The 137,588-nt window shown below is 44.0% G+C and overlaps 3 protein-coding genes and 1 pseudogene across 3 annotated transcripts in view; 3 read left to right on the top strand and 1 right to left on the bottom strand.

The window, feature by feature from the left end:
* The window catches only part of LOC137642624 (delta(24)-sterol reductase-like), a 38,384-nt gene extending 24,563 nt beyond the window's left edge, over positions 1-13,821 (top strand). The window contains exons 5-11 of the mRNA XM_068375334.1: positions 4,485-4,603; positions 4,783-4,877; positions 5,098-5,269; positions 6,136-6,279; positions 8,403-8,600; positions 12,280-12,458; positions 13,274-13,821. Coding sequence (XP_068231435.1) covers positions 4,485-4,603; positions 4,783-4,877; positions 5,098-5,269; positions 6,136-6,279; positions 8,403-8,600; positions 12,280-12,458; positions 13,274-13,427 — 1,061 coding nt within the window. The 3' untranslated portion in view covers positions 13,428-13,821. The remainder of the gene's footprint in view (positions 1-4,484; positions 4,604-4,782; positions 4,878-5,097; positions 5,270-6,135; positions 6,280-8,402; positions 8,601-12,279; positions 12,459-13,273) is intronic.
* Positions 13,822-16,106: 2,285 nt separating this feature from the next.
* On the top strand, positions 16,107-93,164 carry eEFSec (eukaryotic translation elongation factor, selenocysteine-specific). Its single transcript, XM_068375333.1, has 2 exons — positions 16,107-16,220; positions 90,232-93,164. The coding sequence occupies exon 2, from the start codon at positions 90,243-90,245 to the stop codon at positions 91,914-91,916; it is 1,674 nt and encodes a 557-aa protein (XP_068231434.1). The 5' UTR covers positions 16,107-16,220; positions 90,232-90,242; the 3' UTR covers positions 91,917-93,164.
* On the top strand, positions 57,013-57,131 carry LOC137643411 (5S ribosomal RNA; annotated as a pseudogene).
* Positions 93,165-99,356: 6,192 nt separating the features above from the next.
* LOC137642622 (sec1 family domain-containing protein 1-like) overlaps positions 99,357-137,588 on the bottom strand; it is a 129,698-nt gene continuing 91,466 nt past the window's right edge. Inside the window, exons 11-14 of the mRNA XM_068375332.1 lie at positions 135,279-135,407; positions 133,212-133,352; positions 110,484-110,630; positions 99,357-101,803 (exon numbers count right to left, since the gene is read on the bottom strand). Of these exons, the coding sequence (XP_068231433.1) occupies positions 101,774-101,803; positions 110,484-110,630; positions 133,212-133,352; positions 135,279-135,407 (447 nt within the window). The 3' untranslated portion in view covers positions 99,357-101,773. The remainder of the gene's footprint in view (positions 101,804-110,483; positions 110,631-133,211; positions 133,353-135,278; positions 135,408-137,588) is intronic.

The raw sequence follows: 137,588 nt of genomic DNA, 5'->3' as shown, positions 1-137,588 counted from the left end.
AATATGGTAGAATGAAGGAATTAAATCACTTCTTCATGATAGAATAATCACGGAAAATCTTAATAGACTTTCTCAGTAAGTAATTTATTTTATGCAATTGAAGAAAGAGACAGTGTTTCTCAAAAGTAAGTTTGCAATCAAGAATTATATCTAAAATTTTAAAGGAGTTGTATATAGGTAAAGAAACATTATCAATGCAGAGATCTGGATGTTGAGGAGCCACTGTCCTCTACCTACTTTGAGTTTTGTTCGGGTTCAACTTCATCCCTCTCAATTTACACCATGTGCTAATTTTAGCTAGATCTCTATTAACGGATTCAGAAGCCCCAGATCTACATCCAGGAGATGAAATTGATGCAGAGAGTAGTATCATCTGCATATGCAACGAGCTTGTTTTCTAGGCCAAACCACATGTGTATAGAGTATGAAAAGTATTTAGCCCAGAACACTAGATTTTACATTCCTACACTCATTATGAGCTACTCTTGGTAATCTATAAATTCAACAATGATGCTTAAAAAGGATTCACCTATACTCTCAACTATTTGAGTTTAAAAACAAGGGTCTCATGAATAACATAGTAAAAAGCAGCACTAAAATCAGTGTCAATCATTATACTGTACATTTAGTTGAAAAGGTTACTCTTTTAGAAGAAATTTTCCAATATATTATCCCCTTTTAGAATTCAATGCTCGAAACGTATGGTGAATCTTTGATTGCTATTATAAATTATATCAATTTTTGTACTTTTCTTTTGTGAAAATCTAAATTGTTTATTGCTTTAGCAATTGCAGTGAAGAATTACAAGGTATCATATTTGTACCTAAAATTCAGAGCTAATGATCTGATAGTACTCTTAAAAGATTGAATGGTATTAAAATTCTTTAGCTAAACTGCTATTTTTTTTTCTTTGATTAATGTAGTAAACAAAGATCATATATGTAAAGTTTGAAGATCTTCCATGAGCCTTAAAAACATTAAATCATATCGTTTTTTTTTTATGATTTGACATGTAACTAATTACCATGCGGAATTTTCCGTATTTAATTTTATGAAATTTTAGAACCATTGCATCTATTTGTGAGTTCATAACTCCACGCATTCGACAAAATATTGTAGGGAGGTTGTATTTAAAACGGAATTTATGTTATCATTAGTACCCAAACAACATTCTCATTCTATTGAGACTGGTGTGGAGAATTGTTAGATGCCAGAGGTCTTTTGTTCCTCAAGTACTGAACGGTGGAAACGTCTTTATCATTTCAAGAGGTGTTTGTCATGTTGAACTTTCTAGTATTAAAGGGTTACATTGCGACCTGACAGCCCAAAGTTTTAGTGGCATATTCCGTTGAAGTTGACCATTATATGTAGTTGTCAATACTATCATTATTACTTAGCTTTACTTTGCTCTCTCTCTCTCTCTCTCTCTCTCTCTCTCTCTCTCTCTCTCTCTCTCTCTCTCTCTCTCTCTCTCTCTCTCTATATATATATACATATATATATATATAAATATATATATATATATATACATATATATATATATATATATACACATATACAGCATATATATATATATATATATATATATATATATATATATATATATATATATATATTATATATATATATAGTCCGTGAACAGCAAATTTTATTTAATTTCCCACTAGTCGATGAGCATTTTGACATATTTCATAAGGATTCATCTCTTTGAATAATAATGATAGTAATAATCACAATTATTATTATTTTGAAAGTTTACTGAATGTTGAGGATAATAGGGAGGCAGATATAATTGCTGTTGCAGGTGTTGAGGTGCCAGTGATGGGAGATGAGAATGAGAGAGAGATTACAATAGATGAAGTGAGGAGAGCACTAGATGAAACGAGAGTAGGAAAAGCATCTGGTATGGATGGTGTGAGAACTGGGATGTTGAAGGAGGGGGTGTGACTGTACTTGAATGGTTGGTGAATTTGTTTAATATGTGTTTTGTGTTGTCAATGGTACCAGTAGATTGGGTTTCTGCATGTATTGTACCACTATATAAGGGTAAGGGAGATGTGCATGAGTGTTGTAATTCAAGAGGTATTAGTTTGTTGAGTGTAGTTGGAAAAGTGTATAGTAGAGTAATGATTAATAGGATCAAGGATAAAACAGAGAATGCAATCTGGGAAGTACATGGTGGTTTTAGAAGAGGTAGGGGTTGTATGAATCAGATTTTTACAGTAAGGCAGATATGCGAGAAATATTTAGCAAAAGGTAAGGAGGTGTATGTTGCGTTTATGGATCTGGAGAAAGCGTATGATAGAGTTGATAGGGAAGCAATGTGGAATGTGATGAGGTTATATGGAGTTGGTGGAAGGTTGTTGCAAGCAGTGAAAAGTTCCTACGAAGGTAGTAAAGCATGTGTAAGGATAGGAAATGAAGTGAGTGATTGGTTTCCGGTGAGAGTGGGGCTGAGACAGGGATGTGTGATGTCGCCGTGGTTGTTTAACTTGTATGTTGATGGAGTGGTGAGAGAGGTGAATGCTCGAGTGCTTGGACGAGGATTAAAACTGGTAGACGAGAATGACCATGAATGGGAGGTAAATCAGTTTTTGTTTGCGGATGATACTGTACTGGTTGCAGACACAGAAGAGAAGCTTGGACGATTAGTGACAGAATTTGGAAGAGTGTGTGAGAGAAGGAAGTTGAGAGTTAATGTGGGTAAGAGTAAGGTTATGAGATGTACGAGAAGGGAAGGTGGTGCAAGGTTGAATGCCATGTTGAATGGAGAGTTACTTGAGGAGGTGGATCAGTTTAAGTACTTGGGGTCTGTTGTTGCAGCAAATGGAGGAGTGGAAGCAGATGTACGTCAGAGAGTGAATGAAGGTTGCAAAGTGTTGGGGGCAGTTAAGGGAGTAGTAAAAAATAGAGGGTTGGGCATGAATGTAAAGAGAGTTCTATATGAGAAAGTGATTGTACCAACTGTGATGTATGGATCGGAGTTGTGGGGAATGAAAGTGATGGAGAGACAGAAATTGAATGTGTTTGAGATGAAGTGTCTAAGGAGTACGGCTGGTGTATCTCGAGTAGATAGGGTTAGGAACGAAGTGGTGAGGGTGAGAACGGGTGTAAGAAATGAGTTAGCAGCTAGAGTGGATATGAATGTGTTGAGGTGGTTTGGCCATGTTGAGAGAATGGAAAATAGCTGTCTGCTAAAGAAGGTGATGAATGCAAGAGTTGATGGGAGAAGTACGAGAGGAAGGCCAAGGTTTGGGTGGATGGATGGAGTAAAGGAAGCTCTGGGTGATAGGAGGATAGATGTGAGCGAGGCAAGAGAGCGTGCTAGAAATAGGAATGAATGGCGAGCGATTGTGACGCAGTTCCGGTAGGCCCTGCTGCTGCCTCCGATGCCTTAGGTGACCGCGGAGGTAGCAGCAGTAGGGGATTCAGCATTATGAAGCTTCATCTGTGGTGGATAATGTGGGAGGGTGGGCTGTGACACCCTAGCAGTACCAGCTGAACTCGGTTGAGTCCCTTGTTAGGCTGGGAGGAACGTAGAGAGTAGAGGTCCCCTTTTTGTTTTTGTTTCTTTGTTGATGTCGGCTACCCCCCAAAATTGGGGGAAGTGCCTTGGTATATGTATGTATGTATTATTAATATTATTATTATTATAAAAAATTATGATAGCAATGATAAGGATGATATATGTAATGACAATAATGATAGAACTGATGATAAATTTCACAGCTGCTAGAATTGTTGTTGTAATTATATACTATTAGTTTGTGGATACTAAGTTAAAAACTGGAAATTTGTTGCCCCACCTGCACTATAATTCAATTTGATTTTTGAAAAGATAGTCAGCTGAAGTCTCTATTGAGCCAACGTATTTTCAATTTCTGTAGCGACGTAGAATTTTCAAATGTTCAGTCCTTTATTGTAGTTCTCTTGTGCAGATTATTTCAAAGTATATTTTGAAATTTTCGAAATTATCCAAAGTAAAAATTTTTTGAGAAATAATAATGGCTATTTTTAACGTTGAAATAATCTTAATGAAAATATGGGACAGATGAAACTCATGCAACTCAGGTACAAGTGCTGTATAATGACATTTAATTTTCTTGCAAAAGCTCTTATTTTTTGTGTTGCAGTTCTCAAAGGTATATCTAAAGAGTCAAATTTATTCAAGGTCAAATTATGTATAATTTTGATCTTATCAGTAATTTAATTACAAAATTACAAAATGTTTATGATATATATAATGATAGTAATGCAGTATTATATTTTTTCCATTTTCACTTTTGAATATCGAGTTCAGTGAATTTGTGAGATAGATTCCTTCCTTTTTATTCATCTTTATTTGGGACTGTGAGCTTCTCATAACACTCGGCTCACAGAAAAGTTTTGCAACTTTAACAATTTTCATCCCCCTTAATGATTGAACCCGTAGTAGAACAGAAGCTTCTCTCTTTCAGATTAAATAATATTCTTTGTCATTTCAGGTGGTCTTGTGATGGGAACTGGCATAGAAACTTCATCTCACAAGTTTGGCTTATTCCAACACATGTGCGTCTCCTTTGAGCTGGTGGTTGCAGATGGGTCCGTAATCACATGTTCAGAGGTTAGTTGCAATAGAGGCATTTTATACAGTAGTTTAAACATTTAATTTAATTTCATGATTGCAAGAATAAAAGAAATTATAATGCTCATATATATTTTTTTGGTTTGGAATATTCCTTAAATCTCATAAGAGAATATTTTAACTCTATCGAACTATATACTGTACTGTACATATTCCAGACATCGAATGAAGACCTGTTTTACTCAGTACCTTGGTCATATGGAAGTCTTGGATTCTTGACAGCAGTAGAAATGAAGATTGTTCCAGCAGAAAGGTTGTCATCGTTGTTATGACTAAGTATCATACTTATCATGATGGAATTTACAATATATACAGCACTATGAATAAATGTATGAGATATTTTGTATTTGTGATTGATCATTGCGTGTTATCAAAATCAAAAACGTGTTTTGATGCTGCATTCATCTCTCTCAGTACTGAAATAAGTTTATACCTATTCTTATTTTAAGATAATTAATCATGTCTTTTATCAGATTTGTGAAAGTTGAGTACAAGCCATGTCACTCTTTGGAAAATTTAGTGAAAACTTTCGAAGAGGAAACCAGTAAAGCAGAAGGAAACCAGTTTGTCGAAGGACTGATGTATTCTCTGAATTCGGGTGTGGTGATGACCGGCAATATGAGTACCACCGCAGAACCTGGGAAGGTAAGATTATTATTATTATTATTATTATTATTATTATTATTATTATTATTATTATTATTATTATTATTATTATTATTATTATTATTATTATTATTATTTGCCAAGCTACAACCCTAGTTGGAAAATCAGGATACTATAAGCCCAAGGGCCCCAACAGGGAAAATAGCTCAGTGAAGAAAGGAAATAAGGAAATAAACTAAAAGAGAAGTTTAAGAACAATAACATTAAAATAAATCTTTCATATGTAAACTATAAAAACTTCAAAATAACAAGAGAAAGAGAAACAAGATAGAATAGTGTGCCTGAGTGTACCCTCCAGCAAGAGAACTCTACTCCAAGATAGTGGAAAACCATGGTACAGCCCTTTCTCCGTATTCAGGTCATAAACCTTAAGTATTACATAGTCATTTTATATCTTATGCTTTCATTATAAAACATTTCATTAGTTAGTTAAGTTTTTAACCCTATTAATGCTTTATTCTCAGGCTGTAATTCGTCATAGTTCCACTTGTTCCTTGTTACGAAGTGCTTATTATGATTGCAAATGATTAATTAAGGTGTAGTGATGTAGTATTTTACTTCCAAAGTGAATTTGAGCATTCCATTATTATTTATTGATGTTATTGAACAGAAGATGTGACTCAAGACTGTATCTTATGTTGTATCTAGTGTATTATATTTTGATGCCCTCACTTGCATCAGCAATAGATTTCCTATATTCCGTAAGCAAATTTCTCTCTCTCTCTCTCTCTCTCTCTCTCTCTCTCTCTCTCTCTCTCTCTCTCTCTCTCTCTCTCTCTCTCTCTCTCTCCAGATGTTTTATAATCTCCCATTTAATCACTTAATATTTCTTTGATTATCAACAGCTTAATGCCATAGGACGATGGTTCAAACCATGGTTCTTCAAGCATGTTGAAACCTACCTTAAAAATGATAAACGAGGCACAGAGTACATCCCCATTCGTGACTACTACCACCGCCACACCCGTGCCATATTCTGGGAAATACAGGTATGCTTCAATACAAATATTATACTCATATGTAAACAAAAGCTGATAATAGAAAAATATGCTTATGTTTGATATGTCATGTTTTCATATTATATTAAGAATTCATGATTCCGGAGGTAAAATAATGCTGAGCTGCAATCAAATAATTTCTCATCAACAACATTATTCGAGATTTTATTTCTTAATTTTTCTGTAATATCATATTGGTCCACAGGATGCTCCAAGTTCATGTTAACTGATCTATTTATTAAATCTATTCAAACATAACAATCAAAACTTAGATAAGTGCAATATGTATAAAAGTAGGCCTACGTATTTATATCTTTGGGGACTTCTTGGAGAAAGAATGATTGTAGAATATAGATATCAAACCAAAAATATACCAAAGTTCAAGTGCTTGTTTCGTTAGAAATCCTCCTTAAGGAATTGTAAAGGAATACAGTCAGGTACAGATGTATTTCCAATGATACTGGACAGGGACCCAACAGGCCTTTTTTTGGGTAGAAATTATTAGGTAAGTCAATAGGTTAGAGTATTTATATTATAAGCATTAAAATTGCTTATAGAAGAGAGTTGGAGAGCGGAAGCAGATGAGTACAGTCTTGTTATCCAGACAGCAAGACAAAAATAGGAAGAAGTAGGACTTGCAAAATTTGTTGATAACTCTATTGGCCAAGGGGATAAAATGTTTTCCTAAGAAGACAAGATCAAGATATCAAATAATGTCTCAGTATGAGACAATGTCTTCCTTTAACAAGCATAATTACTCTTCAATAATTCTTAGCACACATGGAGTAAGCATTAGTATGGGGAAATGGAGATTCCAGAAACGACTGTTTAGCAGACTCTTTCAGTTGAATGACTGAGGAGCAAGGGCCATCAAACCAAAAGTTAGATGGAAAGAGTCTTTCAATAGAAGTGACAAATGAAGCCGAGACTTTGGTAAAAGGAATGCCAATAAGACAGTATCTCGGTTGCCAAAACAGCTGTAGCAGTCCAAGGAAAATCAATGATTTTTTTTATCTTTTTCTTTCCTTTTCTTCTTGTTAGCTATAGCTGCTATTTTGTTAAGATTTTTTTGGGAAAGGAGGTTCAAGTATAGAAGTAACAGAATTATTTGATGATCAGAAGACCCAAAGAGGAAGGAAATCTTGTAAAAGTACCTCAATATCAACTTAAATAGAGTTTAAAAATATGGGATGGGTTGTCTCAAGGTATCAACCTGAATAGAGCTTCAAAATCAGCGGATACATTGCCATGGCTACCAGATTCATATTTGGGAGAGAGGGCCTTATCACCACCTACTTTATATCAAATTGAACAGAACAAAGCTGATCTGTATGGTGTATATTACAGTTTGCAAGATAGAGCTCCTGGGTATGTGGGTACAAGGGCAGCAAAGACTTATAGTTGATAGTAGAACATCTGATAAAAGACTTACATAAACAATAGCAAAATAAGTTATAGTAAAAGGTAAAAGAATTTTGAGCCTACAAAGCTTCATATATAGGTAGTTCTAGAGCCACAGATCTAGCTATAACTGTGTTAATGTTAAAGAAAGTATAGAACCCACCATTTAAATGGAAACGAGAATAAAGCTTGTAGGGAGACATTTGGACAGGATTAGAAACATCACCCAACAAAAGAGTTTTGGAGAGTTAGAGAACACATTGAGTAAGATGCTAAAGGATTTCAGATAGAAAGGGTAGAAAGCTGGTTATTGTTGTCTTTTCTTTTAGTGATACATCAAGCCCTGTTATGATAAAAGGTAATGAGAGTGTTAGGTCTTTTATTAACTGACTTTTACTCTGTTTCTTTTAGTGAAAGTACTTAGTTATAGTTACTCCAAAAACATTTAATTTTGATGATATACTCTTTTGTTGTAGTTAGAATTACTATGTTAGTTTGTGTGTATGCACCCTACGTCTAGACTTCCTTACTGATAATGAATACAGTTGTGAAAATGCATTTCTTATTCATATAAAGTATTTTATGGTAACTTTATTGACAAATTTGACTTTGTAGTTCTATTAAAAATCAAATTTTAGCAATTTGAAAGGTCGTGTGGCATAGGATTGATATATATTAAACAATTTTGTCTCTATCTATCTTTGTTTTTGCAGGATATAATTCCCTTTGGTAATAATGTGGTATTCCGTTACCTCTTGGGCTGGATGGTACCTCCGAAAGTATCTCTTCTCAAGTTAACCCAAGGAAAGGCTGTGAAAGAGCTTTATGAAAAGAATCACTTCATTCAGGACATGCTTCTACCAGTTGCAGATTTAAAGGATGCACTCTTGCTCTTTGAAAAAGAAGTAAAGGTATGATGGTGTTTTATACAGGTACAATATTATATTTCATCGCATATATTATATTATATCAAGGTAAAAATGAACAATCACATTTTGTGAAATGCATTAGGAAAAAAAAAATCTTGTCAGATATTTTGAAGTCTATCATTGAAACGCTATAGAACTATTTAGCTTTCAATAGCCTCGCCCTCTTCCTCAGAAGAGATATAAGTGGAGATTATTAAACTTGACCTTTTCTATAGAACTTTTCTTACATATCTTCTTACTAGGCATTCATTTTTGTAATCGTCTATTAACTCAATTGAAGAAAACCTTACAGTGGTACCTTGGGCTTCAAATATGATTCGTTCCTAAACAGTGTTCGAATGTTGAATTTATTTTCCCCATAACAATGTAAGGAAATAGCATTCATTATCTCTTATTATGGTCAATTTTCACACTAACTTTACAATATCAAAATTCAGTATAGTACATTAAACTATACCAGGAAGATTGAAAAGTTATAATTGGTAATTAAATTAATTAATAGGAATAAATAAACATTGAACTTCACTTTACCTGTGGTAAAGGGAATGAATGGCTTGAGGGGAAGGTTGTGTGGAGCTTGAGGGGAAAAATGGTGAAGAGGGGTGTTGGAGAAGGAGGTATTAATATTTCAATATTGCTTGGAAGTGGAGTTCCTTTCCATGAACACATTGAGTAACTACCCTTCTAGGGTGATTTTTTGGTATTGTCTGGGATTCCCTTGAGCACCTTTTAACTGTTAACTTATCAAAATAGATTTGTCTTTGTCTCCTTTTTGAGAGTTTTTTATGACTCAATGGAAAATCATTATAAAATTTGCCTACTCTGCTGGTTATTCCCTTATCTAGATTACATTTCCCTTACATATTTCTCGGTAGCTGCTTTGTCTGAACTAGCAGCCTTCCTATGTCTTACAATACTAGGAATGCCACTCTTCTTTTTAAATTAATCAAACCCTTAAATTTATGAAACCAGCCTCAGTTAGTCTTATTTTCACTAGAATCTGCATCATCACTTTTTTCTGGCGTATTTTCACAATTTTTCATATCAAATTAATAGCGATATCTCAACTACCTCAATGGTCGTACTTCTTTGTTTAGGTAGAGATACAGTATAGGCTTACGAGATGGGGGCTGCAGCCCCCCCCCCTAAGATTTGGGCACTCAATTTTCTTTGGCAGAGAAGCCAGTGCAGCAAGATTTTTCAGCTGTCACATAGTGAATGCTAACCCAGTCCTGGAGTGTTTTATATATATATATATATATATATATATATATATATATATATATATATGTATGTATGAATATATATATGTATATATATATATATGTATGTATGTATATATGTATATATATATATATATATATGCATACATATACATACATATATATACAGTGTATATATATATATATATATGTATATATATATATATATATATATATATATATATATATATATACATACATGCAGTATATACACACACACACACACACATATATATATGTATATATATATATATATATATATATATATATATATATATATATATATATATATATATATATATATTTATATATATATATTATGTGTTTATGTATGTATTCAAATAATTGCTTGGATTTTTTGAGGGGGCAGAAAAAGTTAAGCGCCCACCCCCCAGATGAGAAGGGTCCCGTACGCTTATGTGATAGAGATAACACTCCTTTTGCTAAATTTTCTTCTTTAGATTGTTGATTATAGTTTATGATACTCTGGAAATGTCAGTTATGCAGACACCCCTTTCTGACATTTTAGTCATCTTATTTCTACAGCTGTTTTTAGAAATCTTCCTCTTTTGTTTGTCGTTGCTACTACTAACCTGTTAGGAGCCATTGTGTATGGATAAACACTAAAACTAAAATAAATGAAAGTAATGAAAAAGTAAATTGAATGATGTTTTGAGGGTCTGAACTGGGTAATAGCTTCCCCTAAATTGGGTCAGTCGCAGACTTCTCTTTTGAGTTAGCTAAGCATCCTGACATATACAATTCTTTCAAATTGTGAGATCTCTTAATTTTTTTTCAATCCTGAGGGCAAAATTTTTCAAAAATCTTGTTCGATCTCTGAATTGTTCAAGTTCTGAGGTGTTTAATCTTTGAAGTATTGCTGTAAAAGGAAAAACTAGTACCATACTGCTAGAAATTAATGCATCGTGGTTATAAAAATTCTTTGGGGAATAACTCTAGAGCAAAAATCATGGGCCACTATCAGTTCTCTACTCTTTGATGTAAACTTAAAAGTGTCTACTTTTCTCTAACCTAATGGCTTTGTCGCCACTTTACAAAGGAAATGTCAATATTTGTTTAGGTTTGACAGGGAGCAGAGTAATGTTAAATTCATTATGCCCCATTTTTATTTTTTGAACATGAATAGGTGTTTGTTCTTATGTTCAAGTGAAATTAGGTGTATTCACTGTATGTTATTTGGATTCTTATGACATTTAAATTCATATTATATTTTCCATGTTTTTTTTTATAAGAGTGCTGCTTACTTAGTTCTTAAGTTGTCTGCCATATTTTTAAGTTAGCTAGACAAGGTTCTATTTGCATTTGTTGGAGAATTATCATTGATTTTCCATTAACTAAAAATGGAAGTGGTAGCCCCAGCCCTGTGGATTACTACACAACTCCCGTGAGTCTCACATTATATAAAAAAAATTACCATCTGTTTGTAAAATTTTAAATGCTTCTACTAGAAGTATTCACTATAACCTACTTAGAAATTTAACTTTCACAATAGATATGGTATTTGTGATTCACTTTCAAATTTACACTGTAGCCTAATCTAGAAATTAATAATGTCTGCCCTTAATATTCATATATTGGGTCTTTACTCTAGTGCTGTATTAATCATTAGACCTTTTCTAAAATGTAGATGGGAATTGGGGAACACTTATTCTTGTCACATCATTCCTAAATAAAAGATTAAAAAGAGTAATAGTCCATGAGAAATGTGATAATTACTGGAATATAATTCTGGAGTTTTGTAGGGTAATGTTCAATTGTAACTGTGATTTTTATTATAGTTAGGCATACAGTATATGGTTTCATTGAAAAAAAAAAAAAAAAAAAAAAAAAACAAGAATGCTGCTCATGTATATGATTCTACCCTCTTTTTATCAGCCCCATCTCTTCATTATAGACTTTGTGTGGTGGTCTTAAACCTTCACGACAAAAGATAAACAAGGCTAAGCTACATAAGGTCATGCATATGTTAGGTAAACGAGACTGCTGCTCATACCATAACAACAACGGAACATTTGGTACTTTGTACTCTCTAGCATACTGCATGGCATAGGATAACAGCCTAGAAACCGGCACATGGTTCATACAATATAAATTGCATTGCATATTACCTCATGCAACCCACACAAAACACGAGAAAAATGACCGCCATTATGGAACTCTCCACCCAATAGAAAATAGCCTTGAAACTTAAACCAGTCTTTTTAACTACTTGAAACACATAAAATTTTGTCTTGAATGTAAATTTAGCTTTTTAGAAACATATACATTGCATCCATTTTTTTAATTACACCAAAAATAATTATACAGAGGAAGTTATTGAAGAATTTTTAATTTAGTTTGTTCTGCTGTTTTGAATATTGTTTCCAATAATTTTTCAGATCTACCCCATCTGGTTATGTCCCTTCAAGCTGCCTCAAAATCCAGGAATGCTTCAGCCTGTCCATGGAAAAGAGACGATGTACGTAGATGTTGGTACTTATGGAGTACCAAAGGTAGAAAACTTTGAACCAGTTGAAACTACAAGACGAGTAGAAGAATTTGTCAGAGAGAAGAAAGGGTCAGTATCTTGATCCTTGATTTTTCCATGTTACTTTTAATATTATGCATAGTACTTGAAATTTTCAAGATTTTACTTAAATCTTTCCTATTACTCACCATAGTTCTCCATTTGAATAAGACTTTGGATTTCATGACATCAACGCCAAAGTGTAATGTATGCAGAACTGATATTAAAGATATCTTAACTTAGCTTTTACATTATCTGTAATTGATTTTATAATGATATAACAAAATGATTGACAATAGTTCTAAAAAATCAATAAAATGTCGTTAGAAAGAAGTTCAAGGGATTAGTAAAAAATACTCATTACTATCAGTTTCATTTTATGGAATGTACAACAGTTGACATCCATTGCTTTTACAATAAAATTTTCTTTTAACATCAACATATACATTACCTTTATGGCGTAATATAAGTTTAACACAAATCTGAGAACTGCAGTTCCTTTATTGGTAAAGTTTATTATTAATGTGGGTTATGTATGTTACAATTTTAGACAGACATTTCTCCAAAAGATCTCTAAAACTTAAAATAAATATGAAGTGCATTTTAGTTAGGGTCAGAAACTCTGCTAACAGATATATCTTAAATGTTTAAGAGTATGTTGCAATGCAAGGTCTTTGTTATTGAAAAAAGGCCAAACTTCAAATTATCTTGTTTTGCTCCTATTTCATAAAATATTTGTCACAAAGTACTCTAACTCAAGAATTACTAGTTTTGAAATAGGTGGCACACATTAGCATGAAGCTTAGTAAACAAATTACATTGGTTTTTTTTAACATTAATTTTAACCTTCATTTTCTTCTTTACAGCTTCCAGATGATGTATGCTGATTCTTATATGACCCGTGAGGAATACAGGCAAATGTTTGATCATTCACTGTATGACAAAATGAGGTTAAAATATTGCTGTGAAAAAGCTTTCCCCGAAGTATATGATAAAGTCAATAGACAGGCTCGTATCTGAAATTTTTCACTATCAATTAAATGTTTTTTTTTTTTACTCTAAGGAGTAAAGAACTGACCAGTGAGCTTTTTATTAACACACCAGTTCAATATCATATTAATATTCTATTGCTGTGTACTTGATAAATCGTAAGTTTTAGTGGAACTCTGTTTCCACCCCAACCTTCTTATTCAACACACCAAATAGGACCTCAGATCATTAACTTCCAATCTTCGGTTATCTCGCACAACCACAGCATACCAATGTGATCAAAATTTCTGACAATGTCTCTTATCAATGAAAAACACAAAGTTAATCACATTATGTTCTTGTCTGTAAACTTTATAACTTAGCTCCTGAAGGCTATGATCTTGATCTCCTTCATAGTTTTACTGGTTCTCAGATGCAAGAAAAAAAAAGAGAAAAAATATATTGATAATTATGTTTAAAGTGAGCTTAAATCTGCTTGTTTGAGACCTTGGCTGATTTTTTTTTGGTACTACAGTAGTGGCACATTTTTTTTTATATATGATAGCATGATTACACAGTATGCAAATAATTCACCTTTTGGAAATTAAATGCTCCACTCAAAGGGATAATAAGCTGCAATTAGCCTTGTCATAGATCTGTATTGAACCAGTGATCAATGTAATCAGTTTAATAAGATACACACTTCCTGAGCAGTCGCCTAATGTTTAAGACACATAGAAATAGTAATGTAAGCAGTACAGTATTAGAAGCTGTACTGCAGTAAAACTTTAATTTTTATTGATTAGTTGATTTCTGACTGTGACTTCTCACTATGATTCGGTACAATTAGATTATGCTGTATTTTGAATATTAAAATTATTTAACAATACGTGGTGTTATGTTTGATATACCCAACTTCTTAAGTTCATTGTTCAGATGTAATGATATTTTCGTAAAGAATTTTATTGTTGTTTTGTTATTTAGTGTAATTTTGATATGGATTATTGATGTTATATGATTATTCATAAAGTTCTCTCTCTCCCCCCCCCTCTCTCTCTCTCTCTCTCTCTCTCTCTCTCTCTCTCTCTCTCTCTCTCTCTCTCTCTCTCTCTCTCTCTCTCTCTCGTGCAAATTTGATATGGATTATTGATGGTATATGATTATTCATGACGTTTTATCTCTCTCTCTCTCTCTCTCTCTCTCTCTCTCTCTCTCTCTCTCTCTCTCTCTCTCTCTCTCTCTCTCTCTCTCTCTCTCTCTAAAAAAAAAAAAATTCAATTTCCCAATTTTATATAATTTTACATACACAGAATTGGCATTTAGGCTACATCATACACCAAGTAAAAGTTTGCAAAATGTTATTTCTTTTATGCCTTTGATTTTCTTATTCATTCTGGCCTGAGAGAGATTTCATACTTATGAACATTCATAATATGCCGGCCTAGTCTAGCTATTTATTATTAAAGTAGAGATGATTAACCAGTCAAACTTGACTTTTACAGAGCTGGCCCAAATTAATTTGAGTCAGATGAAAATATTTATTTCAAATTCAATTGATTAACAAAATAAATTAGATGTAATCTGGGATAAATCAAATCTTAAATTTTATCAGCGAAACCCATGGGTCTCAAAGATGTTTGAAAAGATAAATTCTCAGAATCTGATAAAATATCAGATGTTGTTAACCTAAGTGTTGGAGTAGCGGTATTGAAGAAATTTGTTGTAAATACTGAATGAAAATAGGAGACGACATAAGAAGTTGGGGGAAAGAACCCTGAAAAATAAGAACAGAATCATGAAAAATAGAGGAAACTATTGAAGAAAAGAGGAAAGGGAGGAACAAATTGAGATTCACAGAAGGAAATGGCCCACTGCCTTATATCAGAAAAATTAATATGGATAAGGCAATCTATGCAATGAAGGCAAGTTTAGATATGCTAAAGCTAAAGTAAATTTTAGGTGAAAATGAACAGCTGATTTGTGTGACCTATACAGAGAATATAATACAGAAAATTTATTTTCAGTTCCAAAATTAAGACAGTTAAAGGTAAAAGATATAAGCGTACAGTCGTAGTTATGTTACAAAATCCTAACTAGGATTTGGTTGTAAGCCATATAGAATTATATAACGTTACCACAATAGGTTGCCAAAACTGATAACTAGGTATTATCCAAACTGATTTTAATGTAGAATGTGATAAGAGTAATATTTTCATTAACAAAATTTGTTTATGATTCAGGTAAAAAACCTCAATTACAGTAAACTTTGGTAATAATTATAATTTTAGGTGATAGACTGGCCCCCAAACTTATTTCGTGGCGTGGATGACCAGTTAGGACTTAGGGATTAAAACGTTGATGAAAGAAATTAAAGAAGAGTTACTTTATGACAACACATTTGCTTCAGTGATATTTTTAGAGCAAGAACTAATACGTTGAAAATAAATATTGTAAATAGACACAATGGGGGGAATGTTAACTGTAATTTTTGTGAAAATGAGGAGGAAGATTTGATACATTTCGTGTTGTTTTGCCAGGAATATAGAAAAGAAATGAATGAAGTAACTGAGCTACAACAACCATACGAGAAAGACCTATAGAAAATAGTAGGATTATTTTTATTAAGTGAAACAAATGTATAAAAGAAAAAAGAAGTATTAAACTTGATGTGGAGGAAAAGACAAAAGAGTATACGAAGATAAACTTTGGAGGCGCCGTTGCAAAGGCCACGATGCCTCACCCCTGAACCTATACGTGAACCTGAATCGGAATTTCAGAAATCAGGTTCCCAGGACAAAACTTGTAGATAAGGTGTTATACGTAAGCAGAAGTTGTAAAATAAATGTAAGTTTTTATATATAATCGTAATGGTTGGGGTAAAGATATCAGATGTTGTACCTGTCAGTACTATAATTCTGTGTTGTTTAACCTCTATTAGGCTAAACTATCGGCGCCAATGAGATCATGCCATGTAATCCTCACAGCTGACTGCAATATGGGGAATACCAAGTCTTTTGTACCTTTGAAATTATGAATATAGATTTTCTTGTCATTGTTATTGCACTGTATTACAGGGTAATGTAACTTAGAGAAAAAACTAATTTTTTTTCCATAGAAAGGGTCCGTTCTCTTCTGATATATATGTACGTGCACCTTTTGCGATAGCCATGATGAAATATGGTATTTTAGACTTATTTTTATGTAATTCGAATGATTTTGTGTGTTCGTTGGGACAGACTGTGAAATAATGACAAAAATTAATTTGGAAAGGGAAAGAAACAACACCACCTAACATAAGGTGGGTGTGTATGTATGATTACGGCTAACTTAGAATACGGCAGTGTAAGAGGGGTAACGCCCCCCCATTAGGTAAGTAGGTAAGGACACAGCTTGTAGGTTAGGGGGGAAAGTTTAGGTTAGTTTATGTCCATTTTGAATCCCCGAAGGACGAACTGGCCGCTGATATACAAAGGCTCCCATAAGTTTTCCCACCTAACCTAACCTAGTAGCCGTATCCTTATCTACTTACCTAGGCCAGGGAGTGACTACCACCACTGTGACCCCTGAAGACTGTGTCAAATTCTGCGTTTGCTTCCCAACGGACTTCACTCTTGACAATGTAACACTAAGTCATAATGTTTTATAAATCATAAAAATATTTATATACTTGTATTTCAGTGTTACTGTGTAATTCTAAACAATAGCTCTGCCAGCAAGTTATCAAATTTAAGTACTTTCACTTAGAAGAGGGAAGTCCAAGGTTTCATTTGATATATAAACCTAAGCGGCGCTAGGTCTAGAAGTGGTTTAAAAACAAAAATTAGTTGGGCCCACTTGAAAAAACTCAACTTCCTAATTCTCTCAAATTCATCTTCAGACTGTGGTTTCGTTTTTTCGTTTGTACGTTAAACACCTAGACTATGTCATCATCGACTGTATTCTATGTAGCAAGACGTCACCCAAACGTCATAGTTTTTATCCTATGAGGATTATCCACATTTTACTTGGGACTAGCATTTTAACAAAACTAGCATCACGTGACTTGAATATCCAATCAGGTGACAGTTTTACCAGGAAACTAAAACTTTTTGACACTTTTCACACAATTTCCACCGCTAATTTTTCAGTCTTTTGATAGCCATGGAGGCATGTGAACCTTCAACTTCTGGTGCGGTTTCTCATTTACCATCTACTTTGACATCAATTTCTGGGGATTTTCTCCCAAGTTCTTGTCTCAATTGTTATTTAAATTATAAAGATTTTGTTTTGAATTATTGTGGTAACATTGAAAGAATAATAAAGTACTGCCAAGATGACAGTGTTATTGAAAGTGAAAGTGACACTATTTGTCCAACCTGTGGTTCTAAGGGCCAACTTGATATTAACAAAAAATCATTTTGGTACGTAAGAGGGCATGTTTTATTGAAAAACAAGAAGAAATTGAAAAGGTGTAGTTTTTACGTATCCATTTTAAGGGAATTTGGTTTGAAAAGTCTCATTTAGATTTAGAATCTAATTTGTCATTTGTATATAATTATATTGTTATATTTAGTTATAAATTTGTTGAAAATGAATTAAGAATTTCCCAGAAAACTAAATGATTGGTGCTCATTCATTCTTGAGGTTATTTTGCATTGGGTATTGAATTAGAAAGGTGCAGCTCACCTTTACCCTTCAACTTAAGTACACAAAGGGTTTTAGGCTGTCTTATATTTAATATAGCTGGGTAAGGGGGGGTGCCCATTAAGTAAGGATGCAGCTATTAGGTTAGGTTAGATAGTTTGTTTAGGTTAGTTGGTAGCCTTGTTTATTGATAATTCTATGTGTGCCATTATTTGTATTTTTAAATGTATTTTTTCAATATTTAACTTAGCCGGTGATTATAATAGCTGCAACTCTGTTGCTCGACAGAAAACTCTAAGGTAGAATTCGCCAGCGATCGCTACACAGGTTGCGGGTGTGCCCAACAGCGCCATCTGTCGTCCAGATACCCAGTACTCAATGTAAACAAAGAACTCAATTTTCTCTCTGTCGTGCTCCCGACAAGACGTGCTTATTCGCTGTTGCTAAACTGGATTTGTTTTCACAACTAATTGGTGAAGTACACTATTCTAGTTTTGAGCTTTCGCTATGCGGGTGTTTTATCTTCATCTTAAATCTTGAACTCGTTTTGGATAGATTTAATTATGGTGACAAAAAGAGTATGGACTTTCTTTCACTTTTAAATGGCCGACCCTTCCCTTAGCGGAAGTGTGTTTAGGCTTTTAGTAATTATATCACGTTATAGATTTTCCTCTATATATTTTATATCTCTCCGCCTTTATTAGGCCTCTTCGATTAACTTTCCATTTATTATAAACATATAAAAAATAATTTTAATGTTTTGTTTATATAGACCTTTCCTGAGAGTAGGCGGTCCTAACTTGGAAACCGAAGTTAATCAACGTTGAGCCCTTTATATCGTAATTAGCTTTTAAAGAGCTAAGGATTTAAAACTTTTTGAATGTAATATTTTATGAAAGAATTTCTTTGATAGTCTTCGTACTGTTTTCAAAGATGAACTAACGTTTAGTTTATTTATGCTACGCAGTTGTTGACGTTCAGGACGTTCAACATGCGCTCTATCGTTACGATAGAGAGAGAGTGTATCACGGTTTCACTTTGCAGTAAGAGTATATCGATTCTGACGTTTTGTTCATTCTTTCTTAGCTTAAATGTTTTAAATTCTATTTTAAATGAACTTTTTATTTGAAAAACCTTTCAGTTTTTTCCTTTAGTCAAATAACATGTTTTTTTGACGAAATATAATTGGGCTCTTCTCTTAGGTGCGAAATCAAGAGAGAAAGAGAGAGAGAGATAGAGACGGAGGGAGAGAGAGGAGAGAAAACGTTCCGTTCAAGCGGGTAACGTTGTTCTCGTGTTACTCTCGTCCCTAGTCGCTGTACGGGGAGGAAGGATAAAAAGTTTTAGTTTTTTATTCTCGTCCCCAGGCTATGTGCGGTGAGAGATTGAAAACGTAGTTATATGAACTAGTGTTTAGTCTCTTTCCCAGCCACTGATTTTTTTTATCTTTAAATATGTTTTCTGTTTTTTGCTGGTATTAATGAGCTTGCATTATACGACTGATTTCGCAATTACTACCTTTTAATGAAGGGTAGAATTGCGTGTTTCAGGTAGAAATCAGTAAAAGTTTCAGTGAAATAAGTGCAAAACAGAAAATCGAAGTGATAAAGTGATATGCGCAAAGTGTTACAGTGTTGTGTCCGAGGGTTCGTCTGTTCGTGCCTGTCGTTCACCTAGTCCGGGACCTCTTACATGCTCCCAAGCCCAGGGGAGAAGTAATGTCAAACGACTTATGGGTTCGAGAGGCCTTGACCAACGAACAGACGTTTTCCCTCTATGGTATCGGGTGTATCTTACCAAGATCTCCCCTACCATAAGACGAGAGAGACGTTGTTTCTCCTCGTCATCCGAAGGCTTTTCGCATAAGAAACCTGTCACAAGGTTTCGAAGCCCTTAAGCGAAAGTCAGTCCTTTCAGGACAGGTCCAGCGTCCTGGTTACAACCATTAGGACAGCTCTGACCCTATGCAGTCATCGGATAACTGCTCGCCGCCTAACAAAAGCGTAACACAGACTCCGAGAGTCTTTTTTTGTAGGCAAAGTGTTGCGGTCACAGACGTTACCCTCGTCTTTTACCACAACCATTTCCGTTGATCCTTAATGGGTTGTATGGCAAGACATGCAGTATATGCTTGCCTCCCTTATGGAAGACTATTCTGCCAATTAGTCCGTTGAGTCTAGTCGTTTATCTCATCCATATCCTGGCTTTCAGCCAACCTAACGTTCCTTTGTGCTTACTGTTGACGTTGGCGTAGCTTAGTCACGTCAGTCAGGTTGTTTAGAACCACACTCGATGCGGTCTCGTGTGGTTTTTCAGCCGCATTTGGACGTTAGGCCACTTGCTGAGGCTCCTGTTGACGTTCAAGACGTTCACTAACAATCGGAGTTGACTTGTTTTGACGCTGTGCGTCAACCTCCGCATTCTAGAGTTGTTTTGACTGCTCAGTCTAGGCAGTCAAAGCAGTCTCGAGTGGATGCTGTGCGTCCTCACGCACCTGTTGTGGTTGACAGTTCACAGACTGTCAAGCAGTTACATGACGTTGCGTTCTGGTCCGCTACTAATGCACCAGTGAGTGTGGACTCTGCTTGTAAAGCATTGCCACCACGGTAGGTCTCTCCCTTGCTTGAGACTCAGCTTTTATCGGACAAGGTTCCTGTAGATGAGGAAGTTGCTGTTCCCCCTCCTACTGATATTCCCTTGAGGACTCTGTCAGATGGAGAGGAGCCTAAAGCTGCTTAGCCTCCTATGGACTTTAATTAAATCATGATGATTTTTTTAAGGATCTTTGTCCGGATCTTTTTGTAACTGCTGCTCCTCGTTCGCCTAAACGTCAGAGCTTACACTAGGCCTAGCTACTTTGAAGCCGTTGTTTTTAAGCTAGTGCTCTCTCGCTCTCCTAGAGAGCTTTACGTTGGCTAGGCGACTGGTTTTTCACCAGGAGGAGTTTGGGGGATACAGCCTTTGCTTTCCCTTCTTTTAAACTGGTTTATAGAGCGAGAGTCTGATATGACACGAGAGAAGTTCTCGGCTTGGGAGTTCATGCCTCTGCCCAGATAGACTTCTCAATTCTCGTAGACTCTCCCTGGCGCCTGGCCAGGAGACGCTCCAAGTTGTTTACAGGTCAACTTCTCAGCTGTTGTCGAGCCTTTGAAGTTTTGCTGTACAATTATGTCACGCATAACAAGGCTTTCAGGGATGGTAAACGGTACCGCCTCAGTCGCTAACCCCGTCTGTTGCCACACCTGCTCCCGTAGACCCTAAATGGGCTTTGCTGCAAGACATGCAGTCCAAGCTTGCATCCTTGATAGAGGACTTTAATGCGGAGAAGGTTGCTACCGAACCTTCTGGCCAACAACCTTCCAACCGGTCGGTTGTGCGCCCTGTTGACGCTGAGGTAACCTACTCGCGTCTGCCAGTTGAGGTGGTTCCTCCACCGATGCGACCCAGTGTGGGTTGCCAGCCGCACGTTGACGTTAAGCGACGCTCGGAGGTGGTTGTTGACGTTCAGGACGTTCAACAACCAGCAGAGGTGACTTGTTTTGACTCAGTGCGTCAACCTCAGCAACCCGGTAGGGTGTTGACTGCACAACCCAGACGGTCTAGACAGTCTCGGGTTGACGCTGTGCTTCCTCGCGCACCCATGGTTGTTGACAGTTCACAGACTGTGCAGCAGTTCCATGATATTACGTCCGGCTCCGTCACGCATCCACCAGTGCGACCGGACTCAGCGAGCCAGACGTTGCCCACTCCGTTGCCGTTTCCTCATCAGTTTTCGGATGAGGAACCCTCTGATGAGGACGTTGCTGAACAACAAGACGATCAGCCCCCTAGAATAGATCAAGCCCTGCTATCCATCCAGAAGATGCTGAAGAAGGAACGCTGCTCAGTCAGGCTGTGGATGAGTCTGGTAGGGACGCTGTCATCCGTGGAACAATTTGTGTCACTAGGAAGACTACACCTCCGTCCTCTTCAATACCATCTAGCTTTTCACTGGAAAAAGGACAAGACGCTAGAAGCGGTCTCGATCCCGGTTTCCGAAAAGATAAAGTCTTGTCTGACTTGGTGGAAGGACAATATCAACCTAAGAGAGGGTCTTCCCCTGGCTGTTCAGACTCCCAACCACGTTCTCTTCTCGGACGCATCGGACGTGGGCTGGGGCGCGACACTAGACGGTCGGGAATGCTCAGGACTGTGGAACTCGAGTCAGAGGAGCATGCATATCAACTGCAAGGAGCTGTTGGCAGTACATCTGGCCTTGAAAAGCTTCAAGTCTCTCCTTCGAGGCAAAGTGGTGGAAGTTAACTCGGACATCACCACGGCCTTGGCGTACATCTCCAAACAAGGAGGTACCCACTCACTGACGTTGTACGAGATCACAAGGGACCTGCTCATCTGGTCAAAAGGTCAAGACATATCCCTAGTAAAGAGGTTCATCCAAGGCGACTTGAACGTCATAGCAGATTGTCTCAGTCGGAAAGGGCAAGTAATTCCAACCGAATGGACCCTCCACAAGGATGTGTGCAAGAGACTTTGGGCCACTTGGGGTAAAACCATCCATAGATCTCTTTGCAACCTCGCTGACCAAGAGGCTTCCAATCTATTGCTCTCCAGTCCCGGACCCAGCAGCAATACATATAGATGCTTTCCTCCTAGATTGGTCACATCTGGATCTCTACGCATTCCCACCGTTCAAGATTGTCAACAAGGTACTGCAGAAGTTCGCCTCTCACGAAGGGACAAGGTTGACGTTAGTTGCTTCCCTCTGGCCCGCGAGAGAATGGTTCACCGAGATACTTCGATGGTTAGAAGACGTTCCCAGTAGTCTTCCTCTAAGGGTAGATCTTCTACGTCAGCCACACGTAAAGAAGGTACTCCAAAGCCTCCACGCTCTTCGTCTGACTGCCTTCAGACTATCGAAAGACTCTCGAGAGCTAGAGGCTTTTCGAAGGAAGCAGCCAGTGCGATTGCTAGAGCAAGGAGAGCTTCTTCCATTAGAGTCTACCAATCAAAGTGGGAAGTCTTCCGAGACTGGTGCAAGTCAGTTTCTGTATCCTCGACCAGTACCTCTGTAGCTCAAATAGCTGTTTTTCTCTTATACCTGAGAAAAGGACGATCCCTTTCAGCTCCCACTATCAAGGGCTACAGAAGCATGTTGGCATCGGTCGTCCGGCATAGAGGCTTAGATCTTTCCAAACATAAAGATCAGCAAGACCTCCTTAAGTCTTTTGAGACCACCAAGGAGCGTCGTTTGGCTACCCCTGGATGGAATTTAGACGTGGTACTAAGATTCTTCATATCAGACAGGTTGGAGCCGTTACAATCAGCCTCCCTGAAAGATCTCACTCTTAAGACTCTTTTCCTGGTATGCTTAGTCTCGGCTAAAAGAGTCAGTGAGATTCATGCCTTCAGCAAGAACATAGGATTTTCGTCAGAAAAAGCCACTTGTTCGCTACAACTTGGTTTTCTAGCCAAAAATGAGCTGCCTTCTCGGCCTTGGCCTAAATCTTTCGATATCCCCAGCTTATCGGAGATCGTAGGCAATGAACTAGAAAGAGTCTTATGCCCTGTTAGAGCTCTTAAGTTCTATCTAAAGCGTACAAAACCTTTACAAGGCCAATCTGAAGCTTTATGGTGTTCAGTTAAGAAACCATCCTTGCCTTTGTCAAAGAATGCTTGGTCAGACTTTATCAGATTGTTAATACGAGAAGCTCATTCACATCTGAGTGAGGAAGACCGAACTTTGCTTAAGGTGAAGACGCACGAAGTTAGAGCTGTAACAACTTCCGTGGCCTTTAAGCAAAATATATCTCTGCAAAGTATAATGGACGCAACCTATTGGAGAAGCAAGTCAGTGTTCGCGTCATTTTACTTGAAAGATGTCCAGTCTCTTTACAAGAACTGCTACACACTGGGACCATTCGTAGCAGCGAGTGCAGTAGTGGGTGAGGGCTCAACCACTACAATTCCCTAATTCCATAACCTTTTTAATCTTTCTCTTGAAATGTTTTTATTGTCTTTTTTGGGTTGTCCGGAAGGCTAAGAAGCCTTTCGCATCCTGGTTGATTTGGCGGGTGGTCAAAGTCATTTCTTGAGAAGCGCCTAGATTAGGGGTTTTGATGAGGTCCTGTTGTATGGGTTGCAACCCTTGATACTTCAGATCCTAGGGGTCGATCAGCATCCTAAGAGGATCGCGAGGCTCCGTAAGGAAGACGTACTTAAAAAGGCAGAGTAATTGTTCAAGTCGACTTCCTTACCAGGTACCTATTTATTTTGTTTTTGTTATTTTGATAACTTCTAAAATGAAATAAAAATTCTTAGCTCATAATAATGTAAACATATTTTGCTGGTCTCTACCCACCCCCCTGGGTGTGAATCAGCTATTATAATCACCGGCTAAGTTAAATATTGAAAAATGTTATTTTTATAATAAAATAAATTTTTGAATATACTTACCCGGTGATTATAAATTAAAGGACCCTCCCTTCCTCCCCAATAGAGACGCAGTGGGACGAGGAGAAAATTGAGTTCTTTGTTTACATTGAGTACTGGGTATCTGGACGACAGATGGCGCTGTTGGGCACACCCGCAACCTGTGTAGCGATCGCTGGCGAATTTTACCTTAGAGTTTTCTGTCGAGCAACAGAGTTGCAGCTATTATAATCACCGGGTAAGTATATTCAAAAATTTATTTTATTATAAAAATAACATTTTTAAATATTAAACTTAGCCGGTGAATATATAATAGCTGACGTCTCCGACGGCTCGACAGATTCCAAAAACTCGCGAGCGATCGCCGTGAAGGTTGCGGGTGTGACCACCAGCGCCGACTATCGGCCAGATACCGCATATACTTGTCAATTTCTCCAGTTCTTCTCTGTCGGTCTTGTCGACAAGTTGGTTCCGCTCGCTTTATAACTTCGAGTTTTCGACCGAATTGGTGAAGTACTTGGTTTTGGTTTTATTGCTTTCGCCGTGTTGGATTATTCAATACTATCTTCAAAAGAAATGCTTTTGAAAGGAGAGGAAAAGTGTTTTGCCCTTGCTTTTTTTTTAATCTCTGGTTTTTCCATAGAGAAAAGATGGCCGACCCTTCCCTCAGTGTACGGAAGTGTGTTAAAGGCTTTTAGTAATTTTTTTTTTATCACTTTATAAATTATTGTTGATATTTATAGATTTACCTCTATATATTTTATATTTTATATCTCACCCGCCTTTATTAGGCCTCTTCGATTAGCTTTCCATTTATACTAAACATCAAGATAAATTTTATGTTTTTGTTTATATGCGGCCTTTACCTATTCCTAGGCGGTCCTAACTTGGAAAACGAAGTTAAACAACGTTGAGCCCATTCAACTTTAATTTTTGTTTAGTTTAAAACAGTTGCTCTGTAAGAGTGATGAAATGAATATTTTTTTAGAAAATATTTTAAGAAATATATTCTTTGAATAGTCTTCGTGCTGTTTTTTCAAAGATGAACTAACGTTTGGTTTATTTATGCTACGCAGTTTGCGCTCTATCGTTACGATAGAGAAAGAGAGAATCACGGTTTCACTTTGCAGTAAGAGTAAATCGATTTTGACGTTTTGTTCATTCTTCTTTCAAACTGAAGTGTTTTAGATACTAATTTAAAGGAACTTGTTAATTTTCAATTTCTTAGTCCTTTCAGTTTTTTCCTTTAGTCAAATAACCTGTTATTGACGAAGGGTGAGTGGGCCATTCTCTTGTGAGTGACAAGAGAGAGAGACGGAGAGAGAGAGAGAACGATCCGATCTTTATTCTCGTCCCAAGTCTCTGTACAAGGAGTTTGGGAGCGAGTAACGTTGTTCTCGATTCAGTTTTTTTTTACTCTCGTCCCAAGTCTCTGTACGGGGAGAGAGGATAAAACGTTTTAGTTTTTATTCTCGTCCCAAGGCACTGTACGGTGAGAGATTGAAAACGTAGTCCTTAGTGAACTAGTGTTTAGTCTCCTTCCCAGTCACTGATCTTTTTAACTTTATATATGTCCGTTTTATTCGATATATATGTATATGTTTATTGATTTTTGCATGTGTGTTTCATTTTGTACTAATGCGCTTACATTATACGACTCATTTCGCAATTCTAACCTTTTGATGTAAGGGAGAATTGCGTGCATCAGGTAGAAATCAGTTTTATTCATGTCTAATGTAAAATTGAAAAATACGATATCAGTGAAGTAAGTGCAAAAAACATGTTCTGTGTTGCGGAGGGTTCGTTTGTTCGTGCTTGTCACTTGCCTAGTCCGAGACCTCTTTCAGGCTCCCCTGCACCAGTGAGAAGGAATGTCGTAGGACCTAAGGGAGTGAGGAGTGTAAACCAACGAACAGACGTTCCCTCAAAGGTATCAGACGTTGCTTGGCAAGCACGTCCTTGCCATAAGACAGGAGAGACGAAGTTTCTCCTCGTCTTCCGATGATTCGTCTCTTTAAAAGCCTGGGCGTAAAGTTTCGAGACGGTTGAAACGTTTATTAGTTTCTTCAGAACAAGTTCAACGTCCTAGCTGTAGTCATAATAAGAGTCCCGTTCATAGCGATGACGTTCATGTACAGACGTTTCTGCCACAGACTCGACGTGACGTTGAGCGGTAGACACAACGTGACATCGAGTGTCAGTCACCGTAGTCTCGATATAGCATCGATCAGCAGTCACTGCTGTTTACTACGTGACGTTTGAACGTCAGCCACTGCAGTCACAGGTTGATCCGAAGTTAGATATGCTGTTAAAGCTTTCTTCTTCAATAGAAGCTTTCGATCCTGTTCCTGTGCGGAAGGATCCTTTGCTTTTTGTACGTCACGGTTCTGGGATACGTGATTCGGGTCTTCAACCTTCTAGACGAGCTTTGTTACGCCACGCTGACGTTATCTTTAGTGACAGCTTTGCTGTTAAGCGAGATGCGGAGCATAAATCTCGATGTAACTTTGATCGCTTTGAACGTCAGCCACTGCAGTCACAGCGTGACGTTGAGAGGAAGACACCGCAGACACGACGTGACGTTGAGTGGTAGACACCGTAGACATGACGTGACGTCGAGGGTCAGTCATCGTAGTCACGATATAGCATCGAACAGCAGTCACCGCTGTTACTACGGGACGTTTGAACGTCAGTTACTTCTGTCACGACGTGTAGTAGAATAACATTCTCTGCAGTCACAACGTGACATCGACCCTACAACTTTAACTTCTGTTCATATACAAGTTGATGTAGCCTGTCAGGCTTTTCCTTCACGTCATTCTGAATATAAATCTCCTTCTCGCAAGACTTTAGATTTATCAGATGATGTGCCTTCTGAAGAAGTTGATGACCCCCTTTCAACTAATGTACCTTTGGGGAGTCATTCAGAAGAGGAGTAACCTAGGGTGGTCCAACAATCCCTTGTATTTTAATTATGAATTTCTTTAGTGAAATTTTGTCCTAGACTTTCTTCGACGCCTACTTTTACGAAGTCAGTTCTCTCTTGTTCTTCCAAGAGGGCCATGCTCTTACTGGGAGACTGGTTGGAATCCAGGAGTAGTTTAGGAAAGTCTGCTTTTGCTTTTCCTCCTTCTTAATTAGCTTCTCGCTCGGGCATCTGGTGTGACACAGGAGAAGCTCGAGGAGAAGTTCTCGGCTTGGGAGTACCTGCCTCTGCCCAGGGAGACTTCTTAAGCCTTGTGGACTCTCCTCGTCGTCTAGCCATGAGACGCTCCAAGATTTTATGGTCGGCTTCAGAGCTAGACCATCTCCTGTTAGGAGTTTTTTCGAGCGTTTGAAGTTTTTATTTGTTGGATTGGTCCCTGGGAGCCTTAAGTAAGAAGGTCTCTCCAGCTGTCAATGTTTTGCTGTACAATTATGTCATGCATGAACAAGGCTATCAGGGATGGCTCCAATGATCTGGCAGCCACGTTCACTGCAGGAACAAGGCTATCAGGGATGGCTCCAATGATCTGGCAGCCACGTTCACTGCAGGAGTACTTAAGATGTAATTGCGTTCAATGTGTTCATTGTCAAGACAAACTTCACGATGAAGACTACCAAATCTGTCTTGGCAGCAGTAAGGGAAGGCGACTGGATGGTCTCTCTCGACCTTCAGGATGCATACTTCCACATCCCGATTCATCCAAACTTTCAACAACATCTGAGGTTTGTGGACGGGAAAGTAATGTACCAATTTCGAGCACTGTACTTCGGCCTCATTCCTGCTCCTCTTGTTTTTACAAGGCCCTTGCAAAATGTAGCAAGCTTTCTACATTTTTTGAGGATTCAGAGCCTCCCTTTATTTTGACGACTGGCTAATCAGGGCGTCGTCATTAAATCGCTGTCTGGAGAGCCTCTAATGGACATTAGGCCTAACCAAGGAGCTAGGTCTCATAGTGAACGTAGAGAAGTCGTAACTTACAGTACCCCATCCCAGACTATTCTTTATTTGGGAATGGAGATACAGTGTCGGATTTTTCGGGCCTTTTCGTCTCCCACAAGAATGGAACAAGCTCTGTTAAAAGTCCCTCACTTGCAAGAGAAAAACAGTTGCTCTGTAAGAGTTTGAACTAGCCTCGTGGGAACTCTTTCATCGCTGGAGTAGTTTATCTCTCTGGGGAGACTCAACCTTTGCCCTCTCCAATTTCACCTAAACCATTGGAACAAGGAGAAGGGCTTAGAGAGTATCTCTTTCCCAATCTCCAACTCAGTCTAGACATGACTGACTTGGTGGGAGAGCATCATCAGACTTCGAGAAGGTCTTTCTCTTGCGATCAAGAACCCAAACCATGTGTTGTATTCAGATGCATCGGATTTGGGTTAGGGAGCTCCACTGGACAGTCTGGAATGCTCGGGTCTTTGGTCCACGGATCAGAAGGAACTCCATTTAAGGCAAGTAACATCCCTCCTTTGGCGAGATTTGTGCAAGGAAAAATGAATGTCTTGGCGGACTGCCTCAGCAGAAGAGGACAAGTCATCTCCATGGAGTGGACGTTGCACAAGACTTTGTGCGAGAAGCTATGGATGACATGGGGTCAACCCACCATAGATCTTTTTGCGACTTCACTGACAAAGAGGCTCTCGACTTACTGCTTTCCAGTTCCAGATCCAGAGGCAACCCACATAGACGCTTTCCTGCTGGACTGGTCTCACCTGGACGTTTATGCCTTTCCACCTTTCAAGATCCTAAACAAGGTGCTGCAAAAGTTCACCTCTCACCAAGGGACCAGGTTGATGTTGGTTGCTCCACGCTGGCCCGCGAGAGAGTGGTTCACAGAGGTACTTCTATGGCTGGTAGACGTTCCAAGAAGTCTGCCGTTGCGGATGGATCTCTTGCGACAGCCTCACGTAAAGAGATTTCATCAAAGCCTCCCCACGCTTCGTCTAACTGCCTTCAGACTATCGAAAGACTCTCTTGAGCTCGAGGGTTTTCGAAGGAGGCAGCTAGAGCGATCGCGAGGGCTAGAAGATCCTCTACCATCAGGATCTATCAGTCAAAATGGGAGGTATTTAGAGACTGGTGCAAGTCCTCCTCTATTTCCTCTTCCAAATGCCTCTGTAGCGCAGATTGCGGATTTTCTGCTTTATCTGAGAAACGGTCGCTCCCTCTCTGCATCCACCATTAAAGGCTACAGAAGCATGTTAGCTTCTGTTTTCAGGCATAGGGGTTTGGATCTTTCTAATAACAAAGATCTCCAAGACCTGCTTAAGCCTTTCGAGACTTCCAAGGAGCGTCATATTTCGACTCCTGCTTGGAACTTGGACGTGGTCCTACGGTTCCTTATGTCAAACAGGTTTGAACCATTAAATTCAGCCTCCCTGAAGGATCTTACCCTCAAGACACTTTTTTTGGTGTGCTTGGCTTCGGCTAAAAGGGTTAGTGAGATACATGCTTTTAGCAAGAACATCGGCTTCTCCACTAATAAAGCAGTATGCGCTCTTCAACTTGGTTTTTTGGCCAAGAATGGACTTCCGTCTCGTCCTTGGCCTAAATCATTTGATATCCCCAGTCTTTCTGAGATTGTGGGGAATGAAGTTAAAAGAGTGCTGTGCCCCGTTAGAGCTCTTAAATTTAAATTTTATTTATCCAGAGCTAAACCGCTACGAGGTTGTTCAGAGGCTTTATGGTGCTCCGTTAAAAAGCCCTCTTTGCCCATGTCTAAGAATGCGTGGTCTTATTTTATTAGACTTTTGATTCGGGAGGCACACTCTCATTTAAGTGAGAAGGATCGTAATTTACTTAAAGTCAAGGCTCATGAAGTCAGAGCGATAGCAACTTCAGTAGCGTTTAAGCAAAATAGATCCATTAAAAGTATTATGGACGCGACCTTTTGGAGAGGCAAGTCGGTATTCGCTTCATATTACTTGAAAGATGTCCAGACTCTTTATGAGGACTGCTACACCCTGGGACCATTCGTAGCAGCGAGTGCAGTAGTGGGTGAAGGCTTTACCACTACATTCCCTTAATCCCAATATCCTTTTAATCTACTCTTGAAACTTTTAATCTTATTTTGGGTTGTACGGGAGACTAAGAAGTCTTTCGCAATCTTTTTGATTTGGCGGGTGGTCAAAATGTTGTTTCTTGAGAGCGCCCAGATTAAGGGTATTGATGAGGTCCTGTTATAGGGGTGTTCGCCCTGGATATAACAGCTCCTGGGAGTCTTTCAGCATCCTGAGAGGATGGCTGGGCTTCGTGAGGAAAGCAGACTAATGAGGCAGAGTAATCATCAGAGTCAGCTTCCTTACCAGGTACCTTACTTAAGTTGGTTTTTTATGAAATAATTGTCAAAAAACTCTTGAGCATATACGCCTTTATTGTATTAATACTGGTCTCTACCCACCACCATGGGTGTGAATCAGCTATTATATATTCACCGGCTAAGTTTAATATTTAAAAATGATATTTTGATTATAAAATAAATTTTTGAATATACTTACCCGGTGAATATATAAATTAAAGGCCCTCCCTTCCTCCCCGATAGAGACCCAGCGGACTGAGAAGAACTGGAGAAATTGACAAGTATATGCGGTATCTGGCCGATAGTCGGCGCTGGTGGTCACACCCGCAACCTTCACGGCGATCGCTCGCGAGTTTTTGGAATCTGTCGAGCTGTCGGAGACGTCAGCTATTATATATTCACCGGGTAAGTATATTCAAAAATTTATTTTATAATCAAAATATCATATTTAATTCATTCCCCACCCAGAACCCCCGGTTACCCACGGGGGTTCCCCTAAGATTGGAAAGGGGTAAGCTTTTGATAAAGCACTAAGTAATTCATCAGAAGAAAAAATTTCAAAATTATTAGTGGTGGAGCTATTGTATAGAATTACTGCTATAACATAAACATAGATTATGTATAATGTACTTCATTGTCTTATTCCTTATTAATTGATTCAGCATAGAAAATAGCAAAACAGTAATAGATAAAGAAAATGACTGCCAGCAAACATATTAATAACTATATCTAAGAAAAATATTTACAATATCTTACAAAATTCATAAAATACAGTTGTTCCGTAACCGAAATACAAACCACGCTATTTACATTGGGTTTACTTTCGGCGTAGATGAAATGACGAGCCAATAGTTTTTAACTAGGGTTAACTACCCCCACGCTAGTTAGCGGGGGGGGGGGGGAGTAAGGGAAGAGGTAGCTTGCTACCCCTCCCCCCCACACACTGGTGATTGCTTCACTTCACTTTTGGCTCCGGCGATGAACAGACGTGTCTGTCCATCGTCCTTGTTTGACAGCCTTAATCTTTTTTGCTTTTCCTCAGCTTGTGTGTGTTTGAAGTTGGCCTCACCCTTGGATATCCATCATGCGCAAGTGCCCTGGTATTGCCGGTCGCCCTTGCGGTACTTTCATGTCTGGGGTGGATACGGATCCTCACACCCTTTGCCCGCAGTGTCGAGGCCGACGGTGTGACAGAGAAAATACTTGTAGTGAGTGTAGGGAGTGGTCTGCCTCCCAGTGGGAGAAGTTTGGCCGCCGGCGTAAGAAGAAGTCCAAGAGAGACCGTTCTCCTTCTGGGGTTGCCTTGAAGGAGGAAGGCTCTCGGGACTCTTCTTCCGTCGCCCAAACCTCCTCCGAAGCTCCCCCCTCGTCCGGCTCCTAAGGAGAGACCGCCGAGTGGGAGCACAGGCCCTAGTTCTGTTTCCTGACCTTGGGTTGTGGGAGAGGGCGTCGCCTCCCAAAGCGGGGCGGCTCCCCCTCCTCCCCCGGGGGAGGTTATTGATAATGATTCTTTGTCTCATGATGATCTCTTTCAGCTTTGGGCTTCCTTGGGGCTGAAGGGCCTGCCCTCCAAGGAAGCCCTGTTTGACCTTGTCCAGTTGGGAGCCGCTGTTAAGCAGTCGCTGGTGATAGCAGAGGTAGATCCTCTGTCTATCGTCGACGTCGTGGTGACAGAGGCTTCCGACGGGTCGGGGTAAACCTCTGCGGTTCCTGATGAGGATGACGTTGCTGAAGGCTCTCCTCCCCCTTCTGTACATCCTTCGAAGGGGGAAGGGAGTCCTACGGGCTCTTCTTCTGCCAAGCCTCCCTCTCGGGGGAGCGCTTTGACTGAGACTCCCCTTCGGAGGACGGATGATCCTGACGACCCTCCTCGTGGCCGCCTTCGCCGTAAGGCTCACCGTCCGCTACGTCGTAAGGGCCTCCCGTCACCCTATAAGGTGCTAAGAGGCGCCTTTTTTAATCTTCGCCTCTTTCCTCCGATGGGGATTCTCCTCGCCGTAAGCAGCCTGCAGCTCCTGCCTCCTTAGACCTCTCCGGGGATCGATCTCGTTCTCCAACACCTTCCAGACCTTTCGCCCCTGGTGCAGATGGACAGCAGTCTGACCTCGTCATCCGACGGGCAACGGTCCCTTCGGGGCAAAGGGTTGCCTCCCACGGTGTGGATGCTTCCCTTGCGCGTCAGGGTTCCCCTGCGCACCCTTCTGCAGAGTTAGCGCACAGGCGCTCTCCTGCTCGCCAACGCTCTCCTGTTCGTCAGCGCTCTCCTGATGATCGTCGCCCCACTGCTCGCCAGCGCTCTCCTGAGGACTCCTAACATCCTGCTGTTCCTGTTGTGCGCCTAGCGCGCCATCGGTCTCCTGAGCGCTCTAGATCTCCTGCCCGTCAGAGCGCACTTGCACTCCCAGTTCCTGATACGCGTCCTGTGCGCCCACGTACGCCCGCGCGACCTAGAACTTCGGTTCAAGCCTTGTACAAGGACTCTTCTCCTCGCCCTCACGATCCTGCTCGTCAGCCTGTTCCAGGGCAACAACGCTCGCGGTCGCCTACGCGTACTTCTAAGGCTACTGTACGCCCTCGCGCCCACGCTCCTCCTGTTCCTGAGGCCGTTCGTGAACGTTCGCCTTTGCGCAACGCGACGGCAGCTCCCACACAGGATTCCACGCGTCGCCCTTCTGCTCGCCAGCGATCACAGACGCGTCAACATTCGCCTGCTCGTCAGCGATCTCCTGCGCGTCAACGGTCCCCAGCGCGTCAGCGATCCCCTGAACATCGGCGATCTCCTGACCGCCCGCATGATTTTTCGCCTGCGCGCAAGCGCTCTCCTACGCGTCGGCGCCCAGAGGATCTGGAGAGACATGTGTCTCCTTCTTCCAGCTCGCCCATGCGCGGGCGCTCGCCTGCGCGTTCTACGCGCCATTGCTCGCCAACGCGCCAGCGTTCACCAACGCGCCATCGATCGCCTGCTCGCCATCGATCTCCCACGCGTTACAGGTCCCCTGGACACCATCGACAGTGGTCGTCGGAGCGATCTCGCTCTCCCACGCGCCAACGCGTTTAATCGCAGATGCGTCAACGCGCTCACTCTCCAGCTCGCCCTCGCGCTCATGTGCTCACTCGCCCACGCGCTTACTCGCCTACACGCCCACGCGATCGTTCGCCCGCGCGCGACCGCTCCCGCACTCGACTCCTTAGTGTCGCCTACGCACGAGTGTCAGCACGACCCCCGTTCGTGTCGGGTTCCGCAGCTCGCGACAGCAGCAGGGACGCATGTCGCCAGACCGCAATCAGGATCGCCCCCGCCTAAGCGCAGGTCTCTTTTTCAGGATAGGGAAGACCCATCGGAGAGGTCAGAACAACTTTCTTCCCCTTTTTCCTTACAGGCAGGTCCAGTGGTGTCCACTCCGAAGGATCACCCGACCCCCTTCCCTCCAGCGGAAATTTCGGACTCTGTGTCCGTGTCTCGGCAGTCTTGGTTTGGTCCTCTGATGCGGGCGTTAGTGAAGGCTATGAAGCCGGCACTCGCAGATCAAGGACACAAACCAACGGCGGCCTCGCCCCCGCTGAAGAGAAGGATAGGAGTGGACTTCGTGGTGACTTCTCCCAGGGAGAAGCTGGTTCCTAAGAGGTCTGTCAGGAAGGCTCCATCCCCTTTGCAGGCGCTTTCTCCTTCTCCTGAAGACGAGGCTTTTCCGTCCTCAGGAGAATCCAGTGAGGTAGCGGTCTCCCCCTCGGCACCAAGGGGGGAGTCGTCTCCTCGTGGAGGGGAATCGTCTCGCGTGGAAGGCACCTTCCAGACCTCTTTGTTGGGGTCGTGTATCCCGCCCAGGAGGGAACCTAAAGACTCCAAGACGATTCCGAAGTCGTCTTCTCGAATTCGTCAGGACCCAGCTGCACCCCGGGAGAACGTCCACACATCTCCCCAGGAAGAGATTCCGGGGACGGGCGACTTAGCTGCCAGTCCACAGGGAGGAGACCAGCAAGAGTCTGAGCATGCCTTCTGGCAAGTCCTGAGCCTGATGAGACAGCTCAACGGGTTCATGGACCCCGTGATCGCCCCCCGTGAAGGCAAGGACGCGGTCCTGGATCAGGTGTACGGAACTCAGAAGCCCACCAAGGCCAGCGCGGCTTTGCCCTGGTCCCAGGGGCTGAAGAGTGCCAGAGCCAGGGCCAATGCTCAACTCGCGGTTCTCGCTTCCTCCAGTCGTTCCTCTGCCGGGAATAAACTCCTCCCACTTCCTCGTCTTCAGTAGAGGAGGTATTTTGAGATCATGGGGGAGTCAAGCCTCGCTCTTCCCCTCCATCATTCGGTAGAAGAGCTCGCTAGGGGAGTTCCCCTTGAGAAGCTCTCCGCCCGGCAGGTGACGTTCTCGACGTCGGAGATCCTGAGCCATGAGAAGGTCGTGAAGTGCGCCATGCAGGCCACTTTGTGGCTGGATAACTGGCTAGGTTCTCTGGGCATCCTATTGCGCTCCTAGGATCTGTCTAAGGAAACCAATAGGAAGGCCCTGGAGACCTTCCTCCTCTCGGGCACTCGCTCCATCGAGTTCCTGGCACATCAGGTTACCAACCTTTGGGCCAACTCGGTGTTGAAGCGTCGTGATGCGGTGACCGAGAAGATCCACCCGAAGGTCCCCGCTGTGGATGTCTGCAGGCTCAGGCACGTTTCCCTCCTTGGGGGGAATCTGTTCGAGCCGCAGGACATGGAACGCACAGCTGAGAGGTGGAGGAAGTCGAGCCAGGACTCCCTCCTCCAAAGGGCCCTTGCATCTCGGCCCTATAAGCCTCCAGCTCCGCAGCAGCAGCCTCGCAAGACACCAAAACAGGCACCGGCAGCTAAGAAAGTGGTGTCTAAGCCCCAGCCCTTTCCAGCCAAGGACAAGAGGGGCGGTAAGTCGTCCAGGGGAGGCAAGACTCCTAGAGGGAGCGGCCGCGGCTGCAAATGATGGGAGTGGCAGTCCCCCCGCGTGTCCACCTGTGGGGGGTTGCCTTCAAAGTTGCGTGCACAGGTGGCAGCAACAAGGGGCCGATGCTTGGACGGTCTCTGTGATCAGCCAAGGCTATCGCGTCCCATTCATGACATCTCAACCTCCCCTGACAGCGAATCCAGTGTCGTTGAGCTCCTATGACATGGGATCGGTAAAGGGGCTAGCCCTTCGGGCAGAAGTCGAGACCATGTTCAAGAAGGATGCTCTCCAGGAGGTCGTCGACGGCTCCCCAGGCTTCTTCAGTCGACTCTTTCTTGTAAAGAAGGCGTCTGGAGGCTGGAGACCTGTCATCGACCTCTCAGCTCTGAACAAGTTTGTCAAGCAAACTCGGTTCAGCATGGAGACAGCGGACACGGTCAGACTTGCAGTGAGACCACAAGACTTCATGTGCACACTGGATCTAAAGGACGCGTACTTCCAGATCCCAATCCATCCGTCTTCCAGGAAGTACTTGAGGTTCAGCCTAGACAGCAAGACCTACCAGTTCAAGGTGCTGTGCTTCGGTCTCTCCACAGCACCTCAGGTGTTCACCCTGATTTCATCTTGGGCGCACAGGAACGGCATCCGTCTCCTTCGTTATCTGGACGACTGGCTGATCCTAGCAGATTCGGAGTCGACCCATCTTCGACACCGAGACAGGCTTCTGGGACTTTGCCAGGATCTGGGGATCGTGGTAAATCTCGAGAAGTCCTCTCTGTAGCCGTCCCAACGACTGGTTTATCTAGGCATGTTGTTAGACACCAATCTCCACAAAGCCTTTCCATCAGACGACAGGATAGCAAGGCTGAGGAGGGTGGCGGAACCCTTCCTCAGGCGAGAAGAGCTTCCCGCCCAATCGTGGTTGCGTCTCTTAGGTCACCTGGCCTCCGTGGCTCGTCTGGTTCCAAACGGCCGTCTCAGAATGAGATCCCTGCAGTGGCGGCTCAAGTCCCGGTGGAATCAAGGCTCCGATTCCCCGGACTTACAGGTCCCGATAGGACCTTCAGAACAGACGGACCTGCGGTGGTGGCTGGTCGACGAGAACCTGCGAAAGGGAGTAGATCTTCTCGTCCTTCCCCCGGAATTGACACTGTTTTCGGACGAGTCAAAAGAAGGGTGGGGGGCGCACATTCTGAACCAGAGGACCTCAGGCCTTTGGTCAGAATCAGAAAAGTACCTGCTCATCAACCTGCTAGAGATGAAGGCCGTCTTTCTGGCTCTTCAGCAGTTCCAACGGACCCTGGCGGGTCACTCCGTGGTGGTGATGAGCGACAACACCACAGTAGTGGCTTATATCAACAAGCAGGGAGGTACTTTTTCGCAGCAGCTATCCCATCTTGCAGTAGAGATTCTGAGGTGGACCGAAGTCCACTCGATAACACTATCAGCTCGCTTCATTCCTGGCAAGAGGAATGTGCTCGCCGACAGTCTGAGCAGGGCTTCGCAGATAGTGAGTACCGAGTGGTCTTTGGATCCTCAGATAACCAACAAAGTCCTGACTTTGTGGGGTTCCCCGACCGTGGATCTGTTCGCGACAGCTTTGAATTTCAAGCTGCCCTGTACTGCTCCCCAGTCCCGGACCCCAAGGTACTCTGGCAAGATGCTTTCCAACAATGGTGGGACAACATCGACGTGTTAGCCTTTCCACCGTTCTGTCTGATGAGAAGGGTGCTCAACAGGACCAGACTATCGGTCAACTGTTCGATGACTCTGATAGCTCCGCTATGGCATCGCGCGGAATGGTTCCTGGACCTTCTGCAGCTCCTGATGGAGCTCCCGAGAGAACTTCCCCCACGACACGAGCTACTCAGACAACCACACTGCAACATCTTCCACAAGGCCGTAGCCTCGCTTCGGCTTCACGCCTGGAGACTGTCCAGCGTCTCCTCACGGAGAAGGGCTTTTCGCAACAGGTTGCGGTGGGGATGTCTCGGCACCTGCGAAAGTCCTCTGAGGGAGTCTACCAGGCGAAGTGGAGAGTCTTCTGTGGTTGGTGTCGTAGGAGGGGTATCTCTCCACTCGATGCCACTATTCCAGCAATAGCGGAGTTCCTCGTTTATTTGCGGGAGGAAATGCGCCTTTCGGTCTCAGCGGTGAAAGGCTATCGCTCAGCCTTAAGCTTGGCTTTTAGGCTGAAAGGAGTGGACATTTCTTCCTCGCTGGAACTCTCTCTACTCATACGTAGCTATGAGCTTACCTGCCTTCAGTCGGAAGTGAGACCTCCTCCTTGGAACGTGGTTCGAGTCCTCAGGGCTCTTAAGAGACCTCCCTTCGAACCATTACGCCTGGCCTCTGATCGCCACCTGTCTTGGAAGACGGCTTTCCTGCTCGCTTTGGCCTCTGCCAAGCGAGTTAGTGAACTTCATGGTCTCTCGTACGACATCGCCCATTCAAGGGGATGGGGGGAGGTAACGTTCAGGTTCGTCCCTGAGTTTGTTGCCAAGACTCAGAATCCTGGAGTGCTGGACCCACGATTCGACTCTTTCAGGATCGCGAGTCTCCGTTCTGTAACAAGTGACCCAGACCAGCTGCTACTATGTCCAGTGAGGAGTCTGAGGTATTACTTGAAGAGAACAGCTGCAGTTCGTCCTCAAGTGCGAGCATTGTTTGTTAGCACAGGCAGGACGAAGAGGAGGGTCACCAAGAATACCATCTTGGCTTGGATTCGAGGGGTTATCCATCACGCCTTGAGTCCAGACCCTCCTCCGTCACGTCGCCCTAGGGCACACGACGTCAGGGGCATTGCTACGTCCCTGGCCTTCAAGAAAAACTTCTCTGTGCCGCAGGTGCTTCAAGCTGGGGTCTGGAAGCGTCAGACGACCTTCACAGCCCACTACCTGCAGGACGTGACCCACAGGAGCCTCGATACCTTTTCTATCGGCCCTGTGGTGGCTGCACAACAGCTGGTCTAACCTCAGGCTCCTTTATGGACAAGTAGCAGTAGGTTGAGGGCGTTGTTACCCGGTTTTAGTCTGCGTGAATGAAAGAGTATGTCTGACCCTTACTTCTTTCTTCATCCTCCTCTCTCTATCCTCCTCTCTCTTGGGGAAGCAGCATCCTGGTCTCCGCATAGCTGACCTCAACCTCTGCAGGTAACCCATGCTTCCTTGTGCTCCTAGTATTAAGTTTAATACTGTCGCGTCCCCCATACCCTGACGAGGTGGTATTGGGAACTTCCTATCCTGGATTCCTATCTAAAGGTCTCAAGGTCAACTTCATAGGGCGAGTCACGCTCTTTCCTCCACACACAACTTATGTAGGCCACACGTTCCTTGCGAAGCAGGGAACTTGTGAGGTGCAGGGGCTCCTTTTCTCAAGTGCTACTCACTGGGAGGCGGAGCCCCCGGGTAAAGCCAAAGTCTGTAAGGCTGGCGACTTTCCACCCTTCCTAAGGGGTAAGTCACCCAATGTAAATAGTGTGGTTTGTATTTCGGTTACCGAACAAATGACAAATTCGGATATAATTTGTATTTTTCCTAACCATACAAACCTTAGCTATTTACACATATTTGCCCGCCAGCCCTGTCCTCCAAGTCAAGTCCTACCTCTAAGTGAAGTGAAGCAATCACCGGTGTGTGGGGGGAGGGGTAGCAAGCTACCCCTTCCCCTACCCCCCGCTAACTAGCGTGGGGGTAGTTAACCCTCGTTAAAAACTATTGGCTCGTCATTTCAGCTACGCCGAAAGTAAACCCAATGTAAGTAGCTAAGGTTTGTATGGTTAGGAAAAATACAAATTATCTCCGAATTTGTCATTTTACTTATTAATGATAATTTACAGAAATACAGCTTGATACAGTCCTTTGAGTTATAAGTTTATAATTTTTGCGACCTAGAAGATAACAGGAAACGACGAGGTTCCGAAGGTAAAACAGCAAAATTCCGGAGAGCAGTTTCAGATACAAACGATAATTAACGATGCTTAACTTCCGAGAATTATTTATTTATTTCTAAAAAGTAGTAGAAGCTTTGTAAAATTCAGCGTTTGTCACAGGTATCACATTTTGGCATCAGGTCACCTCGTACCCAAGTCACTTCATACCATAGTCAAGTCGTTCACAAATAATCAGTTATTCCAGGCTGTTGGGTAGTGTATAGGTGATTGGGTCACCAAATTTTTATCCGGCAAAATACTTGTCTACTTGGCTAATGTGCGTAGCGCAACATGTACTTTGTTCCGTAACTGGAATACAAACCACGCTATTTAATAGGGGTATTACTTTCGGCGTAGCTGAAATGATGAGCCATTAATTTTTAACGAGGGTTTACTACCCACACTGCTAGTTGGCCGGGGTAGGGGAGGGTAGCTTGCTACCACCCCCTCACACACCTGTACTTGAGCTCGCTTTGCTCTCGGCTCGGATGGTGGTCGGATGTGTCTGCTCTCATCCTCGTCGTCATATTGGCAGCCATTAACGCTTTTTTTCTTTCTTTTTCTAGCTACTGTGTATGTGAAGCTGGCCTCTGCGACCATGCGCACCTGCCCTGGATTTCCCGACCGCCCCTGTGGAACGTTCATGTCAGCGGTCGAGAATGATCCTCACACCCTTTGTCCTTCTTGTAGGGGCCAACGATGTGATAGTGTCAACAAGTGTGTAAGGAGTGGTCTGCCTCCCAGTGGGAGAGGTTTTCGCAACGACAGAAGAAGAAGTCCAAGCGGGATATTTGTCCTGCGAAGGTTGAGGAAGGTCGCGAGACCTTTTCTCAGACGAGAACTTCCAGCCCAAGCGTGGTTACGTCTCCTCGGTCACCTTTCATCGCTGGCCCGTCTAGTTCCTCAGGATATCTCTCCAGTGGCGACTCAAGTCCCGGTGGAGTCAATCTTACGACTCCCAGTACATCCAGATCCCCGTGGGACCTGCGGAGCTGACGGACCTACAGTGGTGGGTGGCAGACGAGAACCTACGAAAGGGAGTGGATCTTCTCGTCCTCCCCCCGGATTTGATGCTGTTTTCAGATGTTTCAAAAAAAGGGTGGGGGGCCCACGTGCTGCACCACATGCCCTCAGGCCTCTGGCCAGAGTCAGAAAAGTACCTTCACATAAATCTCCTAGAGATGAAGGCCGTCTTTCTAGCCCTTCAACAGTACCAACAGTACCTGGTAAGTCACACTGTGGTGGTGATGAGCAACAACACCACAGTGGTGGCCTACATCAACAAACAAGGAGGTACATTTTCGCAGCAACTATCCCATCTAGCAGTAGAGCTACTGAGATGGGCCGAAATCCACTCGATACCACTATCGGCACGCTTCATTCCGGGCAAAAGGAATATGCTCGCTGACAACCTGAGCAGAGCATCTCAGATAGTGAGTACCGAGTGGTCTTTGGATCATCTAGTAGCCAACAAAGTCCTGACATTGTGGGGTTCTCCGACTGTGGACCTCTTCGCAACGGTCCTGAACTTCAGGCTCCCGCTGTACTGTTCCCCAGTCCCAGACTGACAAGATGCTTTCCAACAAGGGTGGGACAACATCAACGTTTACGCCTTTCCCCTGTTCTGTCTGATTAGGAAGGTACTCAACAAGACCAGAACATCAGTCAATCTTTCAATGACCCTCATAGCTCTGCTATGGCATCACGCAGAATGGTTTTTGAACCTTCTGCAACTCCTAACGGAGCCCCCAAGAGAACTCCCTCCATTACGTAATCTACTTAAACAACCACACGCCAACATCTTCCACAAAGCCGTAGCTTCACTACGACTTCATGCCTGGAGACTATCCAGCATCTCCTCTCGGAGAGAGGATTTTTGCAACAGGTTGCGATCAGGATATCTGGACATCTGTGGAAGTCATCAGCAGCAGTCTACCATGCAAAGTGGAAAGTCTTCTGTGGTTGGTGTCGTGGAAGGATTATCTCTCCACTCGATGCCACTATTCCAGCAATAGCGGAGTTCTTCGTGTATTTGCGTGAAGAAATGTGCCTATCAGTCTCGGCAGTGAAAGGCTATTGCTCAGCCTTAAGCCTCGCCTTCAGGCTGAAAGGAATGGACATTTCTTCATCGCTAGAACTTTCTCTACTCATACGGAGTTATGAACTTACCTGCCCTTAGTCTGAAGTGAGACCATTCCCATGGAACGTGGTTCGAGTTCTCAGGTCTCTTAAGAGACCTCCCTATGAACCATTACGCCAGGCTTCAGATCGCCACCTAACTTGGAAGACGGTGTTCCTGCTAGCTTTGGCCTCGGCCAAGCAAGTCAGCGAACTTCATGGTCTCTCGTATGACATCGCCCATTCAAGGGGATGGCGGGAGGTAACGTTCAGCTTCGTCCCTGAGTTTATTGCTAAGACTCAGAACCTGGGAGTAGCGGATCCTCGATTCGACTCCTTCCGGATTTCTAGTCTCCGTACTGTAACAGATGACCTAGACCATCTCTTACTATGCCCAGTAAGGAGCTTGAGGCTGTACCTCAAGAGAACAGCCGCAGCCCGTCCTCGTGTGCCAGCACTATTTGTCAGCACAGGAAGGACTAAGAGGAGGGTCACCAAGAACACCATCTTTGCATGGATTCTCAGGGTCATTGACCTGGCACTGAATTCAGACCCTCCTTCGTCACATCGCCACAGAGCACATGATGTCAGGGGCATAGCTAGGTCCCTGGCCTTCAAAAGAAATTTTTCAGTGACGCAGGTTCTTCAAGCTGGGGTGTGGAAACGGCAGACCACGTTTGCATCCCACTACCTGCAAGACGTGACCCACAGGAGACTCGATAGTTTTTCTATCAGTCCTGTGGTGGCTGCACAACAGCTGGTTTAAAATCTCATGCTCCTTATTGGACAAGTAGCAGAAGGTTGAGGGCATTGTTACCCGGTTTTAGTTTGCATGAATGAAAAGGTTTGACTGGCCCTTATTCTTTTCCTCATCATCCCCTCCCTTTGGGAAAGCAGCATCCTGGGTTCTCTTCATAGCTAGCCTCAAACCACTGCAGGTAAACCATGCTCCCTTGTGTTCCTAGTACAGTATTAATATTAATACTGTTACATCCCCATACCCTGACGAGGTGGTATTGGGACAGTCCTAGTCCACAAGTGTCCATCTAAAGAACTTCAGAACAACTCTTTAGGAAGAGTCACACTTCTTCATACCTTCACACACAGCTTGCGTAGGCCGCAGACCTTGCGTAGCAAGGTTTTAGCGAGGTGCAGGGGCTCCTTATTTCGGGAGTGCTAACACACTCAGATAAGGAACCCCCGGGCAAAGCCAAAAGCCATACTGGCTGGGACGTCCACCCTTCCTAATGGGTGAGTCACCCCTATTAAATAGTGTGGTTTGTATTCCAGTCATGGAGCAAATGACAAATTCGTAGATAATTTGTATATTTCCTAACTATACAAATCTTAGCTATTAAACCAAACTTGCCCGCCAGCCCTATCCCCCTTGAAGTCCTACCTCCAAGCAAACTGAGCTCCAGCACAGGTGTGTGAGGGGGGGGGGGGGTTTGGTAGCCAGCTACCCTCCCCTATCCCCGCTAACTAGTGGTGTGGGTAGTAAACCCTCGGTAAAAATTAATGGCTCATTTCAGCTACGCCGAAAGTAATACCCCTATTAAATAGCTGAGGTTTGTATAATTAGGAAAAATACAAATTATCTACGAAATTGTCATGTTTGTCAGAACGGAGGAGCAATAATATAGTGTTTAATTGCAAGTGAAGTGAACCACAGCAGAGCAAAGACCTATTACTGAATATTGTAACTAGTGTTAATTCAATTACAGTAACATGTACACTTTTGAGATTTTTCTTCTCATTATTTTATATTTTCATGTCATTTCGACTCAATGTTCATATGCTGGTGCTCATCAGTTATTCATATAACTTGGTACCTGTAACCCTGTATCGCCGCAGAGAAAGTGCTCTGTTTGTTGATATTTAGTGTTAATTCTCAAATGTACCTCATAAATATAATATACTGTATAGGATCAGCTCTAAGTTTTAATGGATTTTGCTTACTAAGATAATGGCCATTTTCTATGGTATTAGTAGGGTACCATCTGGTAGCAGTCAACTGCATTGCAATTTGGGTACGAGATGACTTGATATGAAGTGACTTTGGTATGAATTATGAAGTGACATGCAAGTCACAATTTATGTCTCCACTAAAGCAGCCTTAACCTAACGATGGCTGAAAATAGTCTCTGCCCAAATACAACAGCACGTTCTCTTTAATACTCCAAGACCCTTTTATTCTTGAAAGCTCAGGGCGTAACTATGTCATGCCATCCTCTCACTCATACCTTTCTCACTTTGATTTCAGTTGTGGTCAAAGACTGACTTGGCTAAGATATTAAAAACATTCCCTTTTTGTTCCGTAACTGGAATACAAATGTTAGCCATTTATTAGGGGTATTACTATGGCGTAGCTGAAATGACGAGCCATTAATGTTTAGCGAGGGTTAACTACCCACACCGCTAGTTAGGGGGGTTAGGGGAGGGTAGCTTGCTACTGCCCCCCCCCCCCCATACACACACCTGTGATTGAGCTCACTTTGCTTTTGGCTCGGATGGTGAACGGATGTTGCCGCTCTTCATCCTTCGCCTTTATTTGGACAGCCATTTTTTGCCTTTTCTTTTTCTAGTGTGTGTTTGTGGAGTTGACTTCTGCTACCATTCGCACTTGCCCTGGACTCACCGGCCGGCCTTGTGGAACATTTATGTCGGCGGTGGAGACAGATCCTCATACCCTTTGTCCTATCTGCAGAGGTCAACGGTGTGATAGTGATAATAAGTGTAATGAGTGTAGGGAATGGTCTTCCTCCCAGTTGGAGAAGTTTGGGAGACGGCGGAAGAAGTCTAAGTGGGATATTTCTCCTTCGAAGGTTCCTTCGAAGGAAGGAAAACCCAAGGCCTCTTCTTCCGTCTCCCGACCCTCCTCCGAAACTCCTACTCGTTCAGCCTCTTACGAGAGACTGTCGAGTAGTAGTGTAGACCAAGTTAATGTCGGCTAACCCTGGTCCTCGAGAGATGGTGTTGCTTCCCCTAGCGAAGCGGGCCCACCTCTCCCTCGGGTGAGTCCTGGTCACTAACCCCTTTGTTACAAGTTTGGTCGTCCTTGGGGCTCACGGGTCCGCATTCCAAGGACGCATTGCTGCAGATCATCCGCAAGGGTGCTACTGTTTAGCAGTCATTGTCACCGTCAGAGGTAGATCCTCTGGCCCTTGTCGACGTTGTGGTGTCAGAGGTGTCACCCTTGATCTAATCAGACTCCTCTGCCCCTCCAGACTCTCCAGCGGTTGCTGCCGACTTAGTTTCCCCTGTTCCTGAGCATCCTTCGAAGGGAAAACTAAGTGCAACGTCTGTCTCTCCTGCGAGTGTTTCTCTCCCTCGGGGGAGTTCTCTCTTAGAGACTCCTCTTCGGAGGACTGCTGCGGCGTGCTGTCAGCTTGCTGATCCAACGGCCCCTAGAGGGCACTTTCGTTGGAAAGTTCGCCCTCCACTTCACCTAAGAGTTCTCCCGTCACGACTCTTCTGCTTTGTCGTCGCAGCCTTCACCTGCAGAGGAGTCTCCGCTGCAGTCATCTGGCCCTCGACCTTCAACTGTCACTGGACCTGCTGCTAGTCCTCCGACTTAGGTCCTGGACCTCTCTGCAGATCGCTCGCGATCCCCATCGGTGGATGCTCGCCCTTACAAAGGTCACATCCCAGTTCCTGACCTGCCAACCATCAGACCTGCTGACCTTCCTTCACCGTTCCTGTTCCTGTTAAAACCTCTTGAGGCCCTACCAAAGTGTGCAGCTGTGCGCCATCGCTCTGCAACTCGCCAACCTCCTACAGGACATCAGTGCTCACCAGCAGTTCGTCAACACCAGCCTGCTCGTCAGCGCCTCTACAACGCTTCGGCGCCCCCTTCACCTGCTCGCCCTCATAGACGGCAGCTACAACATGCGCATACGCACCAGCATTCTCCTTCGCCCACGTGCCCATGGTTGCCTGTGCGCCCACGCGCCCGCGGTCTCCCAAGTGCCAGTGCCCTTCTTAGCGCTTGCGCTCTCCTGCGCGTCAGCAATCTCCTGTGTGGCCTGTGCCTACATGCCCATGATCTCCTACTTGCCAGCGTTCTCCTGCGCATCAGATCTCTCCTGTACACCAGCGCGCTCCCACGCGCCAGCACTTGCCTGCACGCCAATATTCTTCCGCGTGTCAGCGCTCACCTACGCGCCATCACTCTCCTGCGCGCACAATTCAGCGCTCATCTGCGCGCCAGGTCTCTCTCGCGTGCACGCACCAAGACATGCACGTCCGGCAATCGCCCGTACATGCGCGCCAGCACGTGCGCATCAGCTATTGCCCTCGCGCCACCACTCGTTCGTGCGCTCAAGCCAACGCTCGCCCATGCGCCAGCCCTCACCTGCGCGCGCCAATATTCTCTAGCGCACGCCAGCAGGCACATGCTTAGGAAATACACCCGGCCAAGTCACCATCGCCTCATTCCCCTCCCCGCAAACGCATTTCAGCGTGCCCTTCGGGAAAAGGGAAATAGGCACCAGCAGAGGGGTTCTGGATCCCGAAATTGCCTTCTTCTAAGCCGGACCCACCTATTACTGTAACTCCTCGTAGGGAACCTTCGGTCCCTTTCCCTTCAGGGGATCTGTCTGACAGTGCTTCAGTCAGTCAGCAGCCTTGGTTCAGTGCCTTAGTCAGAGCCGTAACACAGGCATTCAATCCTGCCCTGTCTGGCTGCTCGTCAGAGCAGCCTATAGCTCTAAACTCGCAACACGGAACCATGGCTTCCTCTACCCCATTGAAGAGGAAAAGAGGAGTTCCCAACGCGGTCACTTCCTCGAGGATGAAACTGACTCCGATCAGGCCATCAAGGCTAGTCCCTCCAGTATCTCCCCAGGGTTACTCTCCCATCTCCCCTTTACCAAGGGAGTCGCGTGAGGAAAGGCTCTCCTCCATTCCACCGTCGGAGGAAACCTCCCTTCACGCTGAGAGTCCCCACAGTCAGAGATCAGGAGGGACACAACATCCAGGCCTTCGATGTTGGAGTCTTACCTCCTTCCTCGGAAGGAGTCCAAAGACTCCAAGACCCTGCCAAAGTCCTCTGCCTGGACTACAAAGATGGAGACAGCCAGCCACTCGAGGGATGGCCGCGACCCACCCTGAGAAGAGTTCTTGAGGATGGAAGATGGAGACTTCACTGCAAGTCCGATATCAGAAGGAGAGCAACAAGAGTCAGAACATGCATTCTGGCAGGATCTGACTCTTATTAGGGTTCTTAACAGGTTTTCCAGCCCAGAGATACTCCCTCGGGAGGGCAAGGACATGGTCTTAGACCGTGCTTCGGCACCCAGAAACCCTCAAAGACCAGTGTAGCCCTGCCCTGGTCTCAGGGGTTGAAGAGTGCCAGGGCTAAGATCGCCCAATAACTCTCTGAGTTTGCCTCCTCCAATTGTTTTGGCTCTACTAACAAGCTCCTCCCACCTCCTCGTCTACAACAGAGAAGGTACTTTTAGATCCTGGAGGAGCCCAGTCCAGCTCTTCCTCTTCACTACTCTCTGGAAGAGCTAAGCAAGGGGATCTCTCTTGAGAGACTCTCCAGCCGGCAGGTCTCTTTCTCGGAGGCCGAAGTCCTTAACCAGGAAAAGGTCACAAAGTATGCGATGCAGGTTACTTCGTGGCTGGATATCTGGATATTGACCTTGGGAATCCTGGTACGAAACGAGGATTTCTCCAAGGAGTGTACTAGGAAAGCAATGGAGACCTTCCTTCTCTCAGGCACTTGCATGTTCGAGTTTCTTGCCCACCAAGTTTTGAACTTGTGGGCAAACACCATATTGAAACGTCGAGATGTGGTGTCTTGAGAGATTCCACCAACAGGTCCCCAACGTCGAGATAACTAGGCTCAGACATTCCTCTCTAGAGTGAGCCCACCTGTTTGAGCCTAAGGACGTGGAACTTGGTGCTGAGAGGTGGAAGAAGTCTCATCAGGACTCCCTCCTCCATAGGGCTTTAACATCCAAGCACTATAAACCTCCAGCACCTCAGCAGTCCTGTCCAACCAATAACACAACGATGAAATCAGCAGAGAAGACAGTGGTGTCTAATAAGCCCTTTCCTGTCAAGGACAAGACAGGCAAAAAGTCCTCCAGGGGAGGAAAAAATCCTAGAGGGAGCAGCCGAGGCCGCAAATGCTAGGATAGGCACTCCCCCTGCATCTCCACCAGTGGGGGGATGCCTACAAAGTTGCTCAGACAGGTGGAAGCAACTCGTGGCCGATCCCTGGACAATCTCCATGATTCATCTAGGATATCGCGTCCCATTCATAACATCTCTCCCTCCCCTGACCAGGAATCCAGTGTCAATAGACTCCCTTGCCATGGGATCGGCAAGGGGCCAGGCCCTTCGGCCAGAAGTTCCAGACCCTGTTGAAGAAGGGTGCTCTCCAAGAGGTGGTCGACGGGTCCCCAGGCTTCTTCATTCGACTCTTTCTTGTAAGAAAGGTGTCTGGAGGCTGGAGACCAGTCATCGACCTCTCAGCCCTGAACAAGTTTGTCAAACAAACTCCGTTCAGCATGGAGACAGCAGACATGGTCAGACTAGCGGTAAGACCTCAGTACTTCATGTGTACGCTGGACCTAAAAGACGCGTACTTCCAGATCCCAGTCCATCCGTCTTCAAGGAAGTACTTAAGATTCAGCCTAGACAACAGGAAGTACCAGTTCAAGGTGCTGTGCTTCGGTCTTTCCACAGCACCTCAAGTTTTCACCAGTGTTTGCCCTAGTGTCATCTTTGGCACACAGGATTGGCATCCGTCTCCTCCGCTATCTGGACGACTGGCTAATCCTAGCAGACTCGCTGTCAACCCTTCTTCAACACCGAGACAAACTTCTGATACTTTGCCAAGATCTGGAGATCATGGTAAATCTTGAGAAGTCATCCCTGCTTCTTACACACTGACTGGTATACCTAGGCATGATTATAGACACCAATCTCCACAAAGCCTTCCCATCAGACGACAGGATAACAAGGCTGAGAAAGGTCGCAAGACCTTTTCTCAGACGAGAAGAACTTCCAGCCCAAACGTGGTTACGTCTTCTCGGTCACCTTTCATCACTGGCCTGTCTAGTTCCCAATGGTCGTCTCAGGATGAGATCCCTCCAGTGGCGACTCGAGTCCCGGTGGAATCAGACTCGCGATTCCCCGGACATCCGGATCCCCATGGGATCAGCGGAACTGACGGACCTCGAGTGGTGGGTGGCAGACGAGAATCTACGAAAGGGAGTGGATCTTCTCGTCCTCTCCCCGGATTTGATACTGTTCTCAGATGCTTCAAAAAAAGGGTGGGGGGGGGGGCCTCACGTGCTGCACCACACGCCCTCAGGCCTCGGGTCAGAGTCAGAAGAGTACCTCCACATAAATCTCCTAGAGATGAAGGCTGTCTTTCTGGCCCTTCAACAGTTCCAACAATTCCTGGCAGGCCACTCATTGGTGGTGATGAGCGACAACACCGCAGTAGTGGCTTACATCAACAAGCAAGGAGGTACTTTTTCGCAGCACCTATTCTATCTAGCAGTAGAGATACTGAGATGGGCAGAGATCCACTCAATACCACCATCGGCACGCTTCATTCCGGGCAAAAGGAATGCGCTCGCCGACAACCGTAGTAGAGCATCTCAGATAGTGAGTACCGAGTGGTCTTTGAATCATCTAGTAGCCAACAAAGTCCTGACTTTGTGGGGTTCTCCGACAGTGGACCTCTTCACAACGGCCCTGAACTTCAGGCTCCCATTGTATTGTTCCCCAGTCCCAGACCCCAAGGCTCTCTGGCAAGATGCATTCCAACAACGGTGGGACAACATCAACGTTTATGTCTTTCCCCCGTTCTGTCTGATGAGGAGGGTACTCAACAAGGCCAGAACATCAGTCAATCTTTCAATGACCCTCATATCTCCGCTATGGCATCACGCAGAATGGTTTTCGAATCTTCTGCAACTCCTAACGGAGCCCCCAAGAGAACTCCCTTCACGACACATCTACTCAAACAACCACACGCCAACATATTCCACAAAGCCGTAGCTTTGCTACGACTTCACTTACTTATTTACTTACTTACTTTGATGGCTGCTTTTCCAGTCCCATACAGCAGGGGAACCCCACTCTTTACAGGACCGCCACTGTTGATTTACCTCGTACATTCAGTGTATTTAACATTTCATATCATACAGTATATTGTTCATTTACTTTTAAATCGTTACTGTCAAAAGACTCATGAAATAAGAAAGTCTTCAGTTTCCTCTTGAAAGCCTTAATGTCTTCAATCATTCGAATGTTTCGTGGGAGCTTATTATATAGTCTCGCGGCTGCATATTTAAAGGCTCTGGAGCCTAAAGTTGACATATATCTAGGTTCCAAGAGTTTGAAGCCATCTGTAACTATTCTCGTGTCAACACGATTTGTTGGCTGCGCACTGTGTAGCAATTCTTTTAAGTATTTTGGATGCCCAGTTCTAATAACTTGGTGGGTTATTGTACATATTTTAAATTCAATTCTTGCTTTAATCGGCAGTCAGTGTAAATCGATTAGTATAGGGGTGATCCTTTCTCTAGGTGGGACACCTTTTATTAGTCTTGCTCCTCTGTTTATTATGTTTTGTAATTTCTTAAGTTGCACTTTTCGTAAATTGTAGTAGATAGAAGTTGCAGTAGTCAATCCTGGTAATAACACAGTTTATCACAAGTTTCTTTACAGAATTTTCGTCCAGGTACTTTTTTTATAAACGTAATATTTCTTAGATGATAACCAGCAGTTTTTATTACATTATTTATTCGGGCATTTAGAGATAGGTTACAGTCAAGAAAGACACCTAGATCTCGAACTTTACTAGATATCGGCACCGAGTCATTATTTATGTTCATTTGAATGTCACCTAAGTTTCTCACGCTGTTTCTCTTGCCCACCACCATGAATTCAGTTTTGTTCTCATTTAATTTTACTTTTTTAGATGTCATCCATTCTCTAACACTATCAAGGATTCTGTTTAGAGTTTATATAGAAGTAAAATTGTGTGTCATCTGCAAATAGTTTAAACTTCATGCCATGCCTTTGTAGCATTTTCGAGAGACCAATAGTATAGATGCAGAATAAGATTGGGCCAAGTACACTCCCCTGGGGTACCCCTCTGTTTAAGGGTTCATATGATGAATAAGAGTTTCCAATTTGTACACAGTAATTTCTACCAACCAAGTAGTCTTTTAGGTATTCGAAGGCTTGATCTTCACGCCTGGAGACTATCCAGCATCTCCTCTCTCGGAGAGGAGTTTCGCAACAAGTTGCGATTAGGATGTATGTCTGGACACCTACGAAAGTCATCAGCAGCAGTCTACCAGGCAAAGTGGAAAGTCTTCTGTGGTTGATGTCGTGGAAGGGGTATCTCTCCTCTCGATGCCACTATTCTAGCAATAGCGGAGTTCCTCTTGTATTTGCGTGAAGAAATGCGCCTGTCAGTCTCCGCAGTAAAAGGCTATCGCTCAGCCTTAAGCCTCGCCTTTAGACTGAAAGGAATGAACTTTCTTCATCGCTAGAACTTTCCTTACTCATACAGAGTTATGAACTTACCTGTCCTCAGTCTGAAGTTAGACCTCCCCCATGGAACGTGGTTTGAGTTCTCAGGTCTCTTAAGAGACCTCCCTATGAACCATTACGCCAGGCAACCGATCGCCACCTAACTTGGAAGACGGTGTTCCTGCTAGCTTTGGCGTCGGTCAAACGAGTCGGTGAACTTCATGGTCTCTCATACGACATCTCCTATTCAAGGGGATGGGGAGAGGTAACGTTCAGCTTTGTCCCTGAGTTTATTGCTAAGACTCAGAACCCGGAAGTAGCGGATCCACGATTCGACTCCTTCCGGATTACTAGTCTCCATTCTGTAACAGATGATCCAGACCATCTCTTACTTTGCCCAGTGAGGAGTTTGAGGCTGTACCTTAAGAGAATAACCGCAGCCCGTCCTCGTATCCCAACACTATTTGTCAGCACAGGAAGGACCAAGAGGAGGGTCACCAAGAACACCATTCAAGAGAAACTTCTCAGTGACTCAGGTTCTTCAAGCTGGGATGTGGAATCGTCAGACCACATTCACATCCCACTACCTGCAAGATGTGACCCACAGTAGACTCGATACGTTCTCTATCGGTCCTGTGGTGGCTGCACTACAGCTGGTTTAAGACCTCAAGCTCCTTATTGGGCAAGTAGCAGAAGGTTGAGGGCATTGTTACCCAGTTTTAGTGTGTGGAATAAAAAGGTTTGACTGGCTCTTATTCTTTTCTTCATCCTCCCCTCTCTTGGGGAAAGCAGCATCCTGGGTTCTCTGCACAGCTGACCTCAAACTACTGTAGGTAAACCATGCTTCCTTGTGTACCTAGTATTAAGACTAATACTGTTGCATCCCCATACCCTGGCAAGGTGGTATTGGGAAAGTCTTGGTTACACAGTTTTTCTTTCTAAAGACTCGGAATAACTTTACATGGACGGTCACACTTCTATATACATCAACACACAACTTGAGTAAGCCGCGGACCGCAAGGTTTTACCCGAAAGCCAGATTGGCAGGGATGTCCACCCTTCCTAATGGGTGAGTCACCACTGATAAATAGCGTGGTTTGTATTCCAGTTACGGAACAAATGACAAATTCGTAGATAATTTGTTTTTTCCTAACTATACAAATCTTAGCTATTAAACCAAACTTGCCCGCCAGCCCTATCCCCCTTGAAGTACTACCTCCAAGGAAAGTGAGCTCAATTACAGGGGTGTGAGGGGTCCGGGGCCGGTAGCAAACTACCCTCCCCTACCCCCTACTAACTAGCGGTGTGGGTAGTTAACCCTCACTAAACTTTGATGGCTCGTCATTTCAGCTACGCCGAAAGTAATACCCTTAATAAATAGCTAAGGTTTGTATAGTTAGGAAAAATACAAATTATATGCGAATTTGTCATTTTTCTTCCAAATGTGACTGTGCTTGAGGGTGCAGCATTCGTATTTGCCCTGGCAAGGCTTGTCACTCTTTTTCTCAGGAGGACATGGACCCACGCTGTCTTTGCGTGCAGAGGACACTTCTTACCATAGCTAAAGAGTCTCTTCTACCCTTACCAAGAGGAAAGTAGCCTCTGAAAAATTACGTTGCTTTAGTTAACCCCTTGAGTGAAGAAGAATTGTTTGGTAATCTCAGTGTTGTCAGGTGTATGAGGACTGGAGAATGTGGAAAGAATAGGCTAGACTATTCGCTGTATGTACAGGCAAATGAAAAATGAGTCGTAACAAGAGAGAGGTATCCAATGCAGAACTCTCTGGCCAGTCAAAGGACCCAATAACACTCTAGTGGTAGTATCTCATTAGGTGGCTGGTGCCCTGACCAACCTACATTTGTGTTCTAACGTTTATACTCACTTTGCTTGGGCTGTAAACCAGTTGGTTACAGACCACAGGTTAACGAGATGTAAGGATGCACATCTCTCACATTATCATGCATGAATGATGCATCCTGGGGCAAGTTTTCAACCGGTTGAAGGGACTTCCACCCACTGTAGTGTGAGTCTTCTATTGTAAAGAACGCAGGGTTTTTATAGCGTGTAGGAGCAAATCACAAATTCGGAGATAATTTGTATTTTTTCTAACTACAGCATACAAACCTGTAGTTCTTTACATACTTTTACAAGCCATCATCTAACCCCCAGGGGAAAGTCCCAACTGTAATCACAGTGAGAAAGGTATGAGTGATCGGTGCCGGTGCTTCTCCTTGCTACCTCTGGATAACAACCAGCCAGTTGTTGGCACCTCATTAAAAGGTTTTATGGCCATACATCAGCTAACGTTGGTCTCTTCTCCTATGGTAAAGAACTACAGCTTTGTATGGTTAGAAAAAATACAAATTACCTCTGAACTTGTAATTGTTCCGTAACCGAAATACAAACCACGCTATTTACATTGGGGTTACCTTTTAGCGCAGCTGAAATGGCGAGCCATTAGAATTTAACGAGGGTGTATTACCCCCGCGCTAGTTGGCGGGGGGGGGGTAGGGGAGTGGTAGCTAGCTCAGTGTTAGCGCACAGGCGCTCTCCTGCTCATCAGCGCTTCCTGATCGCTAGCGCTCTCCTGTTCGCCAACGCTCTCCTGTTCGTCAGCGCTCTCATGATGATCATCTCTGCTGTTCCTGTTGGTTCCTGTTACGCGCCCTGTGCGCCCACGTTCGCCCTCGCGATCTAGAACTTCGGTTCAGGTCTGGGTCAAGGACTCTTCTTCTATGCGCAGTCTTCCATGCGTTGCCTTCTGCTCGTCAGCGATCATCAGCTCGCCAGCGACCTTAGACACGTCAACGTTCACCTGCTCGCCAGCGATCTCCTAAGCGTCAACGATCGCCATCGATTTGCCATGCGTGTCAGTTCCCCTGACCACCATCAGTAGCGATCTAGCGCTCGCCTGCTGTGGACCACGATCTCCGGTAGCTGAGTCTTGCCGTAGATCTTCCTCCTGCTCGCCAGCGCTCACCTTTCTTCTGTCCTTCTGTGCGCCAGCTTTCTTCAATCGCCAGCGCACATCTGCGCGCCCTTCTTTGCCGCCCACCAATGGGCGCCAACGGGTTTCTGACCGTCTAGGATCGCCTGATTAACAGCTGGCTTCAGCGCTCACCTTCCTGATGCACCTGCGCGCCTTCTGTTAGCGCGATGCGCGCTAACCATCACTAGTGTCTCTCACGTTGGCAATCGCCTATGCACCCGTGCGATTCTTCATCTGCTCGCTAGCGTTTTGTTAACGCACCACCACTTGCCAACGCGCCGTCGCTTGCCGACGTGCCATCGCTTGCCGACGCGCTATCGCTTGCCAACGCTCCGTCACTCTCCTGCGGGCTATCGCCCCGCCAGAACGCGCCATCGCTTGCCGACGCGCCATCGGTCTCCCGACCGCCTGTGCTCACCCGCGCGCCCACGTGCCTGCGCGGCCACACGCCCACGTTCCTGCGCGACCGCACGCCCGCGTGCCTGCGCGTCTACGCTCATGCGCGCCCGCGCACATGCTCTCCAATGTTCACCCGTGCGCGAACCAACGGTATCCCATCGCGGGAACGGACGGTGTTCCGTCGCGCGGACGGACGGTGTTCCGTCGCGCGGACGGACGGTGTTCCGTCGCGCGGACGGACGGTGTTCCGTCGCGCGGACGGACGGTGTTCCGTCGCGCGGACGGACGGTGTTCCGTCGCGCGGACGGACGGTGTTCCGTCGCGCGGACGGACGGTGTTCCGTCGCGCGGACGGACGGTGTTCCGTCGCGCGGACCGACGGTGTTCCGTCGCGCGGACCGACGGTGTTCCGTCGCGCGGACCGACGGCGTTCCGTCGCGCGGACCGACGGGGTTCCGTCGCGCGGACCGACGGGGTTCCGTCGCGCGGACCGACGGGGTTCCGTCGCGCGGACCGACGGGGTTCCGTCGCGCGGACCGACGGGGTTCCGTCGCGCGGACCGACGGGGTTCCGTCGCGCGGACCGACGGGGTTCCGTCGCGCGGACCGACGGGGTTCCGTCGCGCGGACCGACGGGGTTCCGTCGCGCGGACCGACGGGGTTCCGTCGCGCGAACCTACAGTGTTTCTTCGCACGAACTTCGGCTTAATTCTTGCAGTATCCATTGCTCGCCTATGGGTTATCACTCGCCGACCACCAGCTCTCGCCCTTCCTTCCACGCTCGCCCTCCTTCTGCGCTCCTTTGCTCACCTTCGTTTGCGTGACCGCGCATGGGCGCTTCCACGTTCGCCCACGCGCAAATCATTGATTTACCATCGTGCGAGCTCCAGGGCGATTGCGACCACGATTCCCATTGGGGTTTTCGCAGCATGGCCAGCCTGGCGAGTTCTTCTGGAGCGTATTTCCAGAACACGGCCTCACCCCGTAAACGCAGAGCATGGCACTTGCAAGAATGGGAAGAATCTTCAGGGAGGTCTGAGCAACACTCCTCTTTCCTGAACCTGGGTTAGCCCTTCCCCGTCATTTCCTGGAAGGATTTTTGGCGGGGGGCTTTCCGTTCGAGATTTCTCCATCGGCCAAGGGGTGACTGCTTACCCCTTCCTCTTCTCCACCTCGTGTAGGGGGCTTACCAGGTCCTTTCCCTCCTCAGTTACGGCCCGAGGTTTGGTTCAAGGAAGCTACAGGAAGGTCATGGGTACTTTCCTCCTCTCGGGCTCAGGCACTTTGGCGTTTCGTCGTTAAGTATCTAACTTGCGGGCAAGCTCGATGTTGTACCATCTGGACGCGCTGACCGAGGGCTTCCTTCCGGGTGTCTCATCCGTGGATGTCGACAACCTCAGAGACCCTTCCATCCTTGAGAAGAGTTTGTTTGTGCCCAAGGACAGAGACTTAGACAGCGGCTGTTCGGAGGAAGTCGACTTCCGTTTTCACTCCTCCAAGGCGCTTTCTTCCAGACACTGCAGGGCTCCAGCGCCTTTTTCTTTCAACCACGTCGGCCTAAGTTATCGGCTACGACAACTGAGACAAGGTGTCCAATTGCAGTTTCCTCCTGTCAGAAACAGATGGCACGGGAGGCTCCCCCGGGGGGGCATAGTCCTAAAGGGAGCGGCAGAGTTCACGAACTCTAGGATTGGCACCCCCCCCTTGCAGGTTTTACGCTGGGAGGATGCTTAAGGTTACTCATCTGGATGACAGCTTCCTGATGCCCATTCCCGCACGATCTCTGTGATCAGCCAAGGATATCGCGCCTGCCGTCTCTGTCAGCGAATTCAGTGTCTCTGAACCTCTATGCCATAGGGTCGGCAAGAGTTGCCCGTTTGGGCAGAATGATCCATACCTTAGGAGAAGGTCCTCCATAGGATCATCGACGGCTTCACCCCCGGCTTCTTCAGTCGATCCTTTCTTGTAAGGAAGTATCTGAGACGGGAGTTCCGTAGTCGACCTCTCAGCCCTGATCAAGTTTGTCGAACAAACTTCGTCCAGCGTAGAACAGCAGAATCGATCAGACTGGTAACGAGGCGACAGGACTCCTTAAACCCTGGATCGGAAGGACGGGTACTTTCAGTTTCCATTCCATCCATCTTCCAGGGAGCTCGTGGAATTCAGCCTAGACTGCAGGTATTCCTGCTTATGATGCAGTGTGGCGATCCCGCCGTGGCATCGCAGATTTTTTTCCCCAAAGAACTCTCCCTGCTTTCCTCATGGCCGCTCAGGTGCAGGCTTCCGCCTCCTTTGCTTTTAGGAGGGCTGGTCAACTCCGGTAAGCTCGGGTTCGACCTTCTTCAGCGCCGGGACAAGCTTCCGGATGCTTACCATGAGTGTGGGTTCATGGTATTTTGCTAGGAGCCTTCTCTTCTTCGGCCTCAACATCTGGAGTATCTGCCATGATATTGAGTCAACGGCCTTACCACGTTGGAAGCCCCGCCTCTCGTCCGTCCAGCGAGGTTAAGCAACGTCGGTTCTGGTCGGTACTTGGATGGGTGACCACCTGGGGACGCCAGATTCTGTTGCCACCTCCTCCGAGCCTTCCCTTCAGTTGACTGTGGCAAGGCTGAGGAGAGTCGCAGTACCTGTTCTCAGTCAAGCAGAGCTTTCAGCCCTACCTTGGAACGTTTCCTAGTTCTCCTTTCCTCATTGACCCGTCTATAGTTCCGAACGGTCGCCACAGGATAAGTTCCATGTGGGGCGGTCCAAGTTCCGGTGGTTTCAGGCAACGATTAACTGGACTTCCTGGCCCCTATGGGACCAGCGGAACTATTAGACCTGCAGTGGGTGTTGACCTATGGAACCTCTTGATTGTAGTGGATATTCTCGTCCTTTCCCCACATTCTTGATGCTGTTCTCGGACTCATCAAAGAAAAGGGGGGGGGGGGGGGGGGCGCATGTTCCGGTCCAGGCCTATGGTCAGGACCTGAAGGATACCTCTCCATCATTCAGGCAGGCTTAGGGGCCGTAGTCTGGCCCCTCTACAGATCCTACAGCTCCTGCCGAGTCGCTCCGTGCGCGTCGACTTCATGATTCTGGCGTGTTCTAACGCATTTTCACACCTTCACATCTTGCAGTAGAGATACCGAGATGATTGAGATACTCTCAATACCACCATCGGCTCTCTCATTCCAGGCAGAGGAATGTTCTCTCCGACTATCCGAGCAGAGCCTCGTAGAAAGAGTGTACCTGGGGGTCTTTGGCCTTGAGTAACCAGCAAGTCCTGGTCTGGGGGACCTGATCGCGACAGCTTGGAACCTCAAGCTTCCGCTGTTCTTCCTCCCAGTCTCAGACCCCGAGACTCTGGCAAGATGCATTCCAGTGATGGTGGGACAACTTCGACGCCTGCGTCTTCCCTCCTTTTTGTCTGTGGAGAATGGGTCTCAACAAGACCAGGTTGTCTGTCAACCTTTCAATGGGAGAGCTCCACTGGGACTATGCGCAGAACGGTTTCCGGACCCTCTGCTTCCCCTGACGGAACTCCCGGGAGAGCTTCTCCCACGGCACAGACTACTCAAACAACCACACTGCAACATCTTTCACGAACCGGGGTGTCGCTTCGGCTTCATGCCTGGAGACACTACGCCTCCTCCTCAAGAAGAGACAACCCGCTACAGTCGCGGGACGGAGGTCGCGTCTTCTGCGATAGTCATCCGCAGGGGTCTTCCAGGCGAAGTGAAGAGTCTTCGGTGGTTGGTGCCGTGGGAGATATACCTCTTCCCTTGAGGCCGCTTCTCCAGCAATAACGGTCTTATTGCCTTTCGGCGGGAGGAAACTCCTTTCCGCTCTCCGCAATGAAGCCTTTCGCCCAGCCTTTCCCTGGCCTTCAGGCTTAAAGGAATAACTTTTTCCTGCCCGCTGGATCTTTCCTCGCTCATGCGAAGCTACGATCGTCCCTGCCCTAGTCGGAGTGAGACCTCCAACTTGGAGCAAGGCTCGGACTTTTTAGTCCCTTAAGAGATCTTCTCAAGACCCTTTACGACAGTCCTCGGATTGTATTCCGTCTTGGGTCTCCTGCTCACTCTGGCCGCGGCCAGTGTGTAAGCAATCTTCTTGGTCTCGTACGACTCCGCCCTTTCTAAGGAAGAGGGGAAGGCAACATTCAGGTTCGCTCCTGAGTTGTTGGCTAGACTCAGAATCTTGGGGTCCCGGCCCTTCGGTCCAATTCCTTCAAGATTTTGAGTCTCCATTCTGTATCTGATGTCCCAAAACCTTCTCTTTCTTGCCAGTAAAGGAATCGAGAGGTTAGCTTTGGGAACAGCTGCAGTTTGTCCTCAGTTGCAGCCGATTTGGGAGCACAAGGAGGACACGGGGGAGAGTCACCAGTATACCTCTTCAGCTCGGACTCAAGGACATTCATCTCGACCTGACTCCAGACCTTCCCCCGTCACGTCGCCCTACAGCACGATGTTGGATACATCGCAACGTCCCTCGCCTTAGAGTAATACTACTCTGTGACGCAGGTGCTACAAGCTGGAGTCTGGAAGCGTCTAATGACCTTCGCAGCCCGCTTCCTGCAGGGCGTGACCCACAGGAGTTTCGATACGTTTTCTATCGCTCTGTGGTGGCTACACAACAGCTGGTCTAACCTCAGGCTCCTTTTTGGACAGGTAGCAGAAGGTTGAGGGCATTGTCATCAGGTTTTAGTCTGCATGAACGAAAGAAGTATGTCTGGCCCTTATTTCTTTCTTCATCATCCCCTCTACGGGGAAGCAGCATCCTGGTCTCTGCATAGCTGACCTCGAACCTCTGCAGGGTAAACCATGCTTCCTTGTGTTCCGAGTATTGAGTCAATACTGTCGCGTCCCCCATACCCTGACGAGGTGGTATTGGGAACGTCCTAACCCAGAGTTCCTTCTGGAACTCCAGGTCAACTGCCTAGGACGGGTCACACTTCTTCCTTCACACACAAGCTTATGTAGGCCACACGGTTCCTTGCGGAGCAAGGAACTTGTGAGGTGCAGGGACTCCTTTTCTCGAGTGCGACTCACTCGGATTCTGAGTCCCCGGGTAAAGCCAAAGCCAGTATGGCTGGGGACTTTCCATCCTACCTAAGGGGTAAGTCCCCCAATGTAAATAGCGTGGTTTGTATTTCGGTTACGGAACAAATGACAAATTCGAAGATAATTTGTATTTTTCAATATTAAACTTAGCCGGTGATCATATAGCTGTCAGCTCTGCTGCCCGACAGAAAAACCTAAGGACAAAATACGCCAGCGATCGCTATACAGGTGGGGGTGTACATCAACAGCGCCATCTGTCGAGCAGGTACTCAAGTACTCCATGTCAACACAGAACCAATTTTCTCTCTGTCGTGCCACTGGCAAGACCTACTAAATACGCTGTTACTAACTGGATTTGTTTTCACAACTATTCGGTGAAGTACACTATTCCAGTTTTGAGCTTTCGCTATGCAGGGTTTTTATCTTCATTTCAAAACTTGAACTCGTTTTGGATAGATTTAATTATGGTGACAAAGAGAGTATGGACTCTCTTTCACTTTTAAATGGCCGACCCTTCCCTTAGACGGAAGTGTGTTTAGGTTTTTAGTAATTTTGCTTAACACGTTATAGATCTATATATTTTATATCTCTCCGCCTTTATTAGGCCTCTTCGATTAACTTTCCATTTATTATAAACATATAAAAAATAAATTTCTGGGCTCGAACCTGTGCCGCCCAGTGAATAAGCTCCATTTAGCACTTATTCTTAGGTAATTTACTGCTAAATATACCAGAGAAAAAATGTAAAGGAGTGCTAGGTTAACTAGCTCGCTCACCTATTGGTGTCGGTATAAAATTGGGCGTATAATCCAGAGGTCCCGCACTATTTAGATTCATCCACGACAGAAACCCCAATAGAGGAGAGCCGTTCAACCTCACTCGGTACTACTAACACTGCATCCGCTCAGAACCCAACTCCTTTTAGCACGTCTTGTGTTGTAACCCGCTTTTTTGTTGTGCTCTCGTTTTTCCACTTATTTTCATTGGATTATGGCTTCTTCGTCGGTTTCCCTGGAGACACCGTCTAAGTTAAGTACCAAGCTTGGTTTTGCTGTGTTTTGAGCAACCTAGATCGTTTAATGTTTGAATTATAGGAGTTTATTCTCTTCGTTCATATCGATCTTGCTTGATTCCACCTTCAGTTGGTACTCCTGTTTTGAGAGCTTTTAGTTTCACTCGCGGTGTTACTATATGTATTATTTTTATTATTAAATTTTATTTGTTATTGTGGATATTCATTATTTAGCGTTTAGAACCCTCGTGGTTCACTTTTTGGGCCGATATCATTTACGTATCGTTATGGCTGCCGACCTTCGTTGCTAAGCGGCAATGTTATTTTTTAAGCCATCAGGTGTGTCTTTTGTGATTTAATTATTATGTTGCATGCCTTGCCCAAAAATTTTTATGTGTTTATTTTATATTATCAACGCTATTACTATTATAATGAATATTGTGCTATTACTCCGTTTGATCTGTCTGGTTGGGGATCGTCAGTTGGTAGCCCTGCTGCTCCGTATCACGTGATCCTCCCCCATGCTCCCCCTCTCGCTAGGTGGGCGGCTAGGCTTCTCTCCCCCCCTCCCCTAGGGGACCGTTGCCTTCCCTCCTTTTAGTGGGGGTAGTTCAGTGTTTATGGACTTTGTCCTCCGGGTGTCCCGGCGGGTTCGTCTCTGTCTAGTCTGGTTGGCCACCGGTCAACAGAGTTGGATCCCGGTGCACCCTATTTTATATTCACTTATCACACTGGTTTATGTTATATGAAACCCTCTGGGTTCGGTTGGCGGTTCTTATCTACAGTTCCGTCCCCCTATTAATTTATAACATTTCCTATGATTATATATAATGATTATATGACAGATCACTATCCCGGAGTTCCTATACGAATTGGTTTTGGATACTTTTATTTCCCGGCCCGGGGCTTAGCCTCGCCCCGGGAAATCAGACACCATGTGTCTTAATTTCTTGTTGTTGCATCCTTTTTTATGCTCCCGGCTCGACCGGAATGGATGGCTATACTTTAGTCTTAAGCTAGACTTATGTTTAGGGCCGGGTCCTCCGGACCCGCCCCTACTTAAGAATATTACAGTTAAGCCCTAATCTTGTGTTAGGCTTATGTTAGGCCCGGGTCCTCCGGACCCGCCCCTACTTAAGAGAATTACAGTTTCTCATATACTATTCTTTTTATAGATGGTGCATTGTCAGACGACGGCCTGTGCAGCTGTTCTACATCAGCCCTGCGGCCATACCGTCTGTCGGTCTCACGCCCTCTGCGGAGTGCAGCTGGAGGATGCCGTGGTATGGCACCCGGATAACTGTGTGGTCTGTTTTGACCTCGTTACCACCCTTGCATCTGACTCGGTGAGTCCCGTTGGCTATGTTGCCTTCTTATTTATCTTACCTTTTTTGGCATACATACACTTTTTAGTAAGATATCTATGGTCTTGAAGGACCACTGGGAGTCTTCCCTTTTTAATTCCCACTATTATTTCAGGCATCCCCGGAGCAAAAGTCTGCGGCTCGGGCCACACTGAAAGTGTGGGTTGGTGGTTTTGCCCGGAACGTGAAGTCCAAGCGGCCGTACGTCCTCTCCGAGGACTACTGTTCCTTGATTTACCCCAACGCCAAGTCTTCAGCCACTGTGGCTAGGCATGTTGCAGCTCCCATCATTGCCCACATTGATGCCACCATAGCGGGGTTCATTGATCCAGAGCAGGATCCGTCGGACGCCCCCGGGGATCTAGAAGACAATGTTGCCTCCATGAACCTTGACGTGGAACCCATGTTATTGGATGATCCAGATACAGGTAGGGTGGTAAGTGAGGCAGGTGTTTCCGGCGCTGAGATTCCTATCCTCAGCCCCTCTCTTTCTTCTTCATCTGATCGCTCTTCCTTTCATGGTTTTTCTGGGGACCGTGATTCGTCCCAACGATCACACTCGGTTCCCCCCAAGAATAAGTCTAGAACCTTACCTAAAGCTCATAAGCCTCATAAGGCTTCTCATGGTTCTAAGCAGAATACAAACCTGTCATCTAAGGCTTCTGGCTCCTCCTCTAAGTCTCGCGACCCGGGAGTTCATTCCGCCACTCCGGCTGCTAGCCCGGGCCTTTCCGAATCAGCCATGCTTCGCATCGTGTCGGAGATGCAGGCCAAGTTGGTATCAGAGATGCAGTCTAAGATGGACACGATGTTCTCTAACATCGGTCAGAGACTTGGGGCATTAGAGCAAGGTGCTCCGGAGCGAGTCCAAAGCTCTCTCATCCCGGATGCCTCTAAGCTCCCGCCGTTTGCCAAGAATAACCCTTGGCGTATGGCTCTTCATTCCCCGTTCTCAGACGGAATGTTAACTTTGGAGGGTCTTGGCACTCGTCCCCTAGAGGACTTTGAATTCTTTCCTCCTGGTCTGGCATTTCCATTTCATGGTTATGCCAGGCTTACCGAGGAAGCTTTGGTTCGGTTAGACAAGGTCCCCAAAGAGACAGTCATCTTTCCTAAAGAGCAAGCCCAATCTGTATGGGCCAGATTCCTGAATGACATCGGCTGCACCAACACCATGTTGACGCCTTATAAGAGCTCCTTCACAATGTTCTTAATGGACAAAAACACCGTGACTCCATGTGTCAATAAGGTAGCAGAGCTTGCCTTCCAATATGCTCTGGAGGAGAAGCCCTTGCCTCCCATCCGAGAGGTGGATCCAATCTCCCTCCTTCTTCCTTCAGGCATTAAGTGTTGGGACAACGTCCATACCACTTTTACCTCTGGCAAGCTAGCAGCAGACTGTGCTTCAGTAATGTTTAGTGAGCGGCTTCCCCGTCTCCCGGAATCCCTCATTAAACAGGAGTATGATTCCCGCCTACGCGTTGGCCGTACTCTGAACTTGGCCACTTCCACGGAGTCGATAGCCTTGACTTACGATACTGAGAGTATTTTTAAGTCTCTCAACAAGGCTACGTTGCAGTCATTATACTATGACCTGTATGACTTCGCTACTGCTAAACGCAGGTGTCGCAAACATGTCCTGGCAGAGGCGACTATTAGGCATGAACCTAATAAGCTTATCCGGTCCTCCTGTTGGGGTCCAAATCTCTTCCCTGAGGTTCTTGTAGAGGAAGTCTTGACGGAGGCCACTAGAGTCAACCAGAGCCTTAAAGCCCGTTGGGGTTTGACTCCTAAACGTAAATATGACCCTGCAAACTACCAAGCCCGGGGTAGGAAGAAGCTCCGTCCATATACCTCCACCCAGTTCAGGCAACAGCAGAGTGGTTCGTCCAATTTCCGGCTGCCTCTTCCCCCATCTCCTGTTGCCCCTGCACAGCCTTCCACCTCTCAGGCTCCTTCGGACGACTATGTCACCGTTCTGCTCCCTAAGAGCCAGCTTTCCGGTGCCTCTGCCACTTCTCCTGCCTTTAACCAGTCTTATGAGGCTCATAGCTCTTCCCAGAGTTATGGTAGAGGTAGAGGCTACCACCGTGGTTCTAACCAGAACAAAGGCAGGGGAAGAGCCTTTCGCAGGGGAAAGAACTTCCGAGGCGGACGTGGAGGCAACTCCTCAAACCAATACTGAGGTGCAGCAGGTAGGGGGGAGGCTCTATGCCTCCCGCAACAAATGGAGGTTCAGTCCCTGGGCTTTCAGTATCATCTCCAAGGGACTGGGGTGGAGTTGGATTCAAGGACCTCCTCCTCCGAACAAATTTCATCAACATTCCACTCCGGACCTGGTCGAATTTGTCCAGGATCTTTTACAAAAGAACGCCATACAAGAAACGAAACACCTGAAGTTTCAAGGTCGGCTGTTCAGTGTCCCGAAGAAGGATTCAGACAAGAGAAGAGTGATTCTAGACCTATCCCTTCTCAACTTGTCCATTCAATGCGACAAGTTTCGAATGCTTACCGTCTCGCAGGTGCGGACCTTACTTCCCCGTGGGGCCGTCACCACCTCTATCGATCTTACAGACGCCTATTATCACGTCCCGATAGCGAGACACTTCCGTCCGTATCTAGGCTTTCGCTTAGGGGACAAAAGTTACTCCTTCAAGGTGATGCCTTTCGGGCTCAACATCGCCCCAAGGATCTTCACAAAGTTAGCAGAAGTAGCTGTTCAGGAACTCAGAAATCAAGGGATTCAAGTAGTAGCCTATCTGGACGACTGGCTCATTTGGTCAGACACCTCCCAAAATTGCCTAAAAGCCACTCACAAAGTCATCCATTATCTTCAATCTCTAGGCTTCCAGATCAACTTCAAGAAGTCCCGTCTTCTTCCAAAATCGAAGTTCCAATGGCTCGGCCTGCAATGGGATCTTATATCTCATACTCTGTGTCTTCCCAAACCCAAGAGGTTAGAGATTGCAAGGAACACCAAACGCTTTCTCAAAGACAAAGTAAGTTCCAGACGACTCCAAGAGAGGATTCTGGGGTCCCTTCAGTTTGCCTCAGTGACGGATCTTCTTCTGAAGGCAAAATTGAAAGATATCAATCGTGTCTGGCGTTCGAGGGCGAACCGGAAGCTCCGGGACAGGAAAGTCCGCCTTCCTCCCATTCTCCGGGAAAGACTTCTTCCTTGGACAAGAGCAAACAGTCTGTCAAAGTCAGTTCCCCTTCGATTTCCGCCTCCGAAGTTAATCATTCACACGGACGCATCCTTATCAGGTTGGGGCGGCTATTCTCAGCTCAGGAAAGTTCAAGGTCTTTGGTCCCCCTTGTTCCGCCAATTTCACATCAATGTGCTGGAGGCCATGGCAGTTCTTCTAACCCTGAAACGTCTCGCTCTTCCCAAGAGACATCACCTTCGTCTGGTCCTCGACAGCGAAGTGGTGGTCCGCTGCCTCAACAGAGGCGGGTCAAAGTCAGGGCCTCTGAACCATGTTCTAGTAGCCATATTCTCCCTAGCAGCCTTGAACCATTGGCATCTTTCAGCTGTCCACCTGGCGGGAGTCCGGAATGTAGTGGCAGACGCCCTGTCCCGGACCTCCCCTCTAGAATCGGAATGGTCACTCGATCTAAAGTCATTTCGGTGGATTCTCTCTCAGGTTCCCGGTCTCCAAGTGGACCTCTTCGCCACGGAGTCCAACCACAAATTGAGAGTATATGTGGCTCCCAATCTAGACCCTCAGGCTTATGCCACAGACGCCATGTCTCAGAATTGGGACATCTGGGAAAAGATTTATCTCTTTCCCCCGGTGAATCTTTTGCTGAAAGTTCTAGACAAGCTGAGATCCTTCAAGGGACAAGTAGCCTTGGTCGCACCCAACTGGCCCAAGAGCAACTGGTATCCTCTCCTGCGAGAGTTGAGACTATACCCTCACCCGATACCCAATCCGGTTCTGTCTCAGATAGTACAAACACGCGTTGTGTACGCTTCCTCAAACATTCAGAGCGCCCTAGCTTTATGGACTTTATGAAGTTTGCGGCCATGCATGGTGCCAATATTGATCCTCAAAACACCCTGTTCCTTGAATCGGATAAACGGGATTCCACCATCCGCCAGTATGACTCTGCAGTTAAAAAGTTGGCAAAATTTTTGATAGACTCAGACGTGAACTGTATGAACTTGAACCTTACAGTCACTTTCTTTAGATCTTTATTAGAATCAGGTCTGGCAGCCAATACTATCACCACTATTAAATCTGCTTTGAAAAAGATCTTCCTAGTGGGTTTTAACATAGACTTAACCGACTCTTTGTTAGCTTCAATTCCGAAAGCCTGTGCCAGACTGAAACCGGTTACTCGTCCTACCCCGGTGACCTGGTTCCTTAATGATGTACTCAAATTGGCTTCTGATACCCTTAACAGTTCTTGCGATTACATTCCCCTTCTCAGGAAAACACTTTTCCTGGTGAGCTTGGCTTCCGGGGCAAGAATTTCTGAACTGGCAGCCTTGTCGAGAGACCCGGGTCATATTGAGTTCCTGCCTTCGGGAGAGGTCCTTCTTTCACCTAACAAATTCTTTTTGGCTAAGAACGAAGACCCTCAGAACAGATGGTCCTCCTGGAAAATTGTTCCCCTCACGCAAGACCCGTCTCTGTGCCCTGTTACTACTCTTAGGTCTTATTTATCCCGGACCTCCTCTAACTCCTCGGGGCCTCTATTCGTTAGAGAACAAGGCGGTACCATTACTATTAAAGGGATCAGGCAACAAATTTTGTATTTTATTAAACAAGCTAGCCCTGACTCTTTTCCTCTTGCACATGATATCAGAGCGGTTGCTACTTCGGTGAACTTTTTTCACCACATGAATTTTACGGACCTTTCCAGGTATACAGGGTGGAAATCACTGTCAGTGTTCAAGAAACACTACCTTAAACATTTGGAAGCCCTAAAATTTTCTACAGTAGCTGCAGGGAGCGTAGTTACTCCCAGGTAACTCACAAGTTAATGCCTTGTCTCTTTATCTCTCCCTCTTACCTGCCTCATTTATACCCTATTGTATTCGTTGGTCTCGCACCTGAATACTGTTATTATATTTGTAAATTTTTAAAACTCCTGAGTATCTGTATATATTATCACTCACGGCATTATTATACCTACCTTATTTGTCAATTGTCTACCAAGTGGATTTATGTTCATATTTAAGATACCCTTATAATTGTTTTTTGGTACTCATCTCTGATTAAAGCATCCTGTATTTCCCTTACGCTTATGTTTTTTCCTTTATTTTGCAAGTTTGGTGACATTTCTCTTGTATAGATTCACTGGGCGGCACAGGTTCGAGCCCAAAAAAGGGATTTTGACATAGGAAAAATCTATTTCTGGGCGAGGGACCTGTGCCGCCCAGTGAACCCTCCCAGCTCCTCTCCCTTGGAGTCCCCAAACTTTGGGTGCTAAGGAGTTGGGTTCTGAGCGGATGCAGTGTTAGTAGTACCGAGTGAGGTTGAACGGCTCTCCTCTATTGGGGTTTCTGTCGTGGATGAATCTAAATAGTGCGGGACCTCTGGATTATACGCCCAATTTTATACCGACACCAATAGGTGAGCGAGCTAGTTAACCTAGCACTCCTTTACATTTTTTCTCTGGTATATTTAGCAGTAAATTACCTAAGAATAAGTGCTAAATGGAGCTTATTCACTGGGCGGCACAGGTCCCTCGCCCAGAAATAGATTTTTCCTACGTCAAAATCCCTTTTTTATGTTTTGTTTATATGCGACCTTTCCTGATAGTAGGCGGTCCTAACTTGGAACCGAAGTTATTCAACGTTGAGCCCGTTATATCGTATTTAACCTTTAAAGAATTTAAAACTTTTTAAATTTAATGTTTTATGAAAGAATTTCTTTGATAGTCTCGTACTGTTTTCAAAGATGAACTAACGTTTAGTTTTTTAGTCTACGCAGTTGTTGACGTTCAGGACGTTCAACATGCGCTCTATCGTTACGATAGAGAGAGAGTGTATCACGGTTTCACTTTGCAGTAAGAGTAAACCGATTCTGGCGTTTCGTTCATTCTTTCTTAGCTTAAATGGTTTAAATTCTAAATTAAAGGAACTTTTTATTTGGAAAACCTTTCAGTTTTTTCCTTTAGCAAATAACATGTTTTGACGATATATAATTGGGCTCTTCTCTCAGATGCGAAATCAAGAGAGAAAGAGAGAAAGACATAGAGACGGAGGGAGAGAGAGGAGAAAAAACGTTTCGTTCAAGCGGGTAACGTTGTTCTCGTTTTACTCTCCTCCCTAGTCGCTGTACGGGGAAGAAGGTAAAACGTTTCTAGGGTTTTATTCTTGTTCCCAGGCTATGTGCGGTGAGAGATTGTAAACGTAGTTTATTTGAACTAGTGTTTAGTCTCTTTCCCAGCCACTGAATTCTTTATCTTTATATATGTTTTCTGTTGCATTATACGACTGTTTTCGCAATTACTACCTTTTAATGAAGGGTAGGATTGCGTGTTTCAGGTAGAAATCAGTAAAAGTTTCGATTTCAGTGAAATAAGTGCAAAACAGAAAATCGAAGTGATAAAGTGATATGCGCAAAGTGTTACAGTGTTGCGTCCGAGGGTTCGTCTGTTCGTGCCTGTCGTTCACCTAGTCCGGGACCTCTTGCAAGCTCCCAAGCCCAGGGGAGAAGTAATGTCGAACGACTTATGGGTTCGTCAGGCCTTGATCAACGAACAGACGTTTTTCCCTCCGTGGTTTCGGGCGTATCTACCCAAGATCGCCCCACCCACACAAAGACGAGAGAGCCCATTTACTTCTCGTCTGCGGAAGAGGTTTCTCGTAAGAAACCTTGGACCAAGGTCTCGCAGCTTATTAAGTGCAAGTCGGTCCCTTCCGCGCAAGTCCAACGGCCCAGGTGTAGCCACTGGGTCAGTTCGGACTCTCTGCAGTCTTCCGATGACTGCACACCTCCTAAGAGAGGTAAAGCGGTACCGCAACAGGAAGTAACACCGTCTGTTGCCGCACCTGCTGCTGTAGACCCTAAGTGGTCTTTGCTACAGTCTATGCAGACACAGTTAGCATCTTTTTTGCAGGAGTATCGTGCGGAGAAGGTTGACGCTGCACCCGTTAGCCTACAACCTACCACGGTTGTGCGCCCAGCAGACGCTGTGGCTGCCTGCTCCCACACTCCAGCTGTGAGAGCTCCTCCACCCATGCGCAGTCGACCCTGCCAGACGCATGTTGACGTTCACAGACGCACGGAACCCTCCGTTGACGTGCGTGTGCTACCACAACAACAGGAGGGTGGAGTTAAGCTGCCGTGTTTTGACACGGTGCGTCAGCCTCCGCAACCCACTGTGGTTACCGCCACTCGCCCGCAGCAGACTAGTCAGTCAGGAGTTGAGGCTTCCCCACACAGCTTTGGTTGTTGCCAGCTCACAGACTGTCAAGCAGTTACATGACGTTGCCTTCTGGTCTGCTACTAATGCACCAGTGCTGTATGTCCTCACGCACCTGTTGTGGTTGACAGTTCAGTTTTTTGACAGTTCACAGACTGTCAAGCAGTTACATAACGTTGCCTTCTGGTCTGCTGCTAATGCACCAGTGCTGTATGTCCTCACGCACCTGTTGTGGTTGACAGTTCAGTTTTTGACAGTTCACAGACTGTCAAGTAGTTACATAACGTTGCCTTCTGGTCTGCTGCTAATGCACCAGTGAGACCCTCACTGAGATAACCTAGCTTTTCTCGGACAAGGTTCCTGTAGATGAGAAAGTGCTGTTCTCCCTCCTACTGATATTCCTTTGAGGACTCTGTCATTTGGAGAGGAGCCTTAAGCTGCTTAGCCTCCTATGGACTTTAATTAAATCATGATGATTTTTTAAGGATCTTCGTCCAGATCTTGTAACTGCTGCTCCTCGTTCGCCTCACGTCAGAACTTACACTAGGCCTAGCTACTTCGAAGCCGTTGTTGTTAAGCTAGTGCTCTCTCGCTCTCCTAGAGAGCGTTACGTTGGCTAGGCGACTGGTTTTGGCACCAGGAGGAGTTTTAGGGATACAGCCTTTTGATTTCCCTTCTTTTTAACTGGCTTATAGAGCGAGAGTCTGATAGGACACGAGAGAAGTTCTCGGCTTGGGAGTTCATGCTTCTGCCTAGGTAGACTTCTCAATTCTGGTAGACTCGCCCAGGCGCCTAGCCAGGAGACGCTCCAGTTGTTTACAGGTCAACTTCTCAACTTTTGTCGAGCTTTTGAAGTTTTGCTGTACTATTATGTCACACATAACAAGGCTTCCAGGGATGGTAAATGGTTCCGCTTCAGTCGCTAACCCCGTCTGTTGCCACACCTGCTCCCGTAGACCCTAAATGGGCTTTGCTGCAAGACATGCAGTCCAAGCTTGTGTCCTTGATAGAGGACTTAATACGGAGAAGAACCTTCTGGCCAACAACCTTCCTACCGGTTGGTTGTGCGCCCTGTTGACGCTGAGGTATCCTACTCGCGTCTGCCAGTTGAGGTGGTTCCTCCATCGATGCGACCCAGTGTGGGTTGCCAGTCGCACGTTGACGTAAGCGACGCTCGGAGGTGGTTGTTGACGTTCAGTGTGTCACTAGGAAGACGTTCAACAACCAGCAGAGGTGACTTGTTGTGACGCAGTGCGTCAACCTCAGCAACCCGGTAGGGTGTTGACTGCACAACCCAGACAGTCTAGACAGTTTCGGGTTGACGCTGTACTTCCTCGCGTCCCCATGGTTGTTGACAGTTCACAGACTGTGCAGCAGTACCATGATATTGCGTCCGGCTCCGTCACGCATCCACCAGTGCGACCGGATTCAGCGAGTCAGACGTTGCCCACTCCGTTGCCGTTTCCTCATCAGTTTCGGATGAGGAACCCTCTGATGAGGACATTGCTGAACAAGACGATCAACCCCCAGCCCTGCTATCCATCCAGAAGATGCTGAAGAAGGAACGCTGCCCAGTCAGGCTGTGGATGAGTCTGGTAGGGACACTATCATCCGTGGATCAATTTGTGTCACTAGGAAGACTACACCTCCGTCCTCTTCTATATCATCTAGCTTTTCACTGGAAAAAGGACAAGACGCTAGAAGCGGTCTCGATCCCGGTTTCCGGAAAGATAAAGTCTGGTCTGACTTGGTGAAAGGACTGTATCAACCTTAGAGAGGGTCTTCCCCTGACTGTTCAGACTCCCAACCACGTTCTCTTCTCGGACGCATCGGACGTAGGCTGGGGTGCGTCATTAGACGGTAGGGAATGCTCGGGATTATGGAACTCGAGTCAAAGGACAATGCATTTCTACTGCAAGAAGCTACTGGCAGTACGTCTGACCTGGAAAAGCTTCAGGTCTCTCCTTCAAGGCAAAGTGGTGGAGGTGAACTCGGACAACACCACGGCTTTGGCGTACATCTCCAAGCAAGGAGGGACCTACTCTCTGACATGGTACGAGATCGCAAGGGACCTCCTCACCTGGTCAAAAGGTCTAGATATTTCACTAGTAACGAGGTTCATCCAAGGCAACTTGAATGTCATGGCAGATTGTCTCAGTCGGAAGGAACAAATAATTCCAATAGAATGGACCCTCCACAAGGATGTATGCAAGAGACTTTGGGCCACCTGGGGCCAGCCAACCATAGATCTCTTCGCAACCTCGATGACCAAGAGGCTCCCAATATTTTGCTCACCAATCCCGGACCCAGCAGCAGTTCATATAGATGCCTTTCTACTAGATTGGTCACATCTAGATCTATATGCATTTTCTCCGTTCAAGATTGTCAACAAGGTACTGCAGAAGTTCGCCTCTCACGAAGGGACAAGGTTGACGCTAGTTGCTTCCCTCTGGCCCGCGAGAAAATGGCTCACCGAGGTACTTCGATGGCTAGTAGACGTTCCCAGAACACTTCCCCTAAGGGTGGACCTTCTACGTCAGCCACGCGTAAAGAAGGTACACCAAGGCCTCCACGCTCTTCGTCTGACTGCCTTCAGACTATCGAAAGACTCTCGAGAGCTAGAGGCTTTTCGAAGGAGGCAACCAGAGCGATTGCTAGAGCAAGGAGAACATCCACCCTTAGAGTCTACCAATCGAAGTGGGAAATCTTCCGAAACTGGTGCAAGTCAGTATCCGTATCCTCGACCAGTACCTCTGTAACTCAAATAGCTGACTTTCTCTTATATCTGAGGAAAGAACGATCTCTTTCAGCTCCCACTATCAAGGGTTACAGAAGCATGTTGACATCAGTCTTCCGTCACAGAGGCTTAGATCTTTCCAACGATAAAGATCTACAGGACCTCCTTAAGTCTTTTGAGACCACGAAGGAGCGTCGTTTGGTTACACCTGGTTGGAATTTAGACGTGGTACTAAGATTCCTTATGTCAGACAGGTTCGAACCGCTACAATCAGCCTCCCTGAAAGATCTCACTCTTAAGACTCTTTTCCTGATATGCTTAGCCACAGCTAAAAGAGTCAGTGAGATTCATGCCTTCAGCAAGAACATCGGATTCTCATCCGAAACGGCTACATGTTCTACAACTTGGTTTTCTAGCCAAACACGAGCTGCCTTCTCGGCCTTGACCAATATCGTTCGATATTCCAAACTTATCGTATGGTTGGAAATGAACTAGAAAGAGTCTTATGTCCTGTAAGAGCTCTTAAGTTCTATTTTAAAACCTTTACGAGGCCCGTCTGAAGCTTTATGGTGTTCAGTTAAGAATCCATCTTTGCCTATGTCAAAGAAGGCTTTATCCTATTTTATCAGACTGTTAATACGAGAAGCTCATTCCCATCTGAATGAGGAAGACCAAGCTTTGCTGAAGGTAAGGACACACGAAGTTAGAACTGTCGCAACTTCCGTGGCCTTTAAACAAAATAGATCTCTGCAAAGTATATTCGACGCAACCTATTGGAAAAGCAAATCAGTGTTCGCGTCTTTTTATCTTAAAAATGTCCAGTCTCTTTACGAGAACTGCTACACTCTGGGACCATTCGTAGCAACGAGTGCAGTAGTGGGTGAGGGCTCAACCACTACAATTCCCTAATTCCATAACCTTTTTTAATCTTTCTCTTGAAATGTTTTATTATTGTTTTTGGGTTGTCCGGAAGGCTAAGAAGCCTTTCGCATCCTACTTGATTTGGCGGGTGGTCAAAGTCTTTTCTTGAGAAGCGCCTAGATTAGAGGTTTTGATGAGGTCCTTTAGTATGGGTTGCAACCCTTCATACTTCAGCTCCTAGGAGTCGCTCAGCATCCTATGAGGATCGCGAGGCTCAGTAAGGAAGACGTACTTAAAAAGGCAGAGTAATTGTTCAAGTCGACTTCCTTACCAGGTACTTATTGATTTTATGTTTGTTATTTTGAATTACTGCTAAAATGAAATACAAAATACTTAGCTCATAATAATGTCAACATGTAATGCTGGTCTCTACCCACCCTCTGGGTGTGAATCAGCTATATGATCACCGGCTAAGTTTAATATTGAAAAATGTTATTTTCATTAGTAAAATAAATTTTTGAATATACTTACCCGGTGATCATAAATTAAAGGACCCTCCCTTCCTCCCCAATAGAGACCCAGTGGGCAGAGGAGAAAATTGGTTCTGTGTTGACATGGAGTACTTGAGTACCTGCTCGACAGATGGCGCTGTTGATGTACACCCCCACCTGTATAGCGATCGCTGGCGTATTTTGTCCTTAGGTTTTTCTGTCGGGCAGCAGAGCTGACAGCTATATGATCACCGGGTAAGTATATTCAAAAATTTATTTTACTAATGAAAATAAATCATTTTTCCTAACCATACAAACCTTAGCTATTTACACATATTTGCCTGCCAGCCCTGTCCCCCAAGACAAGTCCTACCTCTAAGTGAAAGTGAGCATTCACCTGTGTGTGAGGGGGGGAGGGGTAGCTAGCTACCACTCCCCTACCCCCTGCTAACTAGCGCGGGGGTAGTACACCCTCGTTAAATTCTAATGGCTCGCCATTTCAGCTGTGCTAAAAGGTAAATCCAATGTAAATAGCTAAGGTTTGTATGGTTAGGAAAAATACAAATTATCTTCGAATTTGTCATTTTCACATGGAAAACAAACACAGGAAAGAGACCTAACCTAAATTTCCCTCACCTAACCCAGCATAAAATGGCTTAACCTTACCTACTGAGGGGATACACCCCCTTGTGACATTCCCCTAGGACTCCAAATCTTTTCCTTAAACTAAGTGACTTGTTAGGTTTTATTTCTGCATGTTTCCCATGTGAAATATGGCATCTCAGGCATATCTTTTTGTGTTGCATTTGTCCTTATACTAGAAAAGTATGGGTTTCTTGACAGTTATTGACATTAAAATCATTCAAAATGCCTACACTTATATCAAGAATACAACTTATTTCTGGAAGTTAATGACAATTACGGTTTATTAGGATTCTTTGCAACTGGGTCACAGTTGCTTGAAGTAGCATCTCTTTGGAAATTAAGGTAGATGACTGGCCATAAAAGGGTATGTGATAATGAAGAAGACTCTAAATGGTAACTTGGAAGGTGATTGAAAGTGGTAATCTGATTTTAACAGTACTGTATCAGAAAGGGAAAATTTATCGCAAATGTTGAAATTTAGAATTTCTATTGAGTATTTAGGTTATTATTAGTATCAGGGTACAGTATAGATTATGGTATTCAAAAGAGTTTTTGAAGAACTCAATCCAGTTATGTAAGTTCAAGTCTTCCAACTGCTGTTGTCATCCTATGCATAGAAACCAAAATACACCTGTAAAACTATTTTTTATTAATAGAACTTACCTGGCAGTTATATATATATAGCTTAGTCTCTGACGTTTGGCAGAATTTTTCAAAAATCGCGTTAACCGCCTTGTGGTGGTTGTGCGGTTAGGTGGTTAACAACTCTTACAGGGTGGTACTTGGAATCATTCCCGTTTTCTGTTCCTCAGATCATCTCTGCCGGCCGGATCGACAACACTTTGGTCCGCCATTAGAGTTTTTCGTTTCGCTTTCCCTGTATCGCTGTACCGGACTTCTTTTTGGTGAAGTACATTGATTTGTGGGATTTGGCAATCATGTTTTTTGTTTTTTCTGATTTTTGTTGAGTTGTTTAATATGAGTGAGAAACTTCATTTTCGTGTGTGCGAATGAGGAATGCAAGGTGAGGTTACCGAAAGAGTCGGTAGACCCTCACACGGTTTGTTTGGGTTGCAGGGGTTTTGATTGTGCACTGGATAATAGGTGCAAAGAATGCGAGATTTTGAATGAGAAAGATTGGTTAGCGATGAAACGCTATGTGCGCAAATTAGAGCTAGATAGAGTAAGGAGAGCTTCTAGATCTAAATCTAAGTCTGCTAGTGAACCTAGTCTAGATATATCAATTGAACCTTTAATTAATTCCTCTTTGGAAGTTGATCCTTCCTCTGAGGTAGTAACTCCTGCCCCTTCTACAAGATCTGTTTCTGCGCATGACCCTCGGTACGCTAGGATGGCTGCCGAGTTGAAGGCTATTAAAGATCAACTTGCGGCCTTAAAAGGTAAGAGTGAGAGTGAAGTTAGTGCTTGTGAAAGTGCAGTGGAGGTGGCGACTGATCGAACCTGTCATTACCCTAGGTCTAGACCTCTACCAAGCTCTCAGGACCAAGGGAGAAGGTATGTCGACGACCGAAAGGGGGTGAGAGGTGCGTATCCTTGGTCAGCCGTCGCCTCAGACAGTCCTGTTGTAAGCTCCCAGGCTGCTCTTGACCGCCACGGAAAAGGTGTGTCGGATGTGATAGTGTGTTCCCTGGATCCCTCTCCCAGACGCAAGTGGCTGTATAAGGCTTCGAGACCGACGAAGAGGAGGTGGAACCGAAATGAACAGTCTCGTTCTCACTCCCCCGGTTCTAGTAGTCACGAACCTTGTCCTTCGAAGGACGATTTGGATATCGTTCCTGTGAAGAGGACGAAATCAAGAGCCGATAGTCAAGATAGACCAGCGAAATATATATATATATATATATATATATATATATATATATATATATATATATATATATATGTATGTATGTATGTATGTATGTATGTATGTATGTATGTATGTATGTATGTATGTATGTATATATATATATATATATATATATATATATATATATATATATATATATATATATATATATATATATATATATATATATATATATATATATATAACTGCCAGGTAAGTATTCATAAAACTTTGTTTTTCAATATTAATCTTACCCGATGATCATGTAGCTGTCAACTCCGTTGCCCGACAGAAATCTACGGTCGGGATACGCCAGCGATCGCTATCCAGGTGGGGGTGTACACAACAGCGCCATCTGTGAGTAGGTACTCAAGTACTTCTTGTCAACAAGAACTCAATTTTTCCTCTGTCGTGCCGCCGGCAAGACCTACTTGGATACGCTGTTGATTTTGGAGTTATTGTTCACGATTTGGTGATGTATTTGCTCTAAAGTTATAGCCTTCGCTATTCAGGAAGCTTTCTCATTAGCTTAGCAAGCTTTTGGAATTAATTTAGATTAATTGGTAACGAACTTTTCTAGATTTTGGAATCCCCCCTTGACTACTTCTAAAATTCAAGATGTCTGACCAGTCTCAAGTACCTAAGTACAGGCAGTGTAGTGTTAGGACTTGTACTAGGCGTCTTCCGAAGGCCTCTATAGATCCTCACACCGTATGTTCCAATTGTAGGGGTAAATCCTGTCAATTGGAAGATCGATGTGGGGAATGTGCTGGGCTTTCGGAATTCGATTTTAACGAATTCCTTAGATATGCACATAGGTTAGAGAAGGAGAGAAATAGGAGGAGTTCTTCTCGCTCTGTGGATTTTTCCTCTCCCCATGCCCCTCAACCTTTTCCTTCCCCTGTGGTGGTGACTCCCGAACCTGCTACGAGTGCTCAGCCTGGTATGGCGGATATGTTGCGTGCCATTCAGGCTCTCGGTGACAAAGTGGAGTCATTGGCTAATGACCGTAATCAGCTCTTGGCAGATGTCAGAGAGCTGAAAGCGAAAAGTGCAGTGGGAAGTGTTAGTGCTAGTGATGTGCAAAGTGTCAGTGTCAGTGTTGCGCATGAGGGTACATCTGTGCGTGCCAGTCGTCCTCCCAGTCCGGGACCTCTTGCAAGCTCCCAAGCCCAGGGGAGAAGCAATGTCGAAGGACCAAAGGGTTCGGCAGGCCTTGATCGGCGCACGGATGTATCCTCAGTGGTTGCGGACGTATCTGTTAAGGATCGTCCCATCCACATACAGACGAATGAGCCCTTACATTCCTCGTCTGTGGAAGAGGTTTCCAGGAGGAAACGGTGGACCAAGGTCTCACGACCGCTCAAGCGTAAGGTCCCTTCCGAGCGAGTCCAACGGCCCAGGTGTAGCCACTGGGTCAGTTCGGACTCGCCGCAGTCATCTGATGACTGCACACCTCCCAAGAGAGGTAGAGTGGTCCCTCAACAGGCTACTGCTCCGTCTGTTGTTGCTCCAACCACAGTAGACCCTAAGTGGTCCATGCTGCAGACTATGCAGTCTCAGCTTGCTGCATTCATGCAGGAGTATCATGCTGAGAAGGCTCCTGTTAACCTACAACCCGCCGAGGTTGTGCGCTCAGCAGATACTGCGGCTGCCTGCTCCCACACTCCACCTGTGAGAGCTCCACCACCGATGCGCAGTCCACCCTGCCAGACGCATGTTCTTGCTGCACCCTCTGCTAACATGCGTGAGCTGCCGCATCAGGAGTTGCCGGGTTCCAGCACTATGCGGCATTCTCCTCAGCCCATGCAGCATGCTCTGCATACCTTACAGCATGCTCCGCATACCATGCAGCATGAGCCGCATACCTTACAGCATGCTCTGCATACCATACCGCATGCTCCTCAACCCACCGCAGCCCTTCCCACACACCAGCCCTCTGCTTTTGTTGTTGCCAGCTCGCAGACCGACCAGCAGCGGCATGATGTTGGATCTGCAGGTACGCATGCACCCGTACTGCCGGATTCAGCCGTTCAGCTTTCTGCTCTGCCTTTGCCACTTACAACTCAGCTTTCAGATGATGGTGTATCGGATGATGAAGCTGCACATCTGGATGAGCCTCACTCTGATTTTGAAGGGCCCAAGTCTACTCCTCCCTCCTTAGACTTTCGTAAAGTCCTTGCCTTGTTCAGGGACTTGTATCCTGAGCAGTTTGTGTCTGCAACCCCTCGTTCTCCTCCCTCCGAGTTTGCTCTGGGCATGCAGTCTGCTGCGCCTGCCTTCACCAAGCTTGTTCTCGCCAGATCATCTAAGAGAGCTTTGAGGGTTATGGGGGACTGGTTGCAGTCCAAGAAGCAACTGGGAAGGACTTCTTTCGTCTTTCCGCCTCCCAAGCTTGCTTCTAAGTCGAGCGTCTGGTATGCCACGGGAGAGGAACCCGGCTTGGGGGTTCCTGCCTCTGCCCAGGCCGACTTCTCAAGTCTGGTTGACTCTCCCCGCAGGTTGGCTATGAGACGTTCGAAGATCTGCTGGTCCTTTTCCGATTTAGATCATCTGTTGAAGGGAGTCTTTCGTGCCTTCGAGATATTCAACTTCCTCGATTGGTGTTTGGGAGCCTTAAGCAGGAAGACTTCCCCTTCAGATAAGGACTCGGCCATGCTGATCATGTCTAGCATGGACAAAGCAATTCGGGATGGGTCTGGTGAACTTGCGGCTTCGTATGTATCAGGAGTCCTTAAGAAGAGAGAACATCTTTGCTCCTTCTTATCAGCTGGTATCACTCCTTGCCAGAAGTCAGAGTTGTTGTTTGCTCCTCTCTCCAAGTGTCTGTTTCCGGAGGAGCTGATTAAGGGGATGGCTGCCTCACTTATCCAGAAGGATACTCATGATCTTATGGCATCTTCTGCACGTAAGGCTAAAACCTTACCTTCCGTGCCTAGACCCTTCCGCCCTGCAGCAGTTGACACACCTGCTTCTAGGTTCATCCCGCCCTTTCGTGGCAGAGCCTCCAGCAGAGGAGGTACTCGTGCAGACAGTCACCGTGGCAAATCCAAGAAGGGTTCCAAGTCCGCAAAAGGCAAGTTTTGACTGCCTTCCTCTCCAGACAGCAGTAGGAGCCAGACTCAAGACCTTCTGGCAAGCTTGGGAGAGCAGAGGTGCAGACGCTCAGTCTGTGAAGTGGCTAAGGGAGGGATACAGAATTCCGTTCTGCCGCAGTCCCCCTCTAGCTACGTCTCCCATCAACCTCTCTCCCAACTACAAGGAGAAGGACAAGAGGCTAGCGTTGCAACAAGAGGTGTCGCTCTTGCTACAAAAGGAAGCGGTGGTCATAGTCCGGGATCATCAATCCCCGGGCTTTTACAACCGTCTCTTCCTGTTAGCCAAGAAGACAGGAGGTTGGAGACCGGTGCTGGACGTCAGTGCTCTCAATGCTTTTGTCACCAAGCAGACGTTCACGATGGAGACGACGAAGTCGGTCCTAGCAGCGGTCAGGCAGGAGGACTGGATGGTCTCGTTAGACCTGAAAGACTCGTACTTTCACGTCCCCATCCATCCAGACTCCCAACCTTTCCTAAGATTAGTCTTTGGAAAGGTTGTGTACCAGTTCCAAGCCCTGTGCTTTGGCCTAAGCACGGCACCTCTTGTGTTTACCAGACTGATGAGGAATATTGCGAAATTCCTTCACTTGGCAGACATCAGAGCCTCCCTCTATTTAGACGACTGGCTTTTAAGAGCTCCCACAAGTCGTCGCTGTCTGGAGAATCTCAGATGGACTATGGATCTGACCAAGGAACTGGGCCTCCTGGTCAATTTAGAGAAGTCCCAGCTCGTCCCATCCCAGACCATTGTCTACCTGGGTATGGAGATTCAGAGTCGAGCTTTTCGGGCTTTTCCGTCGGCCCCAAGGATCAATCAAGCCCTAGAATGCATCCAGAGCATGCTGAGAAGGAACCGATGCTCAGTCAGGCAGTGGATGAGTCTAACAGGGACACTTTCATCGCTGGCCCTGTTCATCGAGTTAGGGAGACTCCACCTCCGCCCCCTTCAGTATCATCTAGCTGCTCACTGGATAAAGGACATGACGCTAGAGACGGTCTCAGTTCCTGTTTCCGAAGAGATGAGGTCTACTCTAACGTGGTGGAAGAACAGCATTCTTCTCAAGGAAGGTCTACCATTGGCTGTTCAGACCCCCGACCACCGTCTCTTCTCGGACGCATCGGACACGGGCTGGGGTGCGACACTGGACGGACAGGAATGCTCGGGCACATGGAATCAGGAGCAAAGGACACTTCACATCAATTGCAAGGAGTTGTTGGCGGTTCATCTGGCCTTGATAAACTTCAAGTCCCTCCAGCTAAACAAGGTGGTGGAGGTGAACTCCGACAACACCACAGCCTTGGCTTACATCTCCAAGCAGGGAGGGACTCATTCGAGGAAGTTGTTCGAGATCGCAAGGGACCTCCTCATTTGGTCAAAAGATCGAAAGCTCATGCTGGTAACGAGGTTCATTCAGGGCGATATGAATGTCATGGCAGATCGCCTCAGCCGGAAGGGTCAGGTCATCCCCACAGAGTGGACCCTTCACAAGAATGTTTGCAGCAGACTATGGGCCCTGTGGGGTCAGCCAACCATAGATCTATTCGCTACCTCGATGACCAAGAGGCTCCCGTTGTATTGTTCTCCGATTCCAGACCCAGCAGCAGTTCACGTGGATGCCTTTCTGCTGGATTGGTCCCATCTCGACCTGTATGCGTTCCCGCCGTTCAAGATTGTCAACAGGGTACTTCAGAAGTTCGCCTCTCACAAAGGGACACGGCTGACGTTGGTTGCTCCCCTCTGGCCCGCGAGAGAATGGTTCACCGAGGTACTGCAATGGCTAGTCGACGTTCCCAGGACTCTTCCTCTAAAAGTGGACCTTCTGCGTCAACCTCACGTAAAGAAGGTACACCCAAACCTCCACGCTCTTCGTCTGACTGCCTTCAGACTATCGAAAGACTCTCAAGAGCTAGAGGCTTTTCGAAGGAGGCAGCCAGAGCGATTGCCAGAGCAAGGAGGACATCCACTCTCAGAGTCTATCAGTCTAAATGGGAAGTCTTCCGAAGCTGGTGCAAGGCCAATGCAGTTTCCTCAACCAGTACCACTGTAACCCAGATTGCTGACTTCCTGTTACATCTAAGGAACGTAAGATCCCTATCAGCTCCTACGATCAAGGGTTACAGAAGTATGTTGGCAGCGGTTTTCCGCCACAGAGGCTTGGATCTTTCCACCAACAAAGATCTACAGGACCTCCTTAGGTCTTTTGAGACCTCAAAGGAACGTCGGTTGTCCACTCCAGGCTGGAATCTAGACGTGGTTTTAAGGTTCCTAATGTCATCAAGATTTGAACCGCTCCAATCAGCCTCTTTTAAGGACCTCACATTAAAAACTCTTTTCCTCGTGTGCTTGGCAACAGCTAAAAGAGTAAGTGAGATCCACGCCTTCAGCAGGAACATAGGTTTCACATCTGAAACGGCTACATGTTCCTTGCAGCTCGGTTTTTTGGCTAAAAACGAGCTTCCTTCACGTCCTTGGCCTAAGTCGTTCGAGATCCCAAGCCTGTCCAACTTGGTGGGGAACGAACTAGAGAGAGTACTTTGCCCAGTTAGAGCTCTTAGGTACTATTTAAGAAGGTCAAAGCCATTACGAGGACAATCAGAAGCTTTATGGTGTGCTATCAAGAAGCCTTCCCTACCGATGTCTAAGAACGCAGTTTCTTACTACATCAGGCTTCTGATTAGAGAAGCACATTCTCATCTGAAGGAAGAAGACCTTGCTTTGCTGAAGGTAAGGACACATGAAGTGAGAGCTGTGGCTACTTCAGTGGCCTTCAAACAGAACCGTTCTCTGCAGAGTGTTATGGATGCAACCTATTGGAGAAGCAAGTCAGTGTTCGCATCATTCTATCTCAAAGATGTCCAGTCTCTTTACGAGAACTGCTACACCCTGGGACCATTCGTAGCAGCGAGTGCAGTAGTAGGTGAGGGCTCAGCCACTACATTCCCATAATCCCATAACCTTTTTAACCTTTCTCTTGAATACTTTTTATTGTTGTTCTTTGGGTTGTACGGTCGGCTAAGAAGCCTTCCGCATCCTGGTTGATTTGGCGGGTGGTCAAATTCTTTCTTGAGAAGCGCCTAGGTTAGAGGTTGTGATGAGGTCCTTTAGTATGGGTTGCAGCCCTTTATACTTCAGCACCTAGGAGTCGTTCAGCATCCTAAGAGGACCGCTAGGCTCAGTAAGGAAGACGTACTTAAAAAAGGCAGAGTAATGGTTCAAGTCGACTTCCTTACCAGGTACTTATTTATTTTATGTTTGTTATTTTGAATAACTGATAAAATGAAATACGGGATACTTAGCTTCTTTGTTAACATGTATGCTGGTCTCCACCCACCACCCTGGGTGTGAATCAGCTACATGATCATCGGGTAAGATTAATATTGAAAAATGTTATTTTCATTAGTAAAATAAATTTTTGAATATACTTACCCGATGATCATGAATTAAAGAACCCGCCCTTCCTCCCCATAGAGAACCAGTGGACCGAGGAGAAAATTGAGTTCTTGTTGACAAGAAGTACTTGAGTACCTACTCACAGATGGCGCTGTTGTGTACACCCCCACCTGGATAGCGATCGCTGGCGTATCCCGACCGTAGATTTCTGTCGGGCAACGGAGTTGACAGCTACATGATCATCGGGTAAGTATATTCAAAAATTTATTTTACTAATGAAAATAACATTTTATCATAAAAACTCCATTTTTCCTACACAAAAACAAACAGTCACCTTTAATAGGAGTATGCTTTGAGCTTAGATGGAATTTCAGCTGTTAAAATTTATAACAATGGGTTGATAGTTACTGATGGTTGATGGGGAAGCTAGTACTGTACACTGAGCAGCCACCATAGAATACAGACATACTCTTGCCGCTACCAACCATATAAAAAAATTTACTAATGTAGTGAGAGTTGGAGCCTGTCCATCTCTGGTGTGATGAAGACGTTACCACAAGTTTTGTTTGGTCGGTGTCTGGTAACGACCTCCTTCATTGTGTTCCGAATTTCTGTGTGGTGAAGAAGATTATGGTAGATAAAGAGCTGCCTAAGATGAGGGTTTGTCCTAGAATAGGTGGGAAGTCTTGCAATAATTTCCTGAGTAAGCCCTATGGACCTTCACACAGTGCAATAAATGCAGGAAGCTTGACTACACTGTACTCTAGATTCCCCATGTTCAGAATGTTAGACATGGGGTATCAAACAATGGGCCAAGTATGGAAAAAGGAAGGGAAAGAAATTGAAAAAAGACAAGAACTCTCCTTCTAAAAGATCCAAATCTAACTCATCGAAAAATGAATCCTCGTCTTCAACTTTGCATGTGGTAGGAAGGGATGTGGTAACATCCCTGACTGGTGAACGCCAGACTGGGGTTCGAGTCCCGCTCTTCGGCGTCAATGACCTTGGATATCAGGATGCCAGAAAACCTAAAATCAATCAATCAGGCAGACTTGTTAGTTTCTTTGGTTGGCGCAACCTTACCATCCTAGCTAGCTAAGGATAGGGGGTTTGGGGGAGCCTATAGGTCTATCTGGTGTCATCAGCAGCCATTGCGTGGCCCTCCTTGGTGGAGAAGGATCCGTGGGCACTGATATGTGTATATGGTCAGTCTGTAGGGTATTGTCCTACTCGATAGATCAATGTCACTGTCCCTTGCCCCTGCCATTCATGAGTGGCCTTTAAACCTTTAAATGAAGAATTAACATGGGAATTGTGTTCCTTTTTTGGATGGAATAAGGCCCCATCCTTAGAAAACTATAAAAAGATTATGGAGGTACTGTATGCTTTTCTGGATGACAAGGAGTTGATGAATCCGCTGGTTCCCCCTCTTTCTCTAGATCCTTCCACAGCTCTCCCATTGGTCCCAGGTCTGATTTTCTCTTCCCCAGTGGCTTCTCCTTATTCCCCTACTTCAGGAATAAGTGTAGAATCAGACCAGCTACATCATTTAGGACATTAAACCTACCTTAAAGCCGGATGAGTGTACGCCTTCTAGGGACAGAGAGGAACAAGAAGTGAAGAAAATCACCTAAATATTGAAATCGTCCTTCGAAGGGAACCGAAACACTTATTTCTTCTGATAGGATACTTGTACTCCTGAAGGTCTGTTACCGTAACGATCACCACTGTGGCAAAAGGCACATGATGTATCGCCAATATGGAGAAGGACAGACATGGGAGAGCCGCAAGGCCAGGGCAAGCCTCGTGTTTGATTGCCAGTATGCAGAGGAGTGGACCCGGACACGTGCGTCCCATTCTAATGGGGATTTTCATTAACCCTGGATAGGTACGATGGGTCGTTCGCGACCCCGAGCGTCAAAAAAAAACAGGTTTTTCTCACGTGACTCACCCCCGTGACTGAATTTGTGGGTGATCGACCTGCAGGAGGTGTCTCCCCTACACGCTCTAGTAGTGTCCAGATGTGCATTGCTGTAGCTGTACTCCTTCCCCGATTTCTGAGACGCGTCGGGGTCGAGCGCGACCGAGTTTACCCTTCTAAGGTAGTTTGCATAATTATCAAAGTTATTACGTATTATGAAATTGTCGTAGAATGGTGCAACTTGTATAGGTTATCAGTTGTGGAAAGTCTTGGTGGATTGTTTGGCTACCATGTGCATGATTTTTTTTTTAGTTAAAATGTCGTTCATTACCACGAGGACCATTTTACCGCGAGTGCCCCTTTTTCATTTTTTTTCATTTTTTTGCCAAGTCATTTTTCCGTAAGATATTGCCAAATAGTGTCGTAAAACTTTTGCTTGTTTAGTGTTGGAAAGTGTGTCTAGATGATCTGGCTACCCATGCATGACTTTGTTTTTGTCAGATACGACGTAGTTATTGGTATATTGGGTATTTAACTGGTTACCAATTTCTGTTTTTTTTCAATATTTGTAAAAATTACTACGTAGTAAGGAATTGCCGTATATTATTCATTTTTTTTTCATGTTTATGTGTTAGAAAGTGTGCCTTGATGGTTGGGCTAACACGTGCATGTCTTTTTTTTTATCTGAGATGCCGTATATTAGAATGTCGGGCATTTTACCGCAAGTACCCCTTTTTCATTTTTTTTCATTTTTTTGCCAAGTCATTTTTCCGTAAGATATTGCGAAATAGTGTCGTAAAGCTTTTGCTTTTTTAGTGTTGGAAAGTGTGTCTAGATGATCTGGCTACCCATGCGTGATTTTGTTTTTGTCAGATACGACGTAGTTATTGGTATATTGGGTATTTAACTGCGGTTGCCAATTTCTGTTTTTTTTCAATATTTGTAAAAATTTACTACGTAGTAAGGAATTGCCGTATATTATTGATTTTTTTTTCATGTTTGTGTTAGAAAGTGTGCCTTGATGGTTGGGCTAACACGTGCATGTCTTTTTTTTTTATCTGAGATGCCGTATATTAGAATGTTGGGCGTTTTTCCGCGAGTGGCCCTTTTTATTTGTTTTGCATTTTTTTGCTTAGTCATGTTACCGTAAGGAATTGGCAAGTAGTGTCGCAAAACTTATAATTTTATAGTGTTGGAAAGTGTTTCTAGATGATCTGGCTACCCATGCCTATTTTTTTTTTAGCCAGATATGGCGTATATACTGTATAAGTATGTGTTCGATTTTCCTGTGATTGCCATTTTTTCGTTTTTTCCCATTTCTTTCAAAATTACTACGTACTAAGGAACTATCACAGAGTAATGATTCATTTAGATGTTTATTTGTCGGAAAATGTGCCTTGATGGTTTGCCTAGCACGTGGCTGAATTTTCTTTTTCTGAAATGCCGTATATTAGAATGTTAGCCATTTTTCCGCGAGTGCCCCTTTTTATGTGTTTTGCATTTTTTCGCTTAGTCATGTTACCGTAAGGAATTGGCAAGTAGTGTCGCAAAACTTATATTTTTATAGTGTTGGAAAGTGTTTCTAGATGATCTGGCTACCCATGCCTATCTTTTTTTTAGCCAGATATGGCGTATATATAGGTATGTGTTCGTTTTCCGGTGATTGCCATTTTTTCGTTTTTTCCCAATTCTTTCAAAATTGCTACGTACTAAGGAACTATCACAGAGTAATGATTCCTCTAGATGTTTATTTGTCGGAAAATTTTGTTTACTTTTTTTTTGATTGAATATCATCAAATTTTTTTAGCTAAAATATTATATTGTTTTACATTTTTTTTTTTTCGATTTTATTTCCCTTCAAAAAATTTTTTTTGGGTCAGAATTTCAATTTTATAGTCGTAAAATAATCGACAATTATCCAGCAACCCACCATACAATTTTTATGCATATCCAATAATAATTAGATTAGTAAATAACACCTTGAAATTGACATACCCTTCCTACATTTCAAGTGGCAGATTAGGGAGTCTGAGTCAGTGTGGTTGGCGGCCATTTTGTGGACATATCCGAAGCGTAAGCTGCCCTATCTATATATATTCTTGTTCCCTATAGAATTTGTGATATTTTGGTATATTTTTACCTGCATAAATATCATATTATATATCAAATATATGTATTTTTTTTACGAAATTTCTAAGTACTCAAAAAATTACCTTTAGATATGGCCCCTGATATAAATGTAATTTACAAAATAATGAAGATTTTTTTACATATTTCTATTTTAGGATAACATATGTTTATTCCCTAAAAAAATTAGCTACTTCCTATTTCATTTGGGTACCCAAAAAATTTCATGAAATTTGGACAAATTTTTTTGGCCAAAAAAAGTTACTCTTTTTTTCTCATTTCAGATCTTTACCTCCATGGGTCTGACTTCATCCAAAATACATCAAGATGTGTCCTAAACATTCAAGAATCAATTCCTAAAAGGATTTGTGTATATATGTATAAACTTTTTTTTTATGAATTTTTGTCAGGTCTTTTTTTTTTCTACTTAATTTTTAAAAATATTTATAATAAATAGTTTTTCTGCAGATGAGTAGTATTTATCTTTACAGTTGTTTTAAGCATTCATTGAAGTTTTTTTTGGCAAAAGAAAAAAGGAGGTTACTGCAAAAACTGATTTTTCAAGAATTTGTTTTGGCGTCGGGGTCGTTCGCGTCCGAGTATACTGTACCCTTAAAGGGGTGTCCGAGGAGCGTACCTATCCAGGGTTAAGGGGTAGGTTGCCTGGTGCATCCTCTCCAATGCTTTCTTTCAAATGTATCGTCTTCCACCAAACTTTTTTTCTCTAGATCATCCTTCACCTTGTCGCGCTATCTAATTCTCGGCCTCCCTCTCAATCTTCCCCCCTAACAGGTTTCTCCCAAGCCGTCCTTATTCCCTTCCCATCATCCATCCTCAACACACACCCACACCATCACAGTCATGACATTCTCATCACCTCTATAATCTTTAGTGTGCCTACCATTCTTCATACTGTACTTCTTCATTTCCCAATTTTTCAAGCAGTGGCATTCTCATAATCCACCTCGGCATTCTCATCTGTTCTCTCAAGCTTTGCTTCCTCTTTTTGTCTTAGAGCCCATGTTTCTGATATATACATTAACACTGTCTTACTATTGTGCCTTAGATTATGTAGCTTAAGTGGCATTTTCTTATCACATACTACTCCTGCTACCTCTCGTCACTTCCCCAGGCTGCTTTTATCCTATTCTCAAATTCAGTCTGACACCCTCCCTCCAAGTATCTAAATTGTTCCACTTGTTTTATTACCAAGCCTCTACTTTTATGCATAGCTATCTTTTCCTTTTCTTCTTTATTGCTCACCATAACCTTAGTCTTAGCCACATTTACCATCAAGCCACCTCTCTTCAGAGACTCCTGCCACTCGGTAACTCTTCTCTGTAAGTCTTCCTCATTTTCAGAGGTAATCACCAAATCATCTACATACAGCAACTACCACAACTCTTCATTTTTGTTTTCTTCACTTCACACATCCATGACCAGCCCAAATAAAAACAGGCTTAATGCTGACACCAGGTGTAATCTAACACTAACTTCAAAGGTTTTGTTACACAAACTGCTGGTATTAGGAGCTGTGGCTCTCAAGTAGGAGCATTCATATCGCAAACAGGTGAGTTGAAGGTCTCTTAGGAGCATGTAATTGAAAACAGGACAGGTGGGACTCCCGCAGGGAAATGCAATCGCAAACAGGCGAGATGGCACCCCCTAATAAATGTACAACTGTGAACAAAGTGGCGCTCTCTTAGCAACGTGGGAGCACATCGTAGCGTGCTAATGCATAGTGCAGTAGCTCTCTAATTAGCGCACAAACATATTAGATGGCTCTCCTTCAGCAATTGAGAGGGCACTCCTGTGCGAGCAAGCGATTGTGAACGGATGAGATGGCGTTCTTTTGAAAAGCACATGAGCACTTAGTACCCTGCTAATGCGTAGTATGGCCCTAATGGGCGTACACAAAGTGGGGCATAATCTCATCGTCTTTCTTCATCCTCTGTGAACGATTAGTTTATAACACTGTCTCTCTGAAGCAGTAGAAGTCATCACTTACTGTATACTATATGTAACTTCTATCAGTCAGTTATAAGGGAATAATTATAAAAAAGGGGCCCCTTCTTTTTTTACCGACTAGCAGTGTGCTCTAAGTTTCATGAATGCGTGAATTGGCTGTCAGGGCTAAGAGACAAAGGTGTGGCAGAAGTGAAGGAGTAACTTGATGTTCTCCTTTTATTAGAGTTGTGCAACAATATTTTATTCGTAAGTTATGATGAGGATGTCATCACTACTACACATTAGTGAGGGAATAAACGGCACCAGAAATGCAGTATAAGGTTTAAAGGCTGCTCATGAATAGCAGAGGCAAAGGACAATGACAATGCCCTAGCCAGCGGGACAATTGACTTACAGACTGACCATATATGCATATGATCAGCATCCAAGCTCCTCTCCACCCAAGTTGAACCAGAGAGGGCCAAGTAATGGTTGCTGATGACTCAGTAGGTAGACCTATAGGCTCCTCCAAACCATCATCCTTAGTTCACAAGGATGGTGAGGTTGCAGACACTACAAAATACTATCGAGCTTAAGCGGGATCAAACCCCAGTCCGACAGATTGCCAGGCAGGGACACTTCCAATAAGCCACCACAAGAGGAACAGTGTTCATCAGCAGGGTTACACAGAAACTGTCAGCTACAGTTATTGGGAAAACTGCAAAACCTTTCGTCCTTCTTTAATGTGAGGATAATGGTGTGAAAGAAGGTCGCACCATTATATTGTGGAACAGACTCCGATGCAGGTAAAGCTACCATACAAAGCTACTATTCTATTGTGTAGATAGTAGTGTATTACCTATTCTCCTTGTGAGGGGAAGGATGAATAGAAATGTTAACTTATTACTTTTAATAGCCATTAGGGTTTATTTTTCCTAACTATACAAACCCGAGTCATTTAAGTTACGCTTCCTGCCTCAACTGCCCCGCAGTTCCTGGAAGGTCAAAGTGGCTTACTGGTAAACTAAAGGGGTGGGGGGGCTGTTAATTCCCTGCCACCTGTAGTAGCTATTGACACCTCATTATAAATTCTAAGAGCTGAATTTTCAGCTTCGATGAAATTCTACTCCTATTAAAGGACTCGGGTTTGCATACTGTAGTTAGGAAAAATACAAATCACTTTAAAAGATTTATGATGTTACTTCATGATGTGAGATTCCATTTTTTCCAGATGCTTTCAAAATATTCTAAACTGATTTGGTAGGGGTTCGGTTTCCACTAATTGCTCTTTTTTTTAATAGAAGTTAATATTGTAGAGAACTTATGAAACTGGTTATCTCCCAAGTTTGTGACCTAACAGTTTGTGTGGGAATGCAAATCTGAATTTGCAATGCTTTTCAAGAATTATTTTAACATAATCAAGAAATTTTTAAGATCAGTACCAAAGACACTATCATTAAAATGAGATATTGACATCTATACAGCAATGCTTATATTACTGTAATTCAAACTAGAAATAACATCCAAGTCATTGATCAAACAGACATCTTGTTTTAATTCTATATTATTAAAGTTTATTACTGGATTACCCCTTACAGTATCAAAGTAATATTTTGAATAAGGACAAAGAAGTTCACAATTAGAGGAAAGTACTTTTAAAGAAAATAAGATGTCATTTGAAAGTTTCTTCTTTTAAGTGTTGGTAAAGTCTGATCAATTGAGAGTATCAAAAGTTAGTCTTCCATAAAAGTAATTTCTTATATCTAGAAAAGTAAAATTTTCTTAATTTTTTTTTTCAGGTCCTACCAAGATGGAAGGCAAGATTCTCAACTTTAATGTTGGGGTACTAGGTCATGTAGACAGCGGAAAAACATCTTTAGCAAAAGCCTTGAGTACTGTAGCTAGTACAGCATGTTTTGATAAAAATCCCCAGTCAAGGGAACGTGGCATAACCATAGATCTTGGATTTAGTTCATTTGTTGTTGATCTTCCTGACCACCTGATAATTTCAGGCTGCAATAAACTTCAATATACTCTTGTGGATTGTCCTGGGCATGCATCATTAATTAGAACTATTATTGGAGGAGCGCAGATCATTGATGCAATGATGCTCGTTGTAGACATTACTAAGGGGATGCAGACTCAGACAGCAGAATGTTTAGTAATTGGTGAGATTCTTTGTGACCATCTCTTGGTTGTCCTTAATAAACTAGATTTAATTCCTCCAGAAAAGCAAAAGGCCACTATTGAGAAAATGACTAAAAGAATTCATCTTACACTTCAGCACACAAAGTTTGCAAATGCAAAAGTTATACCAGTTGCAGCAAAACCAGGTGGACCTGATTCTCCAATAGTAGATTCTATTGGAGTTACGGATCTTATTGAAGCTATGAAAGCATTTTCTTACATTCCCAAAAGGAATAGTAATGGACCTTTTTTGTTTGCTGTTGACCATTGTTTCAGCATCAGGGGTCAGGGTACAATTATGACAGGTACAGTTCTTCAGGGATCAGTAGCTGTTAATGATAATGTTGAGATACCAAGCCTCAAAGTTGTCAAGAAAGTTAAATCTATGCAGATGTTCCGGCAGCCAGTTGAAAAAGCATCTCAGGGTGACAGAGTAGGAGTGTGTGTAACTCAGTTTGATCCGAAGCAACTAGAAAGAGGATTGGTGGGTTCACCCAGTCTCATACAAACTGCCTTTGCAGTTGTTGCAAAGGTCAGTAAAATATCGTATTATAAACTTCCAATTGAAACCAAGGCAAAGTTTCATGTTACTTTGGGTCATGAGACTGTTATGGCTAAAGTGACATTTTTTGGTACTGAAGAGAAGTTGGATGATAATGACACATTCATTTATGATCACACATACAAACACCAGCATGAACTGATTGATTTAAAAAAGGTGGACAGTATTGAAAGCGACTACAAACCAGCCTGTCAATTTGCTCTTTTAGAATTTGAAAGAGCAGCTCAGATTCTTCCAAATTCTATACTGATAGGATCAAAGCTTGACATGGATGTTCACACCAACATGTGCCGTTTAGCATTCCAGGGAAAAGTTGTAGAAGTCTTTACCGAGAAGAACTATCATGAAGTACAATTAGAAAAGATAAAAGTATACAAAAACAAGAGCAAAGAAGGTGTTGTGGAAAGATTGGTGAATGACAGTGAAGTGATTGTTAAAAATCTCTTGAAAAAGGATACTAATGTCCAGTTATTTATGGGTTTAAAGGTAAAATTTTCCACTGGCGAAGATGGAGTAATTGATGGCACATTTGGCTTGAGTGGAAAGTTAAAAGTTCGTGTTTCAAATGGCTTGCTTGACACTACAAAGGTATTACTACAAAAAAACACAGGGAAAAAAAAGGGAAAGGCTGCCCCAGACAGTCAATCCGATTCAGAAAATTCTGTTCCTATAAAGGTTATACTTAACTTCAAAAAGTATGTTTTCAGCAATGATAAAAAGTTTATACAGTCATGATACATAGCTTTATGATGAGAAATTAAGGAATGTTATCTTATATTTAAATATACAGTATATGTACATAAATTTATATTTTATTATTGCTGTTATTGAATGTATAAAAATCTGTATTGGGTATTACAGATGACACGCAGTTTGTGTGTGACTAGTCTAAGCAAATTTGATGAAGTGCTTGAGAAAGTGTATTTGGTTTTCTCCTAGGAAGTTGTTCCAAAATGTAAAATTTTAATTGGCTGTATGCATCCGGCACTCAAAGGGCCTAAAGAATATGAAAGAAAAATTCACTAATTATTCAAAGCTTTAGAATTATGTTACTATTACCATAATAATACACATATATAACTGCCACTTGACAATGAAACTATGAGCATTCTTACTGAAGAGTGCTGTAGGTAGAATCATTGCTAGAGTAAATGCCTGGCTGAGTTAAGTTAGCAATTATGTGATTAAAATTTCACAGAGAGAATTAATGAACTGTATAATAAGAGTGAATGCTTAGTTGGTTAAATTTACTGTTAGTTATTTGAACAGTAGCAGTTGATAGTTTTTCTATTTTTTTATTTGGAAGGATTGTTTTGCAGTGTATTCAGTTATTCCTTTCACTTCATTATTTACATAAAGTTTTTTGTAAGTTTTAGGTTTAAGAAAATAATAAGTTGTTTCATTGCTGCTTGTACAACTAGGACTATGATGGTTATAACAAGGCTTAACAAGTTTGTGTATTTCATATTTTGGGTACAGTTAAAATGCAAAAATATTCTAGAAAGGATTTATATTATGTGCTGCACTGTACAGTACTACAGTACTGTGCTGAATGACCTCATTGGTCTTGGTGCCTGGCCTTTAGCCTAGATTTTATAATCCAATCCAATCGTGTACAGTATACAGTATGTATAATTGTGTAAATGCATACAATGGTCGTATAGTATTGCACAATATTAGTACTTTCAGGATTTCTAATCTTTGTGAGTTTTTAATGGAATTATAATTGTGAAAGTTGAAGGCAGCTGTGTTCCTATAGTTGCTCGAGTAAAGTGTAAGAATTACTACTACCAGATTAGAAGGTATTTGGCAGGCAACATTGTTGTATAATGTTATCCACTTTGTATATATTTTCCTGTAAAAGTCGAAGCTGTGTAAGGTAATGATCAGTATGCAATACTGTAGAGTATTTTATATTCATGATAACTGGAGTTCAATATTACTTGAACCTATCCATAATACAGCTGCATGATATAAATAATATTGCTGTATTTATCAACCTCCTACATGTTTTCACTCACACAACTTTCATGTTTAACATTCATCTTGCATTGAACCCCTCTACTTCCCTTTGATCAGATGCTGTAGTAGTTCACTTGTGAGAAGTTACAGTAATTGGATGGAAGCAGGTGAGAAAGCAGTGGTGTTTCCTGGTTAAATGCCTGACCATATACATATGCCATTACAAATGGTTTTCAATTTGAAATAAGCACAAGCGATATGTTTGATAATGCAATGGTATGTATATTTCTCAAGAAAGTTTTTAATGTACCTGTCGTGAAATATTTGATGTAAAAAGAATTTTATCACTAATATGTAGTGTATACAGTATCAAAAATTGTTTAAAGACTATTTGTTCCGTAACTGAAATACAAACCACGCTATTTACATGGGGTAATTACTTTGGCGTAGCTGAACGACGAGCCATAAAAGTTTTAACGAGGGTTTCCTACCCCGCCGCTAGTTAGCGGGGGGTAGGGAGGGGTAGCTAGCTACCCCTCCCCCTCACACACACCGGAGAATACTCCACTTTACTTTTGGCTCGGATAGAGATCGGAAGTCTCCGCTCCTATCCTCACTTGTCGGCCATTATTGTTTTGTCTTTTAACTTACCTTTTCTTATACTTAATATATTTAAACATTATTGATGTTTATGTATATTTTTGTGTATAGAAAATAGTAAGTTTCCTTTGCTTTTGGTGTTGTGGGGTGTGTTGTGTACGTCTACGAGTGTTCGCCGGCTTTGCAGGCCACCACGATCTTTTCTTGATCACGGCCTTTCACTCCTAGGCCACCATGGTTGCCTTCGTGGAGTCCGGCCCTTCTCTTGAGGTCGTACACCTCTTACTCCGTACTACGCCTACGATAGCCTCTCAGGACCGAGTCGCTATTTCGTTTTATTAGTCTCGATTATTTTTATGAATATAATTGTTTTAACTTTTCAGCTCAGGGCTCACGTCCCTTCGGGGGTCGGTGATCCTTGGAACACTCAAAGTCAGTTGCATAATTATAATGTTATAATTCTGGTTTGTTAACTTTCGCCCCCCCCCCCCCCTCTCACCTGGGCATGCCGGGTGGGCGCATACCTTCTTTCGTTCTTATGTTCTTTCCCTCGGGGTTTCTCTTCGGAGTTTCACCCGGGGGAATTTCTGTTAAATAATTATTCTATTTTATTTTCCAGTTTACGATGCTGTTTCTTCGTGCCTGTTGTGTGTGCCTTCGAAGCAGAGCTGTCCTGTTTTTCCTGGGGAGTCGGCTTCGCCGCCGTCTCTCAAGGCTTTCGTCAGGGGCGTTCTCTTCTCTTAGAAGTTCCCCCGTGACTACTGCCAGCTCTTCATTGCATCCTAGAACGATAAGGAGGTTCGCCTCCAGGGTAGTTAGTTAACTTCCCTTTTTACTTTAACCTGGTCCTTAGGCGGTTATGCTCTTGGGGCTGAGCGGCCGCCCTTGTGACTTGCTCAAGGGGCTGAGCGGTTGCAAGGCTAGACCATGGTACTAGCGACTATGCTCTCGGGGCTGAGCGGTCGCTAATGTAGCTACGCTCAAGGGGCTGAGCAGCTGCAGGATCAGTCTGGCCCTCTCTCGTTCGCGAGGGAGGCCGCAATAAGGGCTCCTCCTCGGAGGATTGCTCCTTTTGTCTCTTCTACGAAGTGTCCCCTCCCGTTCACGTGAGAGGACACTCACAGAGACTCCTCTTCGGAGGATTGTTCCTGTTTACGTCTGCTGATCTCGCGGCCTTTCGGGGCTCCATCACCAGTCTCTTCTACAAAGTGCTCACCTCTCTCGTTCGCGAGAGAGGCCACTCATAGAGACTCCTCTTTGGAGGGTTGTTCCTGTTGTCAACAGCTTGCTGTTCAGTCACTAACACTTCGGTGTTTAGTGACAGGGAAACTTCGGTTTCTCTTTTTCCCTGATCCTTCGGGGTCTCGGAGCTTTAGTTACGCAGTTCCCTCGGGCTCTCGTAACTTTAGTCACTTCTACACTTTGGTGATTAGTGATGGAGAAACTTCGGTTTCTTGTTGCGTTGACCCTTCGGGGTCTTGCAACTAATCCCCTCGGGGCCTTGCTACTCAGGCTACGTTAGACCCTTGGTCTCTCATCCCTCATTGTACCTGTTGCCTGCTGTATCCGTTCCTGACTGCAGATGCGCCTTGGGCGCCCACGCCCCCATTATCTAACCGGACAGGTTAAAGGTATCTTCTCCCTTCATTGCAGATTCTCTACGGGCGAACCCTCATGTGTCGTCTCCCCCAGAGGATCGAACGATCCTCTTCTCTCCAGAGGGACTCCCTGTCAGCGCGAGGGTTGGTCGGCATCCCTGGTGGGATGCAGTCTTCAGAGCGCTCAAGCAGGCGATGAACCTGTGCCTTCTGACTGGGGTCACTAATCAGTAGCAGCTTCCTCTCCCCCTGAAGGGGGTGAGAGGAATCCCTGGCATGGTATCTCCCCCAAGGACTATCCTCTCCCTTCGCGAGTCCTTACGCAGGCGATGAGCCCTCCTCAGACTTCATCTCCCCTCCTCTGCGGATGAGCATTACCCATCCCCAGGAGGGTTGGAAGACCCGGTCCTCTCCCCCTTCACTCCATAGGGAGAATCCCCGCCTCTTCCTGAGGGTCCTATCGTGCGGAGGGGGCGAAACCTTACATCCTTCATCGCTGGGGTCCTGTTTCCCTCCTAGGAGGGATCCTAAGGCCCTGTCTTCCGCAAGGATCCGACAGGATCCAGTTGGACCCTTAGGGCATGTCTACGAGTCTCCCCAGGAAGAGCCTCCTGGGATGGGAGACCTCGCTGCCAGTCCATCAGGAGGAGGAGCTCCAGGTGCCGGAACTTGCGTCCTAGGAAGTACTTTGGAGTTTGCCTGGAAGGCGGATATACTGGTTCAAGGGCTGTGCTTCGGCCTCTCCACAGCACCTCAACAGTTCTCCGATACTTCCACTTGGATCTCTTCACGGGCTCTCAGGATCGGCTCCCGGCCACTCCGTTTCCTAGGTGACTGGCCGATCCTGGCAGACTCGAAGGCATCCCTTCTTCGTCATCGGGACAAGCTCCTCGGACTTTACCAAGTTCTAAAGATCTTGGTGGTCCTCGAGGAGTCCTCCCCGCAGCCCTCTCAGAGTCTGGTATACCGAGCCTGGTCTTAGGCTCCTATCTCCCGAAGACTTCCCTTCAGACAACAGGGTACCAAGGCAGAGGAAGGTCGCAGGACCTTTTTTCTTTCCTTCTGTTCATCACCCTTGCCCTTCACACAAATGATCGTTGCCAACAATCTTTGTCCTTTATCCCAATCAACAAAAGGCGTTCTATCTCTTCCAGGGTATTGCTATGATGTCTTGTAATAATGGTGATCCCCTTCGATGGTTTATCTGCTTTAATGGCTACCTTCTGCTTGATGATCATCGAGATCATAGGCCTAATCCGGCCATATTGTTAAGCCATATCATTCACATGCACACTGCTCTCATGTTTTTCTATAATTTCTTGCTTCAATTCTAATGAAAGAATTGCCTTCTTCCTTTTCTCACCACTACCTGTACTGAAACTTGGCTTCTTAGGCACCATGATTATAGGTAAAATCAAAAAGGAAATGTGAGAAAAGGAAGAAAATAAGCACAGTTATTAACAGACCAAACAGAGGACAACCACACGATACACACAAGAATAGAGAACTGAGCACTCGACGCTCAATGGCGTCCCTTTTACGTGCTGCCATCTACCGGCGTAAACAAGATCTACATCGGATGTTGAAGCATTACTTCGGGTGTCGAGACAAAAATTTTATGGAATTTTACTTCGGATGTTGGAACAATCGTATGTAGAGGTTCCACTGTACCTGTGTTCCCCCCCCCCCCATTCCTCCTGTGCTTGTTACCCCTACCCTGTGTCATTGGTTTTACCTTCGATCCCACTCATGAGTCTCCTTACCCCTGTGACAAGGAGCTCTAGTGTTGTGGCACCTGTTGGAGCAACCTATGTTGTTTCTCCCTTAAGGGAAGCATTGTCGTCAACAGTCGCTCATACCTCGATTGCTCTGCTTGCAGAGCCAGGAGTGAAAGAAAGAATCATTCACGTTATTCATTCTCCTCTTCTGACTTCTTAGATGAAGAAGAGGAGGAGGACGAAGCCCTGGAATGCCAGCTGTAATTGCCAGGAAAGGCCTCCTTATATCACCACCTCTATCATAAAGGGGGGGGTATTGGATGGCACCTAAGTGTCTGTCCTAGGCCACCCCAGTAGCCAGCCAAACCAGAGGTGTAATGCCCCATACATTTACTGTTCCAAAGTTGATGGATGAGCTTTGGAGACATCTCCCTTACTTCCACAACACAGGACAAATGCTCATCCCTCTATCAAAGCTTGTTCGCTCAATTCAATAGAGGAGGGAACCATTTGAGATTGCTCTCAAGCGCACAAGCTCTTTGGTTGGTCAAGAGTGGGAGGCGGAGGGCTTTGTTCTATGTGCCACAGGGCATGGGGCTGCGGTTGCCCCTCTGCCTCTACCCAAAGTTAAGAAAGTTCATTGGTGAAGGCCCGTGCACTCATTTGTGTGTACAATGGTCTCAGGGCACCTCCAACAGGAAAGAACTTCGGTTATGGATCGACTTTTTGGTGTCCCTCCAGATTCAAAACCATCCTTGGAGTTACCCTAGTCAGATCTCGTGGACTTGTCCCTGGATTGAGTGGATGATGAAATCTGTGGGTAAGAGAATTCACTCCGTGCCAGCAGGTCAAGGAAGATATTGCTACCTCCACTCTCTAGGCAGTGGAGATTTTACACACTGAAGAACAAGGTCTACCCCTCTGCTGGGTGGGGACCTCTCATTGGAGAGAGACTAGTCGTAAGGCATGTCCTTCTTGGCTTCTGAGTCTGCAGCCATGTTGGCTTCAGCTTTGGCTGCTCTCCACGCTGTTTCCTAGCTGGATCAGTAGTACAGGGCAGTTACATACTAAGCAAAGTCAATGAAGTTTTCAACTCTCGAGGGTTAGGAGAATTACAAGAATCTTGTGTTGTTGGGTGGGAAGGCAATCCTTTTCCTAGCCCATTAGTCAGTAATCTTGTGGGCTAACTAGGTATTGAAGAGCCGAGAAGCTTTGGGTTTTTGGTTCTCAAGACAAGTTACCTCCGAGGTGGCATGGGTGTTGAGGAATTCATCGATGCGGGGTACCACTTTTCTCCTGCCGAAGGGTTGCGTCTGGCACTGATTAATTCATAGAGGACTGCTTCGCAGGACTCTTTAATAAACAGTGGCTAAACTTGCCTGAAATGATATACCCTAATTAAAGGAGTCAGGGCTTTATGGCCTGGAAAAACTAAAATTACAGTGGTTTACTTTTTTCATATTTTGTATCATTAGACCTGAAGTCTTGTAATAATCCCTTTTTCTAATTTTTCCTGCTGCCAAAGGAAAGTGAAAAATGATTAATTAGTTAGTACTCTGACCACCTCGCTTGACTACATCTATTTGCCTTAAGTGTGACTGAATTTAAATTACTTGTTAAAATGTAAGAAAAGGTATCTAAAAAAAAATTGCCATTTTTAAATAAATACAACACTAAGTGGTTTTCATATTGTTTACATGGCATTTATTTTCTGGCTAAAGCTTCACAAAAAAAGGATGACTGAATGAATAATAGATATTTTATACCTTTATATCTATAATTCATATGCATAACAAAAAATAAACAGAAAAAACATGTAATAACTAATATCTAGTTAAACAAAAAACCAGTATAAATAATGAATTGATCAGGAAGAGATATATGGTACTCAAGAAACTGAAGACTGAATAATGTACATTTACAGTTAATTGAATGATAAAGGTAGTATAAAAAATACTGGATGCAAATAATTCTGAGTAAAGATTCAATGTTACTAAATATATAAATATCAATTCTCAAATAAAAATCTTAAATTCAGAACAAAGATAAAAAATTAAAATATTTAAGAAAAATAAACTATTAGAAGTGAATATTACAAGCACCCCTTTAAAAAGAATTAGAAATGTTGTAAAATGGTGAAAGTGATTGTAACTGCTCTTATGTTCTTCACTGTGCAAGTGTGAAAACTAGGATAAAGGCAGACAATAACAGATGCAGTTAAGCACAAGTTCAATAAAATATTTTAAACAAATAGAACTGATGAGCCTCGACTTTGGTTACATGATGGTTCTTTCATCATATGTGCGAATGCATTCATATATATGATGCAGGACTATTTTTAATGGTAAAAATAATAAGAATATATTTATTACAGGCATGCATGCTTTGCTCTCACATTTAAAACACAACTTGACTGCTCATTCTATACAGGGTTATTGTATGATGATTAGGAATTTGTTCAATTACTTTAGGTAACCTTACACAACTGCTCTGTAATGCACAAGGACTTAACAGCACCAGTATTGATATTGGTACAAAAGTAAAAATTACAGTATAGTCTTTCATGTTGATGGTTGAAATCAAACTTTAACTTGGAAAATTGGAAGACATAAGGTTAACTTCAATTTACAGACTAAAGTCTGTATTAAAAGCTATTATTCCTCTTGATCAGAGCAATTACTACTGAATATAGCTAGCTAAGACTAAGAAGCTTGATACAAAACCAGAAAGGATCCATTTTCTTACGCAATACAAGTAAAAAAATTTTAAACAACTTAGTACCAACAAATTGAAAATATTTCATAATATTTTAACGGTAGACTCCCTGTAAGTTTTTCCGCTGAAGTACCTGGAATTCTACAGTATTCTAAACAACCTGTTAATGTATTTGTTTGATCTTTCATATAGTATTTTTTATGTAAATTAAATAAAAGCCACTGAATTAAAAAGTTTGATCTTTTTAAGAAAACTCTAAAAATTACTTTGAAGTACTCTCAAAATGATGAACAAAATATGCACCATTCATTTACCCAGACCTTGGACATGTTGGTAAATAAAATTAAGGTCACTTACATGAAATTACAGTTATACGCATGATAAATCACTGGAAATGAAAGATACAGATATGGGCAAAGAAAAATTCTATCTCCATCCAATTTTTCACATTCAAAACAAAAGAAATGGGTGAGAATAATTAAAAGCAACTCAACATACAGATTTCAGTCAGGACAAGGTTTATATTTACCAGGTGTGTAAACAAGTAATAGCTAAATATGTACTTATTAGCTAGTTCAATTAGATCACCAAATTATAATTCTTAACTCTAAAGGCTGGTCTAGAAGGGTTGTTTTGAATAATAAAAATTCATCTTATATAATGCACAGTATATAGTAAAAAAAATGTTACCAAAGATGACAAATGTACAAGGAAAACAAATAGAGAAGTACAAGGTTTACAAAATTCATATTTGGATCTAAATAAAAGCATTTAAATTTACAATAAATTATCCTGGCAAGTCTAATAGATTACGTTATCAATGAGCCTTCGCCAGAATCAAATTCTGTTTTTTAAGTTTTCTGCTCTAACAACTTGAAAGTACAGTACCTTATTTATTTTCAAAATATACAGCATCATCCAAAGCATACCATACAATGATAAAAATGATTTTAAAGTTGTACCAATTACATTCTTCATTCAGTTTACAATAAATATAGATAAAATAAGGGTCTGGGATGAATACAGAATGCCTTGTCCTATTTTGAACTTGATGAAATTAATGAGCACACTTTATTTCAATTACATTGTCACCTAGATTCGAACACACGACATAGAAATTTTACATATAACAGTGTGTCAATAAACAAAAGACGTATCAGGATCTTTAAAAAGTATTCTATCATGTAGAAATGGAAGTAAGAATTCTTGATATATATGTAGACTAGTTCACTAGTAATAGTAGACCAGCTGAATGAAAAGAATGGAGAGTTGGGTCCCTAAATTAACCATGTTGGACATAAGAAATATTCAACATTAGAACTGACTTTGGGAATGCATCTCGCTTGTATGTAAGGGACGTACTTGTTAATAATCATTTTTTAATAACCTTTTGTTTATGTATTGTTTCCTGGAACGTATATGTTGTACAAATTAAATAATGAACTTTTTTAATACCTTATTACAATTTGACAAGATGAGAAATTTCACTTAAATCTGAGACCAGTTATCTTCTGGAACATTACATAGTTCACATTTCACTAAAGAGTTCAGGGTTCTGATATTGTAACCATATTAATGAGTGGATTCTCAAGTCCTCATTTGAATTTCTCTATCTTTTTAAAGAAAAAACTAAAATAACACACATCCCCTTAAATAATTTGTTAGAAAATACCTAAAAGGAAATAAACATGTACATAATGTATCTTCTATTCACATAAGATTTTATCCCTTTGTCCTAAACACATTCATTACCAACATTTTAAAACAAACAAGGCAGATGGGCACCTTGGTAATGTTACACTCATAATTATGTAATGATATTCTACGATTTTATTCCAAACTGTTTCAAGATTTTGTTTTCATATGGCTTATCAACCCTATAACCATTTCTCAAACAGTATAGAAAAAATAGAGGTTACAAAACATAACAGCATTCACACCCACTTGCATACAATTTCTCAATGATATACAACACTTATCCACTAGAATTTATTTTCCTTCAGGATATTTCAGCACCCAATCTAGTAAGCTGAAAAATAAATAAAAAAAAATCTCATTAAATTATAGTTGGCAGTAGAAATTACCTAATAGAAAGGTAATGATACAAAATATTTTCTATTTGGATCTGTGATCCTATAAGGAGGCCTAGTTATCAAAAAAAAAAAAATTTAAAAGATTTAAACAAATGCTTGTTTGAAAATTTTATTTACTATTTATTCCCTTGTAATTTCAAGTATAAAGGTAAATCTAAAAGGATCGGGATGAAAAAATGTTTATCAAGTTACATATGAAGCTTGTTTAAAAGACTTAATTTCTTTCTTCTAAATAATTCACAACTAGAGAAAAAGCATAAGAAACTTAGTCTAAAAAAATAGAGTTCCCATAAAAAAGATCGGCTTACAAAATGAAAATGCCCCGGGATACAGCAGCATAAGTAGCAGTGGAGTGTAAAGAGTATTTGGGGAAAATTGAAAGAACGCTAACTTGGTGAGCATTATGAATGTAGTTAAAAGTAAGGAAGTGGTGGATATTATAAAAAAATGAAAAATTTCTGCACTGTTATGTTGTGTTCGGGATATAAGATACATGCATATAGGAATGGGTTTGAAAAATACAAGTAGAAATGCAAATAAATACTGTACATACAGTATACATTCTTATGGAATGTCAGTGAAACCAGGCAATACAGGGCAAATTGGTCAAGGATGAAATGACAAATATGATAACGTGAAGGAATACTGTATAGGAAAATAAGGATAACCCTAAGGGAGAATTGGCAAAATGAACGTATTTTCAGTCAACTTGACGCAATCTGGAAGATCAGAAGAAAAATGCACAAATCTGGGAAAGACTCAGATGTTGTGAAATGTTATTTTCCTTAGTAAAATAAATTTTTGAATATACTTACCCGATGATCATGTAGCTGCAACTCTGTTGCCCGACAGAAAAAACCTACGGTCGGGATACGCCAGCGATCGCTATACAGGTGGGGGTGTACAACAACAGCGCCATCTGTCGAGTAGGTACTCAGGTACTTCTTGTCAACAAGAACCAATTTTCTCCTCGGTCCACTGGGTCTCTATGGGGAGGAAGGGAGGGTCCTTAAATTCATGATCATCGGGTAAGTATATTCAAAAATTTATTTTACTAAGGAAAATAACATTTTTCAATATTAATCTTACCCGATGATCATGTAGCTGATTCACACCCAGGGGGGTGGGTGGAGACCAGCATACATGTTAACATTAGAAGCTAAGTATCCCGTATTTCATTTTAGCAGTTATTCAAAATAACAAACATAAAATAAATAAGTACCTGGTAAGGAAGTCGACTTGAACAATTACTCTGCCTTTTTAAGTACGTCTTCCTTACTGAGCCTCGCGATCCTCTTAGGATGCTGAGCGACTCCTAGGTGCTGAAGTATGAAGGGCTGCAACCCATACTAAAGGACCTCATCACAACCTCTAATCTAGGCGCTTCTCAAGAAAGAATTTGACCACCCGCCAAATCAACCAGGATGCGAAAGGCTTCTTAGCCTTCCGTACAACCCAAAAACAACAATAAAAAGCATTTCAAGAGAAAGATTAAAAAAGGTTATGGGATTATGGGAATGTAGTGGTTGAGCACTCACCTACTACTGCACTCGCTGCTACGAATGGTCCCAGAGTGTAGCAGTTCTCGTAAAGAGACTGGACATCTTTAAGGTAAAATGATGCGAACACTGACTTGCTTCTCCAATAGGTTGCATCCATTACACTCTGCAGAGAACGGTTCTGTTTGAAGGCCACTGAAGTAGCGACAGCTCTAACTTCATGTGTCCTTACCTTCAGCAAAGCATGGTCTTCCTCATTCAGATGAGAATGAGCTTCTCTAATCAAAAGCCTGATGTAATAAGAAACTGCGTTCTTCGACATCGGTAAAGAAGGTTTCTTAATAGAACACCATAAAGCTTCTGATTGTCCTCGTAATGGCTTTGTACGTCTTAAATAGTACTTAAGAGCTCTTACTGGGCATAGTACTCTCTCTTGTTCGTTTCCAACCAAATTGGACAGGCTTGGAATCTCGAACGATTTGGGCCAAGGACGAGAAGGGAGCTCGTTTTTAGCTAAAAAACCAAGCTGTAAGGAACATGTAGCCGTTTCAGATGTAAAACCTATGTTCCTGCTGAAGGCGTGTATCTCACTGACTCTTTTAGCTGTTGCTAAGCAAACGAGGAAAAGAGTCTTCAAAGTGAGATCTTTAAAAGAGGCTGATTGAAGCGGTTCGAACCTTGCTGACATCAGGAACCTTAAAACCACGTCTAAGTTCCAACCTGGTGTGGCTAACCGACGCTCCTTTGAGGTCTCAAAAGACTTAAGGAGGTCCTGTAGATCTTTGTTGGTGGAAAGATCTAAGCCTCTGTGGCGGAAGACTGCTGCCAACATGCTTCTGTAACCTTTGATCGTAGGAGCTGATAGGGATCTTACATTCCTTAGGTGTAAAAGGAAGTCAGCTATCTGCGTTACAGAGGTACTGGTTGAGGAAACTGAATTCGCCTTGCACCAGCTTCGGAAGACTTCCCATTTTGACTGGTAGACCTTGAGAGTGGATGTCCTCCTTGCTCTGGCAATCGCTCTGGCTGCCTCCTTCGAAAAGCCTCTAGCTCTTGAGAGTCTTTCGATAGTCTGAAGGCAGTCAGACGAAGAGCGTGGAGGCTTGGGTGTACCTTCTTTATGTGCGGCTGACGCAGAAGGTCCACTCTTAGAGGAAGAGTCCTGGGAACGTCTACTATCCATTGCAGTACCTCGGTGAACCATTCTCTCGCGGGCCAGAGGGGAGCAACCAACGTCAACCGTGTCCCTTCGTGAGAGGCGAACTTCTGCAGTACCTTGTTGACAATCTTGAACGGGGGGAACGCATACAGGTCTAGATGGGACCAATCCAGAAGAAAGGCATCTACGTGAACTGCTGCTGGGTCCGGAATCGGTGAGCAATAATTTGGGAGCCTCTTGGTCATCGAGGTAGCGAACAGATCTATGGTGGGCTGACCCCACAGGGCCCATAGTCTGCTGCAAACATTCTTGTGAAGGGTCCACTCTGTGGGGATGACCTGACCCTTCCGGCTGAGGCGGTCTGCCATGACATTCATGTCGCCTTGAATGAACCTCGTTACAAGCGATATCTTTCGATCTCTTGACCAGGTGAGGAGGTCCCTTGCGATCTCGAACAACTTCCTCGAATGAGTCCCTCCTTGCTTGGAGATGTACGCCAAGGCTGTAGTGTTGTCGGAGTTCACCTCCACCACCTTGCCTAGAAGGAGAGACTTGAAGCTTCTCAAGGCCAGATGAACTGCCAGTAGCTCCTTGCAGTTGATGTGAAGTGCTCTTTGATCCGGATTCCACGTGCCCGAGCATTCCCGTCCGTCCAGTGTCGCACCCCAGCCCGTGTCCGATGCGTCCGAGAAGAGAAGGTGGTCGGGGGTCTGAACAGCCAGTGGTAGACCTTCCTTGAGAAGAATGCTGTTCTTCCACCAAGTCAGTGCAGACTTCATCTCTTCGGATATAGGAACTGAGACCGCTTCTAGCGTCATGTCCTTTCTCCAGTGAGCAGCTAGATGATACTGAAGGGGTCGGAGGTGGAGTCTCCCTAACGCGATGAACTGGGCCAGCGATGAAAGCGTCCCTGTTAGACTCATCCACTGTCTGACTGAACATCGGTTCCTTTTCAGCATGCTCTGGATGCATTCTTGGGCTTGACTGATTCTGGGGGCCGACGGAAAAGCCCGAAAAGCTCGACTCTGAATCTCCATACCTAGATAGACTATAGTTTGGGATGGGACGAGTTGGGACTTTTCTATATTGACCAGGAGACCCAATTCCTTGGTCAGATCCATAGTCCATTTGAGATTCTCCAGACAGCGACGACTTGACGGAGCTCTTAAAAGCCAGTCGTCCAAATAGAGGGAGGCTCTGATGTCTGCCAAATGCAGGAATTTGGCAATATTCCTCATCAGTTTGGTAAACACTAGAGATGCCGTGCTTAGGCCAAAGCACAGGGCTTGGAACTGGTAAACGACCTTTCCAAAGACGAACCTTAGGAAAGGTTGGGAGTCTGGATGGACGGGGACGTGAAAGTACGCGTCCTTTAGGTCCAACGAGACCATCCAGTCTTCCTTCCTGACCGATGCTAGCACCGACTTCGTCGTCTCCATGGTGAACGTCTGCTTGGTGACAAAAGCATTGAGAGCACTGACGTCCAGCACCGGTCTCCACCCTCCTGTCTTCTTCGCTACTAAGAAGAGACGGTTGTAGAAGCCCGGGGATTGATGGTCCCGGACTATGACTACCGCTCCCTTTTGTAGCAAGAGAGACACCTCTTGCTGTAAAGCTAGCCTCTTGTCCTCCTCTCTGTACCTGGGAGAGAGGTCGATGGGAGTAGTTGCTAGAGGGGGCTTGCGCAAGAATGGAATCCTGTACCCCTCTCTTAGCAACTTCACTGACTGTGCGTCTGCACCCCTGTTCTCCCAGGCCTGCCAGTAGTTCTTGAGCCTGGCTCGCACTGCTGTCTGGAGAGGTTGGCAGTCAGACTCTGCCTTTTGAGGACTTGGAACCCTTCTTCTTTTTGCCACGTTGACTGTCGGCACGGGTACTTCCTCTGCTGGAGGTTCTGCCACGAAAGGGCGGAATGAACCTAGACGCTGGTGTGTCCATCCTAGGTCTAGGCACGGAAGGTAAAGCTGTGACTTTACGTGCGGATGACGCCACCAGGTCATGGGTATCCTTCTGGATCAACGAGGCGGCAATCCCCTTGATCAGGTCTTCCGGAAAGAGACACTTGGAAAGCGGAGCAAACATCAACTCCGACTTCTGACATGGTGTGATCCCCGCAGACAAGAAGGAGCAAAGGTGATCTCGCTTCTTAAGAACTCCAGACACGTACGAAGCCGCAAGCTCGCCAGACCCATCCCGAATGGCTTTGTCCATGCATGACATGATGAGCATGGCAGAGTCCTTATCCGAAGGGGAGGTCTTTCTGCTTAACGCTCCCAAACACCAGTCCAGGAAGTTGAAGATCTCAAAAGCACGAAAAACTCCCTTCAAAAGATGGTCCATGTCCGAAAAGGTCCAGCAAATCTTGGAGCGTCTCATAGCCAGCCTGCGGGGAGAGTCTACCAGACTTGAGAAGTCGCCCTGGGCAGAGGCAGGAACTCCCAAGCCGGGATCTTCTCCCGTGGCATACCAGACGCTAGATTTGGAAGCAAGCTTGGTCGGTGGAAAGATGAAGGATGTCTTTCCAAGTTGCTTCTTGGACTGCAACCACTCTCCCAGTACCCTTAAAGCTCTCTTGGATGAGCGCGCGAGTACGAGCTTCGTAAAGGCAGGAGCTGCTGACTGCATGCCTAAAGCGACCTCAGAGGGAGGTGAGCGCGGGGTTGCAGACACAAACTGGTCCGGATACAACTCCCTAAACAGGGCAAGGACCTTCCTAAAGTCTAAGGAGGGAGGCGTAGTCTTGGGTTCCTCTATGTCGGAGTGTTGATCGTCCAAATGCGCAGCTTCGTCGTCATCAGAGACTCCTTCATCCGAATGCTGAGGAGGAAGCGGCAAAGGAGGAGAAGAAAGCTGAACGACTGAATCCGGCAGCACGGGTGCATGCGTAGCTGCACTGGATCCAACATCATGCCGCTGCTGGTCAGTCTGAGAGCTGGCAACAACAAAAGCGGAGTGATGGTGCGTGGTGGGGACTGCCGTGGGTTGCGGAGACTGCCGCATTGCGTCAAAACACGGCAGCTTGACAGCACCTTCCCACTGCTGATGCGGTAGCTCACGCATGTCAACGGAGGGTGCCGCACGTCGGCTAACGTCAACATGCGTCTGGCAGGGTCGACTGCGCATCGGTGGTGGAGCTCTCACAGCCGGAGTGTGGGAGCAGGCAGCCGCAGTGTCTGCTGAGCGCACAACCGTGGCAGGTTGTAGGTTAACAGGTGCAGTGTCAACCTTCTCAGCACGATACTCCTGCATGAAGGAAGCAAGCTGAGTCTGCATAGACTGCAGCATAGACCACTTAGGGTCTACAGTGGTTGGTGCGGCAACAGACGGAGTGATTGCCTGCTGCGGAACCACTCTACCTCTCTTGGGAGGTGTGCAGTCTTCGGAAGACTGCGGCGAGTCCGAACTGACCCAGTGGCTACACCTGGGCCGTTGGACTCGCTCGGAAGGGACCTTGCGCTTGAGAGGTCGTGAGACCTTGGTCCAGCGTTTCTGCCTAGAAACTTCTTCCACAGACGAGGAATGAATGGGCTCACTCGTCTGTTTGTGGATGGGACGATCTCTGCAAGATACGTCCGCAACCACTGAGGGTACATCCGTACGCTGATCAAGGCCTGTCGAACCCTTTGGTCCTTCGACATTGCTTCTCCCCTGGGCTTGGGAGCTTGCAAGAGGTCCCGGACTGGGAGGACGACTGGCACGAACAGATGCACCCTCATGCGTAACACTGACACTGACACTTTTCACCGCACTTGCACTCACTACACTTCCCACTGCACTTTTCTCTTTCAACTCTTTGACATCGGCCAAGAGTTGATTGCGGTCATTAGCTAATGACTCCACTCTGTCACCAAGAGCCTGAATGGCACGCATCATGTCCGCCATCGAGGGTTGAGAGCTAGTAGAAGGGTCGGGAGTCACCACTACAGGGGAAGGAATAGGTTGAGGGGCATGGGGAGAGGAAAAATCAAAAGAGCGAGACGAACTCCTCCTGATCCTATCCTTCTCTAGCCTACGTGCATTCTTAAGGAATTCATTAAAATCGAATTCCGAAAGCCCAGCGCATTCCTCACATCGATCTTCCAATTGACAGGATTTACCCCTACAATTGGAACAAACGGTGTGAGGATCTATAGAGGCCTTCGGAAGACGCCTAGAACAGTCCCTAGCGCTACACTGCCTGTACTTGGGGACTTGAGTATGGTCAGACATCTTGAATTAGCCAAGGGGGGAATCCAAAATCTATCAAAGTCGTCAAGAATTAATCCAAAACTAATCAAAAAAGCTTGATAAGCTAATGATAATAACTCCTGTACAGCTAAAGCTAATATCTAGAGAGAATACATCACCAAAAAGCGTGAAATCAACTCCAGAAACAACAGCGTATCAAGTAGGTCTTGCCGGTGGCACGACAGAGGAAAAATTGGTTCTTGTTGACAAGAAGTACCTGAGTACCTACTCGACAGATGGCGCTGTTGTTGTACACCCCCACCTGTATAGCGATCGCTGGCGTATCCCGACCGTAGGTTTTTTCTGTCGGGCAACAGAGTTGCAGCTACATGATCATCGGGTAAGATTAATATTGAAAAAGAAGTGTTACAATGAGATGTGATACTGATGAGACTAGATTTAAATGTCGACAAAGGAACGGAGGACCTGATTTTCAGAATATTTAAAGATACAGTATGCCATAGAAGAAAGAAATCTGGAGGGAAAAATGATTTTGCCTAACATTAAGACTGGTTACTAAGTACATCAGTAATTTTTTTTAATTAAAATCACGGATATCAAAGAAAAGAATTGCAAGGTAATAATGGGTGAAGCTGCTGAACATTAGACTACTATGAGTTAATTTAATAATGAAAGATAGATAGATAAAGATAAAAAGATCCAAATTAAATACAAACAGAGAAAAATTAAGTGAAAGAGGAGTTTCATGAAAATGTGTCAGCAAATATAGTATCAAAGAGTGCTCATTGAAAAAAAGAAAGAAAAGAAAAAGCCGATACAAAATAGGAAAGGTAAGCTTAAAGCTACAAATGGAATTAGTCTCTCAAGACAGCCAAGGTGAAGAAAACATTTGGAAGAGTAAAATAGCAAAGTACTATACTGTATAAAATATGGAAATTGAAAAATTTAAGTTGAATTATTGGAATAATGACTGAGAGAATCATGGCACTGACAATTTTTACTTTATGAAAAATAGTCATTATTACATCAAGAAACAATATACAATACCATAGCACCTTAGTTTCGGAGTAACTTTGAATATAAGGATACAAATTTGAGCTGGGTTACAAGTATTGCATTGGTCTATGAGCAAAAATTTAGAGCCGTACTGGCGCTTTTACTGGAGAAGTACTAACGATAATAGCACACGATGCCCCTATATCAATCATGTGGTGCCTTTCCCATTTTGATTCGCATTAGCTCACAAACCCCTGGTAATTCAGAAAAAATTTGAAAGTCATTCAAGAGAGAGACCTCTTAATATTTCACCAGTTCTCATAGAGGGAGATTCTCCTTCCAAACAGGATACCCCTCCTCTTCTTTCTCTTTTGTATCAATGGTAAAGTGAATGTTAATTTGTCAATATTTCTAATTTTAATACGAATTATTAATTTCTGATGTTAAGAGTTACAATTTTAACATTACATACCATTACAGACCTTCAAAAATCCATGTGCTCTATAGTATACAGTACAGTACAATATGTGTATTTATGGACGTGTGGAATGCATCAAGGTAATTTCCTTTATTTTTTTAGGGAAAAAATTGTTTTAGTATAAAAGCATTTGGGGTTGCAAGCTCACTCCTGGAAGAATTGACTCATAAACTGTACTACTTCTCTACATACATCATTACATTTGAAGGGAAAACTTATATTTATCTTACTTTTGTAAATAAAATGTATAAAATAATAAACTTAAGTAGACTATTAAAAACCCTTGAATTTTTTACCTGACCGAGGAACTGCTCTGAATTAACAACATCCGTGCATCCATATATAACTCTCTTGTTGGTGGCACCAGCTTTTTTCTTGGCATAACTGGCTATGTTACTATACTCCATGTAGTTACCACCACCCACAACAAAAACGACAGCATCCTTTAATGATACGTTTATTTAAAGCTATTAGTGGTAAGAAAACTAGACACATGTATGGAAATTAAAAAAGTACATACACACCATTTTCTATCCTTAATTGACAATTCACTGTATCTAAAATATATTTTACAAGTCACATTATTTTCTCTCGTAAATTATTACACAAGAGTATAATGACAGGGTCCTTGATTAGAGATAAGAGGGACATTTCTTTCAACTGGAAGTAATTTTACCACTGTTCTATATATTTCAGAACTTTATGCATTATACTTATAATTCTAAGCATGAACTAATTTTGTTTCTTGTACAGTACACTCGACTCCTGTTATACGTGTTTGGTATTTGCAAATTCCGTACACCACGAAAACCCAAAATTTTACATTAAATTTTGTAACTGCAAAAAATCGCAACACAATGCAATTCAAAACATGAAATTTCATGTTAGAAATCGCCAAATACTGTGCGTAATAATCTTAAAAAGTGCAAGTCACTTCAAATTTATTATTAAAAATCACTAAATAACATTGCACAGTACCATATTAACAATCGCCAAAGAACCTATGTAAAAAAAATGTTATTTTCCTTAGTAAAATAAATTTTTGAATATACTTACCCGATGATCATATAGCTGTCAGCTCTGCTGCCCGACAGAAAAACCTACTGGCGGAATACGCCAGCGATCGCTATACAGGTGGGGGTGTACATCAACAGCGCCATCTGTCAAGTAGGTACTCAAGTACTCGATGTCAACAAAGAACCAATTTTCTCCTCTGTCCACTGGGTCTCTATTGGGGAGGATGGGTGGGTCCTTTAATTTATGATCATCGGGTAAGTATATTCAAAAATTTATTTTACTAAGGAAAATAACATTTTTCAATATTAAACTTACCCGATGATCATATAGCTGATTCACACCCAGGGGGGTGGGTAGAGACCAGCATTACATGTTGACATTATTATGAGCTAAGTATTCCGTATTTTATTTTAGCAGTTATTCAAAATAACAAACATAAAATAAATAAGTACCTGGTAAGGAAGTCGACTTGAACAATTACTCTGCCTTTTTAAGTACGTCTTCCTTACTGAGCCTCGCGATCCTCATAGGATGCTGAGCGACTCCTAGGAGCTGAAGTATGAAGGGTTGCAACCCATACTAAAGGTCCTCATCAAAACCTTTAATCTAGGCGCTTCTCAAGAAATGACTTTGACCACCCGCCAAATCAAGTAGGATGCGAAAGGCTTCTTAGCCTTCCGGACAACCCAAAACAATAATAAAACATTTCAAGAGAAAGATTAAAAAGGTTATGGAATTAGGGAATTGTAGTGGTGGAGCCCTCACCACTACTGCACTCGTTGCTACGAATGGTCCCAGAGTGTAGCAGGTCTCGTAAAGAGACTGGACATTCTTAAGATAAAAGACGCGAACACTGATTTGCTTTTCCAATAGTTTGCGTCGAAAATACTTTGCAGAGATCTATTTTGTTTAAAGGCCACGGAAGTTGCGACAGCTCTAACTTCGTGTGTCCTTACCTCCAGCAAAGCTTGGTCTTCCTCATTCAGATGGGAATGAGCTTCTCGTATTAACAGTCTGATAAAATAGGATAAAGAATTCTCTGACAAAGGCAAAGATGGATTCTTAACTGAACACCATAAAGCTTCAGACGGGCCTCGTAAAGGTTTTTAAATAGAACTTAAGAGCTCTTACAGGACATAATACTCTTTCTAGTTCATTTCAAACCATGCGATAAGTTTGGAATATCGAACGATATTGGTCAAGGCCGAGAAGGCAGCTCGTGTTTGGCTAGAAAACCAAGTTGTAGAACATGTAGCCGTTTCGGATGAGAATCCGATGTTCTTGCTGAAGGCATGAATCTCACTGACTCTTTTAGCTGTGGTTAAGCATATCAGGAAAAGAGTCTTAAAGGTGAGATCTTTCAGGGAGGCTGATTGAAGCGGTTCGAACCTGTCTGACATAAGGAATCTTAGTACCACGTCTAAATTCCAACCAGGTGTAACCAAACGACGCTCCTTCGTGGTCTCAAAAGACTTAAGGAGGTCTTGTAGATCTTTATTGTTGGAAAGATCTAAACCTCTGTGACGGAAGACTGATGCCAACATGCTTCTGTAACCCTTGATAGTGGGAGCTGAAAGAGATCGTTCTTTCCTCAGAAATAAGAGAAAGTCAGCTATTTGAGTTACAGAGGTACTGGTCGAGGATACGGATACTGACTTGCACCAGTTTCGGAAGATTTCCCACTTCGATTGGTAGATTCTAAGGGTGGATGTTCTCCTTGCTCTAGCAAACGCTCTGGTTGCCTCCTTCGAAAAGCCTCTAGCTCTCGAGAGTCTTTCGATAATCTGAAGGCAGTCAGACGAAGAGCGTGGAGGCCTTGGTATACCTTCTTTACGCGTGGCTGACGTAGAAGGTCCACCCTTAGGGGAAGTGTTCTGGGAACGTCTACTAGCCATCGAAGTACCTCGGTGAGTTATTCTCTCGCGGGCCAGAGGGAAGCAACTAGCGTCAACCTTGTTCCTTCGTGAGAGGCGAACTTCTGCAGTACCTTGTTGACAATCTTGAACGGTGGGAATGCATATAGATCTAGATGTGACCAATCTAGTAGAAAGGCATCTATATGAACTACTGCTGGGTCCGGGATAGGTGAGCAAACTATTGGGAGCCTCTTGGTCATCGAGGTTGCGAAGAGATCTATGGTTGGCTGGCCCCAGGTGGCCCAAAGTCTCTTGCATACATCCTTGTGGAGGGTCCAATCTGTTGGAATTATTTGTCCCTTCCTACTGAGACAATCTGCTATGACATTCAAGTTGTCTTGGATGAACCTCGTTACTAGTGAAAAGTCTAGACCTGTTGACCAGGTGAGGAGGTCCCTTGCGATATCGTACCATGTCAGAGAGTAGGTCCCTCCTTGCTTGGAGATGTACGTCAAAGCCGGGTGTTGTCCGAGTTCACCTCCACCACTTTGCCTTGAAGGAGAGACCTGAAGCTTTTCCAGGTCAGACGTACTGCCAGTAGCTTCTTGCAGTTGAAATGCATTGTCCTTTGACTCGAGTTCCATAATCCCGAGCATTCCCTACCGCCTAATGTCGCACCCCAGCCTACGTCCGATGCGTCCGAGAAGAGAACGTGGTTGGGAGTCTGAACAGTCAGGGGAAGACCCTTTCTAAGGTTGATAAAGTCCTTTCACCAAGTCAGACCAGACTTTATCTTTCCGGAAACCGGGATCGAGACCGCTTCTAGCGTCTTGTCCTTTTTTCAGGGAAAAGCTAGATGATACAGAAGAGGACGGAGGTGTAGTCTTCCAAGTGACACAAAAGAACCACGGATGATAGTGTCCTTACCCGACTCATCCACAGCCTGACAGGGCAGCGTTCCTTCTTCAGCATCTTCTGGATGTATAGCAGGGCTGGGGGTTGATCGTCTAGTTCAGCAACGTCCTCATCAGAGGGTTCCTTATCCGAAACTGATGAGGAAACGGCAACGGAGTGGGCAACGTCTGACTCGCTGAATCCGGTCGCACTGGTGGATGCGTGACGGAGCCGGACGCAATATCATGGTACTGCTGCACAGTCTGTGAACTGTCAACCATGGGGACGCGAGGAAGTACAGCGTCAACCCGAAACTGTCTAGACTGTCTGGGTTATGCAGTCAACACCCTACCGGGTTGCTGAGGTTGACGCACTGCGTCACAACAAGTCACCTCTGCTGGTTGTTGAACGTCTTCCTAGTGACACACTTCAACAACCACCTCCGAGCGTCGCTTAACGTCAACGTGCGACTGGCAACCCACACTGGGTCGCATCGGTGGAGGAACCACCTCAACTGGCGGACGCGAGTAGGATACCTCAGTGTCAACAGGGCGCACAACCAACCGGTAGGAAGGTTGTTGGCCAGAAGGTTCTTCTCCGTAAAAAGTCCTCTATCAAGGACACAAGCTTGGACTGCATGTCTTGCAGCAAAGCCCATTAGGGTCTACGGGAGCAGGTGTGGCAACAGACGGGGTTAGCGACTGAAGCGGAACCATTTACCATCCCTGGAAGCCTTGTTATGCTTTAATTAAAGTCCATAGGAGGCTAAGCAGCTTAAGGCTCCTCTCCAAATGACAGAGTCCTCAAAGGAATATCAGTAGGAGGGAGAACAGCACTTTCTCATCCACAGGAACCTTGTCCGAGAAAAGCTAGGTTATCTCAGTGAGGGTCTCACTGGTGCATAAGCAGCAGACCAGAAGGCAACGTTATGTAACTGCTTGACAGTCTGTGAACTGTCAAAAACTGAACTGTCAACCACAACAGGTGCGTGAGGACATACAGCACTGGTGCATTAGCAGCAGACCAGAAGGCAACGTTATGTAACTGCTTGACAGTCTGTGAACTGTCAAAAAAACTGAACTGTCAACCACAACAGGTGCGTGAGGACATACAGCACTGGTGCATTAGTAGCAGACCAGAAGGCAACGTCATGTAACTGCTTGACAGTCTGTGAGCTGGCAACAACCAAAGCTGTGTGGGGAAGCCTCAACTCCTGACTGACTAGTCTGCTGCGGGTGAGTGGCGGTAACCACAGTGGGTTGCGGAGGCTGACGCACCGTGTCAAAACACGGCAGCTTAACTCCACCCTCCTGTTGTTGTGGTAGCTCACGCACAGCAACGGAGTGCTCCGTGCGTCTGTGGGAGTCAGCATGCGTCTGGCAGGGTCGACTGCGCATGGGTGGAGGAGCTCTCACAGCCGGAGTGTGGGAGCAGGCAGCCTCAGCGTCTGCTGGGCGCACAACCGTGGCAGGTTGTAGGCTAACGGGTGCAGCGCCAACCTCTCCGCAGCCGGAGTGTGGGAGCAGGCCGCCTCAGCGTGAGCTGGGCGCACAACCGTGGCAGGTTGTAGGCTAACGGGTGCAGCGCCAACCTCTCCGCAGCCGGAGTGTGGGAGCAGGCAGCCTCAGCGTGAGCTGGGCGCACAACCGTGGCAGGTTGTAGGCTAACGGGTGCAGCGTTAACCTTCTTCGCACGAAACTCCTGCATAACCGCAGCTAACTGAGTCTGCATAGACTGCAGTAAAGACCACTCAGGGTCTACAAAAGCGGCAACAGACGGAGCTACTGTCCGTTGTGACTGAGGGTCTAAAACAGCGGGTGTGGCAACGTAAAGGTTTTTAAATAGAACTTAAGAGCTCTTACAGGACATAATACTCTTTCTAGTTCATTTCAAACCATGCGATAAGTTTGGAATATCGAACGATATTGGTCAAGGCCGAGAAGGCAGCTCGTGTTTGGCTAGAAAACCAAGTTGTAGAACACGTAGCCGTTTCGGATGAGAATCCGATGTTCTTGCTGAAGGCATGAATCTCACTGACTCTTTTAGCTGTGGTTAAGCATATCAGGAAAAGAGTCTTAAAGGTGAGATCTTTCAGGGAGGCTGATTGAAGCGGTTCGAACCTGTCTGACATAAGGAATCTTAGTACCACGTCTAAATTCCAACCAGGTGTAACCAAACGACGCTCCTTCGTGGTCTCAAAAGACTTAAGGAGGTCTTGTAGATCTTTATTGTTGGAAAGATCTAAACCTCTGTGACGGAAGACTGATGCCAACATGCTTCTGTAACCCTTGATAGTGGGAGCTGAAAGAGATCGTTCTTTCCTCAGAAATAAGAGAAAGTCAGCTATTTGAGTTACAGAGGTACTGGTCGAGGATACGGATACTGACTTGCACCAGTTTCGGAAGATTTCCCACTTCGATTGGTAGATTCTAAGGGTGGATGTTCTCCTTGCTCTAGCAAACGCTCTGGTTGCCTCCTTCGAAAAGCCTCTAGCTCTCGAGAGTCTTTCGATAATCTGAAGGCAGTCAGACGAAGAGCGTGGAGGCCTTGGTATACCTTCTTTACGCGTGGCTGACGTAGAAGGTCCACCCTTAGGGGAAGTGTTCTGGGAACGTCTACTAGCCATCGAAGTACCTCGGTGAGTTATTCTCTCGCGGGCCAGAGGGAAGCAACTAGCGTCAACCTTGTTCCTTCGTGAGAGGCGAACTTCTGCAGTACCTTGTTGACAATCTTGGACGGTGGGAATGCATATAGATCTAGATGTGACCAATCTAGTAGAAAGGCATCTATATGAACTACTGCTGGGTCCGGGATAGGTGAGCAAACTATTGGGAGCCTCTTGGTCATCGAGGTTGCGAAGAGATCTATGGTTGGCTGGCCCCAGGTGGCCCAAAGTCTCTTGCATACATCCTTGTGGAGGGTCCAATCTGTTGGAATTATTTGTCCCTTCCTACTGAGACAATCTGCTATGACATTCAAGTTGTCTTGGATGAACCTCGTTACTAGTGAAAAGTCTAGACCTGTTGACCAGGTGAGGAGGTCCCTTGCGATCTCGTACCATGTCAGAGAGTAGGTCCCTCCTTGCTTGGAGATGTACGTCAAAGCCGGGTGTTGTCCGAGTTCACCTCCACCACTTTGCCTTGAAGGAGAGACCTGAAGCTTTTCCAGGTCAGACGTACTGCCAGTAGCTTCTTGCAGTTGAAATGCATTGTCCTTTGACTCGAGTTCCATAATCCCGAGCATTCCCTACCGCCTAATGTCGCACCCCAGCCTACGTCCGATGCGTCCGAGAAGAGAACGTGGTTGGGAGTCTGAACAGTCAGGGGAAGACCCTTTCTAAGGTTGATAAAGTCCTTTCACCAAGTCAGACCAGACTTTATCTTTCCGGAAACCGGGATCGAGACCGCTTCTAGCGTCTTGTCCTTTTTTCAGGGAAAAGCTAGATGATACAGAAGAGGACGGAGGTGTAGTCTTCCAAGTGACACAAAAGAACCACGGATGATAGTGTCCTTACCCGACTCATCCACAGCCTGACAGGGCAGCGTTCCTTCTTCAGCATCTTCTGGATGTATAGCAGGGCTGGGGGTTGATCGTCTAGTTCAGCAACGTCCTCATCAGAGGGTTCCTTATCCGAAACTGATGAGGAAACGGCAACGGAGTGGGCAACGTCTGACTCGCTGAATCCGGTCGCACTGGTGGATGCGTGACGGAGCCGGACGCAATATCATGGTACTGCTGCACAGTCTGTGAACTGTCAACCATGGGGACGCGAGGAAGTACAGCGTCAACCCGAAACTGTCTAGACTGTCTGGGTTATGCAGTCAACACCCTACCGGGTTGCTGAGGTTGACGCACTGCGTCACAACAAGTCACCTCTGCTGGTTGTTGAACGTCTTCCTAGTGACACACTTCAACAACCACCTCCGAGCGTCGCTTAACGTCAACGTGCGACTGGCAACCCACACTGGGTCGCATCGGTGGAGGAACCACCTCAACTGGCGGACGCGAGTAGGATACCTCAGTGTCAACAGGGCGCACAACCAACCGGTAGGAAGGTTGTTGGCCAGAAGGTTCTTCTCCGTAAAAAGTCCTCTATCAAGGACACAAGCTTGGACTGCATGTCTTGCAGCAAAGCCCATTAGGGTCTACGGGAGCAGGTGTGGCAACAGACGGGGTTAGCGACTGAAGCGGAACCATTTACCATCCCTGGAAGCCTTGTTATGCTTTAATTAAAGTCCATAGGAGGCTAAGCAGCTTAAGGCTCCTCTCCAAATGACAGAGTCCTCAAAGGAATATCAGTAGGAGGGAGAACAGCACTTTCTCATCCACAGGAACCTTGTCCGAGAAAAGCTAGGTTATCTCAGTGAGGGTCTCACTGGTGCATAAGCAGCAGACCAGAAGGCAACGTTATGTAACTGCTTGACAGTCTGTGAACTGTCAAAAACTGAACTGTCAACCACAACAGGTGCGTGAGGACATACAGCACTGGTGCATTAGCAGCAGACCAGAAGGCAACGTTATGTAACTGCTTGACAGTCTGTGAACTGTCAAAAAAACTGAACTGTCAACCACAACAGGTGCGTGAGGACATACAGCACTGGTGCATTAGTAGCAGACCAGAAGGCAACGTCATGTAACTGCTTGACAGTCTGTGAGCTGGCAACAACCAAAGCTGTGTGGGGAAGCCTCAACTCCTGACTGACTAGTCTGCTGCGGGTGAGTGGCGGTAACCACAGTGGGTTGCGGAGGCTGACGCACCGTGTCAAAACACGGCAGCTTAACTCCACCCTCCTGTTGTTGTGGTAGCTCACGCACAGCAACGGAGTGCTCCGTGCGTCTGTGGGAGTCAGCATGCGTCTGGCAGGGTCGACTGCGCATGGGTGGAGGAGCTCTCACAGCCGGAGTGTGGGAGCAGGCAGCCTCAGCGTCTGCTGGGCGCACAACCGTGGCAGGTTGTAGGCTAACGGGTGCAGCGCCAACCTCTCCGCAGCCGGAGTGTGGGAGCAGGCCGCCTCAGCGTGAGCTGGGCGCACAACCGTGGCAGGTTGTAGGCTAACGGGTGCAGCGCCAACCTCTCCGCAGCCGGAGTGTGGGAGCAGGCAGCCTCAGCGTGAGCTGGGCGCACAACCGTGGCAGGTTGTAGGCTAACGGGTGCAGCGTTAACCTTCTCCGCACGAAACTCCTGCATAACCGCAGCTAACTGAGTCTGCATAGACTGCAGTAAAGACCACTCAGGGTCTACAAAAGCGGCAACAGACGGAGCTACTGTCCGTTGTGACTGAGGGTCTAAAACAGCGGGTGCGGCAACAGACGGAGTTACTGCCTGTTGCGGTACCACCTTGCCTCTCTTGGGAGGTGTGCAGTCGTCGGATGACTGCAGCGAGTCCGAACTGACCCAGTGGCTACACCTGGGCCGTTGGACTTGCGCGGAAGGGACCGACTTGCACTTAATAAGCTGCGAGACCTTGGTCCAAGGTTTCTTACGAGAAACCTCTTCCGCAGACGAGAAGTAAATGGGCTCTCTCGTCTTTGTGTGGGTGGGGCGATCTTGGGTAGATACGCCCGAAACCACGGAGGGAAAAACGTCTGTTCGCTGATCAAGGCCTGAAGAACCCATAAGTCGTTCGACATTACTTCTCCCCTGGACTTGGGAGCTTGCAAGAGGTCCCGGACTAGGTGAACGACAGGCACGAACAGACGAACCCTCGGACGCAACACTGTAACACTTTGCGCATATCACTTTATCACTTTGATTTTCTGTTTTGCACTTATTTCACTGAAATCGAAACTTTTACTGATTTCTACCTGAAACACGCAATCCTACCCTTCATTAAAAGGTAGTAATTGCGAAAACAGTCGTATAATGCAACAGAAAACATATATAAAGATAAAGAATTCAGTGGCTGGGAAAGAGACTAAACACTAGATCAAATAAACTACGTTTACAATCTCTCACCGCACATAGCCTGGGAACAAGAATAAAACCCTAGAAACGTTTTACCTTCTTCCCCTACAGCGACTAGGGAGGAGAGTAAAACGAGAACAACGTTACCCGCTTGAACGAAACGTTTTATCTCCTCTCTCTCCCTCCGTCTCTATCTCTCTCTTTCTCTCTAGATTTTGCACCTGAGAGAAGAGCCCAATTATATATCGTCAAAACATGTTATTTGCTAAAGGAAAAAACTGAAAGGTTTTCCAAATAAAAAGTTCCTTTAATTTAGAATTTAAACCATTTAAGCTAAGAAAGAATGAACGAAACGCTAGAATAGGTTTACTCTTACTGCAAAGTGAAACCGTGATACACTCTCTCTCTATCGTAACGATAGAGCGCAAGTTGAACGTCCTGAACGTCAACAACTGCGTAGACTAAAAAACTAAACGTTAGTTCATCTTTGAAAACAGTACGAGACTATCAAAGAAATTCTTTCATAAAACATTAAATTTAAAAAGTTTTAAATTCTTTAAAGGTTAAATACGATATAACGGGCTCAACGTTGATTAACTTCGGTTCCAAGTTAGGACCGCCTACTAAAAGGAAAGGTCGCAAATAAACAAAACATAAAAATTTATTTTTATATGTTTATAATAAAAGGAAAGTTAATCGAAGAGGCCTAATAAAGGCGGAGAGATATAAAATATAAAGATCTATAACGTGTTAAGCAAAATTACTAAAAACCTAAACACACTTCCGTCTAAGGGAAGGGTCGGCCATTTAAAAGTGAAAGAGAGTCCATACTCTCTTTGTCACCATAATAAAATCTATCCAAAACGAGTTCAAGTTTTGAAATGAAGATAAAACCCCTGCATAGCGAAAGCTCAAAACTGGAATAGTGTACTTCACCAAATAGTTGTGAAAACAAATCCAGTTAGTAACAGCGTATTTAGTAGGTCTTGCCAGTGGCACGACAGAGAGAAAATTGGTTCTTTGTTGACATCGAGTACTTGAGTACCTACTTGACAGATGGCGCTGTTGATGTACACCCCCACCTGTATAGCGATCGCTGGCGTATTCCGCCCGTAGGTTTTTCTGTCGGGCAACAGAGCTGACAGCTATATGATCATCGGGTAAGTTTAATATTGAAAAAATGAAATTTAATTAGAAATATAGCGTAATGTTAAAAAGCACAAGTGAAATCATGAAATTAAGCATTAGTAATCAGCAAATAACACTGTACATTACACTATTGAAATAAAGTAATGCTAAAAATTATCAAGTATTATTAATAAAAACAAAATGTACCATTAAAAGCAGACAAATTACCATTATGAAGTTTGTTTACATCGTGTGTACTTCTACTAGCCATCGTACAATTATAGAGATAAGAGAAATGTACTCATCATTTGAACAGGGTTAAACTCAATTCTACACTTAGAACAAATGTTACCACAGCCAATGTCATGAATAGCAAGACCCTAAAATTTTCACCCATAAAATAATATTTCTATCATATATCTAGTGTATCCTGCGAGTTCCTTTACTTGAGAAACCAAATTACAATAGACAAACCACCTTTACTCCATTTCTTTAAGCCATCTTCTAGTTCAATAAGTTAAAAGAGTAAAAGAGAATGATAGAAGTATCGTTAGTTTTAATCATTGTTAACCCAAACAGCCACAATAACAACTGAACTAAAATCAACTGTTATGTTATGAACACTCGGCTTGGATGGCAACTGTTTTGCTTGTATTTTAACCATAGTAGGAAACATACTGACTAATATAAAAAGCTGTAGCTGAAGTAAGAAAAATGTTATTTTCATTAGTAAAATAAATTTTTGAATATACTTACCCGATGATCATGTAGCTGTCAACTCCGTTGCCCGACAGAAATCTACGGTCGGGATACGCCAGCGATCGCTATCCAGGTGGGGGTGTACACAACAGCGCCATCTGTGAGCAGGTACTCAAGTACTTCTTGTCAACAAGAACTCAATTTTCTCCTCGGTCCACTGGTTCTCTATGGGGAGGAAGGGCGGGTTCTTTAATTCATGATCATCGGGTAAGTATATTCAAAAATTTATTTTACTAATGAAAATAACATTTTTCAATATTAATCTTACCCGATGATCATGTAGCTGATTCACACCCAGGGTGGTGGGTGGAGACCAGCATACATGTTAACAAAGAAGCTAAGTATCCCGTATTTCATTTTATTAGTTATTCAAAATAACAAATATAAAATAAATAAGTACCTGGTAAGGAAGTCGACTTGAACCATTACTCTGCCTTTATTAAGTACGTCTTCCTTACTGAGCCTAGCGGTCCTCTTAGGATGCTGAACGACTCTTAGGTGCTGAAGTATAAAGGGCTGCAACCCATACTAAAGGACCTCATCACAACCTCTAACCTAGGCGCTTCTCAAGAAAGAATTGACCACCCGCCAAATCAACCAGGATGCGGAAGGCTTCTTAGCCGACCGTACAACCCAAAGAACAACAATAAAAAGTATTCAAGAGAAAGGTTAAAAAGGTTATGGGATTATGGGAATGTAGTGGCTGAGCCCTCACCTACTACTGCACTCGCTGCTACGAATGGTCCCAGGGTGTAGCAGTTCTCGTAAAGAGACTGGACATCTTTGAGATAGAATGATGCGAACACTGACTTGCTTCTCCAATAGGTTGCATCCATAACACTCTGCAGAGAACGGTTCTGTTTGAAGGCCACTGAAGTAGCCACAGCTCTCACTTCATGTGTCCTTACCTTCAGCAAAGCAAGGTCTTCTTCCTTCAGATGAGAATGCGCTTCTCTAATCAGAAGCCTGATGTAGTAAGAAACTGCGTTCTTAGACATTGGTAGAGAAGGCTTCTTGATAGCACACCATAAGGCTTCTGATTGTCCTCGTAATGGTTTTGACCTTCTTAGATAGTACCTAAGAGCTCTAACTGGGCAAAGTACTCTCTCCAGTTCGTTCCCCACCATGTTGGACAGGCTTGGGATCTCGAACGACTTAGGCCAAGGACGTGAAGGAAGCTCGTTTTTAGCCAAAAAACCGAGCTGCAAGGAACATGTAGCCGTTTCAGATGTGAAACCTATGTTCCTGCTGAAGGCGTGGATCTCACTTACTCTTTTAGCTGTTGCTAAGCACACGAGGAAAAGAGTTTTTAATGTGAGGTCCTTAAAAGAGGCTGATTGGAGCGGTTCAAATCTTGATGACATAAGGAACCTTAGGACCACGTCTAGATTCCAGCCTGGAGTGGACAACCGACGTTCCTTTGAGGTCTCAAAAGACCTAAGGAGGTCCTTCAGATCTTTGTTGGTGGAAAGATCCAAGCCTCTGTGGCGGAAAACCGCTGCCAACATACTTCTGTAACCCTTGATCGTAGGAGCTGATAGGGATCTTACGTTCCTTAGATGTAACAGGAAGTCAGCAATCTGGGTTACAGTGGTACTGGTTGAGGAAACTGCATTGGCCTTGCACCAGCTTCGGAAGACTTCCCATTTAGACTGATAGACTCTGAGAGTGGATGTCCTCCTTGCTCTGGCAATCGCTCTGGCTGCCTCCTTCGAAAAGCCTCTAGCTCTTGAGAGTCTTTCGATAGTCTGAAGGCAGTCAGACGAAGAGCGTGGAGGTTTGGGTGTACCTTCTTTACGTGAGGTTGACGCAGAAGGTCCACTCTTAGAGGAAGAGTCCTGGGAACGTCGACCAGCCATTGCAGTACCTCTGTGCATTCTCTCGCGGGCCAGAGGGGAGCAACCAACGTCAGCCGTGTCCCTTTGTGAGAGGCGAACTTCTGAAGTACCCTGTTGACAATCTTGAACGGCGGGAATGTATACAGGTCGAGATGGGACCAATCCAGCAGAAAGGCATCCACGTGAACTGCTGCTGGGTCTGGAATCGGAAAACAATACAACGGGAGCCTCTTGGTCATCGAGGTAGCGAACAGATCTATGGTTGGCTGACCCCACAGGGCCCAAAGTCTGCTGCAAACATTCTTGTGAAGGGTCCACTCTGTGGGGATGACCTGACCCTTCCGGCTGAGGCGATCTGCCATGACATTCATATCGCCCTGAATGAACCTCGTTACCAGCGTGCGCTTTCGATCTTTTGACCAAATGAGGAGGTCCCTTGCGATCTCGAACAACTTCCTCGAATGAGTCCCTCCCTGCTTGGAGATGTAAGCCAAGGCTGTGGTGTTGTCGGAGTTCACCTCCACCACCTTGTTTAGCTGGAGGGACTTGAAGTTTATCAAGGCCAGATGAACCGCCAACAACTCCTTGCAATTGATGTGAAGTGTCCTTTGCTCCTGATTCCATGTTCCCGAGCATTCCTGTCCGTCCAATGTCGCACCCCAGCCCGTGTCTGATGCGTCCGAGAAGAGACGGTGGTCGGGGGTCTGAACAGCCAATGGTAGACCTTCCTTGAGAAGAATGCTGTTCTTCCACCACGTTAGAGTAGACCTCATCTCTTCGGAAACAGGAACTGAGACCGTCTCTAGCGTCATGTCCTTTATCCAGTGAGCAGCTAGATGATACTGAAGGGGGCGGAGGTGGAGTCTCCCTAACTCGATGAACAGGGCCAGCGATGAAAGTGTCCCTGTTAGACTCATCCACTGCCTGACTGAGCATCGGTTCCTTCTCATCATGCTCTGGATGCATTCTAGGGCTTGGTTGATCCTTGGGGCCGACGGAAAAGCCCGAAAAGCTCGACTCTGAATCTCCATACCCAGGTAGACAATGGTCTGGGATGGGACGAGCTGGGACTTCTCTAAATTGACCAGGAGGCCCAGTTCCTTGGTCAGATCCATAGTCCATCTGAGATTCTCCAGACAGCGACGACTTGTGGGAGCTCTTAAAAGCCAGTCGTCTAAATAGAGGGAGGCTCTGATGTCTGCCAAGTGAAGGAATTTCGCAATATTCCTCATCAGTCTGGTAAACACAAGAGGTGCCGTGCTTAGGCCAAAGCACAGGGCTTGGAACTGGTACACAACCTTTCCAAAGACGAATCTTAGGAAAGGTTGGGAGTCTGGATGGATGGGGACGTGAAAGTATGCGTCTTTCAGGTCTAACGAGACCATCCAGTCCTCCTGTCTGACCGCTGCTAGGACCGACTTCGTCGTCTCCATCGTGAACGTCTGCTTGGTGACAAAAGCATTGAGAGCACTGACGTCCAGCACCGGTCTCCAACCTCCTGTCTTCTTGGCTACCAGGAAGAGACGGTTGTAAAAGCCCGGGGATTGATGATCCCGGACTATGACCACCGCTTCCTTCTGTAGCAAGAGCGACACCTCTTGTTGCAACGCTAGCCTCTTGTCCTTCTCCTTGTAGTTGGGAGAGAGGTTGATGGGAGATGTAGCTAGAGGGGGATTGCGGCAGAACGGAATTCTGTATCCCTCCCTTAGCCACTTCACAGACTGAGCGTCTGCACCTCTGCTCTCCCAAGCTTGCCAGAAGGTCTTGAGTCTGGCTCCTACTGCTGTCTGGAGAGGAAGGAAGTCAAAACTTGCCTTTTGCGGACTTGGAACCCTTCTTGGACTTGCCACGGTGACTGTCTGCACGGGTACCTCCTCTGCTGGAGGTTCTGCCACGAAAGGGCGGGATGAACCTAGAAGCAGGTGTGTCAACTGCTGCAGGGCGGAAGGGTCTAGGCACGGAAGGTAAGGTTTTAGCCTTACGTGCAGAAGAAGCCATCAGATCATGAGTATCCTTCTGGATAAGTGAGGCAGCCATCCCCTTAATCAACTCCTCCGGAAACAGACACTTGGAGAGAGGAGCAAACAACAACTCTGACTTCTGGCAAGGAGTGATACCAGCAGATAAGAAGGAGCAAAGATGTTCTCTCTTCTTAAGGACTCCTGATACATATGAAGCCGCAAGTTCACCAGACCCATCCCGAATTGCCTTGTCCATGCTAGACATGATCAGCATGGCCGAGTCCTTATCTGAAGGGGAAGTCTTCCTGCTTAAGGCTCCCAAACACCAATCGAGGAAGTTGAATATCTCGAAGGCACGAAAGACTCCCTTCAACAGATGATCTAAATCGGAAAAGGACCAGCAGATCTTTGAACGTCTCATAGCCAACCTGCGGGGAGAGTCAACCAGACTTGAGAAGTCGGCCTGGGCAGAGGCAGGAACCCCCAAGCCGGGTTCCTCTCCCGTGGCATACCAGACGCTCGACTTAGAAGCAAGCTTGGGAGGAGGAAACACAAAAGAGGTCCTTCCCAGTTGCTTCTTGGAATGCAACCAGTCCCCCATAACCCTCAAAGCTCTCCTAGATGATCTGGCGAGAACAAGCTTGGTGAAGGCAGGCGCAGCAGACTGCATGCCCAGAGCAAACTCGGAGGGAGGAGAACGAGGGGTTGCAGACACAAAATGCTCAGGATACAAGTCCCTGAACAAGGCAAGGACTTTGCGAAAGTCTAAGGAGGGTGGCGAAGACTTGTGTCCTTCAATATCAGAGTGAGGTTCATCCAGATGTGCAGCTTCATCATCCGATACATCATCATCCGAAAGTTGAGTTGTGAGTGGCAAAGGCAGAGCAGCAAGCTGAACGGCTGAATCCGGCAGAACGGGTGCATGCGTACCTGCGGATCCAACATCATGCCTCTGCTGGTCGGTCTGCGAGCTGGCAACAACAATAGCAGAGGGCTGGTGTGTGGGAGGGGCTGCGGTGGGTTGAGGAGCATGCGGTATGGTATGCAGAGCATGCTGTAAGGAATGCGGCTCATGCTGCATGGTATGCGGAGCATGCTGTAAGGTATGCAGAGCATGCTGCATGGGCTGAGGAGAATGCCGCATAGTGCTGGAACCCGGCAACTCCTGATGCGGCAGCTCACGCATGTTAGCAGATGGTGCAGCAAGAACATGCGTCTGGCAGGGAGGACTGCGCATCGGTGGAGGAGCTCTCACAGGTGGAGTGTGGGAGCAGGCAGCCGCAGTATCTGCTGAGCGCACAACCTCTGCGGGTTGTAGGTTAACAGGAGAGGTGTTAACTTTCTCGGCATGATACTCCTGCATGAATGCCGCAAGCTGAGACTGCATAGTCTGCAGCATGGACCACTTAGGGTCTACTGTGGTTGGAGCAACAACAGACGGAGCAGTAGCCTGTTGAGGAACCACTCTACCTCTCTTGGGAGGTGTGCAGTCATCAGATGACTGTGGCGAGTCCGAACTGACCCAGTGGCTACACCTGGGCCGTTGGACTAGCTCGGAAGGGACCTTACGTTTGAGCGGTCGTGAGACCTTGGTCCACCGTTTCCTCCTGGAAACTTCTTCCACAGACGAGGAATGTAAGGGCTCATTCGTCTGTATGTGGATGGGACGATCCTTAACAGATACGTCCGCAACCACTGAGGATACATCCGTGCGCCGATCAGGGCCTGCCGAACCCTTTGGTCCTTCGACATTGCTTCTCCCCTGGGCTTGGGAGCTTGCAAGAGGTCCCGGACTGGGAGGACGACTGGCACGCACAGATGTACCCTCATGCGCAACACTGACACTGACACTATGCACATCACTAGCACTAACACTTCCCACTGCACTCTTCGCTTTCAGCTCTCTGACATCTGCCAAGAGCTGATTGCGGTCACTAACCAACGACTCCACCTTCTCACCGAGAGCCTGAATGGCACGCAACATATCAGCCATTGCAGGCTGAGCACTCGTAGCAGGTTCGGGAGTCACCACCACAGGGGAAGGAAAAGGTTGAGGGGCATGGGGAGAGGAAAAATCCACAGAGCGAGAAGAACTCCTCCTATCTCTCTCCTTCTCTAACCTACGTGCATATCTAAGGAATTCGTTAAAATCGAATTCCGAAAGCCCAGCACATTCCCCACATCGATCTTCCAATTGACAGGATTTACCCCTACAATTGGAACATACGGTGTGAGGATCTATAGAAGCCTTCGGAAGACGCCTAGTACGAGTCCTAACACTACACTGCCTGTATTTAGGAACTTGGGACTGGTCAGACATCTTGAATTTAGAAGTAGTCAAGGGGGAATTCCAAAATGAAGCAAAGTTCGTTAACCAATAAATCAAATTAATTCCAAAAGCTTGCTAAGCTAAGGATAAAGCTTCCTGAACAGCGAAGGCTAAACTTTAGAGCAAATACATCACCAAATCGTGAACAATAACTCCAAAATCAACAGCGTATCCAAGTAGGTCTTGCCGGCGGCACGACAGAGGAAAAATTGAGTTCTTGTTGACAAGAAGTACTTGAGTACCTGCTCACAGATGGCGCTGTTGTGTACACCCCCACCTGGATAGCGATCGCTGGCGTATCCCGACCGTAGATTTCTGTCGGGCAACGGAGTTGACAGCTACATGATCATCGGGTAAGATTAATATTGAAAAACAATGTTTATAGCCGCTTTTGTGCGTGGAATCTAGGAAAGCTGTGTCCAAAACCATAGGAGACAAAAAGAAAAATTTGTGGGCATTTATAAATGTACAAACTGTGTAAATAAATGTAAATGGCCGAATTTATAACATAACATGGCAAAGTGTCTTAAAACCGAGAAAGTAATGTTATAATACAATATAAAACAAGACTTCATGAAATTCAAGAGGTAAGAAAAATTAATAATTTACTAAGCGTTATAATTGAGCAGCTCAGAGCTAAAACTATAAATTATCATGCATCGACAACATGGATGAAAATCCGATAAAACTCTATACAGTATGCAATTAAACTCAACAGTAGATAAAGTATGAGAGAATTCTTTCAAATAAAACTATTTAGATTAGTATGGTAAATTAGAAATGATACTTCAAGTAATAATTGGTTCTTTTAGGAAATTGAAAATATTCTTCAGAAGTTTGCCTCAATCATCTGATTTAAAAAGCAAGTAAGAGTATTGATCAACTTATTAAACGTAAAGGGAAAAGATTAAAATTAGCTATTATTTCTTAAAACTATACTGATATACGAGGATTACAAGCATCATTATCAAATACAATCAGGAGTTATTTATTTATACAGAACATTACACACGACATTTAGTTAAAGTTTAAATAAATTGTTAATACGGTATTACATTAATATACGATTACGTATTTATGATTGACTAAATCCCTCTTTCACTGACATGACTCCATGAGTTACTCACCATAATTCACTATATATATATTGATATTAATTTCAATTTCAAACTCAAGGTTATTAAATATAATAATGCATGATTAATACATTTATTAATTGTAGGCAAAATAGCGTTCCGTTTAGTCATAATATGAAAAAAGTTTTATTCTCATGGGAGAAAATTAATTCTGTAAGAGCAAATTTAGTACTGTATACACAGCTATTTTTGGAAACTAATTAATCATGGATAACAAATCGAGTGTATCTATAAAACAGAAAGTTACATTAAATATACAGATTACTATTATTATTATTACTTGCTAAACTACAACCCTAGTTGGAAAAGCAGGATGCTATAAGCCCAAGGGCTCCAACAGGGAAAATAGCCCCGAAAGGAAAGGAAATAAGAAAAAACTACAAGCAAAGTTTAAGAACAATAGCAACATTAAAATAAATCTTTCATATAGAAACTATAAAAAACTTGAAAATAAAAAGAGGAAGAGAAAAAAGATAAAATAATGTTCCCCAGTATATCCTCAAGTAAGAGATCTCTAACTCAAGACAGTGGAAGACCATGGTACAGAGGCTATGGCACTATCCAAGACTAGAGAACAATGGTTTTATTTTGGAGTGTCCTCCAAGAGGAGCTGTTTACCACAGCTAAAGAGTCTCTTCTACTTCTCCCCTTATCAAGAGGAAAGCAGCCACAGAACAATTACAGTGCAGTAGCTAACCTCTTGAAAGAAGAAGAATTGTTTAGAAATTTCAATGTTGTCAAGTGTATGAGGAAAGAGGAGTATGTGTAAAGAATATGCCAGACTATTCTGTTTATGTGTCGGAAAGATGAAATGAGCCATAACCAGAGAGAGGGATCCAATGTAGTCCTGTCTGGCCAGTCAAAGAACCCAATTATTCTCTAGCGGTAGTACTGTATATACAGTAGTCTGTCCATACTTGAAATCAAGAACAGTAAACTGTATGTACATGCAAAATCATTATACTATATGTACAAAAAATGCTGAAATAAAATAAAATTTTGCTAATTCAGACCCTCTATCTCTGAAATGCATGGTTACCTAGATGTTTCTTTGGAATAAAAGTTCTTTTTTTATAGATATACTGTAGTACTACAAAGTAGTTAGGTAACTATATCAAAATATTTTAGAACAGTATTACAGTAATAGAATTTGATAATGTTTTTATTTCTACACTCACCAGATGTTCATATTGCTTTTTCTCCACAAGCTTGTTTTTATCAACGGTTAATCCAAAAAAATTTCAATCTTTTCTTTCAAAAGATATAAGCTCATAGTAAAGTAATGAGACAATCTACTGGTAATAGTAGCACGATAGGAGTTGCCAATTCTTCAGTTTCTAAGGTGAAAGTATTTCCTATTCCTTGACATCACAAGTTAGTGGGGAGGTAAGTGGGCATGTTCAGTATATGAACATCAGGTGAACATAGAAAGAAAAAAATTTATTAAAATTTTATTTATTTCTATGAACCTCCCCTGATATTGATATTACCTACTCCCACACTGATGGAGGTGGGATGCCAGTGAAGGAAAGAGATGGGTTAGCAAAAATTATAAATGTATAAGACTATTAGAATTCTAGACTCAATAACTCTAGAATGTAATAAAAATCATCTTAAAAATGATTTGGTAATAGGGTTCCAGATTGTTTTTTAATGATATTTGGAATATTGAAAAGAAACCTATAACTTAATTAATTCATACATACATACATACATATACCATGGCACTTCCCCCAATTTTGGGGGGTAGCCGACATCAACAAAGAAACAAAAACAAAAAGGGGACCTCTACTCTCTACGTTCCTCACAGCCTAACAAGGGACTCAACCGAGTTCAGCTGGTACTGCTAGGGTGTCACAGCCCAACCTCCCACATTATCCACCACAGATGAGGCTTCATAATGCTGAATCCCCTACTGCTGCTACCTCCGCGGTCATCTAAGGCATCGGGGGCATAAAAACAAGAATAGTGCCAACGTTATCCCTGCGTGTCGTAAGAGGCGACTAAAAGGGACGGGACGAGGGGGCTAGGAACCTCCTCTCCTGTATCTACATCCTGAGAGACATCGACAAAGAGATGGAGCTGGGGGGAGAGTAACTGCTCCCCGCACTCTAATTAATTCATAAACCTTTAAAAAGCTACAGCAGGAGTCACTAAAACACCTAGAGGCCATTAATCTTGATAAGAAAGTCAGGATTTATCAAGATAATATCCATCTAACACCAAAGTTACATTATTGAACTGTCTTTAATATACTTTCTCAATAAACCTTTTTGCAAAATTCAAAAGATGTAGGTTTACTCCTAATACTTGTATCTAGAACCTTAATCTATAAGTTTATATAAAATTTGGATCTAAACTTGGTGAGTTCCTGAGCCCAAAACTTTCAACATGAACATGCATGACCTTTTGGACAGACAATGAATTGACATTCTAATCTCTCATAGTCAATTAGAGGCGCTAACTGCAATGTCCATTGTTTTTTCAAAACATACTGAATGTGTCTTACTGAACATGAACCATTCAAGTATTCTCACATGAAATGTAACAGTTTCTAATAAGGCGAAAGGAAAAAGTAAATTGTCAGACTCCTAGTCTTAAAACAATTTAGGTCTGAATGAAGGCAAATAAGATAATCAACTTAAATTTCCAAAACCCACCTTCAAAAACAGTAGCTGTTAAATTTATAAGTAAGAAAACCCCAAAGATTCAAAATTGAACCTACTACTTGTGTAAAATCACATCCCAATCCTAATAGGTTGACCTGATTACTGGCAGCGGTCTACAGAAACTGGCTTGAATACAGTATATTAATTATAATACTTGAAAGTACAGTACTGGAAATGTCTAATCTCAGATGCTTGCTGAGAACTATACTAAATTAAGCTGAGATTGGAAATTCTTTTCAAAAGAACACTTTCAAGAGAAAATTCATTTCCTTAAAAGACATGTTAAAAGTTTTAATATTATGAACTTAGCTAGTTCTAGTTATTGATACATTCTTAGACTAACCCTGATAAACATTAGCAAATTAATTTTTGATACAAAATAATGGTAGCCTGTCTTTTAATACTTATAGAAGACAATCTACAGGGTTGCAGAAACCCTTGGTTCTGGAATGTCATCGAAAGTCCACAGGTGAATAGATATAGAACGGATATGTTTGGGTGAATCACCTTTGAAACAGCTCGTCTGAGCAAATTGAATTAGTGCGACAACCTTCTCAGACACTTGACCCCAGATGGTCCAGTTCAGCAAATCATTTCCCTTGTGTTCCGAACAGGAACTTAGTGGTTCACAAAGAGCCTGAACCTAATTACACACCTGCTAGACCCTAGTAAAAAGAGATATAAGAAATATATGCTCAACACCTGTCGTTAACTACCTCATTAATGTTTTCAATTGCTGTTCCAGCTCAGTTGGAGATATACCCTATTTTGAAGGACAAAAGGTGTGGGTATGCATAGGAACAGACTGTAAGTATTCCCGACTTGAAGGCCTCCAAGAACAAAAGCAACAACCAAGTAAAGTACTGAAGACCAACAATGTTTATCTTTGATGGCAGTTGAACATAAAGTAAGGTGTCCAGCAAGGTGAAAGGCTAAGCTCTCCTTGTAAAACACACCACATCTATAATTACAGTACTTCATTATCAAGGTTCACCAATTGAAACAGCTTTGCAAGTGAAGAACAATCATAATAAAAAACAAAGGTTTGATACTTTGTCAGAGCAAATTAAAGTTACAATCAGTTATGAGTGACAGAGGAGAAACTGGCTGACAACAACATTGATAGAAGGCATTTGTGTACCTTGCTGCCAACCAGCTTGTAGATATTTTCTCACTGATTTTCTGAAATGGAATGTCTATGATTTAAGAAGACCACAAATTTGGCAATTATAAACGATGGGTTAACACTATACAACGAACATATATACAGTATCTGCATCACTAACAAAAAGGAAGATACATTACATAGGTTCTAGTGTTGCATAAACTTGGGAGCAAAAGACCGCAAAACTGACAAGGATGAAAAAGCTACTTATTTATCAATCCATCTATGTCATTAAAAGATTATGAAAAAGGATATATAATTAAAGGCCAATCTGAACTAGTACCTATCAACTCTGAGATTTACAAGTAATTGCTTCACATATAACTAAAAAAAAAGTGGCATTACTCCTGAAAAATAAAATACAAACCTGGAAAGGAGTTCTTGTCCGAGTTGAAGCACTGTTATCATTAGGACGAAGTAACTTTGGGTCAAAGTACCTATAGTCTTTTTCTTCCTCACTATTTTTTAGTTCCATGAGATGATCTACTATTCTTGTAATAGGAAGTTTCTGAAATAGGATACTTTCTTGAAATACTTTAATTTGATACAAAAATTGAAACCATAAAAAATTAGTTCACTAATACGACAAATTCAGAGATAATTTGTATTTTTCCCTAACTAATACAAACGTGGAGTTATTCATATAAATCCACATAAATACCGGAAGGTTCGTTAGTACGGGAATAAAAACAAAATATAGAAAATAATAAGAAATATACAGATACTGTATAGTGTTTTCTAGAAACATAAAGCCAAAGCTTGGCAACCATAATCATGCTTAGTACCTGACAATCCAGAATCTACGTCTAAACACGACAGCCAACTCTATCAAGAACTTATTACGTGGCTGGTGAGAGCTCAATTTTCCCGTACAGTATTTTATAAATATCTATCTTATTTCCAGTTTCAAGCACTTAATCACACTTTTTTGGCAAAATAAATTATTTCAGTTAAAGGGGTAAGCAATTTTTAAAAAATTCAGTAGCATGAAGTTTAACCATAAATGTATTATTATTAGCACTGCTGTTGTATCATCATCATTGTAATTTGTTTTACTCTTTATTTTTTTTTCTTTTAGCATTACAAAGTCAAAGACTTTATGTTTGGACATCTTAACCCTATAGGTGCTACGTATCGATTTTATCGATGCACTGCGAGCTCTTAACGGTGTTACTATTATAGAAGCATTATTCTTAAAATTTTAGAGGATTTTCTCTCATTCTAGGGACTGGATAAGTGACACTGATAGATTTCATAGCCAATTAGTTTGAATCTGGAGGAAAGAGTTGCAAGATAATTAGTCTAAGATAAATAAAGAGGAAAAGATAGCATCAACTTCAGAGGGTGGGTGGAGACATCAATTTTTTTTTCTGAATTGTGTTAGCAGTACACTACAGTGCCATTAAGTTCTGACACTACATTTTTCAATATTTTTTTTCTTTATTTGTTAAAATGGCTTCTCAGGCTAATGCTAATGACAGTACTATCTGCTAGTGATTTTGATATTGACAGTAACCAGCAAAGTGACAGATGTTGTGACATATCGAGCGACAACAACGTGCAAATGCACACAGGAAACTTATGGTCATAAGTGTATCTGCCTGAAAAGCTTAGTTTTAGAACTAATTTTAGATTTTTACAGAAATATGTAGATCTGGTAAACATACCTTTTAGGAATTTACACCTCATAGAATATGACGTTTTCTTGATTGATGTCATAATTGACAAATTTGTCAATGAAATAAACGAATAAGCAAAGTTTTGTAAGAGAAGGCTGAATGGATTGCCATATAAACAACAACATGGTATTCTTGATGGAAACCTATCATTCTTGAGAAAATTAAAAAAGTATTTAGGATTACATTTATGTACGGTGCTTATTTCTGTAAAAAATGTGAAGGGTTACTGAAAGGCTGCTAAAAAGAAACAAAGTGGATATATAAAATGAAAATGAGGCCTGTTATCATGTACATAGGTATGCGTAATTTGGAAAAAAACTTACTTTTTTCTTGTTTTTAGAAAGTAGGTAAAGTAATATTGGTATTTTCAGCAGCATATCAATCTACATTTACATATCAATATTGGGTAATTTGTTTTATAAGCGAGAAAATATTAGTTTTGCTTTAAGATTGGGAACTAATGATGTGGCTATTGTTGTTAGGCATCATTTCCCTAGCACATAATGGGATAACCCCTAGGCAGTAAATTGCCTGGGCACACCTTGTACTCCATGTGGATCTTTTTGGCCTCTGTATATAATCAAATAACTCCCTTGGATGATACCAAACTATTCATCCCCTGATCTATTGTATTTGCTGGGACACTGAGTCCCACCTGCCGGTTAAGAGTTAAAACTTTCAAATTAATTCGTGAGGAAATACTTTGAAAGCAAGTAACATCTAATTGTACTGTATATATTTCATATCACACTTACATTTTCTTTGAGTACAAAGTTGACACCTTCTACTACAAGAGCAGAGCCTTGATTCATAAGTTTGGAAAACATAGAGACAGTTTTCGCCACGCCACCAGTATATTCGGACATTCCAGCTCCGGCTGTAATCTGAAATAACACACTAATATATTATTACTCTGCTACAATTGAACACATGCCACTGAAAATGTTTATAGTTTAAAATATACTGTACATTTTATGTCCTAAAAACCTTAAATTCTGTTATACATAAAACAATAAGAAAAATCATGCAGAGCTTTAAAAATGGGAGTGTTTTCAAAATTATTTTTTCATTTTGAACAGTTGTTCTATGTCAAATACAAAAAGTGGTAGGTAGATTTAAGTCATATATGATGATATCAGTAATCTTATGATTATAGAGCTCCATTTGAAAAACATATGCAATTCTATGTTATAAAATTATAATACAAATTTTCAGATTGTAAGTAAATGTCAGAAGATATTGACAAAGTTAATGTTAGGAGTGTCCTATCAAATTAATTTCCAATGAACAGCAGAGTACTCTAAGGAAATGTCTTGTCACCTATGCTGTTTATCCTCCTCATGGATTTAGCAACGCATAGAACCGTTGAGAATGGGGGAGAAGGATTGGACTGAATTGGTAATAGGAAATTAGCTGACCTAGAGTATGCTGATGATGCTGTCTTTTTTAGCAGAACACCACAGGATTTGCAATGCTTGCTAACCAAAATTCATGAAATATCACAGAAGTTGGACTCAAGATAAATAGACGAAAGACAGAGATGATGAGAATGGAATGTGCAATGGAAGAGGAAATATTATTGGAAAGAGAAAGGATTAATGAGGTAGAATCATTTAAATATCTACGAATTATGATATCTAATACAGGGTCCTTATAATTGGAGTTTAAAGAAAGATAATCAAATCACCTGAAATTACATATAAAAATCAGGCTATATATCACTTTAGTGAGATTGGTGTTACTGTATGGACATGAGTCATGGCATGACAATGAAACAATCTTCAACAGATTTTGTAGATTTGAGAACAAAGAATATTTGGAGTTGAATGGCAAGACAGGATTAGAAATGAAACTATGAGAGATTATTTGAGTGCCATATTTAGATGAGATTATGGTGAGGGGTAGATAGAGATGAGTTCACCAAACATTTAACTGGGCTCCACAAGCCACTAGAAGAGTTGGGAGGGCCAGGCCTACATGGCTGAAGGCTATAAAGGGTGGAGTAAATTATATTGAATGGAGAACTATTGATAGAATACTGGCGAAATCTAACCGAGGCCCTTTGCATCAATAGGCGTAGGAGATGATGATTATGATTCCAATGAGGTGTTACTTAAAGCCTAGAAACCTTGGAGGTGCTTTTTGATCCCGTGCACTCTGGAAGGATCTGTGGACCATCTTGTTCTTGGTTTGCATTTACACTATAAGGGCGAGGAACTCCTTCAGTGAGATCAACCCTGATGGTGAAAGGGGAAATTGCTTGAAAACCGGTACGTTCTCTTAAACAAGTAAGAAGTTACGCCAATGGGGATAAGCCCAATCCAGCTTGTCTCTATTCTTGTGAGAAAGAGAGCCAAAGAATGTGCTTATGGCCAGGGGTGTGCTCACACATACACTGACTCGTGGTCAGAGAATTTCTTACCGGGAGAGAGTGAATGTCAAGGTTTGCTTTCTATTTTTGATGAGCGCTAAATATTAGCAGAGCATGCACGAACATAAGCGCATGAGCATATGAGAACGTATGAGAACGTATGAGCCCCCAGGAGAGTATTCGTCACCAGGTGAGGGTGAAATCATAAGTTCACTACTGTGGTATGAAGGGTGCTGGAGAACAGATAAGCGCGCTTGTCCATAAGTGTGTGTGCATACACTAGAGTAACCAAGAGGTGGAGGTACTGTAATTGCACCCTGGACATCTTATGGACAGGATCTTGTTCACATATGGGCCCTCAGAATCTCAACTTTATTTGCAAGTTAATATCCCAGAGAATAAAAAGTGCTTTGTGGCTAGAATAGCTTCCAAAGAATGAAAATAACTTCACTGCAAGTACACATGAAGAATGAAGGTGCTCTGTGACAAGTACAGATTTCAAAGAATGACAAGTGCTTTGTCACAAGTTCATCTTCCAAATAACAACAAGCACTTTGTGGCAAGTTTATCTACCAAAAAAGGACAAACCCTTTGTAACGAGTACATCGTCCAAGAATGACAAGTACTTCATGGCAAGTTTACCTTCTGAAGAATAGCAAGAGATTTGTGAAGAATTCATCTTCTGAAGAATGAT

The sequence above is a fragment of the Palaemon carinicauda genome, chromosome 6 (assembly GCF_036898095.1).
Source record: "Palaemon carinicauda isolate YSFRI2023 chromosome 6, ASM3689809v2, whole genome shotgun sequence".
Lineage (NCBI taxonomy): Eukaryota > Metazoa > Arthropoda > Malacostraca > Decapoda > Palaemonidae > Palaemon > Palaemon carinicauda.
This window is presented reverse-complemented; position numbering and strand designations above follow the sequence as displayed.

Excerpts from the sequence above, each read along its gene's own strand:
- eEFSec (XM_068375333.1), top strand. The coding sequence starts at position 90,243 with ATGGAAGGCAAGATTCTCAACTTTAATGTTGGGGTACTAGGTCATGTA.